The sequence below is a fragment of the Nipponia nippon genome, unplaced genomic scaffold (assembly GCF_047370975.1).
Source record: "Nipponia nippon isolate SJK-2023a ecotype South Korea unplaced genomic scaffold, ASM4737097v1 scaffold_3, whole genome shotgun sequence".
Taxonomy (NCBI): Eukaryota; Metazoa; Chordata; class Aves; order Pelecaniformes; family Threskiornithidae; genus Nipponia; species Nipponia nippon.
In genome coordinates this window covers 22,648,500-22,792,678 of record NW_028262347.1, presented here as the reverse complement: position 1 = coordinate 22,792,678, position 144,179 = coordinate 22,648,500, and the positions used below count along the sequence as shown (strand labels likewise).

At 40.8% G+C, this 144,179-nt stretch overlaps 3 protein-coding genes and 1 long non-coding RNA gene across 9 annotated transcripts; 2 read left to right on the top strand and 2 right to left on the bottom strand.

Annotated features, from left to right (window-relative positions):
• Positions 1-26,949: 26,949 nt before the first annotated feature.
• On the bottom strand, positions 26,950-51,819 carry PANX2 (pannexin 2). 2 transcript variants are annotated; one of them, XM_087766304.1, is made up of 4 exons: positions 51,361-51,819; positions 50,594-50,912; positions 30,623-32,074; positions 26,950-28,738 (listed from the first exon to the last, which is right to left on the bottom strand). In XM_087766304.1, the coding sequence occupies exons 2-4, from the start codon at positions 50,817-50,819 to the stop codon at positions 28,377-28,379; spliced, it is 2,040 nt and encodes a 679-aa protein (XP_087622430.1). In that variant the 5' UTR covers positions 50,820-50,912; positions 51,361-51,819; the 3' UTR covers positions 26,950-28,376. The 2 variants fall into 2 exon arrangements, with proteins under 2 accessions (XP_087622430.1, XP_087622431.1); XM_087766305.1 differs by lacking the exon at positions 51,361-51,819 and having other exon boundaries at positions 30,623-32,127; positions 50,594-50,681.
• A 304-nt stretch (positions 51,820-52,123) lies between these two features.
• Positions 52,124-73,794, top strand: LOC148054522 (uncharacterized). Of its 5 annotated transcripts, none has more exons than XR_015706559.1 (7): positions 52,124-61,225; positions 61,456-61,597; positions 63,167-63,309; positions 63,821-63,993; positions 64,762-65,029; positions 66,420-66,619; positions 73,665-73,794. It is a non-coding gene; the product is annotated as an uncharacterized LOC148054522 (long non-coding RNA). The 5 variants fall into 5 exon arrangements; XR_015706558.1 differs by lacking the exon at positions 73,665-73,794 and adding an exon at positions 68,610-69,268; XR_015706560.1 differs by lacking the exon at positions 73,665-73,794 and having other exon boundaries at positions 63,821-63,982; positions 66,420-69,268.
• A 3,560-nt stretch (positions 73,795-77,354) lies between these two features.
• Positions 77,355-116,878, bottom strand: MOV10L1 (Mov10 like RNA helicase 1). Its single transcript, XM_087765864.1, has 26 exons — positions 116,791-116,878; positions 112,725-112,909; positions 107,057-107,213; positions 106,537-106,649; positions 105,446-105,636; positions 103,187-103,327; positions 102,115-102,356; positions 101,785-101,980; positions 99,755-99,949; positions 98,947-99,061; positions 97,249-97,426; positions 96,545-96,615; positions 96,080-96,171; positions 95,268-95,326; positions 94,587-94,702; positions 91,040-91,136; positions 89,787-89,965; positions 89,132-89,278; positions 88,277-88,398; positions 87,346-87,445; positions 86,723-86,887; positions 85,050-85,223; positions 84,123-84,272; positions 82,374-82,481; positions 78,299-78,436; positions 77,355-77,518 (listed from the first exon to the last, which is right to left on the bottom strand). Exons 1-26 carry the CDS (start codon positions 116,876-116,878, stop codon positions 77,423-77,425), a joined length of 3,615 nt encoding a protein of 1,204 aa, XP_087621990.1. The 3' UTR covers positions 77,355-77,422.
• Positions 116,879-120,921: 4,043 nt separating this feature from the next.
• On the top strand, positions 120,922-140,706 carry MLC1 (modulator of VRAC current 1). The gene is made up of 13 exons (XM_009462859.2): positions 120,922-120,995; positions 121,508-121,645; positions 122,340-122,523; positions 124,657-124,746; positions 126,850-126,903; positions 126,989-127,090; positions 132,650-132,751; positions 133,676-133,747; positions 134,208-134,324; positions 135,260-135,316; positions 136,404-136,526; positions 137,987-138,154; positions 140,142-140,706. Exons 3-13 carry the CDS (start codon positions 122,344-122,346, stop codon positions 140,214-140,216), a joined length of 1,140 nt encoding a protein of 379 aa, XP_009461134.1. The 5' UTR covers positions 120,922-120,995; positions 121,508-121,645; positions 122,340-122,343; the 3' UTR covers positions 140,217-140,706.
• The last annotated feature ends 3,473 nt before the right edge of the window (positions 140,707-144,179 follow it).

The window sequence follows — 144,179 nt, the reverse complement described above, 5'->3', positions numbered from 1 at the left end:
TTTCTCATCCTGACCCTGATTACGTTATATGACACATAGCAGTCAGCCAGAATGAAGGATGCTGTTAAAACACATTCAACCAAAACCCTTGTGTAGATATTCAATAAATTTGTTGTGTTTTTAAGTGGCTAGGAATGATATGACCAAGTTTTAAGCATACCAGTGCATGTTTGTATGGTGGACAGGCCTGAATCTCAGCACATCAACTTACTGTAATGAATAATTCAAAGTGTAAATTGTCACTCTGCACTCTTGGCCTACACTCACTGAAATAGGATAAACCTTGGCAATGACCACGTAAATGTTAAGTATACTTATATCACCGAAGATTTCATGGACTGGCTGTGAGTTTTAGTTGAACGTTTATTGCTAGTTCCTAGGATAATAATTAACAACATTAACTTTTGTAGATGTATGGAAGAAATGTCATTCTTCTCTAATTAATTCCCAGACTAGCAGATTCCCAGTAGCTGTTTCAGTTGTCTTGAATTCTTTGTGCTCAGTGACCAAATTTTAATTTAATTTTTAAAATTAACTAGGTTCAATGTTAATTTTGTTCTGGATGGTCAGAATGGCTGTAACCAGAAAGTGTTACACTGGACAGCACCATCTATCCCTTGCTGGAATATGTATTTGTTTTCTGTCATCCTCTTCAGCACAAAGGCACTCATCTAAATGGTATACTTTCATAAAAGCTGATCCCATCTTTTACAAAAAGCTAATCTCAATTTTAACACCACTGGTTATTTAATAAATTAAAAAACATACCAAATTAAGTATAGGAGCAAGCTGTGTTGCAGTTGTAGAAAGAATAGCTCTTTTGTTTGGACAAACTGAGATTTAGGATTAACAGGGTGGTGAGATTAGACCCTTGTTATGAAACAAGGACTATTTTATAACATTGATCTTGAATACCAAGAATATGACTGTTTCAGACTTCAAGAGTGTTTTGATATTTTGTCCAACACCAGTTATTCACTGGACTTGTGTGTAGCTGAACTTGACATTACAGATAACCAGAACTAAAAATGGCCTTTATAACAGATCATGAATTTTTAGAGAGAAGATGGCTTTTCTGGGGTCAGAAAACTTAAACAGTAAGGAAGCAGTAAGACTGGGTAAATCAGAGAAGAAAAAAGTTTCTTTTGTTAAAAAGTATTTTTCGTGTTTATGTATTTATCTTATTATAACATTATCTTCTTTCTTCTGGAGAAAATACAATCACTTATTGCCTCTGTGACTTCCACTCACAGCAGCTGATATTGTATAAAGCCCTTGGCAAGAAGAGTACTCATCCTTCTATTTCCACAGATAAATTACAGTAAAGATGCCCTTTTCATAGGTCCAGCAACCTAAGGGAGATTTTGATAAATCAGATATACCATGGGAAGAGAGCTGGAAATTCAGTGTTTTCCCAATCAATTATTTTCGGTTCCAATAAAAAAGGCACGTCTGTGGAAAGTTTGGGAGGTCAAGTTAAGAAGTCTTACCACAGTCTTGTTCCAAAGCACCACAAAATATTGGTCAGAAACTTAAGCATAAGTCACATAACCAACGGAGTCTGAGGCTTTCTTTTCCTCTGAAATCTCTTCAGCCCAGAGGATAGCAGATACCATTAGGAAGGTAGCACTGGTTTTGATATTATACTCCTTTGAGCTGTGCTGGCATCAGCATTGAACAGAGCAAGTCAAAAGATACTCTTAACGTAAAAAGATTTCTATAGTTTCTAAAGGTATCTGTAAGGATCAGGGGAACATCTGTAAAGATGTATTTTTTTTACAGAACATCTGTAAAAACATCTTCCCTTTCATCCAGCCACACATCCCTACCTCCGGGAGCTTATCAAAGCCACAGTCACTTCCCCATAACATCTCAAATACTGTCTCAAGCACTTAAAGAAAGCATTTATTTGTGGGAAGAGTTTTTTTTTTTTCACTAGGAAAGCAGACAGTTCACATTGGTTTATTTTGCACCCGTATTGTTTCTTGGGCTTTTTGGTCTAGTGCCAGGGCATGAAGGAATAGCTTAAGACAGAAGTACAGCTAAAAGAATTTAGATCTGACTAGAGACCTGAAGAAGTAAAAAAAAAAAAAGAAAATGCCCAAAGGTGAAGGCAGATGTGGTGACAGTGAGACTGCAAAGGAGGAGAAAACAGTGGTAAGTCCTGCACTGCCATAAAGAAACTATTTTCTGAGCAGAATTTAAGCATGAACTGCGAAAGGGATTTAACTGTGTGTGAATCCCTTTTGCCATTAGCCTTCTGATACGTGTAGTGTTTACTTTTTAATGCCACTGTTTACTTTGTGCAACTTGAAAAGTTAATGGGAGTCACATCATATCCCTGAATTTTAAGCTTTTCAGGATGATATTATGGAAAGACATGCAAAGCAGACTAGAGTGCAAAACAACCTAGTGGTAGGATCTCCTGTGGTTCTTCTCTGTTTCCTTCTGTCTCAGAGGCTGACCATCTTCGTAAGGTAAGATTTTTGACACCGATATGTTAATTAGCTAAACATATCTATCTGTGTAATTTTACTTCAGTTTATACTTCATTGGTCATGCACCCATTATGCTTCAAAGCAGTAAAGATACATGCTTCTGCCCAAATCAATTGGATTGAAAACCATAGATTTCAATCTCTTCAACATGCCACTGTAGTCTGCTGAGAAAGCAATTCAAGTATCACAATTTAACCTTGTTTTCTTGTGCCCTCTACTGTCTGGATCTACTTTCTGGGCCAGTAAAATTCAAATATCGAAGGATATAGTGTTCCTACGTTATCAAAGAGAACACAAACACACACACACATTTTTCAGAAACTCTGTATTTATTGGTCAGATATGTGGACTTGCTTGTGGATGAGACAGTGAAAGAAAAAAAAAGGAGCTATCTAAGCAACGTATCGTTCTGTCCTTGACATTAGCTTTCATTTGCAATGAATGCTCAGTGCTGTTTATTGTAGAGAGGAAATCTTTTGTTAATGATTTTAATCCATGTAATAGAATTTAGTCGGGAATCTTATCTGGCCTACAGGATTAAAATTATCAAATTAAACATTATTTCAAATGCTCTAATTCTGTGAAGATTTTTCTAATCTGCTTGAAGCGATTTCTGTGAAGCCTTGCTTCTCCTGTTCTCACATTCTGCTAATGTCTAGAGTCACTCAGGCTGGCTTCACAGCAGCAAAGTTTTGAGTTAAGTAGTGTTTGAAGCTTGAATCTTAGACTATTCTCATTTTGCAAATATTACTCCTGTTTTACCATATTAGGGTACTCAGACTGATACATTGTGAATATAACATTTGTGTTTATTGGTTTTGAACAATATCTTGAGTCTTAGGCAAGACCACAGCAAAACAAAGGGAGGTGCAATGCTGATATTGACCAAGACAGGCAACTCCTTGGAACTGGAGGTTCTTGGAAGAATATCATATTACATCCTAACATTGCAACAAATAGGTGAAATACTGCTTGGTGATTCACGTTATTAGATTGCCCAAAATAACAGTTCTACAGCTCTACTCCGTCTACATGAGATGCATGCATCTTAAGGTATCAACACTTTAAAGCGGTGATATGGTCTCATAATAAAACCTAAGAAGAGGGATCTTTCATGCTTAGTGTTCATAATTTCTGATAGCTCCACTTTTTCCAGGTCACAAGATGGGGTGCTGGGAGTATCCCTGGTCGGTTCTAGGACTGACTGGAGAGATGGGATTGATAATATCTTGGTTAAAATGTCAGCATCAATTAGAGTAGTCCTACTGCTTTAGGACTGTTCTGAATGCATCTTCCAGGGCTGTTTCTCTGCTGTTTGCTTTCCTGACCTTGCAGGCAGCACTATGTAGGGTGCCTGCTACCTTTAGGTCATTTACAGGCAAAGTAACTAAAGTGGTAGAGTTGGGAAAATGACCTATGCAATACAGGGCTCTACTTTCTGAGCTTTCAACATCCCTGCCACGATATAAAGGAAACCTCTCTAGGTAGTGGATGTCTTTTACATTGTTTTTGAAATTTGTTGTTGTTTATTGAAAGGGTAATAAATACATCTTTTTCCATGAAAGATTTTCCACGTGATAAAGCTTCCCTTGGAGGACCAGAGTGATAGTGTCTCTTCTGCTCATGTCAGCCTCTGCTGTGCTGAGGTTTGCAGCAGGAATCTCTTCTCGCACAGCAGCTCACTGCTGAGAGGGGACTGCCTTGAGGAGACTTTGGAGTTCATCAGCACTTCAGTTTCCTGAAACCACCTTTTTGACAAGATGCTTTTCTCAGTAGTTGTGCTGGAGTATTGTGCCATGTTCCTTGACATAGTGTACTTGTCTCCCAGTAAGCCCAGGTACTGTCATTCTTGCCTAGGAACTCTCAGAAGAGACAGAGGTGGAGGCTTCCCATCTGCAGTAGCACCTTTAGTTTCGGTGCAGAGTTCAGCCAAAATAATCATGAAAGAAGAGCACAAATCCAACAACTAAATGTACCTATCATCTCATGAATTGAAATAGATCTGTTCACCAAAACTGGTAAAGAAAACACCAGAGTGGCTAGGTAATAAGCAGAATTGGAAACTTATTAATTTTGCAAAATTTCCCACCAGTGTAGCATGTTCACAGTTTCTTGTCCATTTTGCCCTTCCAAGACCTGTCTCTGTAACTCCACTTCTTATTCACAGAGTGTTATTATCTGTAATGCTCATCTCAGTTGTCAGTTTTCTGCTGCCTTCCGCGTCCCTTGAACCAACTCCTCTTTCTTTTCTAGCTTCCCACCGCAGGAGTCAGGCACTCCTTCCAGGTCTGAACTCCTGCTTGGACAGGTTTTTGAAAAGAAGCCTCTTGATCTGCCTGGCTTTAGTAACAGCAGCTTTCTAGCACCAGTAGTCACCATTATGTTTTTTAATAATGTGAAAAAATTTTCAGAAAGTAATAATTAAACAATAATTTCAGATAGCTATTTTCCTATTAGATAATATTTGTTTCTTACCAAAGCAAATATCACCACCACCCACCTCCCAGATATCTTCTTTGTTGGCTTGATGGTATTGTTGGTGCTGTTATTTTGTTAGAATGATAATACTCCGGGAAATCTAAGTAGAAGCTAAACTAATTATTTTACAAGGAAAATAAGCGGGTTTGGACCAGCTCTAGTGATTATGTTAATAATTTAATTAATGAAGTTTAGAAGGTACCGTTGAGCAAATTAATCAGAAAATAAACGTGTCATCAGATACTTTCTGGAGAAAATAGAGGTCTCTCTTCCAGGTAGACTCCCAGAAAATGAGCCTCATGGTTTGAAAGCAGAATAGAGATTAATTTTAAGTCCTCTGATAGAGGGCATTGAGATATATACCTGGCTAATACAGCTCTCCCTAACAAGTAGAAATTGAGATGTGAGTACTGTTTTGAAGCCAGCTTTCTAGAATATATTATATATGTCATGCTTCCAGTGTGTCAGGGATGTCATCCTTTATTTCCATTCTGTATGATGTTCCTTGTGTGCTTATGACATTCACGTTTATTTATTACTCAATTTTTGGCTCAAGACAGTTTTCATCATGTTCTTTTCCTTGTGCAAGAGGCTTAGCAGCAGTGTTGAAACACCATTCTGTCCCTGCAAGTGGATCCAGTAAGATTTCTCCATATGCTTCCTACATATGTCACCCTTTGAAAAACAAAGGCAGTACTATTTTTCACTGAGTTTACACTGTGCACTATCTTGTTTGCTTCTAATTTATAATATGAAACACAGATTAATGTTCTTGCCCACAGAGCCTCCTAACATATAAAAAGCATTGCTTGCCTTTAAGCCATTTATTTTTCTGAGTTTGCTCAATGGTACCATCAAAGCTTTATTAATGTAATTCCCCTGATGCTGCTTCCTCTCCAGCTTTTAATTCTGACATTGTAGTACAATCAGCAGACTGCTGGTCGGCTCCTTAGTTGTAGTTGTTACATTTTTGGGGACTGCATTTTCTTTGTTCTTCACCCTGGCTGTTATCATATTGATTATTTCTATCTGGTATTGACATGTTTCCAGGACATACTGTTCTGCTTCAAATGAGATTTAAAAGGCATTTGACACCCTAAATGTCAGATCAGTTATTTTATATTTAACTTGATCCAAATTATTGCAATACTGAGTCCTGGGACTCTTTTCCAGAGCTGGTTGACACAAAGCTGGAAGCCATTGGGAACTTAAAATAAAACTTGATTCCACAAAAGTAGGGTCCTTAGGTTCTTTTGTTTTATAGCACTGTTGATAGACACCTATATACACGAGCATAGACAGCATGATTGTGCAACCTATACAGTGGTGAGTGCACATATCCATATATCATCTGGCAGAAACAGAGATATCGCCTTCCAGGCTTTCAACCAGGTCTGCCCTTTTTCCACAGTAGGGCCAGGACAACCACTAGAAATGGAACAATTTCACCAAGGACAGTGTTAATTCAGATTAAATCACAAGGAATCAGCCACTGTTGCTCTGTGTTTTCTTTGAGGGCATTCATCCTCCCAGAGCTTGGCAGGGCCATGCAGACGAGCCCAACGCAGTGAAGGGTGCCTGGTCCAGGCAGCTGGCAGTAACCCATCAGATATCAGCCCACAAAAGTTTGTGGTGTGCCCTGTTATCAGTGGCTTACGCGTTGGTGATGGCAGAAAAGTCAGACACTGCTTGATGAAACCAGGAAGCCCAAAGCCCATGTGAATCTGTAAACATGGGTATGGGAACGGAGGAGATGTCATTGCTGCTGATATGTTTGCCTACATAGCATGCTGTGGACATCTCTCTTCGAGCTCTGTGCTCTCCTTGCTCAGACAGAAGCTTTATTATGGAAAGCAGCATCTTTCTGTGGCATTTGCTGCCTGGATCTGTTCAGGTGCCTGCTTCTGATCGGGGCGTAGACTGTGACTGAAAGGAGGTTGTAGTGAGGTGGGGGTCAGTCTCTTTTCCCAAGTTACAAGTGATAGGATGAGAAGAAATGGCCTCAAGCTGCGCCAGGGGAAGTTTAGATTGGATATTAGGAAAAATTTCTTCACTGAAAGGGCAGTCAGGCACTGGAACAGGCTGCCCAGGGAAGCGGTTGAGTCCCCATCCCTGGAGGTATTTATAAGATGGGTAGATGTGGTGCTTAGGGACATGGTTTAGTGGTGGACTTGGCAGTGCTAGGTTGACGGTTGGACTCGATGATTTTAAGGGTCTTTTCCAACCTAAATGATTCTATGATTCCAGCCAAGGCGTTTGTCAGAGGGTGATTTTATTCAGTGCTGAGTTCCCATTAGCACAAACCCAAGTGCAACATAAGCAGCTGAAACAAATTCTTGTTGTGTTCTGACCCAAAAGAAAAAAAAGCTTAATGTTTAATACAGAATTTCAAATATTTATATCCAATCAGTTAATAGCACTAGTTCCTGCAGTTTATGAGATGCCTTGCAAGTCTCATGCTTAGCTATAGTCCACCTCCCATCTGGGATAAGACAAGTTTGGATTTTTTTCAGTTTTGTTTAAAAGATTGAACAATCTATATGAAATATAGGTCTGGGGTTTACTCTACCTTTGCTTTGTCAGTCATTACACCAAACATAACTACAACCATCAAATCTTCTCTTTTATGCAACTGGTTTGTAAATCATCCCTTTGTAGATCTAAAGGATACTTTGTTCCTCAAAGTAGTTGCCTTATGGAAATGACACTATGAACTTTCTGCTAAGGCTGTACTCTTATTTAAAATGCTTTGTTCTTTAAACGTACATTAACTGAGGCCAAAGCCTTCATTTCTTTTGGACCTCAATACTGTGGTATTAGTGCCTATGATCCAGAAGTCATTAGTTGATGATATTAAGAGTACTGCCCCAGTCTTTTTCAAAAAGCTGTTTGATGGCACTTCAGTTTTTCACTTTCTGTGGAAGACCTAGACAGGACGTTATTGCTTTTTCTTCCATAAGTTAGTATAGATTTGCAAGCCATTGAGTAAAGGAAGAGGTAAAAAGGCAATTTTGAGGGATCCTGAGGACTGAGTATATTTTTAGTTAGTAAAGAGTATCTTGATGTCCCATTTCCCATCTGGCATTTTTCATCAGTGTTTCACAGCACTGCGGTTCTTCCATGACATACTACTATCCCACTCAGAGACATGAAGATGCTTTTAAATCCACTGTTGGGGAGAGTCGGAGGTCTCTGTGCAGGGTAGAAGCTGAACAGGGACAGAGGCAAGTCAGAAGGGCTAAGCATATGGCAGCAGTGGTCGGTAAGAACTGCAACAGCGTTTAAGGGACGTGGCTGAGTTCAGGACGTAGAAAGGTGAACTGTAGGACTCTCTGGTTGTGACACATGGCATTTCTTGGGATGCTGACTCCAAGCAAGGCACTTATGAGAGCAGATGTCAATATGATTGACTGGCCTAACCCGGGGATTTTTCTTCTCAGGGCAAATTTTCTACAGTTCAAAGTGGGGAGAGTTTTCCTACATGCTTCCTGACACCTTCTCATTCAATAAAGCTGGTCTGACAAAACAGCTGGCATCTCTAAAAGCAGCCAGCTGTGATACAGTGTAGTAGCAGGAAGAGAAGAAAAATAAGGAAAGGGAGAAACACCCTCTCCTTATTCTATCACTGCCAGCGCTGGTCAAAGCTAAGTGCTCTTCTTCAGTCATTCTTCCTAATTTAATCAGCGCAGTGCAGTGCTACTGAGCTGTACATAGGTGGCAACAGGGAAAATGAAGTGTTTGCATTTGTCTTGCTGTGGAGCAATTGCCTTGGACAGACACCTTCTGTGAAGAACGCATCCCCATCTGCTGGACAGCAAGGAGAAAGCAGACCTCACTGTCCGTCCCACCACAGCTGCCCAAAGCCATGCTGATTTATGCAGGGCTTGTGGGAGCAGGATCCTCCCGGTGATTTTACAGTTTTTGGTGCTGTATTTTTATAGTCCATATAAACAGATAATTCCATATGGAATGGGTCAATGCAATGTTAGCTGTGCCATGCTGGCACCGTGAGTGACCATAGTTGATGTAGGGGCTGTTTGCTGACATGGGTGAGCATATGTTCAGCTGTAAGGAGCTAATGTGAAATGGGAATGTTAACTGAGGATATCAATTCATCACAGCGTAGACACTAGGGACAAGAAGAAAATATTAAATCATTCTCCTTCAGATTACTTTTGAAGTCCACTGGCCTAGAAGTTTGTTCCATTTTCAGCTTTGCAGAAAAGGACCTGGCAGCTGTGGAGGATGAGCCAAACACGAGTCAGCAGGGTGCTCTTGCAGCAAAGGTGGTCAACCACAGTCTGGGCTGTAATAACAAAACTGCAGCCCGCAGAGAAAAGATTAATTTTCTGTCTCTGGCACTCATGAGGTTGTATCTGGAGTACTGTCCAGTTTTGGACAAGAAGGAGTTGACCAGCTTCAACTCACCTGGCTGAGTGCCACCGAGCCTGTTGGGGAGCTGGAGAGCACAATATATGAGGAGAGGCTGAGGGAGCTGGGTTTGTTCAGCCTGGAGAAGAAAAGGCTTGGTGGGGCACCAAATTCTTGTCTTCACCTGTCTCGTGGCATGATCTTAGGCTGCCCAACATGCAGTTCTCTGGATATCAGAGCTGTCTACATTTGCAGATCCTGCACTCCTCTGTTTAATCACACAGTGGTCACTTGTAGGAATTGAGACGCATGATAGTCACACTTTAGGGCTGAGGCAACACTGAGGGGAAAAGAGCAACTGTTATATGAGCAAACATAGTGTGTAGGGTGTTGCCACTGGGCAGTCACTGCATCGCACCTCCAGATAGATCCTGGCAATCTCTCTTTACTTGCAAGGAAGATGAACGCTTAGTATCAGTCCCACTATGTCAGAGACAAGAAGCAGTGATTTTTTTTCACTACCTTACCCAGCCATTTCAGGACAACTCAGTTAATATTTATGTCTGGAGATTTTATACATCATTCATCATCTCCTGTTCCTATTCTCAAGCTGGGCTGACTGATTTGAAACTGTGCTGAATGGAGGCACTTGGGATGAAGTGGTATGAGTTCCTATTGTGCAGTTGTCCTTCCCTCACCCGTTCTTGAGAAGGTTTTCCACTTAGAAGGGATGGAAGAACCATGGCATAGCCAGGAGCAGAAACCCAGAGGAACCCAGGACAGACATCCCAGCTGGTGAGTCCCTGCAGCTCAGCGCAGCACCATGTAAATCTGCCAGCCTGGGTTGCGAAATGTCCTGGCAGGTCCGCCCAGCTGGGGCAGAGCACACGCTGGCGTAGCTAACCCTGCTTCTGGTTGCAGTGATGGCTCCCGCAGAGCTAACTGAAGCATCTCTGCATGCCGCTTCTGGGGTTTACTCACTGTGGTTACCAGCTTGGATGAGTCTGTACTCATTGTGTACACCAGTCAAACCGCCGGTTCATAGAAGGATTGAATGAAACCTCTTGAAAAATGTAACCAAATGTTGAACAATAGTCACTGAGTAATAACAGATGTGACTACACCAGTCAAGTGTTCTTGAGGCCTTGCCTGGGTATGCAGCAGCTTTTGGACTAGAATATGGCCATGCACAGTCCTGCATTTTTATTTTCTGTATCATGGGAATGTGTTACACGCTCTGAAGAGGATAGGATAAATGCCGATTACAAATGTGTTATAAATTCTAACCTGATCAGAGAAACTTGATCTTGAAAATATGCTACAAACTAAACAGTATGCCTTGAGGTTATAGTTGAGTACTTTTATTTGTGTGGGCACATTTTAGAAAGCAGGAGACCAAAGGTACCATCTCAGGCGATACCCTTAGGAGCTCTGCTGAAGTACACTGCCTGCTGGGACAATGCTGGTTTGGAAACAGGGATTTTACAGACACAGCGGGAAGGTTTCCTCTCAGTTAAGTCCTTTGTGCAGTGGTAGGCTGTGAGCAAGTTCAGGGAGTAACATTATTGTTGAACACTGACATTAAGCTTGGCCCTGTGAGGGCAAGCGGTGCTCTGGAGTGATTCATACCTTTCATGTATACATTTGTGTACACATGCAAAATAGGAGGCAATGGTACAGTCACCTTTTCTCACTTGTTCAGTGCTCGGCACTTTAGATGGCTGTCAAATGCTCAGTGAAGGTTACTGACTTTACGGGGGAAATAAATGAAAAAAAATTCACTGATACCCAGAATTGAGTAGTTATTTCTAAACCAGTTTTCATCTGGCAAAAGAAAGTGCAATGTGAGAATGGCAGCCTGCATACTCCTAATCTGGCTGTTTGTCTAGTGAGGCAAGTGGTAGAGCTGTATCTCTAACACAAATAAAATTATCTCATTTTAGATATAGATTAATATCTAGAGGGTTTTGTGAATTGAAATACTTGGAAAGACACTAAGTATTAAGTTATCAGGACATTGTTGGCTAGCAATGTCTCAAATCCCTATTAGGAAAAGGGATTGGTAATAACGACATTTTTTTACCCCACTCACAGGTCTGAGGCATAAAGGAGACTTAGAGAACACGGGGAGAGCAGTAAGAGACATTTTCTATGTCAGAAATAGCAGAAGACCAGACACATACCCGTGTTTCATGTAGACTTCAGCTATTGTGGACTACAAAGAAGATTCTGAGAATGCAAGAGGGATTGGTTTGGCTGTTCTGGGCCACAGATCTTCTCCCTGGAAATGATGAAGAGGTTACTGAAAATCAGAGTTGTTCTGATAGACCTATTCTCATTGATTACATGTCATCTGACACAGTGCTTGAAAACCTGGGATGCTCAAAAATGAAACCAGCTCAAAGTACAAGGCACCATATACCTGATTTCTTTACTGTCTGACAGTGCCTTGTTGCATTCACTGGGTGTGAGTAAAGCTAAATCATGAAATCCAGTTAGTGCCTTTTTTTGGTAGGAAATAAGAAGTAGGAAAAGATAAATACTTTAGCTCACTATTTAAAGTTTGAAACAAATAGAGTAATTCAATGGGTTAGTGGAACATCTCTCTGCAAACACGATTATAGAACACTAGAGAAAACATCAATATCGTGTAACTTAAGTTTATCTTATTAATGCCAGAAACCTTTTCATAATACCCTTATGTAATGATTTCCTGGTTTATTGCTTGTATTTTAAACAAACTTCTGCATTTAAAACATGCAATTACCAGCTTCAAAATCCATATTTTTTTTTTTTTTTTTAATAAGTAGGGCATATAAAGCCCCTTACGTAAAGAACAGACAAGAAGTCAGTTGTTCACCTTACTCCCAAGCATCTAATTTCTGGGCAGATTATCTTACGTGTTTTATAAAGTTGACTGTAAGAAAATCTTTGCACTTTGATAGGGCAGGTATGTCACTACAATTAATGCCAGTTCTGGCAACAAGAACTGTACTATACAGTTTCATGCTAAGCTGTTTTTTCCTTCTCCTGCAATTCTCCACCTTGTACCCTGTGGTGATACCATGGATATAACTGGAGGCTCCAAATACCAAGCAGGTGTGGTAGGCTGGAGAAATCACTGCAATGCCTGGCAATGCTGCTTGTTATTCACATTAAAATGGTGCATAGGCACATTTCGAGAGAGGGCCCTTTTCACACAATAAAAAAAAAAGTCAGTGCTTGACATAATGGTATTAGATATTAGAAAGCTGACATGAATATTTTGCTTGGTGCAAACATTGGTCATCTCCTGCAGATTTGGTGTTTGAAAAGTAATTCTTGTCTCCCTTTTTAGAGACCATCATCAGGCTGAGCAATTTTTAGTCACCCAGTAACTGCACAACTTTTGGTATTTATCTAATGGGCAAGATTGGACTGTTACAGCTTGATGCTGTTATATTGATTTTCTGAAAATGTGTTTATTAATGTTATTAAAAAGACAGAAATGCCTATATGGCTGTAGGCACTCCAGCAAGTTTTTAACAATGCAATGGACATAATGAAATCCAAAAGGTAGTGGATATCAAGCTAGCAAGGTGGTTTTCAAGGGGCAGATCAGGCAGCTGGATACCATGTCGTATCCTTTGGGAGTTCTGGGAAGCCCCTCCAAAGCCCCGTAGTACAGACAGACCCTAGCTCTCTCGTGTAGACCCTTGCTCAGAGCATCACCAAATCTAGATGGTTTCAGATTCAGAGGGCAGCAGACTTGTGTGTCTCCAAGACCTCACCGTAAATGGTCTTTGACCCTATAATGAGGGGAAGTATCAGAAGAGCTCCTCTGTGGCCACAGCTGTGGAAAGAAGTGATTCCTCACAGGCTGGTCCCTCCCCATGGAGACTCGGATGACTGAAATTCTTGCCAAAGCCTAGGCAGCAGCCAGATCCTTGCAGACCCCACAGTGCTGTTGTCCGATGCTCCCTATGAGCTGCCCTAGTCACTGATGTTATATGGTGTCAGTTCCTTAAAGATTTTAAGATATAACACTTCTATAGAATTGTTTTTCTTTCCCTGTTTTATACTTCGTTCTCTGATGTGAAGAAAACTCACTTTTCTGTTTCATTGGACTCAAGTTAGGCTCTTCCTGTTTGTGTATTTTTTACTTCGGGTGTTTCTTCCACCTAGAGATGAATATCTTTTCTTTGTTGCTAGGACTTTCTGGGCTGATCTACCTTCAGGAAATTCGAGCTGTCCTAAATGAATGCCAGAAAATGTCCTTTAATTTCATGGATCACTTACGCTTGTGTTCAGGAGTGACATGATCGAATACCCATCATTTCAGGGACTGACCTTGCCCATCAGAAAATATACAAGTACAAAATGTTTAAACCTTCTTGCAGCCAGAGACGCAGAGACCTGAGGGAAAGCCTGGCTCCGGCAGTAAGGTGTTTGCCGCGCACGGCGGATGCATCCTGCGCAGGGGCTGAGCTGCCAGCTGCGCTCGGTTACGTTACCTGCAGCCACGCGTGCCAGTTGTGAAACTGCTCTCCTAGCACATCGGTATAAATTTGGTTTATACAAAGTCAGTATTTTCCAAAAAGGGGTTTAACTTTAGACTGATTCAACAAAGCCTGCCTAGGAAAAGCTGTTTAATTTCCCTGGGAACCGTTGGGGTCCCTAGATATCCATAGAGGTACTTATTCAGATACTGTAGAGCACAAGACTGTGACAGACTGCACGGAGATGCTGAAACTCCTGAGTAAGCGCTGGCTGGGGCTGATGTGGGCAAGCAGGGACCCGTGGGGCCACACAGAGATGGGCTTGGACCCCAAAGCAGCCCAACCCACAGCTGCGGTATCGTGCCTCAGCGAACAGATACCCTGCTCGGCATTTTGGAGGTAGCTCACACACAGCCAGCCTCAGTGCCTGCGTTGTGACCGCCCAAATCCTTTACATCGTCTGTGGCCCTTCAGCAGATCTGCTCTTGTCTGTCTGTTCCACCTCATCCACTCCTGGCCCATGATGGGAATTCTCTGCTGCCTTCAGTCCCTTAAGCATTCCTGTGGGACTTAAAAAGAGACGCTCTATTAGCCTTCACTCCCGGGTAATTTCCAGCAGGTGTAATTACAGCCTGACTTCTCTCCATTCCCCCTGAAATTTCTGTCTTCGCTGCTTCCTATTAGAAAAGCCATTTCACTTCACTCAGTGTGATTGCACTTCAGGAGTGAGTAAAGTGATTTCTAAATGCAGCTTGAAAATGCTTTCAGCTGAGGGTTATTCTGGCTTTTTTTTTTTTTTCAGGCAGAATGCAGTAAAATTGTTATCAACAAAGGCGATGGAAATTGAAGCTTTATGTGTACACATTGGAGAGGAGTCTGGCAGATGAAGGGAAAGGCAAAATAATTCCTTCTTCTTTGAAAGCTGACCTTTCCTCTGGCAAGGTAAATCTAATTACAATAACTGCACTGATTTCATTGCAGTACCACTGGGAGCACTCTAAATCCATAAAATAAATTAGCATAAACACAAAGCACCCAATAGGTGTATGGAAAACTGTTCCAAGTTCTTTCTGTGCAATATTAATATGTTATTTATCAAAGCTGTGAGTGAAGGCTCACAAGTAAGGACGAATGTTTTTAGCTACATATGACTTGTGACAGTAAAAGAATAAACATTTCTGCTTACTGCTAGGAGGGTGTCTCTTGGCAGAAGGCTTAGTAAAAGAAGAATTTCTACTCCCTGTCCATCACTGAGATTAATTCAGATCCTATTATGCAAGGTTTGTGGAAACATATTTTCTCTATTTCTGTCATCTGCAGTTGCGATAGTTTTGGATTTAATGTTGCAATTTAAAAATTTTAAATTCTTTCTGACAAACTGATTATAAATCTCGATAGACAAGATTGCACAACGTGTGCAAAGATGTGTAAGTACATTGGATGATAACAAATGGTTAATAACAAAAAAATGGGTATGTATGAAAAAAAATTCAGATAAATGACCACGTCTGCAAGTTACTTGCAAGTCCAATGTTATGATTATCTCTTAATAAGAAATTACATAAAAGGTGATTTTAGCTTTAAGCTGTTAAAAATGTATTTGTTGATTCTTAAGTCTACCTTCAGGCAAGGCTTGGATTTTAATTGCTGTCACTGGGTGAATGTATAATTAATGCAATATGCAGCTAAGGTATTGTCTGATTAATTCTTCTTATAGTGCATTTAGGAAGCCTGTTATTGATACTAGTTACCGGGATAACGGCCGAGATTGTTACAAATACTTGTACTAAACGTTAAAATCACTCATAATCAATTTAAGGAATTATAATATTTTATCTTCTGTGACGGATTTTGTAGGAATATTAACCAGCAAAACCGGACATTTAGTGAGTCTATTCAGGACTGCTAAAATCACATATGAAATGTCAGCTTTTGGATTAATTTATCAGAGGGAATAGGAAGTGGCTCCTTCCTGAACCTCTCAGTTCCACCTCAGCCCATGGTTGTGATCAACAGCAATTTTGAAGTTAATGGAGACATTTCCATGCGTGTACTGAAGGTAGCTCCTGTCGACACCACTGAAGTCCCCTGGGGAGAGGGGGAGAGCGGGAGGAGCTGGCGTCAGCTAATTAGAAATGCTTGTTATGTACTGTATGTAGAAATGCTACGTTACCTATCCTTACCATGTGCAAACGGCAGTGGTCAGCCAGCCTCTGGCTGAGCAGACCTGTCAGGCTCCCGTCAGGCAGCAAGGGAATATTGAACAGCACCTTTTAGTTCAATACAATTCATGCTGCAGATCCTCAAATTGCTCTCCGGATTAGTAAGGTATCAGACTTACTGGCTAAAAAATCTTTGTGATTGCAAGATTCTTAATGATCAGGACAGTTTTAACAGTAAAGCAGAGCTGGTGCTGAGAGAAGGAACCCCACCCTACTTCAAAACACTGTACTCTAAGAAAAGGGGAGAAAATCCCTCTACTTCAGTGGTTTTATCCACTGATCCAGAATTGCCAAGTACATTTTAATTGTACATTTTTCTAGGAAATGTAAGAACTGAGCTGAATTCCTCGCTTCCTATCAGCTATGGGAAGGGAGTGGAATTGTTGCACCCACTGAATAAATCAGTGTACCTGCCTATAGTCCTATAGACCACCCTAAAAGTCTCAGAGGTGGAGAACTGTCCTTTTTATGCAGGCTCAGATAGCAGCCAGAACATTGCTGGAGTGGCTTCTGCAGCTGAGACAGGTATCTAACCCTCATTTGAGAGTCCCAAAGCAGCCTGGCAGGAGGCTGATCCCAACATCTTTGCAGGAGACAAAGAGCACTACTTGGGAAAATATTTCACAACTGTGTGTTTATTTATTTTCTTTTTCTCCTGACATGTACTAAAGTAATGAGCTCTCAGATCTCTCTGGCTAACCTTAATAAATAAATTATGAAAATAATCTAGATTATGAAAAATGTCCTGTGCCAGTTGTGTCTGAATAAAGCAGTTTATATTAAATTCCATCTGAATATCTATGGCCTGGGATTAGTGGTTCAGTTATGCCACTGAAGTACAGGCTTCAGCTGACCCAGTTTGTTGTGGTCAAGGGCACTCAACAAGTAGGTGGTCTTTCAGTCACAGCCCTTCTGGGGACAAGGGCCAAGACATTTGCTGCCTCTGTCTTGCTGAAGACGAGCGAGCCCATCCTGACAGCCCAGCAGGACTCACGCTTGCCAAGACGGCAGGGACAGCTCCTGGTCCAACCCAAGTGATTCCAAAAGAAACGGTCCAGGCTAATGTAGAGGAGAGTTGACTCCATTTCGTTTGTAAAGCTTTTGTCTTTGAACTCTCTAATTAAAAGAAAAGGATTAAATACATCAGCAGAAGGGCAGATGCATGTTAACATTTCAGAAGGCAATTAAGGGAGCTATCAAGAGGAAGATATTTTAACAGAAACATTTGGAGGTAATGTATCATTGGAATAATGGTTCTGCTAAGTATTAGGAATTATTTCTGCAGGACTAAGAGATAATTGGACTGGTACATACACATTACCTACTGCACAGACAAAGACGATTAGCTGATTGCCAGCCTGCTAACAGAATCAACGTTATCTCATTCATATGTTTGCTGCTTGATTAACTTTCAGGGGAAGAAAATGGAAGTGATACCATAAAATCCTCAGTTTGCATTCAGGTGTAGCAACTTCTATGCCACAAAATCTGTATGTATCAGCCATCCATGCTAAACAAGTCTTGTCAGTCCTCCTCAGGAGCCAAATGCTTTGGGGTTTTATTTCTGCTATAAATCTGCAGAGGAAACATCATTAAAACTAGCTATTTGTGTAGTCATTTATTACTCTGAACCTGATAGATTGCTCAGCACAATCATAGCTTATTTAGACACATTTGGTATCACTTATCACATGGTCTTTTGCTTCCTAAGCAAACCCAACAAATTAACATTTAAAATTTGAACGTTGCAATGGAGACATTAGTCTTCCTGTCGCTAAGGAGTTTCCTAATGGAGTCAACTCCGCAGAATACAAGCAGCTGGTGTGGAAGGCTGGGACATGGATTTAGGAGGTGTGAGGTACTCTGGGATAACAAGTCTTGTATATGTGTCCATCCTACGGTAAAGCAAAGCTTGCTCTTCAGTGAGAATGGGGGATTTATTTAACATTTAGCATGGGCCAAGAGTACGCACACGTATAGTTGCTACACAGAGCTACTTCCACTGAGTTTGGCTCTCCAGATCTGGTGAACAGTATTAGCACCTGCTGGTCCTCCTCATTTTCTTCATTGCTGGTAGAGGAGACAGTTCTGCTCCCTCTTCTGTGCCAGCTGTGGTGGTGTGCTGCAGGCGGGTGGGTGCTCAGGTGAGGCAGAGGCAGAGCAAGGTGCTGCACAGCCAGTACGTGATCTGTAGCTCTAGGAGTAAGGTGTTGTGAGGATGGCTGGAGGAGGGACAATACGGGAGAACAGAGTATAACAACGGCATCAGCTTTGGCATTTGGGCTTGGAGGAGTAGTGTGGTTTTGGAGAAAATTCCCTGATGGACCTGCCCACTGTGTACTGGTTCATTTTGCAGAGTGGATCTGTTGTGAATGCAGCTTCTCCAGGAGAAAACAGCCCTGGAGGCTCTACTTGAGGTACAAACCAGCCCCTGATAGAGAAATAAGGGTCCAGACAGATGACAGGTCTCACATACATGCCTGGCAGGAATGTTTGGTCCAAGGTAGCACACTAAATGTCGTCTGAATTTAAACTCCCAGACCACATATACTGGAGCAGTGAGGAAATCAGCACTGACTGCTTCAATTTACTGATCTGCTCCTATGGCACTGCATTACTGGCTAATGAAGAAGTAGCCAGTGAAAGCTAGGCACAGTGTCTGTAAGAACTGGCTTTAGAAAAATAGTTTTTATGTGCAAAGAAGTATATGGTAGAGAAAGAGGGCATAATTTCAGAGGAGGGCCTAGCAGGCAGGAACGTTGCAGATTGTGGACTTTGGGTGAAGGGGATGGGAGCAGAAATAAGTCAGTGACCTGCCCAGTAAAGGACAAACGCTGGGTGCCTGGCCTTGGGCTGAGGATGATCTTCCCGGAGGATGACCGCTGCCTTTGGTAGCTCTGGGCCCTGGCTCATCCACCTTCTGCTCATCGCCTGCTCTCTTGCAAAAGCCAAGAGGTCAAGAGATCTCCCCCATGGCCCCGTGCACTGCCTAGCCAAGGCAGCAGATCCGTGGGCTTTCATTTCTCTGTGGGTAATGTTTTCGCCTGCAGAAACAAAGAAGTGGGCAGCCCTCCAGAACAGAGGGTGCGTTTTAATGACTAAAAAGTTGAGGCTGCTCAGTGCTTGCCCAGGAGCCCTCCAAGTAGGGGCAGCTCTGAGCCCAGGTAAGCAGGCAAAACCACCTGCGCAGGAGCAGTACGATGGCTGTAGGCTTGCTGGCTTCTTGGCCAGAGCTGCCATTGTATTACTGGTCTCTGACAGCAGCTCCCAAGTGTTACTGCTGCCCAAGCACTAGGTAGTAACATATAATAAATTAGCAAGTTATCTCATGAGAAGTCTCCTGCCTTGATTTTGCACATGAAACCTGTCATCGAGTATCTTGCAATTTATTGTTAGCCCAAACAAGAAACATTTAAAAAACCGTAGTGATTTACACATGTTAATTCACTACACAACTTACAAAACTTAATTATACAACTTAAAACTTGCAGAAATTAGGTAATCTTTTATGGATTTTGGTTTCAATGCTTAGGGTAAAAATAAAAAAACAAATTCCCATTTGCAATGAAAATGACATTTCTATTTTAATATGTATTTGCTGAGGAAGTCAGTACAATATAAAACCATAAAGTTTTAATTATAACTGCATAAAGCCCAGGGCCAGAACCTCCGGAGGAGATACTTGGTCTGCTGGGAAAAGGAGGAGAGTGCCTGCAGAGGACATTTCATTTGCCAGCCCACATTTCCTCTAGTGTTTCCCAGAGATTCAGTGTAACATAAACCTGCATTTAGATGGTAAAAGGGAAAATAAGGAAATGAAATAGCTCTTGCTTTATGTTCAAGTGTCTCCTTCCAAGACTCTGCTCTTGGATCTGCCCTCGGTTCCTATCCTGTGGTTACTTTAATATGAGACTTTGTTTAAACAAAAGGACTTATGGCAGGAGACCAGGCCTCCCCAGCACTTGAGTAGAAACTGATGATTTAGAGCAAATTAGGTAGTGGTAGGCCAAGCCAGCAACTCTCATAAGTACAGACAGACTTGCAGAGAAATACTTCGACTGCTGCTGTGGGACATTCTGACAAATCTGTGGGAAAAAGAGTTAAACAAACTTATTGCAAAGCTCCTGGAATATAGAGGGAAAATACATATCTGCATATGTATTTTATTGTTGGCTTTTCCCAGGTTGATGCTCTCTTTCTACAACAGAGAGTCCCTTGATTTCACACGGTCTGAGAGGAGTTTCCAGGAGGGCAGGCAGGCTGCTAGGGAGCCTGGAGTCAGGGGTCTGCAGGATGGCGGAGACCTTAAGTGTGTTCAATGCTGTCCCTTTTACAGCCTCCACCTGCCTAGCTGAAAGGTTCTATACATTGTCCCAGCTCTCTCAGCTTCTCCTCATAGGAGAGATGCTCCAGTACCTCCATCATCTTTGTGGCCCCTCACTCAATGTCGTCTTCCCAGGCACTACAGTATTCTCTGCCACTGTCTTGGAGTCATTCTCATGATATTTAAAGCTTCTCGCAGAAGCTCCTTTGACTCTTCTCCTGCTCTTGTCATCTGAAGCATCCCTTTGCTCTGCTGGGATACCTGGTTCCTCAAGCTCTCAGCTTTGTTGTTTTGGACTATTTCTTCCTTATATCTAGTCCGAATCTACCCTCTTTTAGTTTAAAACCATTACCCCTTGTCCTATCGCTGCAGGCCCTATTAAAAAGTCTGTCTCCATCTTTCTTATAAGCTCCCTTTAAGTATTGAAAGGCCACAATAAGGTCTCCCCGGAGCCTTCTGTTCTCCAGGCTGTTCATTTCTTCTATACTTCTAGTCAGTCCTTTACATTCTTTCGGCCTTTCCAATAATAGGATAAATCTGTCAATGTGAAGTCCGCAGGACTGTACATAGAGGACAAATAGTACAGAGATTTCTTAGCCCCCATTCTGGCACATCTTTCTTCCAAGTTTGCGTGGATGAACACATCCATCACTTTGCAAAAGAAGTTCCCGAGCTGCTCGCAGAAGCTCTTTCCCTCAGCAACAAAATGTCCCCATCTGTCTCCTCTGCTGTGCGCCCCAGGGTCTGGGCACAGGCTTGTTATCCCAGAGCAATAACCGTGGTAAACTGCCATGGCTTTATTGACATAGTATAAAAGCTCTAAGAGCAAAAACCGGTATAATCTTTTAAGCATGTAATTTTTCTTTACAGGCAGGCATCTGCAGTGGAGGATATGGGGTGGTTTTCTGTCTCATTTCATGCAAGACATCAGATTTTGCATGTGAATCGTGCATTCCTCTTCCAGGGATTTATTGTATTCTGTGCACTCCCTGGATGTGTTTTTGGAAAGCTAGACTGGTGAATGCTATGAGCCCTGAGATTATAAAGCAAAATTATTTCTAGTTAACCAAAAGGGTCAGTAAATTTCTTTGCTCTTGAGCCCAGCAGGAGGCCCAACAACAACTTCTTTCAGCTTAAGCTGGCTCTGACTCCAGGCAAATCCATTCTGTGAACAAATAGCAAGTCAGTAAAGCATTAAGTCAGAAGCATCAATAACCACTGAGGACAACAGGATTGGCGGGCCAGCATTTCCTTGAATCTGACCTGCAGAGCCTTGAGATCCTCACTGGTGTAGCGGGGTCATTCATGAATTTTTCTGTTTGTACAATGTGGCAAAACAGCTAAGAAACGCTTTAAAACTGTTCAGAGAATAGCAAAAGCTGAAAATTTGTTGCTTGTAAATAACGTACATAGAATGTTTTCCCATTAGTTACAGTCTGTTTTCAGATGGAGTGGAATATTCCTCATTAAAAGCCAGAAGATGTTGGAAGGTGTCTGAAAAATAATTGTCCTGTTTAAAAATCCCAGTGTGCCCTGTGGCTTGTAGCAGAACAATTTTAATGAGAAAACCCACTGTTTCTTTAAAGCAAAACATTCCTTGATCAATATTCCACAATGTTTCTGGTAGAATAAATAAAAGCGGTTTCTGCTAGGAGAAGAATTCAGAGAGGTTTCCTGCAGCACCCAAAACCATCCTCACTTGCTTATGCTGGCAGGTAGGGCACTGCCCTTCCTATGGCATGTTCTCAGCTTTAGCTTAGATAGTTTAGACACAGCCTAAGTAGCTTTGGGACGAATTGTTTCACTTTCCTGGGCTTCAGTGTCTGCGTCCATAAGCTGGGGACAATGATGATGATCTCTTCTTGAGCTTCTTGAACCCTCTGACTGAAAGGTTAAAGCTGGGTTTTCACTATTCCTATTAATACTCTTCTATGACTGTGATATGAAGGGAAGAATTTTCCCTTATGCAGTGCTAGGTCAAGTGTGTTTAAGGCTGTCTTCAGTTTTCACTGAGTCAGTGGCTTTAGGAGCCTGGGCTCATGTTCTCACTTTGCTTTTCATTAGTGCTCCTTTTGATTCAAGCCTGAAAGGTTTCTTAACGCTAGAGATGAAATACCCTCAGTGCAGCACCTCTCTCTTGCAGACGTAGAGCCTGTGAGCAGCATCCCTGCTGTACTTTTAACTGGCAGATAAGCTGGTGGCTGGTAACCCGGGACGAGCAAGAGGAACTTCAACTCTGCTTTGGTTGCCTTGGGGTCCAACGCTGGCTTTGGGAGCCAGCCCTGGGGATACAAAGGATGTGCAAAGTAGCTGTCAGCTATACTAACAGCATCCCCAGCACAGAGATAAATCCTGTCCTGTGTTTCGGTGCCAAGGAGTCATAGGAAGCGCTGTGCAGAAAAGGGCTCCCGAGATCAGGGCCTGACTCACTGTCAATATCAAAATATAAACTACCCAGCACACCTGACTCTGCAGGAGCAGAGCATCCTCCCCAGCATGCCCAGCACCAGAAAATCCCAGCAGAGTCAGAAAGACGTGTAACGTTGCTAGGTTGGGCTTAATGCATGATAATGGGAAATTAAGAGAAAAGAAATGGCTAAGTATAGCTTACTTACAAAGCAAAGTACAGAAGATGAACATTTCTATGCAACAGATACGTATTTGCATGTATATATAGAATTTGTAGGTATACAGTTGATATATATAAATCTCTGTGTATGTCTGTATGTGTACATTTACTCAGTACAGACAAATGTTAGTAACATCAATACTAAAAAGCATTATTGCACTAAAAAATCCCAACAGAAGCACTTCTCTAGCTGGCTGCGAGACAGAAATGGCTGACCTCCTGCTGGGTTTGGACAGCCTAAATATAGCTCAAAAGATGCTTCTGACACAATTCTCTCTCCTGTTTAGTTGTCAAACGTACTTTGAGTAAGAGTACCCTGAAGAAAGGGGTTTCTGTGCTCTCAACATGCGGTCCTTTTCCTGGTGAAGTAAATGGGAAAGCAGCCTTGCAGAATGTGAGTCATCTGATCTGTCAAGCTGAAACCATTAGGCAGAGACGAGGCAGATGGGGATGCTAGTGCGATTCAGGCTAAAGAGACATTTAAAAATGAGGCTGTGTCTCGTCTTTCTCATCTTTGGTCATTCAGTTTAGGTTAAGTTCTTCTCATAGAATCAGAGAATCATAGAATCGTTAAGGTTGGAAAAGACCCTTAAGATCATTGAGGCCAACCATTAACCTAGCACTGCCAAGTCCACCACTAATCCATGTCCTCAAGCACCACATCTACCCTTCTTTTAAATACCTCCAGGGATGGGGACTCAACCGCTTCCCTGGGCAGCCTGGTCCAGTGCCTGACTGCCCTTTCGGTGAAGAAGTTTTTCCTAATATCCAACCTAAACTTCCCCTGGTGCAGCTTGAGGCCGTTTCCTCTCGTCTTATCGCTTGTTACCAGGGAGAAGAGACCGACCCCCACCTCGCTACAACCTCCTTTCAGGTAGTTGTAGAGAGCAAGAAGGTCTCCCCTCAGCCTCCTCTTCTCCAGGCTAAACAACCCCAGCTCCCTCAGCCGCTCCTCATAAGACTTGTGCTCTAGACCCTTCACCAGCTTCGTTGCCCTTCTCTGGACACGCTCCAGCACCTCAATGTCCTTCTTGTAGTGAGGGGCCCAAAACTGAACCCAGTACTCCAGGTGCAGCCTCACCAGTGCCAAGTACAGGGGCACTATCACCTCCCTGGTCCTGCTGGCCACACTATTCCTGATACAAGCCAGGATGCCATTGGCCCTCTTGGCCACCTGGGCACACTGCTGGCTCATGTTCAGACGGCTGTCAACCAACACCCCCAGGTCCTTTTCCGCTGGCCAGCTCTCCAGCCACTCCTCCCCAAGCCTGTAGTGTTGCATGGGGTTGTTGTGACCCAAGTGCAGGACCCGGCACTCAGCCTTGTTGAACCTCACACAGTTGGCCCTGGCCCAAGGATCCAGCCTGTCCAGGTCCCTCTGTAGGGCCTTCCTACCCTCCAGCAGATCGACACTTCCACCCAACTTGGTGTCATCTGCAAACTTACTGAGGGTGCATTTGATCCCCTCATCCAGATCATTGATAAACATATTGAACAGAACTGGCCCCAGTACTGAGCCCTGGGGAACACCACTTGTGACTGGCCGCCAACTGGATTTAACTCCATTCCCCACACCTCTTTGGGCCCGGCCATCCAGCCATGTTTTTACCCAGCGAAGTGTACACCCATCCAAGCCGTGAGCAGCCAGCTTCTCCAGGAGATTGCTGTGGGAGACAGTGTCAAAGGCCTTACTAAAGTCCAAGTAGACAACATCCATAGCCTTCCCCTCACGCACTAGGCGGGTCACCTTGTCATAGAAGGAGACCAGGTTAGTGAAGCAGGACCTGCCTTTCATAAACCCATGCTGGCTGGCCCCGATCCCCTGATTGTCCCGCACGTGCCGCGTAATGGCACTCAATATGATCTGCTCCATGACCTTCCCTGGCACCGAGGTCTGGCTGACAGGCCTGTAGTTCCCTGGATCCTCCTTCTGACCCTTCTTGTAGAGGGGTGTCACCTTTGCCAGCTTCCAGTCAGCTGGGACCTCCCCGGTTGACCAGGACTGCTGATAAATGATGGAAAGTGGCTTGGCAAGCTCCTCTGCCAGCTCCCTCAGTATCCTCAGGTGGGTAGGACACTGACATTTTCCCTTCAGTTCAGCAAGGCAGTGTTTGCTATGATGTGCCTGCATCAGTTATCTACCCCACATCAGCCAAGACTAAGCTGCACTTGCTCTCTGCTTGCTGTCTGGGCCACCATCTTACCCTTAGCAAGTAATTAGCGTGTTAACACTCAGAGCTGGACGCCCGACATCCACAGCCTCCAGCTTGTGAAAGAGGATAGTGCAACGCTCCTGTAACACAACAGGTAAAGATGAGTAAAGTGGGTGTTCTCTGAGTTCACCTTGTCCCAGGGATGAGGAGAGCTATATGCTTTCCATTCCTTCTTGAAGTTGGTCCATTCAAGTCTGATATTGATTTCTACAAGGGCATCAGCAAATCAATAGAAACCAGCAGTATCGCGGAGAATGTCAGTGTGTCCACACAGACTTGAGTCCTGCTCTTGAATGAATAGGCAACATGTGCACCTTAGTGGGCAACCCTTCCTAGGAAACACCACCCTCATTAGATCGGTACATGTACCTGCCCGAGAACCCAGCCCCGCACTTTCTGCATAATGAAAATCCCTCTAGTTATTGAATGTTGCTATTTTCAATGTACTACACAAAGTTCAGATCCTTAGTTTTTAAGACATAGTCTGCTTTGCCTGACACTGGTATATATGTATATTGGTACATCACTTTAGCTACAGACCCGTACACTTGACATATTGCTCAATGTGCGATACCAAGTGGAGAGCGAACAGGCAACCCCAAGCATTTCCCCTTGCCTTTGTAACGTTGTGAGCTGAGCTGCTGCAAGAGGGAAGAAATTCACCACGCTGCCTTCCGGCAAGTGAAAATACAGTGGCATAAGGGAGTTACGTCTCTTTAAATCTGGCCTCAGGGTCCTATTCTTTCACTCTGCTTTTATTAACCGGTTCCCAATTTTCTTAAGGCAATTTGCCATATTTTTTCTAATTATTTATTGGTGTTTAACAAGTACTGAACTATAATGGTTTTAATTTGCCCCAAAACCTAATTCTAACTACAGTATTAATCTAAGTGAATAGGATGCAGTGGGGCATTTGGCTCACCTCCGAAGTCTCTCTGTGCCATTGCTTTCAGGTGACTCTGAATGGGCGGCAGTTACCCATCAGGCCGGGCAGAGACCTTGCTTGCAGTCCCGTCACGGGTGATGCTCCACTCCTAGGCTGCCTCACTGCAGAAAGCTTCCTCCTGTACCTGGGGCAGAATGAGGGCCTGGCTACGCAGGTGCAGATCTGTTATTTAAAAAGTCACACCAGTTTATCGGTCATGCAGGCAGTGATGCTGAACACCCTGCAGCTTGTGTTCGAGCGGGTTAGAAGAGGGGTGATGAACCTACAGCCCCGGAGCCACAGGCAGTGTATAAACTGCTCGAATCCCTGCTCATCCCACGGCTGCCTCACGCAGGCAGCTCTGCTGTGGGCTGTGGGGGAACATCGACATTGCCAGGGCTGGAAGGAGACAAGCCAGCAGGAGCCATTGCAGCCATCATCTCCCAGCTGCCCTGGACCGAGCTCCACATTCCCCATCACCTCCACGCTGCCCCGTGCCATGCTGAGACCTCGGGGTGCTACATTCAGGTCCTTCAGCTGTCTTCAACGCCCCCTCCCCTGTCTGCGGTACATCTCCTGTGGCTTGCTGCCTTTTTGGTGTTTGGCTGTTCAGGCCACAAAGGCTCGGCATAACTGACCTACTGTAAGGGGGAATAGTGGCTTTACATGTGCCACCTACTGCTTATAATAAAATCCCACTTGTACGTAACTAAGCTAGGAAGTAGTACACATTAAACTATTCAGAATAATAGGTATTTATTTTCAGTGCTATTTTCATTAAATATTGGTATCATATATCCATGTCTGAGGTAATAAATTAAAAATAAATTCAAGATTTCAGTCCCATATTTGTGCTGCGTATTTTTTTCTACCATTATACATAATTTTGAAACAAACACACATAGTCCGTAATTCTGAATGCAGCTAGGAATATTATTTTAACACAGTCACTTTTTGTTTCACTATAATTTTGCTGAGAATGCTTATTGCATGATACACTTTTAATAGATGTTTTAGTTATACTAGAGTTTTCTATTAAATCACACATACTGTAGTTATAGGAAGATGGGCATGAAGATGTGCTTTGCGCCAAGGAAGGCAAATATTGAATCAATGTGATAGCACATACTGCAGGATTATTGTCTGCCTGCACTAGAGCCCAGATCCAGCAAAGCCATTTCAGTGTGTGCTTAGCTTTAGACAAATGAGTCGTTTCAGTGCCACCCATGGCCTGAAGTGTTTGCTGAATCAAGGACTAGCCAAGTCTGCAGACCGAAATTCACAGACTTCTTTAACTGTGTGTAATTTGAAAACAGTTTTGCTGGTTTCATATTTTGTAAGATATTTTGTAATGACCTTCGCAAGATTTTTCATATCAGTGAAGCACCCATGAAAGTTTCTAACCTGGTTCATAAATACACTATGAAAAAATAAGCAGCTACAATGACTCTCTTCTACACATTTTGTTAAAAGCAACACCTGGTTTGAAAAGTTACTAAAGTAATTTTTCCCATGGTAAAATATATTTAAAAAAATAAACTCTTCATTTCATCATCTTCCATCAAACATGTAAGCGTGTTAAAGGGCGGGGCATACCTCAGGTATTTTCATTTATAAATGCAAGAGATTGAGTGTATCAATCTTCTTGCACTTAAATGCTGGTGGTAGTAAGGCCCTTTCAGCTAAGTCTCCATCAAGCCCAACATTAGTGAGCTAAAGAAATAAAGAAACAAACAAAAATTTTGCTTGCATATAACTATTTCATAATCCTGAATTGAAAAAAAATCCTCTCTGCTTAGAAAAAAACTCTTATTTAACTGCTGCCATTAAAAAAAGTACACCTCACCTCCATGTTGTCTTATCTTTAATCAGTGATTCTGAATGCAAAGGATTTAAACACTCACTAAAATTACTGTGGCATGTCATCAGACTCTTAATGTTCATAAATTGTGCTAGTCCCCATTTAAATCAGGAAGCTATAGATTAGAGCTAGATCTAATGGTTCTCTTGGTGTTAAAGGTCTATGTCCACCCGATTTTCTTTATTCTGTTTTGCAAATGACTGACAGTGCTCATGATGTGATCCTGAAAAACCATTTGGTGTTATTACCAAAAGCTATAGTCTGTGTGAAAACTCTCCATGCTCATGCAGTGAATTGCATCGTTGGGGGGGACCATGGTCTGCACTGCAGTGGTCTTGGGCCTGGCCACGAGGATGCAGCTGTGCAGCCCGCGGTCTTCAGTACTCCACCGAGCTCACAATTGCCATTGGTTCATCAAATGTTGCCAACCTTATCTGCCTTGGGGTAGGGATGGAGAGAATTTCCCCGGTGTCGGCTGGTGAGTGAATACCATTGTCTATTATGTTTGAAACTTCCTCCTCGTGATCCTCGTACAGTGTGTTGATGTGCAGTAAAGGGTGGGCTGGGTTGCAGTTCAGTGCAGGTGTGGGCTCTGGCTTGACTTGGTTCAAAGTCATACTCGTTGCAGCAGCAGTTGTGGCTATATGGTTGTGGTTACATGTGACAAAAGCCCCGGCAGCAGGCACAGTTCTGCATGTCTCAGATGAGTATAGGATCTCTTTTGCAGGATGAGGGGTGTCTAGAAGAAAACAAAACAGCCAGTTAAAAGACAGGTAGTCTTTCACCCTTCCAGTCCATCACGGAGCAGTGTCCTGAACCAATAAAAGTCACTGGCAGTTTTGCCACTGATTTCAGTGGGAGCAGGAGCGGACCCAAAAATGAATTTTCTTGGGACCCTTTGAGAAATCCAACAGGACTGTTTCAAAACAACAGGGTTGTAAGCTCAGGGAAACGGGACAAACAACAAATGGGTTTTGTAAATCTTGCTTTTTTACGCATGCTCATGCTTCCTTACGTGAATGGTATTTTCATAAAATGAACAAAAAACAACTGAAAAGTACCTTTTATCCTCCTCTACAGTCTGGCAGGTGTTTTATAAATGTTATGATTTAATGTTTTGACAAACGTTATGAATGTTGAAACCCACAGGATGGAATACAAAAAGCACTGATATTTCCAATGGGAAGAAATAGTGGTTACACATTGTAAGCCACTTGTCTTTAGAAAGAACTCAGCAATTTGACATTCACTGATGTCTCTTTCCAGAAATTATAAGTCTGCCTTACCTGATGAACTGCAATGTAGGTCTAACTCAAAAGCAAAGCTGAAAATTTTAATGGGAATGGGGAGTAACAGAGCCCCAAAACTACAGTAATTATTTTTTGCCCTTAAAATATTCAAGCACTAATTTAGATTAAAGTAATTGAGACCAGAAAACCCCAGTAGTTTTGAGGAGTTGAAATCGGAGCAGGTGACTGGATAAGGAATGCTGTAGAATAGCTCACATGCACATTGGGGAGTTGGAGGGCTCTAAGGAGCATAAGGATTTGGAAGTGACAGAAACTTTTATACCTCAAATCACTTCTGTGCTGGGCAGTGGGGTGACGGTAGCTGTCAGTCTGTCGAAGCCCAGAGGGAGGTCTTAGCTTGTAATGAGATGAGAGCCATTGCTTTAAGCATGTACAAATCTTTCTGTAACTTCAACTGCATAGTGCTTCTTTCTTATGTCAGTAGCTTACAATAATAAACAAGAAGATACCTATCTGTCTATCAGTTTATCTACTGATCTATCACTTTTCTTAGTGCTCACATGGCTTTCCCCATCACTCTAGCACCTAACAATTATCGATATACTTGAAACACTCCTTTGAGGTAAGAAAGGGACAGGATTTCCAAGACACACGCTGGGAACTGAGGCACAGAAAGAGCATCTCCTGTGAGGCCACATGGGAAGGGAATGGCAGAATTCCTGAATCCCTGACCAGCACCTACACTTCAGACCACCCATTCTCCGGTCCACATGAGACAAAGGGCAATTTAAAACGTCTCTTGCATGAAGAACAATATCAGTGATCTGAGCTGTGATCTAGGTGACAAACACATACCAACCCCTAAGAACTGGCAGTTAAAGAGAATTTTTTCCACAGGGAGCTTTAACTGCCATTAGCACAGTTTCTCACACACTCCTAAGAAGTGGCTATTACTGGTCAGAGTACTGGCCATCTACCATGGCAGTTCCCATATGACTTGAAAATAAGGCAGGTTTGAAACGTGCCAGGTGCTGGTAGAGCGCGAAGGGTATCATGGAGGCCAAACCCTCCTTATTTTCTTGGCATGGCATGACCACATTCGTAATTGTGAAAATCTGCTTACATTTGAAAAATTACCTGCACCAACAACCTGCAGGCTGTTTTGTACCGCCCTGCCTGTAATAATGCTTATCCTCCATATAACTGATAAAGAGAGAGAACCCCTATTTCTGAGGCCTGAAAACCCTAAGATTATTAGCTATCCCAAAATCTAGCAAGGTAGGTCAAACAGTTCAGATAAGCTTTGAGTTTCTGAAGATCGCTAGGCAAATTATGGTCTGTGGAGGTGGTATGGGCATGATGGCATACTGTACCTTTGAGAGAGGAGGTAACGTGTACAACGACATTCTCTTCCTGGTTTAAAAATCCACCCTCTTGGCTTTTTGACGTAGGCATCGAGGGGATGGCTTGAATCTCCGGCTTGGGTTTTTTGCTGCTAAGTATGTATGGATGAACATCCAAGGAAAAGTGTCGTGTGTGTTTTTTCTCACTGCTTGTGCTTGGGATGGCGTTTGGCTCGGTTTTATGAGTGGACGATTGCTGTGAGGTTTTTGCAGCGGACTCTAACAAAGGAGCTATAAGGCTGTCTGTTGCTGTTTTTCTCCGCACAGGCTTCGGTTTTTCGGGTTTATGGTTTTCAACCTTCATAATGGCTAACTGTTCCTTGAATGGCTGAGGAAGAGGATTGGTAGTCGGGATCCATTTCATCTTCTTCCTTGGTCTCTTAATGATGAGCTGCTCATTAGCATCAATGTCTGCTGGATCAACGCTTGGGTCTATCGTTTGGATCCCTGAATCACGCATGGTTGGAGTGGCATCATGATTGGACTGGGCCAGTGCTGCAAGCAGCTGGCGTACCACATTGTCATACATCAGATCGCTTTCATTTGTAATAAAATCCAGACGGTTCAGTGATTTTATGTGGTCCCGATTTTCATTACAAAACATGGCCAAAATATTGATATCACAAAACTGGGACTTCTGCCACTGTTTCTTGGTCTTTATTCCAACTTTGTTCAGTTTATCAAATATGAAGTTGGACTTGCGAAATATGAAGAGGTGAATTAAGTTGATGAGGATTATCAAGTTCATGAAGCAGAGGAGAACGATATCTACACCAGCAATAATCCGCTGGAGCTGGACAGATGGCAGTTTACAGTTCACTCTGATGTGCAGTTTGGAGCTGCTCGTTTTGTCGGGAGGCTCTCCTAGTGCACATGTAAATTCATTTTGCTTCTGTGTAGCATAGTAGGTGGACAAGTATGTAATTGGTATGATGCTTAAAAAGATGATGAACAAATGTCTCGCAAGGTAAAGCTTAGCTAAAAAGTTACTTCGTCCTCTTCTTTCCAGGTATTTCTCAAACAAGTTCTGTTCGGGGCTTTTTTCCTTCTCTGCATTCTCAATGATTTCTCTCTTCTCTCTCTCGGTGATCCCCGGGCCTTTGGACTGAATCTGTTTCTCTATTTTTGGTGCCCGCCCTTCAGCTGCACGGTGGTAGCAGTTATCGATCTCCTGAAGCAAAAAATTAAGCTCTGAAGTCAGTCGGGTGGAGGCCAGAAATTCCCAGCCCAGAGCTGGAATGTACATTATCCCAGCAAAAGCCAGCAGTGCATAAGGTAGGAACTTATGCTCAAACAAGGAGGGCCAGTGGCTGGCATCAACTCCTGGCAAGGCATCTTTTAATTCTGTCCAACAATATCCTCTGGCATACAAGGCTTGATCGCGGGTGAAGTTGTGTGGTGTATAACAGTATATTGGCTCCTCTGTATAACAGAGAGAAAAGTCACTGCTGTGCATTTAACCTACAAAAGGAGCTCTGGAAAATAAACATTTCAAATTTTATCAATTTTATTTTACTGTATCTTTACATGACCGTTAAGCCTTCCATGTCCATTAGACAGCTCAGCCTGCACACGTCTTCACAAGCCCCCAGGCAAAACTATTTACCTGGAAGTTTTAGAATGAACCTGAGCTAGAAATGTCAGCACGAAATACGTATTTTGGTTTGATTACCTCTCCGAGAACAATATCCTAAGCAACTGTGACCTAAACTCTGTAAAGCTAAAAGACCTGATATCCTCTACACAGTAGCTGAGGATGTTATGTGCAAATGCTGAAAGGCTCATTTATTTAGGTGAAATTTAAGGTTCATCCCAGCTAAATATTCTTCTAAATAGAAAAAAGTTTGATGTAGCAGAAGGCAATGTTTTTAATCCTTATTAACAAAGTCTACTCATTGGATATGGTAGAAAAAATTGAAACTTCAAGACATACAAGCATTTAGCCACCTGTATCTCTCCCAGCTAACACTCTTGAATTAAAGTGTGACTGACCAGGACAGAATCTGGGGTGTTAACTGTATTTATCACTATGAAAATTTAATTCTACATTTGAAACTGTAACATTGTTTTTTACACAATGTGCAATTAAACGGCGGAACTCGCCGTCATACAGTATTATGGAAGATACAAATACTGTGGATCAAGAAAGCAGTCAGACAAAGTAATGGAAGAAAAAGCACAGCAAGGATTATTAAATACACCGATAGTGATGCAATTTTTCTCTCAGGACATGTTTAAGCCACTGGCTGCTGGAGGGTGGAAGGGTTTCTCAAAGGAAGTAACACCATGCGCTTGTCTGTTTTAACACTCCTTCCTAAGCATTTGCTTTTTGCCATCATCAGGCAGGATGTTGGGCTAGAAGGACTTTTGTCTTGACCCAGTAGATAAGTTATGTTCTTATACAATTACATTTTTCTAGCAATACATGAAAGTAAGATAGAAAAACTTGGGAAAGTTAGAATAGTATTAATTGCTCAAAGAACAATGACCATTATCTTTTTCAAAGAGGAAGACCATATTTTCATGTTTTGGCAGATAGAACAAAGGGAATATATTTTACATTGTTCTGGTATATCTTTAAAAAACTTCCTAAAATGAGACCCATGGGAAGAAGGCATGTTCTCTTGAGTTGAGAATCGCTCAAGAGCACCAACCGTGCTCCAGTTTTGAACGCAGTCTACAATTCAGATCGAGAACAGCTCACTGTAAGAAAGTGGTGGTACCGTTCTCTTACTAATACAAATCATGAAGAGAAATAATAAAATATTGTGTCATTTGACAACAATAAATAAAATATTAAAAATTAATAGGCAGGCAAAAAACCCTAATCCTTTTGGCTTAACAGAGGACTCCTTACTTGACCAACTACTTCTCATATGTAAGCAAATCAAAACCATCTACTAGTTCTTTGGTAAAATGTTGAGGTGAAACCTCTCCTGTGACCTACAGAGATCTACGTGCTGAAGACTGCACAAAAATTGTTTTAAAAAGTGATTCAGTGAGGATTCTTTTCTAAAAATACAACCAATTTAAACAGAGTTGATGATAGAATAAACGATGCTACCCAAGACAGCATGTAAAGTGCATAAGTCCTGCAAATTCTTTAAAATTACTTTTGAAGACTATTTTAAAATGATCTAACTTCAACCTCAGAGGAGAGCTTAAAGCACTTTAATGTTATACAGAATCCCATTTAGACTATTTTTCTGTATTTACAGACATGTGTTACACAAAAAATGCTCACTGACTCTCTTGTTTTCGGTAATTACATGCCCTCCCAACCCTACCCATGAAGGGATGCATATAAAAAATGACAACTCCTGCTACCAAAGATTTACTCCATGATTTCCCAGGAGACAAAGTAGATTCCTATGTGAAAATGTTCCCATGGGGAAAAAAAAGGCAAAGAAGCATGGTGAGTTTCTTATAAGCAGAAATATTTTGAATTGGGTGTCCCTAAGCTCAGTAGAACCTGTCAATATGAAACCTAGTTTCCTGTGACATATGTGGGTTCATTCCTCCTAGGTATCAGCACCATGAATACTTGGGAACACAGCAACAAGTATTCCTACAAATCATCCATAAGGATTATTTTTGGATTCCTGTATCAGTTGCTATTACCAAATAAACTGTGAACAGTTCTTTTCACCAAGACCTGAAAGCTATGGTGACTTCTGCCAAAATTGTATATATATAGAACAACAATCAAATATATATTTATTCTATAAATAAAAAAGGAAACAAATCAAAATGCCTTAACATTTACATTTATGTTGGACAGATCACTTACAGACTAACTCTGCACTCTGTCCGTTGCCACTGCTTCAGTGAAAAAAAAAGTCTGAAGAGCTTCCCAACTCCGGCTTGGACTGAACAGCTTCATTAGAGGCTACTTCAAAAATGGGGCTGCCCAGCCCAGTAAAGAAAGCAACTGCCATTTTACAGGAATTTGTTTGCTGTTCCTCTGTTAAACATTTTTTAAGCTGCTCCCATTGCCTGGCAAGTTGTGAGAGATCCCTAATTTTGTGGGATAACTAAGCATAGTGTCCCATTCTTATTCAATGTTTTGTTATTTATTGATGCTAGTCTAATATTTTCTTGGCATATTTGTTGAACTGACATGACTTTCATTATATGCCATGGAAATCCCAAGACCCTTCAGATGAAACCCTGTCCTCAGTGAAGTCAGTGGGATTTCTTATAACTGATAGAAGTGGGGGCAGTGGGGTTACGATGCAATTTTATCCAAATGGTATCTTCTAATATGTTTGAGCCATACTCAACTGTCAGTGAACACCACTAAGTTTGGTAAAGTTACTCCACAGGGGAATTTAGCTTAACCTTCTCAGCATAGGACTTGACTCACAAAGCATAGCATCAGCTCATTCATCTTGAAAACGGTCCAGACAACGGAGAAGAGAGGAAGACCCTTCCAGACAATGATTCAAAGCAAAAGACTAATTTAGCTCTTGCCTGGAGGAACCAGTCTGTCTTCATTCACAAGAGGCTGCCAAGCAAGATCACTGCTAGGCTTCAGTTAGCTTTTGTGAATGCTCCTTCTTAGGTGATGCCAGCATTTTACCTTGCATTTAACCTGGCATTTAACACCATGAAGGTGTTTGATCCCATCATAGTAGAGTATGTTTGTCGTCTACTGCAATCTGTGTCAATCAGGAATAAATGAAAAAGAAAAGCACCATGTCAATAACTAATCTTGTTTGTTATGAAAGATGGCAGTAACATATATAGCTGGATCTCAACATGCAGATCTGATGAGAATGAGGGAGTAATAAGCTGTTCTCACACATACAGCTCACTCTAGCTGCGAAGGCCCTACTTAATGCAGTTTCAAGAAGACACAGCAGATGTATTTTTTTACTTTACAATGTTCTCCTGATAGGTAAGTAGCATTAAAAAAAGGCTGTAACAATGTTAAAATCATAGCTCTGACATTGGATCATGCAATATGAAAAAAATGTATTTGCTTTTAACTTTATATTCATAAATACAGAAAGTTTCTACTGGTATTCTTATTTCACTCTGAAAATCCTCAGGCAATTTAGGCAGTTTCTTTTTCACATAACCACTCCAGCCACCATGAAATGCAGCTTCTTCCCAAGACTCCGCATATGGCATAACTGTTCAATTGTGTAGGAAAAGGCAATAGAGTAAGATGCTGTAAGGAACATTTTTTGAAAAACTTAGGGGACATAATTATGGCTGAGGAGATTGGTTGTCTTCTCAATGTTGTCTAGGCTTAAGCCCATAAATATAATCTATCCCTCCACTCTCCTTGATAGCTACATTCTTGTGAGCCCAGGAGACAGAAACTCCTACCAAAAGAACCAGAGAGCAAGGTCATCATCTCCAAAATAATTTTTTGCTAGTTCCAAACAATAATGAAAAGGTGGCTCAGGATGGACATGTATCAGTGATTTACACACGTGTGCATCCGTATCAAAGGCAAAAAAAATAGTAAGATAACTAACCTGCCATTGTTGTTGGTGGCTGGAATACTAAACTCAACTTTTCTGCGTTAAATGTGATGGGCTTACTGTGAGATTTTTAGTTTTGATGCTCAGAGTAAAATCTCAGTAAGTCTGAAGTCTGAAGGTCTGCCCTTAGGTCCACCTACACAAATGTGTTAACTGCATGACAGAATGAAGTTCAACACAGTTTCAGAAAAAAATAACTAGGAATACCTAAGAACAAATCCTGTCTTCAGTAATACTTACCTACATTCCCAGAAAATGCTCCTTCTGAATAATTTGTAAGAGATTAAGTAACCCTGTGAAAATGCTGTGCAGAAATAATTCTTACATTGGAAAAAAAGTCCTTGATGTTAATATAATATAAAGTATATTATACTTCATCTTATGCTGACTTGAATATAAAGATGCATACTAGGAAGCTTAGCTTCCCTTTTTCGATACTATTAGACGATCACAGGAGCATTACATCAGATGTTTTCAACAGCTGTACATAAATACATTTTGTCCTGCTCACTGTGCACGTAAGTAGCTTCTAAAAGTCCACAAAACTAGTCCCATGGAAAAGGTATGACAGACATCTCACTCTTTTTTTTGGACATGCAAAAAAGATGAAATAATCAATGCAGAATTACTTATTCAGCTGTGTAATATAATTGATTGGGTTATGCCACTTGAAAAATTAAAATCCCTTGACAGCTAACTTTTTTCCCATTCTGTACCATCTCATCCCGTCAGCTTAAGTACTACTTAAATGGAGAAAAAAGACTTGCAGGAAGTATTGTGGTACCAAGGACATACTTAAGGGGAATGAAAGAGAGTACATGGTTGCAAGAAGACAGCCAAGGCAGGGAGAGGGATGAAGGAAGGGGCTGTGCTCAAAAAACTCTTTACGAAGAATCTAAACAGTATGGAAAGAAGGAGTGAAGGCAAAGTATAGAAGCTAGGAGCTGCCAAGTCTGTTGCCTGTTAGTAAAGGCTCCAAGAAATGGTTGCGGGCTTCCTGCAGGCACAGGCTCCCACTTCTACTGTTCCCAATCCAAGGTCAGCCACCTCCTTTCAGTGGTTCCCCAACCTCCATATCCATCAGCATACGTTCACCTGCCCTCTTCAAGGGGCTCTGATTTAAAGTTTGTTGAGCTGCAAGCGCCAGGCATGAAAAAATGTTAAATAAATCCTGCTTAATTTCACACAGGAGACACAATCCTGTAAGTTCTGCAATTCCTCAAGCAAGGGGCTGGGGTGCTGAGGTTTACGGTTGGAACCTCTGTGAAACTTCCCCCTGCAAAAATGAATCTCAGATCTGGAAATGGTGTTACCAATTGAAAAATCAGATAACTGCTGTTCTAGACTACTCCCTGAAGTTATACCCCAATGCAGAATCATGGAAACGCTGGAAGGAACCTCAGAAGTTACCGAGTCCTGCATCCCACTCAAACCAGGGTCGACTCAGTTCAGACCAGCTTGATTAGGCCTTTGTCAGTCTGAAAACCTCCAAAGATGGAGACTACATAAGCTGCCTGTGCAACCTGCTTTTGGACAATGTTTGATTGTCCTCAAGGTGAACTTGTTTTTTTTTTAGGTCATGTCCAGCAATAATGGTTGATTCATGCAGGAGTAATTTTTTTCACTTTTGAGAAATGGCCATTTCCAAGATTGAATGCAATGGCCAGTTGCACTAGGAACACTTTAGGTAAAATATGGCTAGAAGGCTATCATTGCAATACAGGTGGCTAGAGCTCAGGCCCCAGTACTCCATCTCAATCAAAGGAAGAGATATCAACAGCACAGTTCACCAAGGAGGCTCTGTGTGTGTGTGTGCACATGCGTGTGTGTGTATTTGCCTAGCTATAAAAAAAAAACCTTGCAAAAAAATGTGAGCTGGTGTATTGTATGCAGAAACGACACTGTCAGGAAGACATGGTGAAGCTGGTAGCTACATACCGCTCTCCACTACCTTTGGAAAGTTAAGTTTTTACAAGTTCTTCCTGGGAAAGTCAGTGAATTGCATCTAATACAAATGTTCACGTGTCCCTTCAAAATAAAGATAACAATGACAATCTCTTAGTATTCAACACTGTAAAAAATTAGACCTGCTCCTAAAAAGACTTAAGTGACTTCATGCATTGGGCAGTTCCTTTGAAGCCAATGGGATTACTCACAGTGCATAAAATTTGGGATGTGCATCTCTCTTTGAAGAACTGATGCTCTAGGGGGGTCAATTTCAAGCTTCTAAAATATTATTATGAGCAAAAGTTATTTAAATAAATATGGACAACACATTTACAATGCTTTTGGTAGACATTAAAAAGTAAGAAAGGAAAATATTAGTAATAAACAGTATATGCCCCTGTATAAAAGGGCAAATGACTTTTCACACCTACCATATTCCCAGTGTAATAAAGTATATTCACCCAAAGCAAAATATAAACCATAATAATAAATTGTGTCCTATGACCACCAGCTTTTAGAATTTACTCTGGAAAAAATAATCACACCTCATTAATCTTCCAACTGAATTGCATGATTTCAGCATTCTAGTGCAATAATTCAGTAATACAAAAGGAATAGCATGATTTTCTAACAGCAGACAGAAAAAAAAGACAAAAAGGAACCCAGTTTTCAGAAAATATAATTAAAAAATGAAAAAAAGATGAAAGTTCTCATGTTTGCTACAGCAAGGCAAAGGTAAGTATGCCTCTCGTGCAAAAAAATCTTTGAGGATCAGGCACATTCAGCCTGACCACCACGGCCCTACGCTGGGGGGTACAGGCAGCAGAAATGGTGCTTAGGTGCTGCCGAACAGGCTGGATCTCCCAGCTCCTGGACAAGTGCCTAAATCCTCATGCTGGAGACCCAAGTTAAGTATCAGGTAAGTATACTGATAATCATAGAATCATAGCATGTCCTGAGTTGGAAGGGACCCACAAGGATCATCGAGTCCAACTCCTGTCCCTGCATAGGACAACCCCAAAATTCATACCATATGTCTGAGGGCATTGTCCAAATGCTTCCTGAATGTTGTCAGGCTTGGTGCTGTGACTGCCTCCCAGGGGAGCCTGTTCCAGTGCTCCACCACCCTCTGGGTGAAGAACCTTTTCCTAATATCCAACCTAAACCTCCCCTGGCATATCTTCCTGCCGTGTCCTCAGGTTCTATCACTGGTCACCAGGGAGAAGAGATCAGCGCCTGCCCCTCCTCTTCCCCTTGTGAGGAAGCTGTAGACCGTGATGAGGTCTCCCCTCACTCTCCTCTTCTCCAGGCTGAACAGACCAAGTGACTTCAGCTGCTCCTCGTATGGCTTCCCCTCTAAACCAGTAAGTATACTTACTGAGTTAAACATACTACAGACTCACCCTGGGCCTAGTGCTTCCTAGCAATTGGCTTTCTGCCCTCTTGAAGAGGGCTGCTAAATCATCCTCACGCTGGTGCCCAAACTGCCTATGAAGAAAAGCTGGCATTCCAGTCAAGTTCTCTGAAGCACTCCTTGTACGGTCCTCTCTACTTGACTCTAAGGAGAAATTCAGTGTATAGGTAGAATCTCTGAATCTCCCTGCCCATCAGATGCCAGAACACAAGTTTCTAACAGCCAAGATAAATGAGAAACTCCCTGAATTCAGCAATAAATGCCAGTATTTGACAAGGGTAGTCCTTATCATATTGCTCTCCTTATATTGTGTCACATATGTGTAAGCAGTCAGACATACGTGCCTCATTCATCTTGGGTACTAAAAAGATTGCACAACAAAGCAGGTAACAAACTGTTTATTTTGAGAAACAGAAATAATTTATTTTGTAGTTTTTCAGCAATTTTTAAATGGAAGAGAAGAAATGTCCTGGATCCTCTTCTCTCTGGAAAAAAAGAAGAAAAAAAATTCATGTTACCGAGGTTGAAAATGTAGTTTAAGGAAGTATAACATTATCTAAACAGTATACAGGTTTTCCATCTCAGTCACACAGTCCACATGGAATATGTAACTCTCTACTCTGAATGTGATTTTAACAAATCCTGGCTAATACCCAAATTAACTCATAGCCAACGGAAAAACTCCCTTAATTTAACTGGTTTATTTCAACTACGTTATTTAAAGGGTATTTAAAGATTAGAAATTAGTACAGCATGACGATGGATTCCTGAAATTACTTTTGTGTATCAACTGTAGTCATACAGTCCTATTTAACTCATTGAGTTTACTCATATGAATAAGAAAACATTCATCAGACTAAGCCTTAACTTAGCAAGCTAATTATTAAGAATTATTGCTTTTATCAAAACAAAAAGACAATACCTTTACCTTTCTTAGGGAATATTCTTTCCAAATCTGAATATAGGTTCCATGCCCATGAAGTCTTCCTAAGGTACAAATTTCTCCATGATCAACAAGGTAAGGTATAGCCTTTTTTGCCCACTCTCTGAAATCACTTGTCCTGTTTAAGAAAAAAATCTTGAAAAGAAAGTCCCTAAAGAAATGAGACAGGAAACCACTGCTGCTAGTAAGTTTTACTGGCCCATATTCTACAAGGATAATGGGTGAGATGTAGAGAAGCAGTGTCAAAGACTGAAAGGTAATGGGTTCCCCCCAGGGGTAACTGCAATGTAAGGGCAGCAGCAGGTGTCCCCGTATTTACAATTTGGGTCTTTTTCCCTTGCAGGACTGCTGCTTGAACGGCATATATTTTGGATCTGCAGAATCAATAAATTAGTACACGCACTTTCCTAGTGTATATATAAATTTACAGAACTATTATTTCTTGTATGTAATAAACTTTGGCTCTTCTAAAATTAGCTGGTATGCTGAAGTTCACTTACCAGCAAGCTGAGGCTTAAAGACTTGTAACGCCTGCCCAGGTTATTCAGGAGAGAAAGATACCTACTCCTACTTTGTTGATATGTTGAAGTCTGTTGGAGAAGGTTATTCCAGAAATGGCAACTGTTATGGAGAAGGTGCAGAAACACCTAAATGAAACCACTTAGGCTGCTCCTATAGAGGAATGTTTCCTCAATAATGAGATACCATCCACCGTGTGATGGCCATGCAGTATGGTGGTAACATTATTGGAAAGAGAGCTTATTTATAGTGACTGTACTGTTAAACATCACTAGGAACATTTCTTCCTGTGCTCAAGAGAGCTCTGTGGGAAAACAAGAAAACACCTGGATGGAAATTACAATGCTTGTATTTGTACCTAGAGGTATGTTTCTGTATTATAATGTTGCTTTGTATTATGTTAAGATTTGGGGGAAGGTTAGATTTGAATTTAAAAGAATGTATTTGTCAAAATATAATAAATGAAATTTAGCCATGCATATAGTCCTACAAAAGAGACCTGAATAATATTTTCTTCCAAATTCAGCCCTTACATGAGGAGGTGAGTGGAATTTTGGTGAGATACAGATCACCTGCACAGGAGAAGAAGTAATGTGCAAAAATAAGTGTTTTAATGTTTTCCAAAGATCAAAAAAATATTTTTGGTCAAAAATTCCCCTTTAAAGATGGAACCCCAAAGCAACTATACAAGCACCCGGACACTATGATAATGCCGACAAGAGTAATAGCTAAAGCAAACTGCAAGAACACGTAAATGCCAAAGTGAAATGAATTATGAAAATCCAGTGAAACTGATGATACACAGACAAGGGTGGCTTCTTAATTCCAGGGTCAAGTGCAAAATACAAACACAGGAAGCAACAGGAAACAGTAGGTTTGTTCTACTGCATTATTGTTATTTAACAATTAGAAATGAAAAAGATGGTTTGCATTAAGTACCTCTTGGCATCAACACAGCACCTGGAAAACTTCGTATTGAAAAAGAAGAAAAACACTGATAGTTAGCTCATTAGGTAATTATGTTATTTTAATAATGTAGTATTTTGGAGGCAGAGATGGCTGGTCTACTGCTTTTTGGAAAACCGGTTGCTCCATGTGTAGAGAAATTGGGTTTTGTAAAGTATCAGAACTGTTCTGATCTATCACAACAGAGCCAGGAGAATCAGCCTCCCAAGGCTCCCAGGGGCTCTGCCAGTTCCAGTGTGGAGGTCTCCTGCTCTCCTGAACAGGTCACGGATCCCACAGAAGATAAGGCACCTCAGTCTCAAAATGCTGAAATAATTGCTTCAGCATATAACTAAAATGTTCCAGAAATAGCCACTGAGCTCTTAAGCTGCAAAAAAACGCACCACAAATCTCAGCACCTGGCTGCATTGCTGCTCTGGTAACTTAGAATCTGCACGACAGGCATGGTGCCAGTGAAGAAAAGCAAACAAATCCCCAAACCTTGCTATTATAATGAACTGCTCTATTTCCCAGTTCAAATGCAAGAGTATAATACAGGCCTGGGACAAAATCCCCAATGATAGAAATATCTGCACTGATTTCAGTATTTTTCTTAGAATAAATCCTGTATCATGGGAAACAAAGGGAAGCTCTACAAGAAGTATGCCAGTCTACTGCAAAATTATTCAGTTTTTCTAATTACACATGTATACCTACTGAAGGTACCCGCTGCAGTCATTTTTAATGCTGACAGAACCCAAGGAACTCAGTGACGATGCGGATTCTTCTTGAAGAGTTTTACAGTTCTAAGAAACAGTACGAGTTTAGATTTCTTCTAGATCATGGATACATAATTTCTATCCAGTCTAGGGAGAAAAAAGCTTCAAAATACTTCAGTGTAGCTTTAAAAAACAGTCTTGACCTTAGTCTTATTTATTCACAAGGTTTCCTCTTGACTAAGATGAATGAATTAAGTAGCTCTTCAACACAAATATTTTTAACCATCTGTTCAAATTGTTGAAGTTACCTGAAAGCATGTACTAAGCTAAATCTCACCCACATTTTGGACCCCTTCACATATGTGATGCTTGGGACGATGACGAATTTAATAGTGTAAACAGGGTCATTAAATTTCGTATGAAAAAAAGATTATGTATATGTGTCAATGAAGTTTGAGAAATGGAAGTCATGACAGAAAAATATCTGTACCCGCTAGGAACTGCAGTGGAATGATTATACGTAAGGCTCATGCATTTCCTCAAGATTACCTTCCTATTTAACATTCAACTGCATAACTGCAAATCTTTAAATGACCAAAACTCACAGAAAGTGAGTTTGTATATCTTGTGCACACCCGGTGTTTGTGTGTGTTTGTGAATTGCTCTTACCCTTCCGGAAAAATTCCATCAGCAGTGCAAACAGGCAGCAGCTGAACTGCAGCCAGCCTGTGGTTGCTTGTACTATTTCAGTTCTTTTTAAAAATACATGACTAGAAAGCACTTAAACACAAGAGGTACCGAGACACTCCTTAAATTCTTATCACAACTAATACCCCCTGAGAACCAATTTCTGCACTGGTGTCATCATGTACATAAAACAATCTGGCCCTGTACTCTTAGCACTAACAATAATAACTTGGAAAAATGTCATTTTCACTTTCTTACTGTATGTGGTTTTAAGTGCAGTTAGAGAAAAAATGGAAAAGCAGCTCAAAAGCCATCTAATAGATGTCACGTAAGTGAGCATGTGTAAATATGCTGCCCACAACTTGAAAAAGAAATACAAATTAGAAAGGCTGATCAGAAATACAAAATAAAACTCATCTTATAATAGAGAAATCTTCAACATATACTATTTCAAACATACTGTAGGGTGAAATGCATAAAAAGACATTGAACTCACGCATATACTCTACTACACAGTGAAGTAAGCATTGCTTATGCAAAATGATTACAAATCAGAAAAGAAAACATAAAAACTTGAACTGACCCTTCAGTCATTTAACTTACTGTCTCCTTCCATTACTTCCTCATGAGAATTTTCTAGCAGAAGGGTGGTAGAGGGCTGAGCTACGTAACTGCTAAGAGACATAGAAATACAGTATTTATGAGCAACTTTTTGGTATTTTGTAGGCACTGTTTTATAAACCTAGCAAGAAAATCAATGCCAAAGCTTGGCTTTTGACTGAAATATAAAAATCAGCTGGATGACGGTTTTTCTTTATTTTAATAAAGCATTGGTATTTAACAGCTTCTGAGGGAAAAGCAAACATGACTGCAATACAGAAAGAATAATTCACTGTGAATAGAAAGCATGAGGCGCTATACAAGAGGGATATGACTAAGCAATCCCTATAATTGACCACATCAGTCCTAAAGCTTTTGAAAATTTGGAAACCAAAATATTTCAATATTGTGAAGATAACATGCACCAGAAACAGCAACATATTCTCCTTTGGGGCCCACCACTCTCTGGTCCCTTACACAGAGAACCTCCCAAAGACACTACTGATAGCGTTGCTTCCGAACACAGCACAACACTGAACCGGAATATTTAAACCACTTAGTAACAACGTTAAACAATACAAACAAACCAAGCAGCCCATCATGAAAGCCAAGTATCTCTTCATCTACTGGACTGTAGAACAGTGTCTTGGAAGTTCAGCAAATGACATGAGATGTTTCACTACAAAAGGCTGCCACTTGCTGCCAGTAGCATCGTTGCCGTTCATGGAGAACAGAATACAGCACTTGCTGGTGAAGACCACTATTAAGTGCCCAACAGCATCCTACTCATGGCTGTGGTCTGCGTGTACTAGCTCAGTGGTAAAAACAGGAAAGGATGAAAACCAGATGGAATGCCAAACAGACTGACTTCAAACTGATAATGAATGTTGCAATCTAATAATACTCTGCATTCTGTGCATTTTAGAAAGGAAGTGAAAATGGAAAGGCAGTGTATTAAAGGACGAATCTCTTTTTATCTAGATCCATGCCTCCCCAGACTGACCATGCCTTGACAGGAGATACTGAAGCATCATCGCTAAAAACAACTGCTGAACATTGACACAGGCTGTAGCTGTACTAGAACTATGTATCTTAAAGCCTTACCTACTAACATTTAATTAATAAGTTTGGTGGTTTCACTAAATATTAACCTAAGGCTAGCCTGCTTCAACATGAAAACAGTTTAAATGCTTTCTTTAAAAATAAATAGATAACTAACTAAATAAATAAAAAGAACACCAAACCCTTTATTGTGGGAAAGGGAACAATCCAGCAGGCTCCAACGCAGATAAAATGGAAGGACAAAAGTGACATCCTATACTTACAGGCTTACAATTTCCTTCTCCACCAGCCAGTACCTGGTATAGTCACCTGTTCCTGCACTGGGACAGCGCAGTCCTGCCAAATCTAAACTCTCTGTTCATATTGGTTGTATTTTACTTCCAATTTGCACAGGAATAATTAACTGTTCAAGCTGCTAGGGAATGAAGTCAGGCTTCTGGACCTTCAGGTATGAGAAATCAAACCTCTAACAAGTGAAATGCAAGCATGAACCTTTGCAAAGCACTGCATATACATTTGCATGAGTGCTCCAGCAGATGCCTAAGAATATATAGGGTATAATGGGGGTCACATCATTGTTCTGACAGAAATTGAAACACATTGGTATTCATATTTAAACTAAAAATTTAATTTCTATCTTTAAAGCAGTAATTTCCAAATGAAAACAGCAACCGAAGTTCCCTTGGGACCACCAACTGAGCACACTGTTATTCTCAATAAGAATATTGCTATGGGAGAGGTTTCCTTTAGCCTACGCTCCCTTCTGTAGGCACCTGGTGAACCAGGTGAACCTTCTGTAGGCACCCTGGTGAACCAGGGCTGAGAGCCCTGTGGCTCCAGAAAACCAATTCCACTTGAGTACAGATCCATCCACTGGGTAAGAGAAACATACTGCCAAAACTTTCCTTATTATCTTCAAGGTCAACATACGCTGGCCCCTAAATACAGGATGTCCTGGTTTTATATGAAGTCTGTCCATGGGTAAGTTTTAGAAAGGGAAACAATATTCATTCTTCTCTTGTGGGTACCTGTGTGGGTTTTCTTTGGGTGGGGTAGCTGACTGTTGCTCCCAAAGGACTTTATGATGATCTTATGCCCAGTATAAATATGGCACATGGATTTACTTTAATTAACTTTCTAGGGGTGTCCTTTCTGGAATCACACTGGTTTGCTTGAAAAACATTAAAGGAGAATTGGGAGACTCAGAAATGCTAATGTAAGAGGTTAGCTAAGGGACTTTCTTTTCTCCTATGGAAGAAAGTTTAGGAAGTGCAAAGAAAGGCTGTATGCACTTCTTTGCAGAGACGCCAGTGCAAGAATTGTATCCTACCTCAGCCATCAGAGTGAAGTCCTGTCCCCATTGAAATCAACAGTCAAACTCTTACTGGCTCCTTTGCAGCCCAGATTTAATTCTCGGGAGCACATCTCACTGATGTGTAAGCCCTATGCCTTCCCTCTGCAGAGAGCTCAATTTCACCCCAAATGCACTGCCATCTAGTAGTGAAGTTTGGAAACAAAATTTTATCTCCCAATAAATTTTGGTTATGTTACAGATTCATTTATAGGGCAAAAGTGAACCAAGGATGACAGCCCATTTTTTTTTTTTACATTGAGTCAGACTGTAAGGATACTGTAAGCATCCGGGGCTGGATAACAAGGAGCGTGGCCAGCAGGCCATGGGAAGTGATCCTCCCCCTTTACTCCGCTCTGGTGAGACCCCGCCTGGAGTCCTGCATCCAGCTCTGGGGTCCCCAGGACAAGACAGACCTGCTAGAGCGCGTCCAGAGGAGAGCCACAAAAATGATCAGAGGGGTGGAACACTTCTCCCATGAAGAAAGGCTGAGAGAGTTGGGGTTGTTCAGCCTGGAGAAGAGAAGGCTGCAGGGAGACCTTATTGCGGCCTTTCAGTACTTAAACAGGGCTTATAAGAAAGATGGAGACAGACTTTTTACCAGGGCCTGTAGGAACAGGACAAGGGGCAATGGTTTTAAACTGAAAGAGAGTAGATTTAGATGGCCATAAGGAAGAAATTCTTTATGATGAGGGTGGTGAGACACTGGAACAGGTTGCCCAGAGAAGTTGTGGATGCCCCACCACTGGAAGTGTTCAAGGGCAGGTTGGACGGGGCTTTGAGCAACGTGATCTAGTGAAAGGTGTCCCTGCCCATGGCAGGGGGGTTGGACTAGGTGATTTTCAAAGGTCCTTTCCAACCCAAACCATTCTGATTCTATGATACATGTAACAGAGGAAAAGCCCAATACCTAATTTAAAGCCTTTTGTAACACATCAAGTTCAGCTGGATTGTGATTTATTCAGAAAATCAGCATAGTATCTGCTAAACAACTAGGTCTTGCCTTTTACGCTACTAAAACAGAAATTTGTGATCTAATTTCTCAAAAGTGATGTAAAGATCAGGTCACCCCAATACGTGGACATACAAATCACTTACATGAATAGCAAATGCATTAACCTAATCAACGACTTTGCCCATGGCACTAAACCAACATAATTAATTAAATAACTTTATCTTCACCCACAGGCAAGCTACGATATACAATATATTATACTACAGACATAATGATTTTTATGGCTCTTAATTATAATCTTTTAAGCAAATAATACACTCCTTCTTTGTCCTGTGTTGTGGGGCTGAATTCTGCTTTCGTACATGCCTCACGGCAGCCTCTGGCCGCAGAAGGCTTAGCGTCACCCTGGGACGCCCAGGCTTCCTGGGACAGGGTGCCTTCTGCACGCCCCCAGGGCAGGACACCCACGCTGCTCCGCCAGGCAGCTTTCACCACGCTCGTTGCGCAGACTGTACCGTTGCTCTTGACTACACTTTAAGCTACACTTGATCCACACACATAAACTCCAAGGTAGATCAGAGAGATAAGAGGCTCTTATCTCCTCTATGCACTCGTCATGCAGATTCTTCCAATCCTCAGCAAAAAGTCTGGTGAGAAACCACTGCTTTTTGATAACCACACTTTTATGTCTCACGTGCACGCAGCACTGTTCCAAGAGCTTTACCAACACTGATTGAATAAGATGGGATAGACTCCAGAAATGGGGGTTGTTCTCACTTTAGTGGCATGATGGTAGTTTTCTATGGCTTGCACGGGATATCATTGACAGAATTAGGAATAACGATAAGCATCAGTTTTTATTTCCGATTCTGAAGCAGTAACTGACGCATACAAGGGGCCCAAAGCAAAGTTTGGGAAGCTACTATGATATTCACAACCAAAGGGGCAGCAGGAACGTTATTCCATTTTGTCAGCAAAGTCTGCACTTTCATATGTATTATTTAAATTGCATACAGGGAGCAGTATCCGAAGCAAGCAAACGAAGACAGATTTTTTAAAGATCAATGGCAGTGCATTGGTGACACATAACAAACGGCAGAATCGGTAATAAGTGTGTATCCAGCTGGACTATTGTTATTACCACCATCAGTGTCTCTGGACAAGCTTGGCTTAGTAAAGAAGTCTGAGTACATACTGTTTTGCTAAGGGAGTAACACCTGATTCAGGCCACATTAAAATTAATAGGACTTTTGCTCTTGAACTCTGTGGAAGCAGAACTGAATCCACTAATGCTGAGCTCTTCACTCCAAAAAGGAATCTATTTAGTTTCATCAGACCCTTACAGTGTTTCTATTACGTTCTCTTCTATCTTTAATTTTTTCCTTTTTCTCATATTATTTTTCTAGCTGCAGACCACCTGAACAAACACATGACATCATGTGACAGAAGGGTGTTGCCCCACATTTTTCCAAAGACATAAGGGTGTTTTCTGTGTTGCCTTGGAAGCTTTGTCCTGGCAGGACACAGTAGGTTACTGCACTATATCTTACTGGGTCAAATGAGTGTACATGGTCTGTGAGTAGACACAAATGATAACTGCTTTTGGTACTTCTGAAAAACAAACCTGGAACACAACCATCAGCCTAGAGAACAGTCTTCCACAGCATAAAATAAACTCAAATGCAGAAATTCAGTAGACCCCCTCTCTTCCACGTACTCGTGTGGATCACGGTTCAGACTTGCAGAGGGACATCCACTGTATTAATCTGAGTCTCTTAGACTCGAGGCCTCCTCTGCAATCTGCAGTCTCGGAGGATTTGTTCATATAGAACAAGTTACTGCTGTCTGCACAAGCAGTGAGTCACCAAAGGACTTCTGCTAGGAAACTTGCACAATGTAAAGGAACACACATGAAGGGACACGACCTCTCCTGCACCCAAGGTTATCTTTAGACCTACTGAGGTTCAAACCTGTACACCTCAAACAGTATGAAGACACATATATAAGTATGCACTCTTGTGAGCTTCTGTAGCGTTTTTATTAGTTTACTTCTCTACAAACCAAATAGAGGAAGGGATCCCCAAACTTATGCATTCTACAGAGGATCACCAAAGGTGACCTTGAATCCTGCCTTTCAGTCGCTAAGAAGAGATGGTGTTCAGATGTTCAGCAAGCTCAGCACACCCTGAAAATATGGTCTCTCTGAGATACCTCCAGATGACCATCCAAAAAATTAGGTTCTTATCATTAACTGTGGCTGCAGATCTTGAGCTATATAACTGTATGTTTAAAAACTGCGGTAGATAGATTGAAAAAGTTTTAAGCATAATTACGAAAAATCTCGAGACTCCATTTGCAAGCTGTTATACTTCTAGGTAATTTAACTTTATCTCATCATGAAAACAAGTATTAAGGATACGTAAGTGCTGGAAGTCAATCCCAAAGCAGCGTGCAAAGCAAGAGCCTGATTCCGGTATGTTTAGCCTGACTGAGTACAGCAGATTCCCACTAACTTCACAAGCTACAGACTGCCAGGGCAGTCCTGTGTATTAAAGCACTAATAATTTCACGTGGCTCATCAGCATGGAGCTTCAGGGGACCTTAACAGCAGTCATGCACTGGCAGCTACGCTCATCAAGCCTATACCTGAGAAAGTAAAACAGTGTTTACATACGTGCTAACGGCCTGAAAGGCATCATAACAGTCTACTGGGTCAGTAATTTTCAAGTCTCATCAAAACTCGACCTTCCCAGCCTGGAAGGACTCCGCACTGGTGGTGATGGGCGATCAAACCAGGCTTTTTAAATTGTTACTGGCTGTACGGAAGATGTAGGCCCTTAACAGAAACACACACCGGTGACTTCCACTACCACAGTATGGCCAAGCACAGTGTGCGCGTGTCTCCATATACTGTAGCTGTTTCCATGAAAACATCTGCCCCTCCCTAGCAGGCCAGTTCAACACTCATGTTGTAGATGCCCGAATTACCGTCAGGACAAACGCCTGAAGCCAGCCAGGGTCCAGGATCCACCCCAAGGAGCACAGAACCACACCCCGCGCCACCCACGCCAGCTCTCGGCACCTGCCCGCAGGCCGCCCGCCCGGGGCCGCCCGCCTCCCCGCCCCGCCGGCGGGGAAAGGCGCCTGCCCGCCCGCCCGCCCGCCCAGGCGCGGGGCGGCAGCTGCCCCCTCAGGCCGGCGGCCTCCAGCGAGCGAGGCCGCGGCCGCCGCCCGCCAAGGCGCGAAGGCGAGGGGCCCCGCCCGCCCGCCCGCCCGCCCGCGGAGGGCGCCCCGCCGCCCTTACCGGCGAAGTTCTTGGTGAAGACGAGGGTGACGAGGAGGATGGGGATGAGGACGGTGCCGATGGTGACCACGCGGTCGAAGGGCAGCTCCAGCTTCAGCTGGAGGAGCAGAGCCGCCAGCGCGCCCGCCTTGTCATCCTGCTGCCCCGGCAGGATGAGCTCCTTCAGCTTCTCGCCCGCCAGCAGCGCGGTGGCCATGTCGGGGTGGTTATCGATGATGTGTTGCATAAGCGGCGGCGGCGGGCGGCCTCACGCCGCCGGGCCTCCCCGGGGACGGGCGGCGCGCTGCGGCGGGGGGGCTGCGGGCGGCGCCCGCCCGGCCTGCGGGGACAACACCGACAGCGGTAACGGCGGGGCCGCGGCCGGGCGCCTCTGCCGCAGCGGCACCACGTTGGGGCCGGCGGCTGCCCGCGGCCTCCCGCCGGGCCCTGCGCGCAGCTCCCCCGCCGGCAGCCCGGCAGCCCGGCCCCCCGCCCGCCGCCCCCGGCCCCAGCCCCGGGGAGAGCGGTGCGGCCGGGCAGCCGCAGCCCCGGCGGCAGCGCAGCGGCGGCTGTGCGGGCCGAGGCAGCCCGCCGCTCCCCACAGCCGCGCGGGGAAGTGCCACGAGAGGCGGGCGACGGCAAGACCTGCCCGGCGACAGCTATGCAGTGAAACGCTGCCGCCGCCGCTGTGCAGTTCGTGCTGTACAATAGCGGGGGAGCAGCCATGCAACAAGACCGGCTGGAGCTGCCTCCCTGGAAGTGCGGCAGGCAAGGGAGAGGGCATTTACCTGGCACCTTCGGTCCCTCCGTTCCCAGGGGATGGTGAGCAAAACCGATGACTTGTAAATAACAGCGCAAGCCGCAAATAAACTTACACTGGACCTTCCTGCCGGAAAAAGGTCCCCGCACCTCCGCGAGTAATGAAATCGCTCCGGATTCGGAGCGGGAGGCGAATGATGTGTTGATGCTTGCTATTGCGGCGGGTGGCTGGCGCTTGCATGGAAATGCCCGCCTGCACCAAGCAGCAGTAACGTGCAGAGCAATTCAAGAGGGGGCTTGCAGCAGCAGCCGTGGGGAGGAGGAGGAGGCGAGAGCAGCACCGGAATGAACTGCGGGAACGCAGAGGTCCTGTAAGGTTTTGAAGCGAACAGCTGGAGCCTGCTGAGCCGGGAGCGGCGCGGCCGCGGGCAGCCGCTATGGGCACGGCACATGCGGGGCTGCAGCGTGCAACACGTTGCGGCGGCAGCCCCGGCCCCGTCCCCGCAGGAGCCGGCGCGCGGCGGCAGCGCGCATGCGCCGGGTCGGCCCCGGGGGCGCGCGGGGCCGGGGCACGGCGGCCGCTGCCGCTCGCCGAGGGGCGCGGAGGAGCGGGGAGGCCCTGGAGGGGACCCGGAGGCCGCGGCAGGAGGGGGCCCGGGCTCCCCTCTCCTCCCCGCAGGCCGCCCGGCAGCGCACACAGGGAGCTCAGGCCCGCAGCCCAGTGGCTTGTGAGAAGGGGGGGGGTGGGGGTGGCGGTGGCGGTGAGGGAAAGGGAGACCCTCACCCAAGCGGGCTGTGCCCCGAAGGTCTTCAGCCTGCGACGCGTCAGGGTTTAGGCGCTCCCGTTAGAAACCCTTCCAGCTGCTTGCTTTTTAAAGCTCACGTGGGGTTAGTCACGCCTGATAAAACAGCCCGCGGGGTAGAGAGCTTGCCAGAAATGCAGAGGACAGCTTTCAGCTTGCCTCAGCCTAATGGGGTTCAGGCCTGTGTCTTCACAGAGGCGACCAGGCCTTGCTGTCCATCTCTGGAATGGCCTGGGAACGGAGACCATAGTACCACTCGCTGGGCGAAAGCTGGACCACACAGCATCAAAGGAGGACATACGTCCTGCATCATAGCCAGGCATTCAGACAAAAGCTACAGGTCACAGCTCCTCAAGTTGTTTTTGGATTTTATACTTAGCAGTACTTAGATGAAAACCAGAGGCACGCTTAAGCAAATATCACTGACGTTTCTCTCAAAGATTTGTGGTTGTCATCTGCAGCGCAGCATGAGCGAGGCAGAGATTTTCATCTTTGCCTTGAAATTTCCCTTTCCCCAGTCACTGTGAACAATGTGATGGTCCTGCTTGTTATTCAAGTTTAAATATTGGGTGCAAGCTTTAAATAATATTTCTTGGCAGGGATCCTTCCATCCAGGCAGGGATGTAATGAGCGAGGTAAGAGGGATGTCCTGATGGCGACAGCCCTGAGGAAGGATCCCAGGCAGCAGGCACAAAGCTGTCAGTGCCATGTGCTCCTGAAGAGTACTGAGGATGAGAAGGCAGGAGAGCCTAAACCTGAAGCTGTCACCATCACTTGTTTCATTTTCCCTGCTCCTCACCCTCTGTAGGGTCTGTGGCTTGTTGGTCCTCTGTAAGGACCAACATGAAGTATCTGCCTCATGGGCAGAAGACAGGGAGGAGAGGTACCATCTTCTCACCCCCTGGTCCAGATACAGTGGGCACTTGCGATGGAGCGCAGCAGAGAGCTGTGGGTCACCAGCTGTATCCCAGGCAGGAGAGCAAGCAGGGCGAGGCAGGAGGCAGAGCGGTGAGGAGCCTGGTGCGGTGGCCTTGGGAATGGAGTACAGCCTGTGTCATTCCCACACGTGAGGAGAGGGCGGACAGTTGCTGGGTCAGGCCTCAAGCCTCAGCAATCCTTCCTACCTTTGGTGAGGGATGGATGCACCAAATTCTCTTGCCACAGCTGTATTTGGGCTATGTGTGTATTTTATCAGCCTTAAATATACAGGCTTTCCTTTCTCACAACAGACAACCGAAACTCCTTATGTACTTGTTATTGCTGCTGCTGGAGGGATGATACTGAGCAAGGTGGACTGACAGCCTGAGGCAGTACAGCCAATTTTCTGCAAAACTTTTGCTCATACTTTCAACATCATAATTGTTTCACCACGCTTTTCTCTGCTGTTGACAATCTTGTCCTGCTCGTTGAGAATGTTACTGAAAGACCATTTTCCTAATCCTCACTTTGTCATCTCCTTTGTGAATCCTCTCTTTTGCCCGTCCAGTTACTAAATTCAAAACAAGCTGCTTGCTTTTTGTTTTCAGAGGCTTCCTGTGGTGTTTCTCCTCCTATCTTCTCCTGCCTAAGCCCTTACGACTTGTCTGCTATCTAGACGCTGACTCTAAGTGCTTCCTCATTTTTTCCAATGAGGAAATGCCAGCCTCTAGTAACCATTTCTGAGGAAGCTGGGTGTAAACATCTACAAACTTTAAGAACATAGGCGCAGCCACCCCGGGTCCATCTAGTCCTTTATTATATCTCCAAGTGTGGCTGCAACTGGACAATTAAGGAAGCGTAAAAATGAGGCAGCCTGTGTTGATGCCTTTTCCCTAACGCTGTCCCAGCTTCCAGCTATGTTCAGGGAATTTCCTGAGCTTGTGATGGTGTAATAACCCCCAGAAGGTCTCTTCTCAGAGTATTTTTTCTGGCCTTGTGTTGGGACTTTGCAAATTTTTGGCATCCACAGCCTCTTTTGTTAAGGAATTCCATGGCTTACAACCTGTTGTATCAAAACCACCTTGTTCTGTTTGTTTCAAACATAATTTAATTTGATGGGCCCTAGTTATGGGAAGGTATTTAGATCAATCCCTATCCATCTTTTCCATGACGCATACACTTTTGTATACATCTATTATATCTTCTCCCTAAATTATCTCTAGTTCCACATTTAATATGCAAGGAGTCCTGCTGGCATAGAAAAATAACCATAAATCAGACACTCTGTTTTAAAAATAAATATGACATCCACAAGTAATTTAAATTTCTCTTTTGAAGCTTGCTTCATTATAATACCATTATTCGATTTAATCATATCGATTTTGTAATCTTGCTTGGCAAGATTATGTCTGTATAGCAAGCCAAAGAGACAGTCAAGATGGAACAGTACTGTCAGACCAAAACATGTGGGTAAAGAGAAGCCTGTAGCAGGGCAGAGACTGGGACACGGAAAATTACTGTCATAATTTACAAACACCATAGCCAAGTTTCTCAGCAATAACATGCTGGCATGTGTGCTGCTGGATAATCTAGACAATAATCAGGCTGTGATAATAATCTTGTGCTAATAAATATTTCACAAGCTGCTGGTAGGGTCAGAAATTGATTTACAGATCAAAGTGGAAAGTCGTGTGAATGAATTCTGATTAATTCTAACAAAAGATCAAAAAAGGAGTATTATTTTTAGACAGTTTGAATAAATCATTTGGTGTTATCATATAGAGTATATCGATTCTTGAAGCTAAAGTGTGGCTTTTTAAAATCTTGTTTTCTGAAGTCCTGAAAGTTCAGAAATTTAAAAGCAAACAAGTAAAAGTGAGAGATTGATTGCAAATTCTGACAGGGAGACCTCTAGCATCTAGAATTTGCCTTCTAAGCAGAGGGTACGCTACCTCTAGATGCAGGGTGAGATTTATCTATTCAAACGTGAAGGCATCTGAGCTAGATATTGCAGCGCACTATTCCTGATTCATGTAGGAGGAGAAATAACTAAATGTAACGGTGCAGTTCATGTGACCAAATGCAGATGTCCTCTTCAAAATGAGATGAATCATTTCCACATTGTAGGTGTCCAGCGTCTAAACATGAATCCCACTCGCTGCCTCTTATATTACAGCTTGTCCCAGCTTAGCCGTTTCCCCAAGGGCGACTGTGTGCTGTCCTTGTCCTTGTCAGTTCCTAGTCGCTTGGGAATCGCTGCCTTTTAATCTGGTGGTTTTAACATTGGTCACGCTACCATGAATCCTTCATGCAGTCCCCCAGGATGTCTTTATGGAAAGGATGTAGCTTCCCTGATAACATCGTCGAGGAGCAGAAGGACTGGGAGGCAGCTGTGGGGCGTTTCTTGCCTTCAGCCAAGGCTGTGACTCTAATCCATGTAGCCTTTACCCCATCAGCCCACCTCGGGAATCGCATCACTCACTGAGCAGTGGCGTGGGAGCACAGATGCTTCCGCTAGGCTAGGTTTGCAGTTAGTGCTGCCACAGCTCTGCAGGTACTGCTGTCTGTCTGTGTGAGCAGCAGTCGTGCCTTCGGTGAGAGCAGTCATGCCTTTGCAGATGCACCCAGCGAGACGAGACTGTGTAGGGTTGGCAATGGGCACTGGCAGATGGCAGCGAGCTGTGACAGTGGGTCTTAGCACTGAGGTGAGGGGTTTGGCAGCAGAGTGAAGCGAGATGCCAGACGATAGTGAAAAGTGGCAACTGGCAATGCAGCCTGGCTGTGGCTGCTGGCACCGAGATCAGGCTTTGGCAGTAAGAGGAGGCTCTGTGCTCCCTGTCAAGAAAAAGTGACTCTTAACAGTCAGATGTGACACTGTTGCTGACATTGGTGAAGTATTTTTTGCAGCAATGCATGTGTCCTTGCCAATGGATCTCTTCTGGGATTGTTTAGAATAGAACAGCCTACTTCAGTTGGAAGGGACGTACAGCAATCATCTAGTCCAACTGCTTGACAAATTCAGGGCTGACCAAAAGTTAAAGCATGGGCATTGTCCAAATGCCTCTTAAACACTGACGGGCTTGGGGCATTGACCACCTCTCTAGGAAGCCTGTTCCAGTGTTTGACCACCCTCTTGGTAAAGAAATGCTTCCTAATGTCCAGTCTGAACCTCCCCTGGTGCAGCTTTGAACCGTTCCCACGTGTCCTATCACTGGATACCAGGGAGCAGAGATCAGCATCTCCCTGTCCCCTTCCCCTCCTCAGAAAGCTGTGGAGAGCAATCAGGTCGCCCCTCAGCCTCCTTTTCTCCAAACTAGACAAGCCCCAAGTCCTTAGCTGCTCCTCACAGGACATTCCTTCCAGTGCTTTCACCAGCTTTGTTGCCCTCTCCTGGATGCATTCAAGGACCTTCACATCATTCTTAAATTGTGGGACCCAGAACTGCACACAGTACTCAAGGTGAGGCCCCACCAACGCTGAATACAGCGGGATAATCACCTCTTTTGACCGGCTGGTTATGCTGTGTTTGATGCACCCCAGGATGGGGTTTGCCCTCTTGGCTGCCAGGGCACACCGCTGGCTCATACTGAGCCTGCTGTCACCAGCATGCCCACATCCCTGTCTGCAGGGCTGCTCTCCAGCCACTCCTCTCCCAATTTATACTTGTGCCCAGTGTGACTCCATCCTAGGTGCAGAATCCAGTATTTGGACTTGTTAAATTTCATCCCATTAATCATTGTCCAGTGCTCCAATCTATCCAGATCCCTCTGCAAGGCCTCCTGTCCCTCAAGAGAGTCAACAGCACCTCGCAGTTTGGTATCATCAGCAAACTTGCTAATGGTTAATTCAAATCCTGCATCCCAATCGTTGATAAATAGAACTGGCCCTAGAACTGAACCCTGAGGAACGCTGCTGGTGACCGGTTGGTCTCCAGCCAGATGTATGCCCATTCACCACAACCCTTTGAGCTCTGCCGTTCAGCCAGTTCTTCACCCAGTGCACCGTGAACCCACTCATCCCACAGTTGACGACTTGTCCAGAAGGATGCTGTGAGGGGCAGTATCAAAAGCCTTACTAAAATCCAGAAAAACTACATCCACCACCTTCCCTTCATCCATGAGGCAGGTGACTTTATCATAGAAGGATATCAAATTAGATAAACGGGACTTTCTTTTTGTGAACCCATGTTGACTCTGCCTGGTGATTGCGTTATTCTTTACATGCCTTTCAAGAGCACCCAGTATAATCTTCTCCAGGAACTGCGGTTGGACTAACAGGTCTGTAGTTCCCTGGGTCTTCCCTCATGCCCTTCTTGTAGATTGGAATAACATTGGCCAGCTTCCAGTCAGCAGGGACCTCCCCTGATTCCCAAAACCTTTGGTAGATGATTGAGAGGCATCCTGCCATAACATTCGGTAGCTCCTTCAGACCTCTGGGATGAATCCCATCAGGCCCCATGGACTTGTGAACATGCAGCTGATGATACAGCTGGTCCCTTACAATTTCAGTGTCCAGAACTGGAAAGTCTCTGTTCCCACACTTGTGGTCCTCTGACTCAGGGGACCGGCAGCCCAGGGTCTATCAGTATTATTAAAGATTGAGGCAAAAAACCGCATTGAATGCCCCTGCTTTTTCTTCATCCCTGTTAGTCAGATAATGGTCTTCAACAAGTATCTGTCCAATGTTTTCTTCAGACCTCCTCTTTTTTATGTCTCTTGTCCTCCCAGTCCCGCAGTTCCCTGAGGAATCCTATTCAACTGGACCTTAAAAGTTTCAGTTCACTGTGCTGTATATTATTTCTCAAGCAGAGGTGACTGATCAAAAGCAAATTTTGCTCCTTTCCATTCAGATGAAGTGAGGACATATGAGGAGGTTATACAACCAGCCTCATTAAAATGCTTGGAGAAGGAGTACTGATTCCAGGTCCCTTTCCCTTTCCTGTCTACTGAGTGTTGGCGACACGTTCAAGCAGGAGGCTCGGGCAGGCGGCAGGAGATGGTGCTGACCCCGCAGGCCTGGCCAGTGACAGCGGGGTGCTGGGCTGCCTGGCTGCTCGCTCTCCCTTCTGCTTCTACTCCAGTTTCTCTTTGCTGTGCAGAGGAAGGAAGAGATTGCTGCAGGAAGACATGATGTGGCCTGGGCTCTTTCCCACTGCTGCTGTCTGCCACCATGTCAGCAGTGCAGGCTGTAGGACTGATTTCTGCCTTCTTCATGTCCTTTCTGCCTTGTGTCCTCTTGTGCTAAGAAAGGCCCGTGGTGAGGCTTTGAAGTAGCAAGACATTCTCTTCACGACTTCTGGACCATCTGCTTGCTGTGTGCAGGGATGCACTTGGGTGGAAGCACTGGCATGTGCAGGGCCATACTGCGAGTAAGAGGCTCTGCTCAAACACCGGGCTTCAAAACCAGCTAACGCCGCCACGGGAACCAGGGGGGCGACTGAAGCTGTTCAAGGGCAAAGAGACTGTGTGAGCACAAAATGGGTTATTCGGTTGCTCTGGTATGCAAGCTGTCTCTCCATAAAACAAGAAACTGCTTGGCTTAAACAGAGTTAGTACGGAAGTCAAGGCTAAAGTAAGATAACATAATTCTGTCCAAAAAGCATATGGTATAGATGAAATGTAACCGGCTTGAACGAAAGGTTGTGAAGGGAGTCTTGGGACTATGTAGATAACAGTATGAGTAATACCCTATTGTATCAAAACTGCCTAGATAACAGTGTTAGAAACACTAAATTTGGGTGTGGATGTAGCAGAATTGGGACCAACGAGGAAAAAATAATTAGGGGCAGGTCATTAAATAGGTCCCATTTGTCTGGGAGGAGTCTAGGCAGAGAAAGGGAGGTGCAGGGTTGGTGAAAAGGTGGGCTCAGGAAAATAAACACTAGGAATTAAAATAATTAAATAGGAAAAAAACAGGGAATAATTAAAATAATAGGCATTAGGCATAATCCGGTGGAGAACAAAGAAAGGTGGGATAGTCTGGTCGCAGAAGTGCGGACACCTCCAGTGGTAAGCGGCCCTGTGGCCCCAAGCCCCCCAGGATGCTGGACAACACCACAGAGTGGGGTGGGAAGGGATGGGCTTGTGCCCTAATACTGAGTGGAGGAGGGAAGGCAATAGAATTGTAACGTGACAGTGCTTGCATGCGATTTATACAATTTCTTCATAGTAATAAAATTGTGAATTACTACTACTAGTAACAGGCAACATAATTGTAACTCAGAATTGTTGTGTTTGTAGTGATAGAGTTGTGAATGAGTACTGCTAATATTAGACATTTGCTCATTAGCCAGTTACGGTGTTATCAGTCTTTTAGAGGCCTGTTGATTAATCAATAAACATCATAACTGTTAATCAGTGACATCTTAGGTCTTCAATCTAAAGGAGAAGAGTCAGACACATGTTTTGATCATTCTTTCAAAAGCTATTTTGTATGCAAAAAGCTAAAACCATTTCATTTCCCAAAGACTTCCCAACTAGTTATCCATAACAACCAAGAAAATGAAACAGGGAGTACTTTTGTGGCCTGCGATGTGGGACTTGGTGCAGCATTGACCTAGTGCTTTTATTCTAATGCCATTATGGCATTGGTCATTGTGGAGTCAAGCAGGCTTACAGCGGTGCAAGCCAAAAGGCTACATGGAGTCCAAATGTGGATGTTTTGTGGGGGCTCAGTACTGCGGCTGAAGACAGCGAGACGCGGTGCTGAAACGCTTCAGGAGCAGGGACTGCAGCTGCGTACAGATGGCGCGCGGCAGGAAATGCATACAGCATTAGAAGGGCTGGGCATGACAGTGCGTGGGACCTGGAGATGAAATTACCAGTGTGAGATTGAAGGAACATTCAGACAGAGCCCGCCAAAGTACAGAAACTAACACCAAGGGAGAAAACAAAAACCCCAGCATCTTAAAAATGTATTTGAATTTAATTTTGGCAGTTTGTATTACTTCAGAGGAGACTAAAGACATAAACGTATTGTGTATTGAGCTGATGGTGTCTTTATACTTGTATCTTTCTGTTGCCGGAAGACAGCTTGTTTCTTGTTTTAGTCTCTTTCAAAATTTCAAATTCTGACAAAAGCAAGCAAAGCACATGCTTAACTGCTTTGCTCAGTACAGATTGCAATCAGCAACATTCTTTCAAATTCCACTCCGGAGCTTGCAAAGTAAAGGCTTCATCCTGCCAGGCAGTGGTATTAAGTATCACATGGAAGGCCGTCATAATTCCAGTTCAGTGCAGCAAGGAGCATTTAAAGTTGAAGTAAACTCGTAATGCAAATGAACAAGGAACTACAGATGAGATGATGATGGCCTTTTTTCCATTAAACCTGAAGTGAAGGGGTAAGAGCCCTGATTTCTGCTGCTCGTCCTGCTTGTTTGAGCATCACAAGCTAAAATACATAAATATCCTTTGGAGCAAGGAACAGAACTCTCCAGGACTCGCAAACTGCTGGGAGCCCTCATCTCGCTGTGCTACACAGAGGTGCCCTATTGCTTGTCCCCTCTCCCTGGTGCCATTAATCTTGCACTCTCTGCTGCACATTGGCTCTGCTTCAGCAGAGTGGATGGAGAACAGCACTGCTGTACCTATTTTGTAGCATGATTAGGCAATTTACTGAGAAGTACAGATTCAAATTCTTCAGGCTGAAGAGGGCCTAAAGTTCAGATTTTTCACTTCCCAGGGAAGTGCTCTAACCCCTAGGATATCACGTCGTCTCCTCTGCTATAGGATGTCAGAATTTTCTTTAATGAAAGGTAAAGGAAAATGCTAATGTTGTAATTTTACAGTTGCTCAGAGCATTCAGTTATGCTCAGTTGTTGTCTTGCTATTTCTGTGCATCAGCTTTCAAATAAATGGTATATGAAGAGGAAGGAAGGTTTTAACCCTACATCTTGACATACAGAAGTAGCACCGGAGGGATTCCTTCTCTTCCATGTTTGTTAAGGAATTCTAGCTGGGTGGGTTCTGCACCGAGCTCCGAGATCTGCAAGATAAGCTGTGCTGCCAGAAGGCTGAGCATACTGCTGCTACCCTGGAGGGAGCTTAGGAAGAGAGCTGTGGAGGATACTGCCGCAGAGGCAAAAGAGAGAGGCCATGTTCCAGGAGGCAGAGAAATGCAGGAGGGACAGAGCAGAGAACTTCGCACAGGTTTGCGGAACAAGAAGAGAGTCAAGGTAAGGGACAGCAACGCCTGTTCACAACCACCCTAAGCAACCTCCAGCATGTTTTCTTGTGGGCCTGTGGTTCTGTACAGGGTTATGAGTACACAGCTCCCCTCTCCCTGCAGCGTGGGTCAGACCTCTGCGTCTTGTTCTGGAGAGGTGCACGTGCCTTTCACTGCAAAGATTCTGTTGCAGATGCTTAACAGGGAGGTAATCTGGCCTTTCCATTTTTGCTACCGCAGAGCGGAGACGATTCCAGGGCGACGGACAGCTCAAGCAAATGAAGGGGAGAAACAGTTCTCATCCAGGTAGTCTCTAGCCAGCCCCGCATCACATGTCCAAGTAAAGACGTGAAAGGGAAAGGAAATGAGAAGAGGCAAGGAAGTAAGTGAAACTCCTGCATTTTTCATCAGTTTTTGTTCATGCAGGTTGCAGTCTTTTTGATAGGGACCGTTAACTGTTATTACCGATCAGCTGTTGTAACTACACAACTATTTTAACCCCCTTGCATACACTCGCAGAATTAATACAGGTCATCATTTGTTTTTAACACTTGGTATTGTCCATTTAATTGTAAGGGAATGAGAAGGAGCAGCTGTGCCAACATATTATTATTAATGTATTTGAAAACAGTGAGTAATCTACATAGTTCAATTATAGGGATCCCCACGTCCCCACGCCAGCAATCACAGAGATTTACATTTTAATTGATATTTTATTCTGTAAAGGAGAATAAAAGCCCTCAGCTACCTAAGTCCTTACAATTAATTAGGCACAAAATACTCTATAAAGAGTAGCAGTGTGTTCATCCCAGGAGTGCTCAAAAAAAACCCCCCAAGAGGCAAAAGAAGCACTTTAAAATCTGTAAGCTATCTGTCTAACAACAGTTCACAATCCACAAAACAGCACATGCATTCACAGTGAGTAATTACTCATTAGAATTGTCAGGCGTGGCATGAATTCGAGCACATATGGCATCCCTGATTTCCATTGCCTGCTTTAACCTTAAGTCTATAGTTCTTATGAGGGCACATTGTTTGGCTAAGGGATCCATCAGTATGTAGGGTCTGCTCCATAAAAAAATATTCGCCTCTGTCATGGCTGTATGTACACACTTTTGCAATCTGGACACCCAGGTGATTTTCAAGCCAGTGCCCTTTTGCTTTTGTGTGCCACACGCACAGGCCAATCCTACTCTGAATCTTCTAAATGTACTGCACTGCACAGTAAAATTGCTGAGAGCCCGCTTCAGTACTTGAATGGATTTCTTCAGTCATGCACCATGGCCCTGAAAGACTGGAGTACCTCCCTTACAGCCATGACATCCTCCAGACACTGTGGAGCCGTTACTGGTCATCCCATGTCAGCAAGGCAGTATAATCCCACCTACCATGCTGGGTCTTGTTCTGCTGCTCGTTAAGTGTTGATGGATGAGAATGCAGCATTCATTTTGTTCACCAGATTTATCATATGCTCTGTGTTCAGTCTCCATACTCAATGCCTTCACATAATGATGAACAGTCTCTCTGTTCTAGTGTCCCAAACCACAACTGCCAGCAAACACAGGCCCAGCGTGCAGGCCCTGCAAAGCCATATGCCTTGGCAGACTCACACAGCTTCTGCCCTTGAGCCTGCTAAGAAAAAGCAAGTCTCACAATGCACCACAGGGAAGTGTCCTCCTGGGAACAGCTCTGCACTCCCATGGAGAGGGTGGGTTTGCCCCTGCCAGCTGCCATAAGACCGTTAGGCACCGCAGGAGCACCGATAACCGTTGATTGGAGCCTGTTAGGCAAGACAGTGTGTGGGAGCGAAGGGAGTTTACTTGTCTCAAGCTTGGCATCTACATGTGCAGACGTGCAGATACTTCCTAATATGTACCTGCCTCGTAAGGTCAATTATTTTTTGTATATTGAGTTACGGGGGTCAGGCAGCCTTTGTCACATCTTTTGGCAGATGCTGCTGGGTATGAATGTGGGCATCGGCCTATCCTCAAGAGATGTTTCAGTGTAAACTGCACCAGATACTGGGAGGACTTAGTGTCCAGAAGAGTTCAGCTGGTGACATTCTTCATTGTTAGCAGAAAATACCACAGAAAGGTAATGCAGAACCAGTGGCTTTTGCTGTCTAATGTTTGCAAATGGGCATGTACAAATGGAGGTTTCCTGACATTTATTTCCAGACATGGGCATATTTTCTCATGGATGCCAAAACATAATTTCTGGAACAAGACTGGACAAAAACTCCAGATAAAAACAGTGCTTTGCCTAGTTAATAATAAAGCTATTTTTAATAATAATATAGCAATAAAGAGAATGAATTAAAATAGAAAAATCATCTGCTTTTACTATTCAAGAAATCATCTTTTCCCCTTTGAATAAGCTTTGACTATCACCTATACATGAATATTTTGGCTTAGCTTCAGCTCGGAGATTTAGAACTGACTGAAGTAAAGAGTGAGAAGGGAAAGATTCTTGCAGCATTTCTCAAAAAAATTAGAATCCAAATATATGTGAGAAATAGAGTCAGTTCTCAACAGCAATGATCAATATCAGTGCCACAGACATTACCTTTTGTAGGACACTGAAAACATGTTTTTGCCCCTGTCAGAACCAGGCTGAGTCCAGCAGCAGCAGGCAGCACCCACATCGCACCCTGCGGTAGGACTGCTGCGTTCCTGTGATTTCCCTGACCGAAGCGCACGGAATCTGGCACAGATGAGACTCCTCACAATTTCTACATGTGCACCGCACCTACTACCTGCCCAGTCTTGTATGTCCTGAGTAAGTCAGGTTTGCTGTGTGCTAGCAGACTGGCTGTGCACCGCTGCAGTGTTTGCATCGGCAAACTCCTGCTGCCCCCAGTCGCAGACCTGATCTGCACGTGTCCAATGGTCTTTTCTTCAGGGCATCCCGCAGCTGGGTCTGAACCACCCCTCCAGCCAAACTGCCCACTGCTTGGAAGTAAGCGACAAACAGTGAAGTCCTTCTAGGACGCCCAGTAGCCTTGTCCCAGCTCTCCACAGGGCGTAATAGCTCAGGGGTAGTGCGGGACAAAGGCAAGAAACCTGCCTGGGCTGAGGAGGAGCAGGAACTGGCTCCCCAGGCACCTGGAGTGCTGGGCAGTGCCATGCAGGGGCACTAGTGTGACTGTCATTTTTGCTGTCTGCACCTGTGTTACCTAGATTTCTGGGCTATCTATCTGGAGTATCCTAGCCTCTTATACCCTTGAACTAAGTAAAACTACAGTTCAAAACCTGAATAATAAATATACTTTCTGTGATTTACATCCTCTGAGTAGCTTCTATTGACTTAATGTTCAAATGGAGTGCAAGCCAATTTGATGCCTAAAATTATCATAACACAAATTAAACTGATAAAGATTTGAAGCAGTATGTCTTGTTCCAGAGGTATTAATTATCAGTCCTCCAGTAAAGGACAAAATTGCAAACAGATCCTCCCAGGTATGTTGTAAGGAATTTCTGCTTGCTTCAGACAGTTTAGACAAATTTAATTTTTTTATTTGGCTTTATTTTATTTCTCTTATTTCAGAAGATTATTGAAGAAACATTTTTCTTTTCACCTTCCCATGAGAAGGAAAGGACACAAATTTGAACAATGGCAACTCTAATTAAGTGTAAGAAAGAAAATAACCGTAATGGTGGTCAAACACTGGAAGAGGTTGCCCACAGAAGCTGTGGACTCGCCATCCTTGGAGCTATTAAAAACCCAACTGTACATGGCCCTGAGCAACCTGACCCTGTTGGAGGGGCTCAGAGCAGGGGGGCTGGACTAGATGATCTCCAGAGGCCCTTCCAAGGTAAACCTATTCTATAGCCTTATGTTACATAGGCAGCATTCCACATCTCTGTTACATCTGGAAAGATGCCCAAACCCAGAAAGAAAATATGCCTTTGAGAGCTACTGTGGTGTAAGTCCTGTATAGCTGCTGCAAATCACGTCCCTCCGTTCCTGGCTACAGACATTTTGCTTTTTAAGTGATGTCACCCCTAAGAGCTATTAGGGTAAGATTACGTGCAACACATCTACTGAAGAGCTGGATTCTCATCTATCAACATAACAGGTTTTTCTTGTAATCCTACGGATGTAACTGATGTACCCTTGGGCAAAACATTTTTAATTCATGTGCTGTTCTGTTAGTTTTGGCAAACCCGCACGTGCTGCTGGTTGTGTCCCTCGTTCTGTACACCCTGACACGCTTTCTTAATTTTATTGTCCTACACAGTCAGCCATACTAAAAAAAGTGGAAATACTCACATTAGTAAGGCTAAGCCCCTGCACGCGTGTTTGCAAATGGTCTGCATTTGTACATCGTTTAGCACAAGCCGGCTCCAGTCTGGCCGAGCTCTTGCTGGGCGCTGCTGTAATCCAGGTGTAATCATGTGGAGGTCTCCAATATTAACGTGACTGTACTGAGGTACTTACCTCTGAATAGAGAATATCAACGGTTGAATAATTTCCCATTATACTGAATTTATATTATAAAACACTGATTTTGGCATAAGCCCCTACTGCTAAAGTTAGATGATGCCTAAAGCTATAAGCTAAAGTTATTGATCAAACCCCTTTTGTTTGTGGGGATAAAGACAAGCGGCAAAGTTCCTCATATAAACTTGGAACAGATGAAACCCTAACAGCCAAACAGATCAGACAGCGGGCAGGGAGGGTAAAGCTGTCAGTCATGATGCAGAAACTGGAGTTACACTAAATTAGCATTTTCTGTGGAAAGTAGCAGGAAGATAAAATTAATATATTGCTGTAGCGGGGAGATACTTTATATTCCATCATGATCTACCTGAGCTTGTTAAAAAAATAACTAGTCATGTGAAAAAATCCCACCAAATTAAGGGAACCACTTAATCTGCAGAGAGTTTATTAAGGAGTTAATTAAAAAATAATCTGAATAATTTTGAACTTAAACAACTACTTGAACCCTGAAGAAGTTCTATTTAGTCTGGGAAAAAACCTACCCTTTTTACCAATAATTAAAATGGGTGAGTGCCATGACACGGGGAACTACAGGCCATGTAGTCTGCCCTGAGAAGAAATTGTAGAGAACATGCTGTACACAGGCTGGTAACTCATGCCAGTCCACAGGATAAGGGCAGGCGCTGCCCCAGTGTGAAGGCTGTGGAATGGATGTGGCTTCTTCCTAACCCTGCTAACGTCAGATCATGTAACATTTTCAGCTGGCGGGAACCAAAGGCTTTCCAGCTCTGCACAGTGCCGTAATGTAGCTTCTTATAACTGATGTATTTTGCTGAGAAGCCGAAGAGAAGACCAGGTGTTACACCAGGAACCCAGAAATCCACATCTGAAGAAAACTGTATCAAATACATTTGGACAAAATTACAAATGTGGTTGATAAACTCTGAAATAATTACTTGAGGTAATAGACTTTTTGAAGGCGTTTATGATATTAAATATGTACTTGTTAACTTTTTGACACAAAAAATTACAGCATATGAATAATTTTCACACTGATTCACAAGCTGCTAGATATATGACAATAACAACAGTATAGATACTTGATGGAAAAAGCTTATAGGCTTAGATTATTCAATAAAGCTTCTGCTGGAGCAGAATTTAATTAGTATATAATGACATTTTCACATTAGAAGAAAAAGTCAAGTAAAAAACAGTCAAGTCAAGCGAGACAGGTAATATCTGCAGAAAATCTGATGCTGCCCTTTGGGCATTCAGCTGAGCATCTGTGGGCTGTAGCTGTTCATCATGATCCTAAAGTCACAAAAGGAAAATTAGTCTTTGCAATATTAGATAATAGTGTATTTTCTTATCTGAATGTAAGATAAATACACATTTTTGATTAGTAAAAGAAATGAAACTGGAAAAAAACATTACAGGAATGTCATAGTGGCAACAATCTTTAACAGTTAGCCTGATTAAAACTGCAAAAACCTGACTAATATCTGAAGAAAGAAACAAGGCGCCTGTGTAAACCTGGCTCTGCATCACCCAATGGAAAGCAGGCGTAACTCTACTGAAGTCTAAAATACACGGTATGAAACTCCTGGCAGCGGGAGTTAAATCAGGCTACGCAGTTTCTCTCAACGCAGTAGATTTGATCAGTCTGAGGCACTGCAGAGGGCGTGCGGTAATTTCTTACGGTGCTAGGGAGCGGGAGGTATCTCCCTCCCGAGGCACTGCTGACGCAGGTGATGTCGGTGAGGTGGAAGAATTGCTGAGGTACCTGTCTCATTCTGTCTGTGCTAATGGAACCGCTCGGGTGTTAATGGATTATTACACTGCATACATCTACCAGAAAATACACAGGCAGCTCTTCAAAAATTCACATTAAATCTGTAATATTCTGTTAAAAGGGGAGAGATACAATGAGAACCTGACCGAAGGTCATAATTTAAAGGTTTTCAGCCCCAATGCGTGCAAATACACACTGATGTAAAGACAATGCGCTTCCTGATTATTTTTTTTTTTAAATTGTATTACCCCCTGAGCTTTCAATGGGATTCCTTCCTTTGCAGTCAGTGGAGCGTGGATGATGTCCTTATACAGAGCCTGTATCTGCACTACATAAATCAGTTGTTTTTCAAAACATCAAAAATGCTCAGGAAGAACTTGACCTTCCAGATGCAAACAGTACACGTATTTTTCAAAAGTTAATGCTCTTAACCAGTTCTGCAGTTCCCAGTCTTTAAAATGAGTTAAGTAAACCAACAGCCCCACAGGTCTGACTGCATGGGCGTCGTGGGTTTGTTCACACTTTTAACATACCATTAGTTGTCTACATTTACATTCAGACACTCAGGACACGGAGTCAACGTCTTCCTCAAACATCGTGAGGCTTTCCGCAGACATCCCTAACCTACTGCACAAAAAGGAGATGTGGGGGGAAGAAAAGGTGAAACTCTTGAAATCAGTAGATCTACAGTTTCCCCTTGCTTCTCAAAGCATGTTCAAAAAGTCTGTGAAGTCCATGAGGATACTCACAAGCTCAATCACGTTATTCTTCGGGCATGGAGTGCTCAGCACTGTCTAGGAAAATGCCTGAATGTCAATGGCATTGCTCACATGAGTGAATTTATGTCTTTGTGTCTAGGCCCTATCTTCAGATTACATCAGATAATCCCCTGAGTTGTTGTTTTGCCATTCAGCTGAAGGTTTGCTGATGCAAATTTTATTCGGAATTTTGTCTGAATACAGATACCTGCTACCTCAGGTTTGTGGATTACAAGGTATGGCTTGCTAGGGTTTCCAGCCAAAAGTCCAATGCAAAAACTCCCATTATAAAAACGTGGAAATAGCAAATTCCTTTTACAGTAGGAGCACAAGGAATTACTAAAACAGATGTTTTTAGAACACAGTTGCTCCAGGATCTCAAACATAATTTTACTTTGTAGGAAATAATGATGAGCTCGATGCGGTGGGGACTAACAGAAGAAAAGAGAGGAGAACGTACTTTTAAAGCACTTCATTGTCTTCAAGAGATTTTTTAAATGTACCTACTGTGTGAAGTAAGAGTTGATTTCCAGTTGGTTCTTTGAATAATTTACTCTTAAAATGCCTGAAACGTCATTTATAAAAGGAACGTGTTTGAGACCACATCAACGCGCAGTTCAAACCACTGTCACCAGACCGTTCACTACTGTACCTTCAGCTACGGTGTGTGCAAGGCCAATGCTTGTGTGTTAAGTGTTAGTCCTTCCTTAGCGTGCTATGACTACAGGTAGCACTCTGCTCTGGCCTGGCTGTACACAGAGTGATGCCAACACTAGGATGCAAGAAAGAAAACCAGAAGGGAAAGCTATCTTGAACTGTTAACACTTCTTCTCATGTTGAGGAAACAAGGTTATTTTATTTCAGGATATCTTTACGAGCAGGCAGCAGGACAATAAAGATTGCCTTGTCAGTCCAGACCAAATATTGTTAACTTCAGTCCCAGGCAGATCTGTAGTTTAATCTGGATAAAGATTACAGGGCAATTTACAAATGACAACATTAATTTGCCTGTAATGAATTTATTTTTATTTCTACTATTAATAAATGACGTAAAAATTAACTCTGCTTTTTTTGTAACCTGTTTCTTTCCATGTGTACTTCTGCAATGAGTCACTTTAAAAAAAAAAAAAATCTGTTCTTTAAATTTTCTCTTGCTGGATTTTTCTGTGGTGGTAGCAATGACTCCACACGCAACTGAGGTTCGTGTAGGGCACTACCGTAAAGGCCCCATATGCTTACAGCACACAATCATTTTCAAGACTTAATTTCAGGACATGCTGAAGGACAAAGGGGTAATATTACAGTTACCGTTTTCTGTGCAAATGAGACTGTAACATTCACCTGGAACGTACTTGGGATGACTTATTACCTAGTTAGCGGCACCTAGTATAACACACCCAAAATAAAAGCTTGATAGCATTATACGGGATGAAGAAATCTGACTGAAGACTGGCAAACAAGTTGCTTTTAAAAATGGGTGGTGGGTTAAGTAAAATTAATGAGCCTCCTGAGAAAGTTAATTGCATGCTATTTACTAGCCTATTATTAGCAGTTCTTTGGGTCTGAAGTTAAAAATCGCCCCATCTGACAAACGTCAAGTCTTAAGCCAGGCAACTCCAGCACAACCTCAAGACTATGGAAATTTGGACAGGTCAAATGGATTGCATTACCCGCCGGCACGACGGCAGTACAGCCCGCACTCAACCTGACTGGCTCTGCCAGCGCCAGCCCCTTCCAGCACGGGCTGCCGGGGCGGTGGCGGAGGTCGGGCGCCTAGGAAAACCAGCATGTTATTTCAAGGATGGAAATACACATCTGGAGGGTTGCAGGGCCGATAATTACTGTCACTGTCCTTTTCTATAGCGAGACCTGAACAGTCTTCAGAGAGCTCTCCCCAAACCAGACACAATAGAGGTGAAAATGCCTTTTGGTCGCTGTCCTGCTCCACACAAATGTTTTCATTTTGGGCACTCTACAGGGAATGTTTATGCTGCATTTCTTCTTCTGCCTCACTTATCCCATCTGTGCTGTTTGCTCATTAATTTAAGGGAAGCCAAAAGGGAAATTTTCACTACCCTTCTGTCCTCGCTATCTTGTCCTCTTCATTGCCCCAGGGCACAGCTGTTAGCAACAGAATGGAAACCACGAGGCCCTTGACTTCCCCAAAAATATTCCCAGCAAATTGCAAAGCGCTGACAATATACATATTTTTGTGCTTCTCCCCTCCACCCACCCTGCTGCCGGGGATTTGTACGGGTGCCGTGCTGCTCTGCTCTGCCCTAGATGGCCTGGTGCACCCGCTCCGTGCCGAGGGCAGATCCTTACGTGCAGCAGCAACTGCCTCGCTCAGGCCACTGCTGCTCTGCCGGGCTGTGCCGCGGGCTGCCGCCCGGCCGCCCTCCCTCGCCCCGGGGACACCCACCTCACCCCAGGGCCGCCCTGCTGAAGACGACGAACTGAAAGAACAAAGGCTGCAGCATTGGGGCTTCTCCTTCGAAGCACATTTTTGTCTTGTGATCAACACGGTACATGTGGTGGCTTAAAAAGTCTCGCTGTCGGGGACAACCCTGCTTCCCGTTTGCCCCTTACACTGGCAGGGCTGCTCTCCTGGTGGCTATGACCCCTCTAAACACACGCAGATATTGAGAGAGCCATCACCCGCCAGGTTGACAGTGACTGGGATCATCTTCCTGGTATTCAGAGACACATTTTGTTGCTTTTCAGACATATTATTAGGCATACACAGATCTCTTCTGAAAACACACACTTCTGCTAAGCGTCACTGTACTAAAAGGCACATTACGGGAAGAGCTTTCCGTTCACAAAAAAGCAGCCAAATACCCCAGCTTTTATTGAAGCAAAGTGTTTTTTTTTGGGACCCTAGCTTTACTGTATGCCACTACAGACGTGCCAAAGCACGTTAAAACCTGACACGCAGGATACGTTTCATGGACCTCCCCCCTGCATTATCATCTGCACGGTTTTATGAAAGAACTGAGAAGCCACACGGCACCACCCGCCCAGCTGCCTCGGCCACCAGCTCGCACAGCGCCAGCTGCACCTTCAGGCACCCACGTGCAGATGCAGTGCTACTGCCAGGTACCTCTCCTTAAGGAGAGTGCACAGGGAAATAGTTATTATTCATCTCCATTATTCATTTCTGCCGTCTTTCCTACTCTGAATTTCCACTACTTCTCACCTTCTCTTCAGTTTGATACTGTTTGGACACACTTTTTCCCAGCTGAAAGAACCACAAGGAGGGAACCATAAACCACAGTATTTACATACTTGTTACCTTTTACACTGTGCATACTCCAAAGTGTAAAAAGAAAAGCGGCGCTATTTTCCTTGATGATGGTAATTGAATTCTATTGCACTAAAGTGTACCAAAAACTAATGGAAAAGGACCCAAGTTCTACCCAGGACTTGTCTACATGGGAATGTTATTTCCCATTAGGAAGGGTATATATTTGAAGAGCTGCTGAACTCCCATGCTTGTTTAGCATCTCCAACACTTTTAACTGTTCATTCATTTTAAAGGGATCTAAGATAATTCATGCAAGTCTCTTGGACTTGCAGTGTGGGTGTTGTTATTTGAGGAGTGCTGTCATAATGAATAGCTCTCCCCATTTATCAATAAACCAAGATCTTTGGCACTATGTTTTTGTAAATTTAAATTTACTCACAAACCTAGTAAGACTGTACTTAAATAGGCCTTATTTTACGCTCCATGTGATTACTGTTGTTGTTGAGGCTAGTTTGATATCAACTGCACACACCACCTCATGTTAACATACTTCCTCACATCAAGATGTGCTGAGGTCTGCCATCCTGACTCAGAATTATTCTTCTACTAATGCAGTTTTCCAGTGGCTAGCAATCACTGAAGCATTTCATTTTGGTATGCCACAGGTGTAAACCAGTTTCCATCAGCAACCTTTACTTCCTCAGCAAGAGAAAATAGAATTCCAGTTGTGTCATTTTTCATTAACTTACAGGTGAAGAGCTGCTTCCTGGGCTTCTAGGAAAAGAGGACCCAGGCAACTAGGGCAGGCTTCCCCTCACCTAGCTTCAGTCATCCAGAACTCAGCTTGTCAGCCGCAGTTTCTAGGCTCTCCAGTCAGTGGAGAGGGACACGCACCTTCAGGGATTCATTCACATATTCTAGACACATTTTAGGATGAAGTAAACCACCTTCCAGAGTCATTCCTCTCCATCGGCTAGAGAGGTAGCCTAGACAAGCTAGACAAAACACAACTCTCAGGCATTTACAGTGCCAGCTGTGTACGCACCAGATAAGAGAGAGGGGAATCTTCTGTTCCGTTCTAGCACCTAGGAAGAGAAGTCATGTATGAAGGGCATTGAAGAGAAACATGTAAAGGTTAGAGAAGGGACTAATTCTTGTGGGGGTTTTTGTTTGTTTGTGTGTGTAGATTTTTTTTTTGTAAACTAAAAATTGTTTCCCCATTTTCCCTTGGTTGACTGTGTTCTTTCATTGCCCACAGCCTCTTCTGGCTCCTAATGTTTTCACCCTTGACATTAGTATTCCTTTAAAGAACTATTAGTTCTAGACTAGAACTATTCTTTTGTGCCTTTTGAACAAATTCCAAGCCCTTCCAAATTTAACATTTCAACAGCACTTTGTCCTCTATTTACACAGAGTTCTTAATTCCACGGTCTGCAGTTTGACTTCTGTCCTTCCACAGCATGTTGCCTCCTCACTTACTGTACTTCTGTGAGACACCGCAGTGGAAGTGTTTCTTTTTACTCTTGTAGAGCAATTCTAAAGATATTTCAGTACTGGCTTCTTGAAAGAGATACTGAGACATAACAACACTTGAAGCGGTAAGGAAATTTAAGCAGTTTAAAAGGATTACTTTACACTCCCACTCTTCACCATGTGCTGGAAGAACACCATTCCCCACAGCTTAGAGGCGTATTGCATTTTCCTTACCATTACTATTAAAAAAAAAAGTGCCGATTGTTCAAATAATCAGAGTATGTAAATTTTAACAAGCCTGGGAAAACTGAGACATTTGTATCTGTGAATCAATGCTGATGTTCTCTTTTGTTAATTGGAAAAAAAAAAAACAACCCAAATAACAACAAACCACCAAAAAACAATACTGCGTTTCAAAAAAGTCTGTTTCTTATTAAGATTTAGAATACTTGTTTCTGTATCTAAGCTCCAAAATGTGCAGCGCAATACTCCTTAACACCTTGAAGCTATTTTATTTAAAGAAGAAAAGTCTATTAAAAACTTTCATAACATTGTCAAACCAAGGTTGCAGAAGATAGTAAATAGCGGGTGCAGTTGCCCGCACACTCTGAATTCTATTTCTTGCCCCAGTCATTTAGTGTCCTTACTGGGACAATGGGCCCTATGGAAAACACATGATCACACAAGTTGTTGAATACAGGTTGTAATTAATAGCCTCAATTTTCTTTCCCCTCAGGTGTAGACTGACCATTTTTCAGGAGGATAAAACAAAAAGAATTAACAGGGCTCCCGCCCCCAATTATCTGGAAAAATACACACAGCATATCTGTGAAGCCTGATCAGCATGGCACCGGGCAGCATTCAGCCATGCACGTGTCTTGGACTACTGAGCTGGTATGACTTAAATTAGGCTCATGTCAGAGGCCCACAGTTTGATCTTCAAATGTCACTACGTAGTTGGTATGGATGTAACTTTTATTAGATAAAGCACAATTAAAACAGCTGTTACAAAAAAAATGTGGTACCAGCAGAAATAACAAATGAAACATACAAAAATACTTGCCCAGCAACTCCTGCATCAAGCAGTGATTTAGTATGACCTGACCTACACTGCACCAGCGTGGACAAATGAACAACAGGAATTTAAGGGGAACTTAAAAACATTAAAATTAGTTAGTGGAAGACTATAATAAGCAGTATGAGGGACTGCCCCTCTAATAAAGCCTTCATATTCTAAAATACTATTAGAAGTGCATTTTTTTTTTTTTTTTGCTTGTGATCTAAATGCAGCCACCTACAAGTTAAGGTACTTCTTTCAAAAAGCAAAGACCACCCATTGAGGGAACTCTTGCTGCCATAGCACAGAATTCAGCTGTTGGGACCACTGTAAGGTTGAGACCGCTACAATGCGGAAGGTACTCTACAGACCTTTGCTACTGTCTGAAACGTACTGAGAAAACAACGAGAACCTGTTTGGTGTGCAGTTGAGTACTACATGCTTTGATTCTGGCAAGGAAACCTCTGGGGTTTTCCAATGGTTTGACTGGTCTTTCAAAGGTATTTTTTAAATGTCAACTCTTAACTGCTTATGTTAGATGGCTCAGGAATTGTCTGCTTTACAGACTACCTCTTTCTCAGTCTCTTGCTTTTCTTAAGCCCGCAACGTCTAATACAATATTTGGCGGGAAGTGGGGAAAGAGAAATTTGTAGTAGTGTTTTTGGGTTCTCTGACTTGATGTACCTCTGACATGCTCCCAAGAGATGGTGGAAGCCCTCAAACTAATCAGAAACAGCCATGACAAAGAGGAGGTTTTTTGGTTTTTTTTTTTTTTTTTTCTTTTTTGGGAAAAGAATGTTCCTGTAAACAGAACTGAATAACTGTAACATGGTTTTCATGCAAAGTAAGACTTAGTTTGACTGTCTCTAAAAGAAAGAGACTGACTCTAAATTGACTCTGTCATTGTTACTTTTGCATGCAGTGGCTGATCCTCTTTTTTCACATATTCCTAAAGAAATTTATGTAAATTTTTGTCACAGTAAAAATGAAAGATGATTTTAACCAATAGCAAGAAGTCAAACTGTTTTCTCCCCTTTTCCTCATTCCAGCTCATCAGGCCATATGTCTTCATGAAAGAGATGACTAGAGTATTGAAGCTAACACCTCTGGAACAATCAGCTCTGCCTGCATGTCAAGCTGCGAGAAGAAACTGTTCTAAACTTGCAAACACTGTAAACTATCCTGTACAATTCCGATGGGTAGGTCTCTCTTCAAACAAGGTTTTCAGAAGCAGCTGCGTAGGCAGAAAGATGAGAAACATTGCAAGAGAAGGAAGACGACAAAGTTGTTTTATAGGACACAGTATAGCTTCTCAGTCATTAACAAGCAGCAGTACACAGGGTGAGGTGAAAGAGTTAGAAAAAAAATGTAGTTTTAAATGCATAACAGTAGAAGCAGGAACTGAAATCCCTCTTCTCCCCATTCTTCAACATAAAGACAGTGCAAGCTTGCTTTGTGCAGCCATCTCAATGAGGCATAAGCACTTCTCTGGAAGCACTTTTTAAGACTGTTCGAGACTATTCTTAGTAACTCAGGGAAAAGGTTTCCACACTTTAGTTGTGGATGATATGAGTTACAGTAAGAATAGTTATCAGTGAAAAGAATATATGAGTTTCTCCACTGGCAAAATGTAGTTGTTGGATGAAAGATTTTTTTTTTTTTCTTCCCTCAAAAATGTGTACTTGCCCTTTAAACTAAGAACTCTTCTAGAAAAATAAACACCATGTATGATAATAAGCATTTATCATTTGACTTTTGCTGAGTAATAAAAGTACAATATTAAAAATAAATCAAGTAGTTTTTTATCTTTGTAGAAACTGATGTCAACATGCAAACTATTACAGTTATAAGATTATTCACTTGTAGCTATTAAGTAACACAATATAATCAATCCTCTGCTACTTTGCCATGCAGAGGTCATAGAAATACTAAATCAGAAGTTCTGGATTATATCTTGCAATAAAGTAAGCATCATCCATCTCCATTACAATCTCTTCACTGTTCTCTGAAGAGAGCATGAGCACACCGACAAAGAGCAAGGTTGGCAGTAAGTCAGTGGTAGGTCTAAACAGTGGTTTGTGAGATGTAGTAGGTCACAGCACAATCCTGAAGCAAGGGGTCCTTCAACAGGCAATCTTTTAATAGGGGACTGCTGATAGCAAGAATACAGCTAACCCATCAGTTATTTTTGTCAAAATAAAACAAGATACTTTATTTTACAGTGTATTTGTAGGAACACAAAATATGGTGGGTTTTTTTTTTTTTTTAACCCACCATTTGAGGCATTGTTCTGACATACACCACAGCAGATAGCTGGACTGCAGTGGAAAACCAAGAAAATCCTGTACGATATCAGCTGTAATACAAAGGCCTTAAAAACTGTGGGGTTTTTAAGCATGCTTGGCTTAAGATACTCAACATCAGTCAAGTGGAGATACCAATGTATTATTCCAGTTCACATCGTGGATGTATTACTGTAACACTCCCATAACAAAATTACAAGACACACATGTTCTTGGGACGGTCCAATTTTAGGAGGCACTACAAAGTCTGAGAAAACTGAGAAGCTGAAAAAACTACAGAATAAAGAAAAGCTAAACATAAGAGTTCATTAATATTTTTCTTCTGAAGCTTAGAGGATTCAGGCATACTGTTCTAGATTCAGGCATACTGTTCTATGCAGAGGCATAAAGTCACATACATTTTAAACAGAAAAGCAAGTAGGTTGCCACTACTATTTTATACTGTTAAATTTCAACTTTTTCACTTCTTAAAAAAAAGTATTAAAAATCTTGTTTGGAGAAACTTCCAACCATTTCAGAACATGTGCCCTTCCCTGGGGACAAAAGGTGCTGGATTTGCTCAGGACTGAATTTCTGTTAAGTATTCTTAGTTTCAAAACAGATGAGGATTGAATGCACCTTGAACACTGAAAAACTAGTCACACCTGTCAATTAAAGGTAATAAGATAAAAATTTTGCTTACCTTTCCATGAAGAACAATTTTGATTAAAAAAATTTTCATCTAGTAGATAATACCCATTTAACAACGTATTACGTGTTATTAGAAGGGACATGTTCAAATTATTCTTCAAGCAAATTTCTTTAAGTCAGTAAAGTCACCTTAAACAGTTCCCCAACCCCACCCCCCCCCAATCCTTATGGTCATAAAATATGTAACGCATCATTTGAGGATATGTAAAATACCAAAGTCAACAACAGCTCTTATTTAATATCCAATGTTCAGACTCTTCTTATAGGGTGGGAGAATATATGGTGATATTACATGTTATTATGCTTACAGTACTTTGGAATGCAAAATTAAATCCTACTATGATATCACAGGTTGTTGTATTTATCAATCTTTCAAATGATACTAGCTTTAAAAATATTGTAAACTGATCCATATCTAGTAAGGTTAAAGTGAAGCCCAGACACTCACTTCTGCAGGCTTTCCAGCTCCGAAGGCAGGTCACAACCTACGTAAACTCCATTCATTAAACTGTATTCTAACAGTGCACAAAAACAGGGATCCTACAAGAGAAGATTAATGTTTCATTTAAATCATGCTGCTCTGTGAAGTGAATTTGCAAACAAATTAACATGGTACATGAATGCAGGAGATTTAATAGGACCTTTTCCAGAAACAGAACTCTACAAACGGTGCAAACATGGTGTAACATGGGAGGAAGATACCTATAGCTGCTGTAAATTACATTTATTGCATGTAGGTGTGGGGAGACTAAACTTTCTATTCAGACCATTTCTGGAATACTGCTTTCCTTCTTATCCAGAAAGTCAGATCTAACACCTTATCAGATATTAAGGAAATCCCACCGTATTCCTATAGAAGGACCATACATGGGTTCAAAAAGGAGGCCACCTCCCTGGCAGGCGGTTATATTAATTGGGAACAATCACTTCTACCACCCTCCATTTAAAAAGTGAAACAACTCTATTTTGTGAAGAATCTGACTGCATAAGGTTATTCAGAGCATGCTTACTGGACTTGCAGGCTGCTGGAAAACTTCAGCATTGAGGTTCTGACCTCTTCTAGGGAGAAAGGAGGTAGGAACCTGTATGCACAGATCAGCATTACAATTTCCTTTGTGCTTGGAAGTCTACTGTGTGGGTACCTGAACTGTCCATGCTTATAGGAACCTATGGAGTTCAGATACTCCCAAATGCAGACTGAGGACAGCATACCAATTCTTAACAGAATCTCATGTTCCCTCACATCAGATTACCCCCCAAATCATTAATTTACTGTGGCAAATGCTACATGCAATTCGAAGATATAAAACCAAAACTTACTTTCACAAGAACGTGAGGATTTCCCACGACGATCAGCAAAGCTTTTGCTCTAGTAATTGCTACATTAAATCTCTTTGGGTTAGCAAGAAAGCCCAAACAGTATTTATCATCACCAAATAAGCCTTCATGAGATCGCACCTAGAAATAATTATAGATAATTTTAGAAATAGAATAATGGCAACTTACCTAGCTATAATGTAACTTTAACATAATATTTGCTTACTGAAGCAATCCACAGCACAGTGTCAGCAATGCACAAGTTAACTTCATAATCCAAATTTCAGCTAGCTAACTATTTCCCACCATTGGCTTTCCCACAGAAGGCTTATTCTCCAACAGGCTGCTAATGCAACTTCAGCAATTTCAAGAGAATGGTGTACTGGTTTTATTTTAGCATCAGGACTATCCACTGTAATTTGAAACACAAGATACCAAAACTGCTTCCTAAAAACCAGTAATTTTATCTTTTCAATAGAAGAAATGCTAAGGCTGCTGGTATTCTAATTCCTACAGTTGAATGACAATTCACAGTGTGGCTTTCTGCAAGCCTTCTTCAGTAGTCTTATCAGCGTGCTTTGACTTCGCTTAGAAAAAACAGCCAGAGCAACTAGTGTGCTGTAACTATTGCTCATTAAAATTTCACATCTATTTCATCTACATTTGAACCCATCTTTGATAAAAGAAAATTGTCATGACCTAAAGAATGAGTTCTTATAAATAGGAGCATAGTACATACCTAGAACTACTTTAAGAGAGATAAAATGCTGGATTGAAAAGCTATGGTATGATGCAGAACAAAGAAAGTAAGCATAGTACCACTGCCCTCAGGAAAAAAACACAAACAAGAAAATCCCACAAACTCTTCCCCCGAGCCACAAAAGAACCCCCAAAAAACCAACTGTTCCTCCACCCCCACATTCACCCTGCCTTCCAGTGCTTTAATTGTTTACATAGCTGCTTTATCCTCCTCTCTCCTGGAAATCCTATGTACTCCTGTTAAAAGTAGTCCAGTACCGGTCATATCTTCAGCTACACATTCCTGGTCTATACTTCCTCCTTTGATGAATTTGCCTTATATGCTATTACTCAGACCTACACTGGCTCTGCCTGTACTGTACACATTCTTGAACAGCCCTGAGGGATCTTGGGTCGCAAACACCTCAGAAACCCCATGTTGCAAACACTTAAATCTTTACTTAGAGACTTACTGCACTGAAACCACATTACCATTTGGAAAAAAGCAAGCATATGCAGATTTTTTTGTATTCTGAACTGAATTCCACACTGTAGAAATACAGCTGTGTAGGGCCCCACAATGCCCACCAAAAGAAAGTCTAAACCCCCGAACACAATCACATACACTGAACTGGTATCACTTGCTGACGTTCAAAGTTTTAAGTTAGCCTTTCTCTAAAGTTTCCTGACTGTCTATTCCACTGATCTGGCACAGATTTTTACTTCTGTCCAGGAGTTCAGTGTGCCTACAACAGTGCACTTTTGATGGATGTTGTCTCAGAACATAAAAGGATTGGTATCACATATTCTGGTAGCAAGAAGCCATCTGCAAAAAGCCTCAGTAGCTATCAGCTGACTTACCAGCTGCTGCTTACACTTGACTCCACACCGATTTCTCCTTAGAAGCAAAAAGAAAAGTCTCCTGTCAAGAACCTCAGCCAACAATCTTACATGCCTGAGAATCATAGAATACCAGTTGGAAGGGACCTCAAGGATCATCTGGTCCAACCCTTCCAGGCAAGAATTTGCACAATCTAGACGAGATGGCCCAGCACCATGTCCAGCTGAGTCTTAAACATGTTCAGCGTAGCAGAGTCAACTGCTTCCCTGGGGAGATTACTCCAATGGTTGACGGTTCTCATTGTGAAAAGTTTTCCTCTCGTGTCCAATCGGAATCTGCCTGGGAGTAACTTGTGCCCGTCACCCCTTGTCCTCACCATGTGACTCCTTGTAAAAAGGGAGTCTCCATCTTCTTCGTAGCTCCCCTTTACGTACTGGTACATGGTGATGAGATCACCTCTAAGCCTCCTTTTCTCAAGGCTGAACAAGCCCAGCTCTCTCAGCCTATCATCATATGGCAGCCTTCCCAGAACCTTGATCATCTTGGTGGCCCTTCTCTGGACCCCCTCCAGCCTGTCCACATTTTTTTTGTATAACAGGGACCAGAACTGTACACACTATTCCAAGTGTGGCCTGACAAGCGCAGAGTAGAGTGGGATAATGACTTCTTTATCTCTGCTGGTGATGCCCTTTTGATGCAACCCAGCATCCTATTGGCCTTCTTGGCCGCAGCAGCACACTGTTCACTCATGTTGAGCTTCCTGTCCACCAGGACCCCCAGGTCCCGTTCCATGGAGCTGCTCTCTAGCCAGGTGGATCCCGGTCTGAGCTGCACTCCTGGATTATGTCTTCCCAGGTGCAAGACCTTACACTTGTCTTTGTTAAACTTCATAAGGTTCTTGTTAGCCCACTCTTCCAGCCTATCCAGATCTTCCTGCAGGGTGGCTCTCCCTTCCAGAGTGTCTACTTCCCCACTCAGTTTGGCGTCACCTGCAAACTTCATCAGGCTACACTTGATCCCATTATCCAGATCACTTAAGAAATTGAATAGCATTGGGCCCAATATCGATCCCTGGGGGATGCCACTTGTGATGGATTGCCAGTTTGAAAAAGAGCTAAGACAAAGGACAGAAAAGTAAGGGCATAAAGAAGCTCCTGTAGTTTTTCCCTTTATGGGGCTTTCATGTGAACTCAAATACCAGGGATATGTGCATGCACTGGCGTAATATCAAGCATTTAGAGAGAGGGAACTGGCATACGCCTGCATCTAACCTCAGCTCAACCTCAGAGTCTTCTGAAGCCTGATGTCTCAGCTGCTACAGCTAGGGTTTCCACACTCTAGTCAGAAAACTAGCCTGAAAACTATGACTACATCTCTGTCTGTCGTCTGCAGATAACGTGCACTGAGATCTTTCAGAAAAAATAGACCTCTGCTGAAGCATATTGGTCATCAAGTTTGCAAGGGCTGCCAGCTTCCACATAACAACAGCAACTCCCTCCCAGTACTCTGTGACACAACCTTCTTTCCCTCTTTGTCAAGTGCAAGGGATGGGCTCACCATAAATCCACAAACGTGCATCTTCCCACATTTACTGAATGCTCCCTTTTGTCAGCACTTTTCTGAAAGACCCATTTCCTGCAGAGAGTGAAACTAAGTACCACTGCAGTTTCATGGTTATCTAAAAACCTCTAGTCACGCAGTTTATGCCCCTATACCTTCATATTTACATAGAAGTAGTCAACCAAAACCAACTCTGAATCAAGGAGGTGATGTACTATTAAAATGATGGCCTGTGACTAGTATAGTGCTGAAGTAGAAACATAGCATGGATTATTTTTTTTCCCCCAGACCCTTTCTTCAAGGCATTTGATAGTTTCAGATTCAAAAAGCTAGCACCTAGAAAAGACCATTACCAATATCTGTATAATACAACCAGCACAGCACTTAATGGGCAAGATAATGATGAAAGGCTCTCGTACCAAAAAATTAAATAAAATTAAAATAGATAAAATTGTGATACAGGGTATTCAGCTTCTAGGCACAGTCAGTGTTGGCGTCTGGGAAGTCGTTAGCTGTATACCATTAAGTGATGATTCTCAAACTGAAGGTGAAAGAATGTAAGAACCTACATCAGCTTTTATAAGTCAAATAGCAATTACTTTTTAATACTGTGATTTACACAGTTGTCTCTAATATTTATAATGCATCCAGTCTCCATTCTCCCTATGCACACTTAAGTGAAAGGTACGTTATCCATGTGAAACTCTAAAATAAACTCAGCACAAATATCTACAAAGGCTTAAGGTTTACCTCCAAATCACAGATGCTGTACTGTTTCCATGAACTTAAAAATAAGCTCTGTTTTCAAATACTGTGACAGACTGACAAAAATATGGCTTTTAAATTTTTATTTTTCACTTTTAAAAGCCCTATATCAAAAAGGAAACGTAGAGTTAGACACATACAAAAACTCCATAGGACCACAACAAACATACATACTGTTGATAAGATGATAGCCATGTACTCCTGCCCTTGAAACTCTTCTACTGTGCCAACTTTAATGTCTGCCAGATCAATACTTCTCAGAAGAAATCTAATTTTTTCCACCTACCGAAAAAAAACCAAAACCAAACGTGTTTGAAGGAATTTATTTTTACATTTGAGAGTGGTTTACTTCAAAACTGAAAACATACATGTACAAGTATGCAATTTAACACAGAGATGTCACAGGGAATGCCTACACCAAGCTTAGCCATCAGCCACTAGTAAGGTTTTAAACTAAACCAGTAACTTTTCCTGAGAAGTATCATGCTTATTACACAACTTAGAAGGTGAAGTACTCACTACCATCATTTAAACAGAAATCAACAGATTTTTAATAATCTAGATTTTAACGAGAAGAACAACTTAGATCCATAAACCCTCTTCTAATGTGCACAACATCCAAAACCATGCTTATCACAGATGTGGTAGGGCAAGCAGCTTCCCCCAGCTCCTCAAGCAGACTGCAGAGATTCCACCTTTGCTTGCCAGCTGCATCATGCAGACTGAAAGACAGAGGTGAGATGTGACCTTAAGTATCTTCCCAAAAAGAGAAAGAGAACAAGGAGTCTCACGCACTGGAATGCTGGTATGTGTGGGATCAGTATATTACCATCTGTTAAAAGCTGCTTGGAGACTATACCTTAAGTGCTCCAAGAAATTTACCACGAAATCATGCTTGGCTAAGGTGAGGATTACAGTCAATGACTACTTTCTAACCAGCGTTCCTGCAATACAAGGTGACTTTCTTGAAGTGGACATTACTATTACATGTCTTGCATCATAGGCAGATGAAGGACATAATCATATTAAATGATGTGAAATGTTTTAGAGAGTATAAGAGGTTCAGTCACATCAATACTATATATACATATTTGAAAAATAAATAGCAACTGTAAACATGGGCAGATGCATACACCTGACCAGTAAGATCAGTACAGGCAGAACTCTAATTTGCAAAAGTGAGATTTCTTCAAAAAGGGGTTGGCCTTTTCCACACACCTCAGCGTCTCCCCCCAGCCCACGCATGCAAGGCCATGAATACTGAGATGCGAACACCAAGGAAAACACTGTCCAGAGCATCCTCTGGAAATGAAAGGACATTTAATCTTCATTTTAAAATGAAAGCAGGCACCATGTACTTAACAGACTTGAATATAAATAGTTTTAAAAGTAAAACACAGCATTTGAAGTTGACATTCAACATTCTCTACAAGTTTAAATAGCAGCACAACTTCAAGGCTGACTACAGGACAGCTAAGTAGTCCCAATTCCTCTAGCCTCCTCAAAGCCATAAGAAGGTGACATGCCACCTACTTCACTACATTTCCCTTTTGTTCCACTCTTCAGTGCAGACAGTAAGTGACAGAATCAGATTGCTCTTCCAGCTGTTGGATAATAAATTCTTGACTTGCACTCTTTATTCTCAACAACTGAAAAATCTGCTTCTGTCTCCAAAACTGCAAGCAGATCTCTCCTTAGCAATTTCCTAACTTTTAAAGCAAAAGTAGAATGCTATTACTGCTGTCTTTCTCTAGATTTAGATTTCAATAGAGACATCATTAATGACTGAATAATACACTCTGTAATATGATGCACAACAGCGAAGTTTTGAGATATGCCTCCCTGCTTTAACAAACCACAGCCGCAATGTAAAGCCACAAGATGAAATACAGCAACTTTGAAGTCCTTAGACATCAATTATACCTGTTTACGATATGGTGTAATCACTCCAATATCAGTCACTGATACTACAGCGCTTTCATTTTTAGCAAGGTGGCAACAGTACTGCATTACTTGAACTGCTTCAGTTGGATTAAACCAGGAAGGACTGTGACCCTCACGTGTTTCACTGCCCTGTATTGGGGGAAAGGAAATGAGATGATGAAGACCAGGTGCAGAAGTGACTATATTTATTAAACTGATTTTCTTATACATCCTAAATGCAAAAAAAGTGATGTTATATAATAATTTCTCTTTTTTTGCTACACACCCTTTCAAATGAACAAGCATCACCTAATATTTTATACTTTTTTTTTTTTTAAGCCGGAGAATTTATATGACAACAGTACTTTAAGCGTGCAACAAAGGAGTCAAATCTCAACTCAGAATAACGTGTTAGCAAGTTTGTATCTTGCTTTTGTGCAAGGTAGAGGAGTTCAAAACCAAGCCTCTGCAAGAAGTCGGTATTATAACTTTTTACAAACTTCTTGGAAGACTAAAGAAAAATTTTTTTCCCAAAGTACTATTTTTTCCCCTGCCTACTTGAGCCTTAATAATCCTCTAGTTTTAAAGGCTTGTATTCATTCTAATGTAATGAACTCTCATCAAAAGCAATCTAAAGGCAGCTGACTGTAGCTCCATCTTGGTCAATCTGCTACGAATTTAAATTTGTATCAAATTGTCTCCACAATACACTTCAATGGGCAGCTGCTCAAGTTTTTAGCAAACATTTGACTTCAGTAGTTGTTTCTAAAACCAGATGGTCAGGAAGTCCCATTAATTGCAAAAGAAAGTTTATTCTTTTTTCATATCCTTTCTAGAATTCATTCTAAAGAGAACTCATCTACAACATCACCAAACTTCTATCAGGCCTCCTTATTCATACTTTCACTACATGAACATTTTACATACCCTTATTCCATGAAAAATTAATGGAAATCCCTTCTTGGGCAATTTTCCCCAATGCAACAAAGAAGCTACTACTGAGGCGTCTGCACAAACTTCTAGCTCCTTGTGATAAAACAATTTAGATGGCAAGGCAAGCAATGCAGAATGTGACCTGTAGTTCTTTACGAGTTTTGTGATCTGCAAAGACAAAAACCAAAATCCATAACTGAAACTGACAACTATTCATCAAACTTCACAGCACACAGCTCCCAAGCAGATACTACCTTACCATCCTCTAGCGTTTAGCTGTTCTAAAGCTGCTGAAGAACTGTATTAAAGGCAAAAACTGTAGGTGTGATCTTCTATAAGTAAATACTAACTAAAAGCAGTTTTTTGAAGGACCATCTCTTTCCCCTCCAAAGGGAAAAAAAAAAAAAAAGAAAAGAAGAACTGAATGTAAGTGATAGATTAATTAGTCATTCTCCAGTTTCTTAAAACATTTGATCTATAGCCACATGCTCTTTTTTTAAGAAAGTCATATTCTTTTCATGGGGTTTCCATGGACGTAACCTGTTTTTTTGAGGAAATCTTGACAGGCAGAAGGGGAGCATCAGAGCAGCTGATAGAAGCTGGCCTTAGAAACCAGAAATATATTTGTCCTTAAATGAAAGAATGGCCTTAAGGACACATTCCAGAAAGTAATAACCAGCTTGAAAAAATTGTGTCTTGTAAAAAGACTAATGTATCATACTCAAGCCCAATGGTATCCTTAAAGCCCTCAGACTTCCTGCTCTCTCACTATGCCAGTTCTCCTTAAGCATTGTATATGGAGGACAACAATGAAAGTTTGTGATAACAGATTTTAGGAGGAAGCATGACAGGTTTTCAGTAGGCTGAACTCAACCTAAAGCCTAGGGCCAAACACCCCTGCTTTCCCCCTTAAGTCTGCCATCAGATTTCCTCCCTCTTCTGCTTACATGGTCATCTAGTCATCTTTTGCTCTCAGTTTAATTCTTCAAAGTATATTACCGTAAGAATGGGAAGGCATCTTAGTAAGTTTAACTTTAGCCCTATATTTCAGATTCAGACAATAATTTAAAGCAGCTGAAAGATCTGTGCTTGTTTCTGTACTATGCTACCTCTGCCACTTAACACGTAGACTTTAGGTACTTCACCGTACAAGAGTTTTGGGAAGCTATCCTTCAGAATAAGGGGTGATAAAAAAAAGAAGAACAGTTTCTTTTTTCCCCTTCCTGAAACATGATGTTTGCAAAATTGATCTTCATGTTTAAAGAAGAGGAGGCTTTCTTTGTCTTTTTATGTTAAAAGTAGAAGTTGTACTTGTTCATTTGTGGAAAATTAAGTTATGAAGTTATGGTAAATGCGGACAATAGAGATGGAAGAGAATTTTAAGCCATTATTTAGAATTCTGCTTTATGCACTGTATTTGACTTACTCTGCTGAATAATAGAGAACGCCTTCAAAGAAGGGTTTTAACATGCTGGAGGGCTCAACAGCCTTGCTATTGACAGTATATATTCAAAATAATCAAGCTTTCCTAGAGAACTAATGCTCAAGCCAGACTTATCACTAAGCATCAAGGAGCAAAAAGGTGGTAAGGAAACAGCAAGAACCACAGTTCCTCCTTTTTTTGATTTAGAAGCAAAAAAGTTAATTAAAATTGTAGTTTTACTCACCAACAAAGGATTATATGCTCCACAGGCACTAAAAGCATCCTCATCTCTCAGATATATCTCTCTTGATGTCAGTCTTTCCAGCAAGGATATATTTAATCCAAAAGTCAGTGCAATTTTAGATTTTATTACTGGCCCTAACTGGTTTGGATCTCCAACAAGAACTATCTGTATATGTAATAAAAAAAAAAAAAATATCCATCTTGTATTAAAACAGTTATTTAAAAAAATGTAGTTTTAGCAACAACATACACACTTCAGAATTCGGAATTCAAAGGTCAGTTTATATCAAGTATTCTGCTTTCCTCCAAACATCTACTCTGTTTGTGAAAAAGGGTTAGGCCCAAAACAGAAGTACATTGTTGTCTTAAGCTAAGAAAGCATATTTTTATTTTGACACCTTCCACACACTGAATCCTGTCTACTAATGTAGACTTGTTTTAGATACAAAACAACTCATTTAAGTGTGGGAAATGGATATTTTGCACGAATAAGATTTGTTACAAGTACTCAGAATTCCATACTCATTACCAGGAAACAGCTGCTTGTGTTCTACATCATTCACAAAAATAAAAACAGTAAACTAAAACTTTTTTCCTTTCAGTAAATGATGTTAAGAGAACTACCTGTCCATTAGTTTCTGAAATCAACCCAATAGGAATCAGGCTCTCTGGTTCACTTGCTTGCCCTGCCTCGTCCAGAATCACATGAGTGAAGTGTCCAAGCCTAGAATTAAGTAACATGAACCCAAATCAGGGCTGCTTTCAGATTAGTTCATTCTGCCACCCTGTGGTTGACCTCAGCAATTCTGTTAACTTCCTTGTCAAGTGTGCCAGGCAACTCCACACACACAGAGCAAAGATGGATATTTTCAACATGGAATATAGAAAAGAACAACCCAGTAGCTTTGTCATCTTTGATTTCGCTTACATACTCCAATACACACAACCACTGATTATCTTATTTAAAGCGTCGTTTATACCAAGGTTAAGACACTTAGAAAAGCTTTCCTTGTTCTCAGTTTCCTTCAGCTATTTAATTAGAACAATGCACTTGGTGTAGCAAAGACAATCCCCAGGCTTTGTTTCAACCAAACAACTCAAGCCAGTTAGGCTTCAGAGTATCCTTTTACAAAGTCAAAAATCAAAATCAGAGGAATCTTTAGTTAACAGCACTTGACATAGTGGTTGTTTACAGTTAGTAAAGGTGACTTGATAAAAAACAAATACAATATAATTTTTAGTGTGACAATCCTTTTGAGCCAAAATGATTGTCAACAGCAATATAATTTCCAAGGCTTCCACTGGTACTGGAGGAGAAGTTATTGTGTCGAGAATTTTTAACATTATTCAAGATAATTCTTAAATTACCATGGAGAAAGTCTCTGCTGAAACATTACTAAAACCAAGTGGTTTGCTAGGAAGACAATTTCAAAATAGAGGCACATGCAATAAACTGTATTAAAACAGCTCAAGTTACAGTACAGAGGGTATCTAAAAGCTCTGGGTTTTATAGCATCCAGCTATCTCAATGATATTCCAATCTATAGTACTCTACCGTATTTCTGTTTGATAAAACAATCCTGCACTGCTGCATGTGGTAATTATTATCCTGAACCACGATGCTTTCCAAATATCATCACCATCTTTGCAGTACGGTTTCACCATGTCATCAATTTGCTGCAGAAACAAAAAGGTATTTTGTAAAACAACATGCTGCTCTAAAACTAAACATTTTAATTTGAATGAAAAAGCCCACTGAAAACTATTTTAGAAGCTAAGCAAAACACTCAAGATTTAGCCCCATTCATACAGCAAAATGAATTCTTCATTAATTTGCCTAAACAAAGTAGTACATACGCAAGACATCTGTGTTTCCTTTATTGTAAGGATCAAAGTTGAACATATAGATGTTTCATACACATGTATATATTTTTATATACCTGTATATATTTATATATTATAAATTATATACAGGTATATAAAAATATATAAAGTGCACACACAATGTGCGTGTACAGTATAAAGATGACAATCCTACTTGCTTAATTCTCTGTGTAAGTAGTCTTAATCTGGAGACAAAGGCTTGACTTCAGTAACAGATTTTAGGATTGCTTTGTAAGTCAAAGCATCTTACCACATTAAAAACCCCACCGACAATGTATGTGCTGCTTGTGGAGTTAAGCACTGCAGGAGAGAGGTTAAGATTCTATGCTCATACAATCAAATTAATGACTATGATCAACTTTTTCCAGTTAATCTTCTGGAAAAGCTGAAGTAATATGTTCATACTTTGGATCCTAAACAAGCCTAACCAGCCTAATAACCACTGACAGTTACATTACTAAATCAGTATTTTAAGATCAAAATATTAAAATGAAAATATTAACTGGCAGCTATCTATAATATTTACCTCTTCTGATCTGAAGCTAGCATTAACTCGGACCATAGCTCCCGGTTTTAACAGATTGCTTTGATGCAGCCGCAAGCAAATCAGATCTGTTGCAGCATTTGATGGTGCACAAACCAAAATTCGACTATCTGGTAGAGTATAATGTATCTACATTAAAGAAGATGGACATTAAAAAACCACATTATTTAAAGAAGTAGCAATAGCTCAAACATGCCCGTTTTATTTTACTGAAAACAGAATCCAGAAGAGTTTTGTACATGTTATATTCATCCATCCTTTTGCAGTTCAAGAGCACTAGCCTTGACAGTCATGACTAAGTACTCTTAAACTGAGTGTACCAACAGCAGAATTAATGGTTATCATATTAATGTATACCTGTGCTTCATGAATATATTATGCACTACTGGAATCACAAGTTAGATACTGTTCACTAAAGCTTTAAAGACAAAAGACAAGACGACTTGAAAATAAGCCATTCAAGAATTCTGTTAAATCCACATCAAGATCTTTCCTCTTTCATGGAGCTACAGAAAATGATCTTAAAGAGAGTATTTTGAAAACTCCTTGGGAAAAAATATGATGGTACTTACAGAATTACTGTAATTGTTCCAACACTGAAAAGATTAGAGATGACTGATTTGTCACCCACCATTACCTGTAAAATAGCTTCAATTACTGTTAATGTTTTTCCAGTTCCTGGTGGTCCAAAGAGAACATAAGGTGTTGGACGACATTCGCCACTCAGTATCCTTTTCACCGCCAGTTTCTGTTGCTCATTCAGCATAGGATTGAAAAATTCACCAGCTCTCTGTTTAAGTGTCACAGTTTCACCAACTATAATCAAGATAAGCGTATATTAAAATGCCACATAAATATTTTTAACTTCCATAGATTAAAGCAATTAACCAATTCACATTATGCTTCAAAAATTTTTCATTTTCCTTATGTGGTAACAACTAATGAATTTCTTAAAAATTCTGATTTCATAGAGTAGCATGTAGAAAATAAGCCATTACTGTTTCAGAAGTGTATTGGATCTTTAATGAAACTGAAGGCCAGGAAAGGACTACGATTATGTAACCCAACAATCTATAAAAACTCTATTCAGTAATTTTAGCATCAAGCTCACTTTTTTGTCCTAGAATAGCAAAATTTCAGTAACTTAAAGTAACTGGTACTTCAGGGATAGTACCAGTACTAGATGACCAGCAGTAAGTCACAGCTACTGAAATTTTTTTCTTAATTCTGTCTGAATTAGTCTAGCTTTAACTTTCCACAGCAGAATCTTATTAACCCTTGGACAGAAGTGCATTCTAGGTAATCCATTTCATATTTCTTTATTGCTACAAAGTGATAAAATCGCCCTCTTTGGCAATTAAGTACACTGCTATCTAAAATCACGCTTCCAGAAAAGCATAGGAATGATCTGGGCTTTCTGAAAACTCTTCTGAAGTTTCAGCATCTTCACCAAAGTAGCTATCCCAAGGACAAGACGCAGCATCCCAATAACACATTGGAAACTTTGAACATGACCAAAAACTTTCCAGTAAATGACTGGGAAATGATAATTTATTGAGTACAAAATATATCACATGATGTTTGCTGCCCCCTCCCTGGAAGTGTTCAGGACAGGTTGGATAGGGCTTTGAGCAACCCCCCCTATGGCAGCAGGGCTGGAACTAGATAAGGTCTCTTCCAACCCAAACCATTCTAGGATTCTGTGAACTGGAGATGTTTAAGTAATCCACAGAAAGACTCCAATGAAACTTCCTGCTAGTACTGTTCTAGAATTTGTCTTTAAAAGACAGAGCACGAGGACATCTAAAAGGTATCTTACTCAGCCCTGGTTTACTGAGTGATTGCAATCCTGAACTGTCTAAACTCGAATATAAAGTATTAGAAGTATACCAAGTTGGCTTGTTTGCGCAGCTACTCTCATCATATCCGTTATGTTCATCTCCCTTGATGCCACACATTTTGCCTGTTTGTTCTGCAGTTTTTTGACCTGAAAACAGCAAGTGAAGATAAATGCATTTATAACCTTCAGATGACACGCAACTGTCTTCACTAACACTTTTGAGGTTGCTAGTTTTTAGTTTTTTCCCATTAAATAGCATTATCCTATTAAGTAGAGTATCTACTGTGAAGACAGAAAGATAGAGTAGTAGAAGAAGGTGCTAGGAATTCCCACCTTGAATTTAAGATCTCTAAAAGTCTGGCTTATGTTAACATTAAACATTTATTTCACAAATACTTTGCAGGCCGAGATAAGGATTTTGAAGCCATAGCTCAATAACTTGTTTCCTTCCACAAAAGCTAACATTCACATTCCATACCACTAAGCAAGATGATATCTCTTTCAGATTGCAGCACGGGAGAAAACTGCTTGTAGGGAATGTGGTGTTTGCAAGGTTCTGGACCAGATGCCTCACTCATCTTAATAATAATGATCCTAATCCAGTGAATTGAGGAGTGTTAGAGGTTGATTACTACTTCTTATACAGGACAGAGGTATCATCCAGAGATGTTTCCTGCTTCCCCAGAGCCATGATGTCATGGAAAGATTGCAAGGCTCATCTAGTCCTTCTGACTACTCCCTTTGCTGCTTACCCATGTGGGTACTAGTGACACCTTGAACAGATCAAAGGGAGGATCATATAGCTCTGGGGTGAGCACGAGGGGTCCAGGTGATGTTCTCCACCATCCTTCTAGTCAAACAGAAAGGCCTCAGTAGAAGCAGGCATTTTGCAGAACAATAACCAGCTGTGCTGCTGCTCTCACCAGCATGGCTCTGGGCCTATGTGCAGGAGCTCCTTGACTGCACACTATGAACTGCAAAACCAGAGACATGTCTGAGTTGTTACCACAGGAGGATGGAACAGCAGCAATATCGTCTGGTGGTCTGTAACAAACCCCCGCCAGAAGGAAGACAACATGGATGAGACTTCTGACAAACAACTGCCATCAGTGTCCTGACCACAGGTCGTGCAGCTTCCTGAAGATTTCAATCATTCACACACCTGTTGCAATTCACCCAAGAAATGTCCAGAATTTCTAGATGAGTTGGTGACGGCTTCCTAATGTAAATGCCCAGCATACTGACCAGCAATAACACTCTACTAGACTTGCTGCTCATATACAGGAAAGAGCATGCACCCATGAACCAGCTTTTGTTACAGAGATTGCAAGATTGGAGGAAGGCTAAGAAGGTAAAGCAGGGGAGTCAGAACTCTGGCCCTTCTCGAGCAAACCTCAGTTTCTGTAAGAAATCACCAGGCAAGCTGGGAAGCTACCATGTGGGGAAGAAGACGCGCAGGAGAGCTAAAAGTTGCTTATTGAGATATCATAAACAAACATGCTGTTGCACAAGATCATCAGGAATTTCAGTAGAAGGCTTGCTTAGCTCAGCTTGTAGCTTCTTTATGAATTTATAAAAAGCTTATTACAAGCAGAAACAAGGACAGGCAAAATACAAAAACACCGGACAGTTGGACAAAATCAGAAAGGTCAAAGAGATCAAAGTACAGCTGAAGCTAAAATGCAGCAAGAACAGAGTAACAAGAAGGGATTTAGCAAATGTGGTGGTGGAAGACAGTTGAAGGATCATGGAGGCTCACAGATGGACAAGAGAAGACAATTTATTGATGGATGATATGAGAAAGAACTCAAATGTCCTTTCTGCCTCACATGCAGGCCTCCAGACTCCTGTGCAAAGTAACAGTGTGGGAAGGAAAGGGACAAGTAACAGAACGGGAGGACCATGCTGCAAACTGCGTAGAGGCACTGGATAGAGTAGATGTGATTCACCATGCCAATATGACTGTGGATACTGCTGCCTATTATCTACAATACAAAATAAGGCAAGCCAGGGAATGTCTCTAACAGCAGGAAAAAGCTAATTGCTCCAATTTAAGATGAACAAGAAAGACCTGGGGAACTATAGCTCATCAGCCTTGCTCCAGTCCCTGAGAACATCCTGGAGCACATCCTTCTGGATTCCATGTCCCTCACATGACTGGAAAAAAGGGTGACCAGTCAACGTGGCTAAACCAAGGGGCAGACCTTTCATGACCAACCTGCTTTTCCTCTATGATGAAGAGACTATTATGCGGACAGACTATTACGTAGACAAAAGAAAAGCAGTCATTATAATGCTCCTTTACCTCAGCAAGGCTTCTGAAATGGTTTACTTGCCACATCATTCTTATTTGTAGCCTGAGGACATATTAGCTAGATCAACAGACAGTTAGACAAGTTGTAAATTGACTGAACTATAGTTTGATACTCAGCTGGAAGCTGGTCAAAAGCTAAGAACCCCAGGGTTGCTGTGGGGACCAATATCATTCAGTATCTTCATCAATGACTAGGATGAGACCAAATAACACCTTGAACAAGTTTGCAGACAACACAAACTCAGGAGTCATACCTCAAATGCCTGATGGTGCATCTTCAGTTCAGAGGGACCACGAGAAACTTGGCAACAGAACCAACAGAAAACTCATGAAATTCAGTAAGAAGTCAAAAGCTCCACACCTGGGACTGAATAACTGTGGGAACCAAGGCAGGCTGGGAACACACTGGCTGAGTAGTAATCCTCAGGCCCTTTTCAGGATTTCGGGTTACTGTGGATGCTAGAAATGTATATGAGCCAATAACATGTTCTTGTTATGAACTGGAGAGTCAGAGAGCTTGGTTTTAGTTTGGCCATGAGGAGGTAAAGAGGCAGTCTAATAGCCATGATGCCTTAAATCAGCGTTACAAAAAAAATGAGACAAACTCTTCTTTGTAGTCACATATAACAATGGACCACATTCACAAGCTGCAGGTGGAAGATTCATACTGGGAATTAGAAAAAAATCTTGAGTGGAAAGGTGGCGAAGCACAGGTTATGCAGAGGCTGCGGAATCTCTAGACAAAAATAAAGAAACATCCTCCCCAGCCCCCCAAGCTAACTTGATTTAGTGTTAGTGACAGTGCTGCTTCAAATAGAATGGAGGACTAGGTAACCTTCTGAAGTCCTTTTTAAGACAGATTTCTACATTTTCTCCATATAATTTAACTGGCAGTTAAGAAACCTGAGTAAATCTACTCAGAACAGGATGATTACCTTCTATCATAAAATTGTTTCCTGCCACAGTGACAGGACTGAAGTATCTATACTCAACAGTTAGCTACGAAAACTAGTCTAAGGCACGTCTGACAATTCCAATTATAATCATACAAGTTTTTTTTATAAGTACTTTAGATTTGAGATGGGAGTGTTAGCATCAGTTATCATAAAATCCCCTGTCCCCAGGCAGCAAACAAACTCCTGTCATGAGAAAGCATCAGAATACAACTTTGATTCTTTGATATTCCATTATGCAATTCCTTTCTAACAATAGATGTACAGTAGGTATGTGTTACCAATCTGAAAGGTATTCAGCATTTTAAGGAACATTTCCAGAATAGATACCTTACTTTCCTGCTGGGAACATTGTTCAAAGCCACCATCAACAACACAATACTCAGCAGTATTCTGGGTCTTGATAGCTTGTGGTGATTTTAAGACAAGCCTTTCCGGAAATAACACTTCGAATTTAGAAGAGAAAGAGAAAATAGAGATATTTGAAAGCCACACAAACACTTTGCATGTTTCACTGATTAACATTACTGCTGATACATCGCTTGCTCTGAGTTGCCAGAACCGGTTTATCGAAACTAATGTAAAAATGGTAAAGACCTGTGCGAAGTTCAGATGGATCGTTCTACTCAATCATAAAACAGGAAATCAGTGTTTTTTAATAAATTCCGAGGTAACACAACACACTGCCATTTCACTTGCTATTATTATAACAGTATGATTTCTACAGTTCTTATTGGCTCAAACAGTTCACAAGAGTTTCTTTCCACTCCTCTCCCCTGTGATGGCCAACAGATGAAATCATTCTGAGGGCACCTACTTTAGATTCAGAGAGTTTTTTTGGTGGTGTTTTTTTGTTTTTGTTTTGTCTTTTTTTTTTTTTTAAATTTGCAGAAAACTCCTCTAAGAACAAACTACAATGCATTCTTCTCAGTATGTCCTGATGCGAAAGCAATATACAACCCAAGACTCCCCACAAACTCCTCTAGACAGCTTAAGTCAACTTAAGTGTACCTTTGTCACCCAGGCTGATAGCTTGCTCAACTGCCAACTGGCACCGCCTGCTAGTAATCCTGTTATCAGAATACAGATTTGTAGATGAAAGTAAAAGCTTACATTTCCATAAACTACAACAGCATACACCTACAAGGCATCCAGTATTTTTTACTATGCACCAATGCATATGAAAATAGTTTTATACAAAATTTCTCTTTTTTTAAGAAGCATCTATTGATAAATATGCTGCAGAAGTGTCAATCAACAGCTTTGCTATGAATAACACTGATACATTCTCTAGCTCTTCAGTGAGACAAAGATGGCCTTGTGTTCCAGACTTAATCTTTCAAGGAAATTCTCTGCAAAGATGATTTTACAAAGAATATTAAGCAACTCTGTACAGATAACAACATCCCATGAATAAAACAAAAGTGTAAAAGGATGGGTGGTTAACATCAGCAATTTTTTTTTTGCATAGTCTTGCAGCCATATTTGTATATTTTTTTTCCTTAGAAAAGCAAGAAAAAAACCCCAAAACATCCCACCTCACCCCCCCCCCACCATTTCACTGCCTCGCATTAGTGCAATCATTTAGAGAGGCTTCAGACAAGAATGCTGTGTACATCGTGACTACAGTTGCAGTCTGTTACCAATGAATATAGTGGCAAAGTTGTGTTGAGGGAAAGAGGTGAAAGAATTGGCAAGATCTTAATTATTTCCTTCTCCTACCTGTATCTACCAAAACAATCAACTGACAGTCATGTATATTTTAAAAGTCACTTTACGAGAGGAATCATTAAATGCATCTTTTTGGAAACTTATAAAAATACCTGCAATGAACAAATTCCACATCCATGGGTTCCAAGTTGTAAGCCTGTTCAAAGTCTGCGTTAAATTTAAGAGTAACATCTTCATTACATATCTGTTGCAAAGATAAAAAAGTCAGTTTACTGATGAAGGTTAAGTATTTTAAACACAAAGAAGCACCTCTGAAAGCATTGAACCCCTCCATCACCTCCAAAAAGAACACCTAGATTTACCTGCTATCAAACATATTGCATATCTAGATTATGAGTGCTTTCAGAGCAGGTAAAGATTATAATCTAGAAAGAATAGGGAAGCCAAAGTCTTCAAGAAATACAATAAAAATACAAAATTACCACTTGGAATGTAGATAAAACAAATCTATCTTCCCAAAAGTCAGGTTAGACTAGTCTGTAACTCCATGAATTGCCAGCATCCCCTTAGAAACCTGTGGACCACAGTATTTTCAATAGAAGATACACCTTGCTTACCTCAGTAATATAGGCAATGTACTCTATTACATGCTCAGAGTAGACCCGACTTTTCAGTATCACCTTATCACCTAATTGTAAACAAAGTTAAAAGGCAACATACTGTTACAAGGAATAGTAAAATTCTCACTGCAGCACCTAATTTCTTCCTCTTTTGTATGGTTAAACTAGGAATTTGCAGGATGCTAGATGTTAACTAACTTCAGCAAACTTGCTGTATCCATAAGTACCTGTTCTGAAATGCCATATGCAGTTGTATATTACATTTTAAAAGGCACCTAATATTGACACCATCAGACAACACCTCCTGGAAACAGTATCTTGTATATTATATTGAGATTCTGAATTCAATTTTAACTACTTTCCCAGCTTTTGCTTTTGATACACCTATTGTCGTTTAAGTTATTACTATATTGCACAGTTTATTTTTGCTGAAAGCCCCACCAATTTTTGTACATGAAAAATCCTAAAGTATCGGAACATGCATAAGAACAGACATGCAATGTTGCTTCAGACAGCAGCTGCTCTAAGACTCGCACTGAGAGACTAACAGTGCAGCTCATCTGTCTAGTAGCCTAGATTAATAACTTCGTGTTCAAATGTGTGAAAGACTTCTTTAAACAAATGAATAAGAAATGGAGTTTGTATTGCACTGCAAATAGTGATTGATACGCTATTTGGCTTTATCTCACATCAATTACTACCTGTAATCAGGTGAGGTCTGCTCTCTTCCACTCCTGGCACTTCCAACACTAACAAGTTCCCATTCCTTTTCAAAGTAACTCCACTCATGTTAAAGTCTTTTATCTCCATTTCTGCATGGATCTCTTCAAGCCACAAGAGAGTAGAAAAGTTTGCTTTATAATTATCTAGATTAAGAGGCTGAAAAACAAAACAGTATACATTATTGTTGAAACTTCTACACTAAGATGTGGAACTCATTATTCTTAACATTATATAAAACACGCTCTTAAGACAGACTGCACAGCAACTGGTTTGCCAATTAAGGCACCTAAATACATGCATCTATACGCTAGCTAATAGTTTAAACTCCCTCAGTAGTCCAAGCAGAATTAGTACAGCCCTTGGAGCTCAGATACAATAGCCAGTCAGCTACAGAGTTAACCAAGTCTCTCCCTGCTACAATGGCAGTTTCAACCTCTGAATTCAGGGGCAGTCTACAAACTGAATTCTATGCTCAGCAATTGCAGAAACCATAAAATCTAAGTACACCGGGCAGAGATGAGTGAAGAGAGTCAGTCATGTCAGTGTTGACCCTGGCTGATGATTACACAACTTATGGCACGCTGAAAGAACCTGAACTTTCTCCCTCAGAGCTTAATGCATCTCACTGAAGAGGTATTTTCCAACAGTACAAAGCTCTACTGAAACAATGACTGATAGCACAGAATGCTCTCTGTTTGGTATCTTGTCACTCGAATACAAGCCAAATAAGCAGTGCTTTCTGGAGCAGACTTAAAACAGTCACCAGTACCAGACAGAACTTAAGACAGAGTTAAAAAAAGCTACCATTAATGGCAGGCTTTCAGTATAAAATTATTTCAAACATTAAGAGTTTTATCTTCTTTTTGAGAGGATCACTAACCTGCCCTCTTAATGCTGTGACCTCAGGTTTTGTGTGAGCTGTTTAGAAAGCAGACAATACACCCTTTTACATTTTTTAAAAATTAAGTATCAGTCCCAGTTTATAAGTCCTTAAAAAGTTAGGGGAAGAAAAAAAGAAAAAAAAAAAAAAAAAAAAAGAGTGAGTTGCAGCAATGTTCTACCAGAAATCAGGATAAGGTTTTGGAGAAGGAATCACTGTAATATTCTTGTTAGACTTCAATTTTTCTTTTTTTTTTTTTGTGTGTATGTATTCTGAAATTGCTATACTGGCAGGCAGAATTTGAACAAGCTGTAGTGAATTAAATTTGAGGATTTTAAAAAGTTTTGAACAACCAGAAAAAAATCCTCTGTTATTGCAATAACTTCAGAATTTCTGCTTTCATTTGCTATGAAGCAACTGCTGGACTACTGTTCTGACACTCAAAAACTCCTTTCCAATGATGCCTAAAAAGTGAGAGTGAAGAGGAATCTTTGTGCAGCTTCTGTAATATCCCCCCCACCCCCAGTGTACTTCTACTTCCTTTTCAGTTTTTTTGCATTTACCCTTTTTAGTTTTTTGCATTTACCCTTTTTGTGCTCTTGTAAGCTTGGATTCTGTACCATACTGCAACCCATGAAGTTACAGGATACAGACTAAAGTCTTAAGTCTACTTGGTAACAGTACTGCGTCATCTTCTATTACACTAAGGGCTACACATTTTTGTCAAATTAAGGCCAGCTTGAACACACACAGTTACATAAAATACATTTTCTTACATAAACCTACACTTGCATACCTCTGCTAGGAGAGGCTGAAAGGTCAGTATGTCTAACTTCTGCTCCACACATTTTCTTAACTCATCTGGTACGGTATAATGTGGGAGAAAGCTTGGCAAGTGCTTTCTGTGATTTCTAAAACAAAAATGTATGACATATCATTTAGCTTTCTCAAATTACACATGTGAAAAACAGCTAATTAACATGCCATATCATCAAGGCTATAAAACCAAAGCACACATACGACAGACCCAATTATTCCTTCAAAGTGACAATTGAGACGTTTGCTATACTGGGAAGAAAGGTAAGTGTTCCAATTACAGATTATTTGAAAACATTGTGTGTCTGCTTTTTCAGTTTAGGGATGTTTTTATACCTAAGCAAATACTGTACGCATAACGGAAACTTATTTGCAAAAGGAAAAGCTCTGAATGAAAGATGGGAAACATTTATCAGATATAGATGTCAAAGTTGCTTGAGGAGTTAAGCAGCTAACTCTTTCAGAAAACTATTTCTGATTTTCCATCTTTTTTTCTTAATAACATAATTGTTACTTACAGATTACTATGCAAGTGTTTATCTTGTTTATCACCACATTATGTAGTAGAAAGAGCTCCTGTTTGACAAATCTATAAAGAAGTCAAGCATTTCATTACTAAAACAACCTATCAGTAATGTCCACAATTATATATATATGTTGTAAAGAAGATGAACATGTACAGACTCTCCCAGTTTCACATTTCCTTGTCAGCATTACAAAACAGATACAGCAATACCAGATAGAGCAGCATTAGGTAAATGTTATTTTTTTGCTCTAATTCATAGTACCTTCTGTATTTAGGTGCAACCACTGTTATCTTCCTTGGCTGAGATTCTGGAACACTTTTAGGCCTTCGTGGAGAAAATGGTTCCACAGGTGCTATTAGTAGTTCTTCTTCGTTTGTTACAGTGACTTCAATATAGCATCCAATAGTAAAATCAGAAAAGCCAAGCAACAGGAGTTCTTTACTGTATCCAGGATTTCTTCAAGTAAGCAGAAGTTATGTTCTTAAAGCCATCATGTTCACACTTTATTTTCCCCAGCCGTAAGTATTTTTAAAAATAAAATTGTAGATTCTCATTTCAGTAACATATGAACTGCTAACTTAGGGTAGCTCCTCACGCTTACTCCCCACCCTGAGTTCAATCTAGGTACCATAAATAAAAAAAAAAAAAAAAAAAAAAAAGGTAAAAATCTCAAAACCCCAATTTCATTAAAAGCTCGAGTAAAGAACAAAATTCCTCCCCTCAACATAGTAGGTACAGAATTAATACTTCTGTCACAAGGAACATCTTGGAATTACTGTTACTGAAAAAGATTAACCAAACACTTCCATCAGAGGAACCTGAGGCACATCCCTTCACTGTTTGCAGCAACAGTTTTGCTCCACCTTGCTTAAGGCTACTCAGAACTGAACCCTAACTGTAAATGCATCAAGTGGAGAAAGCAGGAAAGACCCTTTACTTGTGAAAAATGCACTTTATATGTGTAAGTGGCGCTTGGGGACTGACAGAGGGGAAAAGATCAGAGGGAACAGTTTCTTCAGATTGGTTTCTAAGAAACTTAAGACAAAAGATCTAACATAACCATCTGCTCTGAAATCCCTTAATGAACTCATCCCAGCACTACCCAGAGCCCAATTCTCTCCTCAGCACTAACTACATGGTCCAACACCATTACTCTGTGCCTGAAACAAAAGCATCCCAGAAGGATTCCAGCTTACTTTCTCTTTAGCAGGAGTACCACTTTTTCATGCCAACTAACACTACCTGCCCAGGTTAAAGCTACAGCCTGGTTTTCTCTGATACACAAACTCAGTGCAGACACTGAACTGTCCAGATTTATGGTCTGAATTTGCAGTCTCTAAGTGGCCAGCAAGCACTTGTAACCTTCATGCTGCAGCCTCCCATGGAGTTCTGTGTGGATTGTTCTGTATTTCCTCCTAAGAAAATTTCTACCCCTTGCCTCACTATTTAAAATGGTAACAGAAGTAGTGTGAAAGTTAATGCAGTGTTACTTTGATGAATGAAACCACTTGACTTTGTTTTCCCCTCTCCAACTTTTAAATTATGATCATAAGAATCAATGGTTGTGGTACACAATGCTTGTAGAGCCTACAGCTGGAGGCAACTGAAAAGTACATGAAAGTAAGCTTTCCAGCATGAGGTTCCTACTTGAATCCTGAAAGGGCTCACACAAAGCCACTTTTTATTCTTAACTAAAACCATGAAATATTATGTACAGCAAAGTATTTTTGTTTTTCAAGGATTTTCTAAGATTTGCATACCACTTACTCTATAAATTACACCTTCAAGGAATAAACCTTTTTTCTTTTTTTATTTCAGCATACATAACCTGCATTTAATATCACAGGGCAGGGAAGCTTGAGATTGAGGCATGTAGCAACATGAACATGATGCCAGGGTACCAAGACTGGAAGAAACATCAAACAAAAAAAATCCCAGGAAAGCCACATTAGCTCTAGTGCTCATGGAGCAATGGGTTTACCAAAAAGAATATAACAAGCTGTAGGCATTATCTTCACCTTACTCTGTTTTTTTAGAGAAGTTATCTACTCCCACTATATTTCTTAATTTACTACTACCATTTTCTTTCAACAAAAACCAGAATCAAGCATTAAAATGCTAACTACGTTCAAGGTCTAATATAGGTTTCCACATCATTTGCTAATATGTACTGGCTTACTTTACCCTACACCAAAAAGAACTGTGCACAGAATAAGGGAACTATTAAGTCAATTTTTATGACTTTTTTCCATGGTATTGGTCAGAACCAATGGAAAGAAAGAAATACTTACACAGATGTGCATATGATCACTACAGATGTTTTTCCACCTGGTGGTATGACAATTTCTCCAGTAATATTGACATGCCGTATTGGTTGTTCCACATCTTCTCCTTGCTCATTTTCTCCATTATGTAGATTTCCATCTTTCCCCAAGGAAAAGTTTTCTTCTGTCCTTGATAAATTTGTATCCTGAGAATTAATTCCTTCTGCAGTAAACAGATGATAATAAAATTCTATTACCACAATTGCTATCGCTAGCATAGGTAAGTCTTCTCAAACAAATCTACAGGTCTTCTGAGGAGTTAACACTCGGCATTCAAATGTTAACATCTCACTGTACCTGGAATGACTCCATTCTTCATAATGGATGTATTATTCAATGACTCGTATGTTGTTCCTCCACTGTCATTATATGAATTAATTGCAGCTTTCGAGAGGTTTTCTTGATTTAATGGAAAAGATGACAGATACGCTTCTGGACTGTTCTCACATTTCTGAGGAATCTGAAAACTGAATTGCTTGTCTTTCACCCATCCAGCTAATCTGCAGCTGATTAAGGATTGTGGTACACTCCCTTTATTCCTAGAAGTAGTTATGTAATTAATGAATTAAATGCATAGTTTATGTTCTTGGGAAGCTTAATTCTACCTGAAGTCAAATACAACTGTCTGTGGCAGGTTAGTTCACCATTATTTCACAACTGCTATCCGAAAGAAATTGCACTGCTGCTTATAGCTCATGAGGACTAAAACCTCTGCTAAATGTTAATATTTCTAAGTCACATCAACTACCATACGAAGCATACAGAAATACTGTGTATAAAAAAGCTATGGTAACTTAAAATTTATCATGGGGTAACTAACTCTTAGGAAAGAGGACATAGCAACAAACAGAGGGTATTCAGGTGTGACTTCATTTGGGCCTCTATGCCCAGATGCAAAAACAAAAACGAAAGAAAACCACCAAAACAAAAAGCCCTTAAGGATACACCAAAGTTCTCCAGCACCCAAGTTAAAAAAAAAAAAAAAAATTGGGGCTGCTTTTAATACATGAGTATGCAACAGTCCTAAGATTTTGAAGATGACAGCTTATCTGCAGTTTAAATTAAGCACACTTGCAAGTAAAAGCATTTACTTTAATCCTCATTCCAGAAAGGATTTTATTAGGACTGAGAAGAGACATAGGACTGGGGAGTCTCAAAGCGCTATTGGCAACACAGATGCTCAGTAAAAAGACCATCCTAAAAACATTAAATTCAATACAAAATTCTCTTTAATTCCATAGTATTTCGGGGTTACTTGAAGACCATGAACCACAAGGTTCAACTACGAGAAGATTCTATATGAAAGACAGGTTTAAAGACTATGGAGTGATGGAAAGAAAGCAAGCTTAGAACAATCAGAAAGGCTTACTCTATCCAAATGACCATTCTTTTAGATTCCCCCTGCTTCAGAGTTCCAAAATTAGTCATTCTTGATACTTCCAACCCTCCTTTGTCTCTCATTAAGTTTTCAGAAGGCTCATCCAGATTGACTCCATTAGAGTGAGACTGTCTGTAATGATAATTTTAGTTAGCAATTTTGAAACACAAATAGACTCAGCAAATATCTTTGATTCAGCACAAGTTTAAGAATCACTGTATCAAAGCATAGTCACAGTATTTAGGAAGCAGCTTAGAGGGTTCACTTTTTCTCAGCTACTTATACTTCCAAGACAATTAGACTACCTTTACTAATTTAAGCAGCAAATTAAAAACAACAAGCCTTTTGTCAGCAGCACAATAAACCAGCATAAAACTTTGGATACAAGACTAAAATGATTAAGAAGCTAGCTAATCTTTGCTGAAGAGCTGAATCAAATGGTGACTGAAGCTATTATGGATCTCTTTGGGAGCTGAACCAAGACACAACAAAGATCAGCTCCTTAGCAAGAGTCATGATTAGCACTGGAGCTTAAGAGATAAAATGACGGGACTGGGAGTGTTTCAAGATGTACCCCAAGCACTTATGGCTTCTGCTTACTGCTACAACCTGCAAGCAGCAAACTGAAGAAGAAATTAAAAAAAACTGAAAAACAAAAAGCACCCTTAAAAACTACTATCAATCACACATACTACTGATGAAAAATACCTATGAAACCAAAGTCACATGCTCTTCCCTGTCTGAGACAGTGACCAGAGCTCTAACCTCTCAGTGTCAGCTACCTGTAGAAACCACTTAAATTTCTATTCTACAATTAAGAAACTATTCAGTTAGATAAAGTGGCATGAAAATAACTTGGAAATGTTTTAGTAACATCGCCAATACTTGTACTACTCTATTAGTTGTCTAATATCATAAAGTAGAAAATGACTGCAGCTGTTCTTTATTAGCTACATCAATTTACTAGCAAAGCCCGCTAGATGTCTCCCATTGCAGCTTAAGCTGCCTCAATTTTTTGATATGGTAGGAAATACACTAAAACTGAGAAATCAACCCTAAGGTCTACTTTTGTACCTTGGCTTTAGTAATAATTCTCTGAATAAAATCCATCATTAAAAATAGGTCCAACTGAAAAAAATAAGTGAACAAATTGTACTGTTATGCAAAGTGATGTACACACTTCAAGCTTCGTCTAGGTACAATTTAAGTCTATTATATCTGTTATTTGCAGTGAAAACAGCTTATTCTATTCTTCATAGTTCCTTTGAAGACATATGTACTGCCCTTAGCTATATTTCCTAGAGATAGAACAAGGCAAGTTCTCCCAAAGACTATGTTTGAGAGGTACCAGAATGTCCTTTTTGCTCTTCCTTGGACTTTCTGATTGGTTCACAGCTTATTTTTGGCCTGCAGAATCAGACTCGGTAATCCTACAAAGGCCTTGTTAGCATTGAGAGTGACAGATTTTACAGGTAATAGTCCTAATTATAAACATTTGGGCAGCATTTGTGTTTTTCACAGAACAGACACTTAAACTCACAAGTCAAACTCCGGATCTTTGCTGCAGAACTGCTACTGATTAGTTGTTGCCCATTCTACATTCGTGTAGTTGATTATTTCACAAGGTTTTGCTTCTTCTCCATATTGAACATCATCTACTTTTTTCCAGCCTTTTCTGCAATCTGTCCAGATTCTCCTCACATCACACATGCCATCTAAAGTGCCAGCAGACCCTCTCAGTTTGATATTTGCAAGCCCAACTAATCTCTATTATTCAGACCATTAAACTATTCTGTTTGTGACAGATGTTTGAAGAATCACTACAACTTAAGGAAAACGGATTAAAGAAACATCCATTTTACATCAGCCTCACTGAAAATGGTTTTCAAACAGTAAAGTCCTCACTAGAAGAACATTGATTAGAGGAAACACAAGGTAAGAGCATGAGCTTGGCATTTTTCTAACAAAATTATGCAAAATTCCTTCCTTGCCTAGCAATATCCCTGAGCTCAGCTTCTACTAGTTTTGCTTCTCTAGTAAGCACAGATGTCCCCACCTTCTGGAAAGGAAGAAAAACCAAGGGCCAAATCCTATCACACTCTGATCTTCCCAATGATCTACCACACCTCCTAGTCAACTAGTGAAGAATTCACAGTATTTCTCATTTAATAGATGCAACAAAATTTAAGCTGCATAATTACAATTAATCTCTAGTTGTTATTAAGTGGAAAGAGAATGAAAGAATATTACCCATCCTGGCTGACTGGCACCAAGCAGAGAGCTCTCCAAATATAACATGACTGATTGCTCTCCACCACAATCGTGTTCACTAGATCATGTCTACAAGGTGAATAGCCATCAGGAAGTCTCAATGAATCCAAAGTGAAAAATATACTCTCATCTACTGTACCACTTCTTCCACAGATGCTGGAAATGCGAACCTGTAACAGTTTGTTATTCAGTGTTACTTGATATTATCTGCTTAAGCTAAGAGGCATACTACCATTGCATGTTTTTTTTCCTGCAAGTCATTCTAGCATTGTGCTAACAGAGCGTGTGTAGAGAACTGTGCTAACAGTGTGTTAGCATTGTGCTAACAGAGTACGTCTAGAATGTGTAACAGAGCTGCGTTCTGAAGTTTCAGTTATTCATGGGAGGTAAACATACGGCTCTAACCTAGAATCACTGTGCCTGTCTTTAGATTTAAAAGTGTAAACAAACACAAGTACTTCAGATAATCAATAGGCTCCACTTAAGGGCATACTACAATACGTACATTTGACTTAATCATCATACCTGTCTTTGACTTACCAACTTATCTAATTTATACTTCAATACAAGCAGTCACAGGAGAAGAAATTTTTTCCCTATGGTTGACACGCAAATATTATTCAATATATACAGTTAAGGCAAATACAATAAACCATAAACCTAACATATGTATTCCTATAGGGAACAAATATTTTCATTAAAATAAAAAAAGGGAGAACGGTTGTTTTTAAGCCAAAACACTTGGATAAATTAAACATAATAAATTCCACAGTCATTACTTGAAAATCCACACATCCTCATTACAACCAATGTAACTAAAACAACAGTAAGCATCCAAATCAACAATTGATAACCAGTAAATAAGTTACTCTTCCTGTTTTAACCAAAGTGTGCATGCTTTTTCAAAAAGCTTTGTTACTTTAGAAATAATCCTATAAACAGATGAGATGATATGTTTTATCTTTTAAAAATGTGTTATAGATCTACCAACATTAGCAACTTAAAACCACCTTCAAAACCCCACTTCACACAAGATTCCTCTTGCCAAAAACAATGTGCAGAACATTTACCTTGTCTACTCGCTTATATCTCAAAGGCTTTACAGCAACTGCTTCACTGTTCCATGTTGACGGGTTAATAAAATATTTTGCTTCCACCCAGTCACCTTCACAAGGTTTGAAGCCTATGTAAACCAGAACATATCTCAAGTTTAATTGCTACTAATGATATTTGCATTACTGCCATACAGAACTAGTTGAAGTTAAATAAAATGACCAGCCAGAACAATGCATTATTCAGATCCACCAAGTTCAAACTTCTCTTCACAGTTCTTCCCCCATTAGGTTATGACAAACTAAGTAAGAGATGCTAGTGGAAAAATACACTTGCTTACATGTAACTTATGCTTACATGACTGCATGGAAGTCATGCTCAGTAGGTAGCTTTATTCATCCAAATCCCTATGTTTGTTTCACTACATACACTCTACTAGAACTTATTTGCGATGTGCACTGCAAGTTTATCAGAAGATATTTCTATTGTACATATAAAAAAAATTAAGGAAGAGCAAACAAGAAAGCCCCTACACACCTTCACAGACATCTTCCATTGCAAAAAAAGTATTCTGATTAATATAGCCACCATCCTTAGAGACAGAGGTAATATTGCCAATTAATATTTTCATATTTAGTTCAGAAGCATCGCAAGTAGGACTGGAGTCTCCCCATGTATTCTGGACAGCGTCTACCTATTAATACAAAAAAACCCCCGACATTCAAACAGCTGATACTTAGAATTCTATGTTAAACATATATTCCTACAATAAATATCAGAATTTCAACTTATGGAAGTCGAGCTCCTTATTAGACAATTCTATACTCACTGTAGCTGTTTATTTTTGTACACAAAAACATGAGTAGTAAACAGTAAGTAACTTCTAAGAAGTCTGCTGTATGCTGGAACACTGACAATGATTATAATTACACGTTTATTTGTCAATTCTTTCTCACGCTTCCCTTGCTCTAGGTCTGCTTCAGACTTTTCTTCATATTGATGAAAAGACCCCCCTGCCCAGCATACTGATTGTACACAAGTGGAACTAGAGCATCACTATTTCAGAAAGAAAAAAAAAAAAAGTTTTCAGGATGCTATTGATAAACACTATATGTATTTCAGACTGCCCCTCTGTCGTTCTTTAATAATTTGAATTTAAAAAAACACCTAAAGAGCTGCTTCTTACAGACTCTCCATATCACCACCTCAAATGTAAGTTTACTTACTTAAACAGCCCTTGGCAGAACACAAGCTACAAACCATTGATGTATACAAACCATTCTTTTCCCCCAAGCTATGTTGGGGCAAGAATATATCATCTCTGCTCTTAATTATTAGAATTCCTAGAACTGCAGGTTCTCTTCCTTGCTCCCAAAGGGCCACCACCACCCTGGGTTCAGGAGTCTCCACTCCACAGTTCAAACACTTGTTCTTCAGAGCTTCCTTGCTCTCTACAACAACTGTCGGGGCCAGTAACAATGCCAATGCCACTGGACAGAAGCACTTATTACTGTCAAGCAAGAACTGCTGAATCCAGATAGTACGTAAAGAAACTACACTGTGCAATAAAGCAGGAGGAAAAAAAAAAGATCTCAAGTTCTTCTTTTGTGAGGCTTATGAGGATAAGGACATAGGAAAACATGAAGTATGCAAGGTATCTCTGTAATGATTAAGCAAATACAATAAATAAAATGCCCATGGACAACTTTTTCCATGAACTGTAGCGTAAGCATACAAGTCAGATCATTAAATTAATAGCTTATTTCAGAAAGCCAAGTGTTTACAAATTCACAACCAGAATAAATAAACTGAGTGGAAAACTAGAGTAACACAGATAAGGGAGTAACTAAAAAACCACAGCTGGACAGAAAAGAAAAAAAATAGTTAGCTGTAGTGTTTTCACTTCTACATGAAGATTAGAAACTCTGAATAAAAAAGTATTTTCTTAATGTGAAAAAAGCAATACACTGACAAAAGACTATACAGTGTCATCTTTCTCTTACAGACCAGCATTCATGCACAGATGGAAAACAGACTTACTTCCTTCCCTCTGCCCCAAAAAAAGACTATGATTGAAATGCTGTTGGCTGTTCTGAGCAAACTCTCAGGGCATCTCAAGTTTGTGCCACTACATGGAAACTACTTCAAGACTTATCACATAGTATAGAATGAGTTCAGTTTTTTTATCCAAGTACTTCGAACAGACCCTTTGGAGAAGGGAAACTAGTGCTGTTCTTCTCAAATTAGATATTTTACATCAGTAACACAGATGAAATATCGGGACCAAAAGTGGGAACCCTGGACTCCTTATGCAGAAAACCCATTACAGTCAGTTATTCTTGCTCAACAGTAACTTTGATGCTTTTTTCCCCCCCTCTCACGTCTTTGAAAAGAGCAGTTATACCATTTTCCTTTTTATTTGCAAGAGCTCACACACTACTGCATACTTTGAAGAAATGAGCTTTGTCTCCTTGCTTATCGAATCAAGACTGCCCTTGGACTTTGACTTTATTCTATAGAGTCTAGTCAGCTTTAGGCATAAGCTTGGCTTTAAGCTTCTTACCCAGTCAAAAACTACATTGCCAGAAGAGATCTTCTGAGATGCCTGCAGGACTTAGGGCTCATCACAAACAGGAACAAGATAAATCACTGTGTTTATCCCTAGTACTTTTGAAAAGGCCATTATCTAGCGCATACAGCAAAACATCCCACAACTACTAAAATATCCTAGTTGTTTTGGAGATCTTTACATAGTTTCTCCGTTACCAGGTTCATGTATTTTGGAGTGATGACAATATTTCAACAGTATTGTGAAAGCTGTCAGTCAGAAGGAAAAAAGGAAGGAGAAAGAAGATTTAAACTAATTTATTTTTTGACTGTGTCCGAGAGTAGTATTTTACCAACCAGCACTAAAATTGCTTGCTGGACTTACCATATTTAGTGTTCATGTAAGAAAGTCATTCCACTTAAAAAAAAAAAAAAGAAGAGACATAAGGTTATCTTACAAGACGCTAAGTTTTTAACAGGACTAGAGCGGGTAATATTTTAGAAACAAGACTTCTTTCACTTTCCTTCTATGTTTCATTTTAGATATTACAATAAAACTCTCTCCCCACTAATATTCTTTCTTCAGTTTTATTTAATCAATGAAACTGCACTGGTTTCAAAATTAAATGGATTTGCTAAGAAAAACTCCGCTCAAAATTTTGTATGCAACTGGAGTTCATTTTACAACTTAGTGGTGCTCTCTTATGTAGTTTTAATCTTTAAAATGAAACATCTTATTTACTTTAGCCTTCAGGAATTGTACTTGTTGCTATTTTGAGTTAAAGGAAGGATAGAACAGAGAAAAATGGAAGCATGCAAAAAAACCCGACAATTGATTATTAACTGCCATCATCTCAGAAACAGTTTTCATGAGGTCATTAGCTATTACCAAGCAAGCAACAGACCTTGACAAAAGTCTGTACAAGTAACTCTACTGCATTTCCTCAGCAATCTACAGATTTCACGAATATATAAAAACGCATTGAAACCCCTAAAACATTACAGAGTAAAACACAAATCAAGTTAGGCCTCTAGTATTTTTATTTTTTTGTCTACTCCTATTTAAGAAGTCACATTTTCAGTCAACTTAATTTTATCAGACACAGTACAGTTACTGCCAATTCAACCATTAGAGGAATAAAAATTCTCAGAGGCCTGCATTTATTTTAAGCTTAAGTCCAGCCTCTAGAGAGGAGTTTATCATGTGCAATTCATTATTTGAGCCAGAAAACTTGTCTTCCCCATTAGCTTGGCATACATCTCATGGACTATTACCATGTTCAGATGAAAAGCATATTTATTATTGATGAATAATGATCACAAAAAAGGCTTTCAGCACACATCCAGCACCTTTGAATTGGTTTCCTATTTATAGGTTAATTAGATAAAGATCTTCCTCTAAGATTAACAGCTATAGTGGCTGATGAAGTTAGAGCTTTGAATCCTAGACAGATTTTTAAATTCAAGGCAAAAAAGGTGAGAAATATAATAAACGAAAGTAACTTTCTAGACTAACAGCTGTACTAACGTGTTTTACGGGAGGCAACTCTTTCTTATGGCAAAGACAAACCTTCACTTCTCCTTCATCCACGCAGTTGTACTCAAAGGAAGACCATTACGGTGAATGGAACCATATTGTACTAAACTGCTGGTGTGGTCACTCACAAAGCAGCCTATGATGGTATCTGGTCATTCTTTACAGAGACTCTACCGGCCTTAAGTGCAGCTCTTCAAAACCTAAGTATCATCATCATCAACAGGCAGTGACACTCCAGCAGTTACATGTCCTGCATATCACAGATACATTATAGAGGCCTCTGCATATGTACATGACCCCCTGGATTTCCAAGTGTTCAGTAGTTTATTGAGTTAGCCCGACCTTTGGACACCTGGAAAATTAAAACGGAAGGGTCAAATACTCAAATTTTGAGGGGGGATAGGGAGCAAGGAAGAAAGTACACACCATACAATCTTGCTTTGCATAGACATGTCAATGCCTCTGCTGATATTCAGGGCCTTACTTAAAAGCCATGAAGCTCTTTTCCAGAAAAGTGCACCAGAAAAGTGCACAGTAAATCCAGTGGAGCTTCAACTGCTGAAGTTTATCATCAAGAGAAGAGCCATGTCTAACAGAAGAGAAATATCAATAAGGAGTACTCCCATGGCAATAGATGAAAGTATTATTAAAGGTATGTCTCTACTTACCATTAGTATGAACAGTTTCAGGATTGATCAACGGACTAACTCTGAAAAGTGTACAGTACATCACCACAGAGATACTAGTACTTTCAGTTATCAACTGTAATTCACTCTAATATATGCCACTTGGTACCAGCAGAATTACTGAATGTGTCAAAATAGTACAAACTCACTTCCATATGGCAGCTGGTTATGTCTGGACACTGCTGGCAACTGACCAAAATGTCTCTGAAGTACCAAAATCAGGATGGTGCATAAAAGAAATGCATGAGGAATCAGGAACACTGTATGCTAATCAATGCAGGATTTTGACCTCCTTTCCCCAACTTATGTATCACTTGCTAATTTAACATAGTAATGACAAATTATTCAATCTGGTAACTTACACTCTGATTAAACCTGCATATCAGAACTTTACTAAGATTATTAGATACACGAGAATACTTTGGCTAGTCATTACCTTCCTAGTATCTGAAACATGACCCCTGAAGCCACTATGTTTGCTGATTACATTCTTTATAGATGGCATGAGCTGGTAAGATGCTTAATTATAAAACATTCATTTACTAGAAAACTCAAGTTAACTTTTAAACTAGTTACATTATGATTTGCTCTGTACAAGCAGCTTAAGCTTTGGCTCAGACTTTTGGTCAGGGTGAGTTTATCAGATGAAGTATGCTAGTCTAGTGCCATACTTAAAAGTGTAATACAGCTAAACCAAGCAGATACAAGACAAGATGGGTTCTGTACCACCCAGTTATCAACTGCTTCTGCACTGCTGCCAGTCTTTGAAGGACCATTCATATTTACTTAATATCTAAATGGAGAATGGCCACTTGACTCAGCTTCTCAGCTAGATTATCATAGGCACCTCAGAGTTGAGCCTATACGATGAAAAAAACCAGAGTAGTTTAAAGTTGTGACAACATATAATCAAGCTTGAAGTAGGTTTACAAATGAAGTGTTAAGCAAGAAAGGTACTGAAATCTCCATTTTTATAACTCTCCATGACATTAAGTTGTGATTTTTTACAACAGGAAGTTTTGAAATTTATTTTTTTATTCACTCCTGTGCACAAAGAGCAAACTTGCAGCCCTTATTTTTATTTTCTTATCCATTCATATAACAATAACATGAAATCGACTTTGAAGCTCAAAAAAGTTAACACAGAGATTTGAACTAGGTATGATTAAACAAATTCTGATGCAATTATCTCAAACAATAGTTTCATATTCACTACATTTAGACCTATATTCAGAGAATCAGTATTAAAGGAACATTTTAAAGGGGATGGAATAAAATAATAACAAAAACCAAAATAAGTTATCCCCACTAGATGAAAGGCTGGCAACTTCTCCTATTTTGTAGAATTCAGGAGGCTAAAACTACCATAACTTCAAAAGAAAGTCTCAAGGGATTTACTGCGAAAGCGAGACTACTATTTATCTTCACCTCTTACCCTGATGGCCTTCAAGCCACCCGATGTTTTATCCTCTTCAACAGTGGCGGTAACTTCTTGTCCAACAGTCAGCAGCATATTTTTTGTAACAGCATCCTTTGTGAAGATAATCATGTCATCTATCATCCCATAATCATGGCAAAATCTTGTCACTACTCCTTGTACAGTTTTTAATTCTTTATCACCTGCATCCAGATGAAAAGTGTCGACATAAAAACAAATCACTTGTTTACAGAACTATGCAACGAGTAATGAATGCTACTAAAAGTGCTATCCCTTCTATCAAAAAGTCATTCTCTTTTTCAACTAAAAATACCAACAGTTGCCAACTAATCACTTTCACATTTAAGTCTTGAAGTCTTATGGCAAGTTATGGTTTCAATCAGTTAAGAAAGCTAGTTAAATAAAAGCTACATTGTAAAAACATTATTTAAGCTGTATGAAAAAAAACCTTAAGAGTATCTTGAGTTGCAAGGGACCCATAAGGATCATCGAGTCAACTCCCTGCTCCTTGCAGGACTACCTAAAACTAAACCATATGACTAAGTGCATCATCCACATAGTCCTTGAACTATGACAGGCTTGGTGCCGTGACCACTTCCCTGGGGAGCCTGTTCCAGTGACCAACCACCCTCCTAGTGAAGAACCTTTTCCCAATGTCCAGTCTGAACTTCCCCAGATGCAGCTTCATTCCATTTCCTCATGTCGTTATCGCTGGTCACCAGAGAGAGGAGATCAGCACCTCCCCCTCCGCTGCCGCCCTTGAGGAAGTCCCAGACTGCCATGAGGTCACCCCTCAGCCTTCACTTCTCCAAGGTGAACAAGCCAAGTGACCTTAGCCGCTCCTTCCTAAGTCTCGCCCTCAAGGCCTTTCATCACCTTGGTCCCCCTCCTCTGGACACACTCTAGTAGTTTGATGTCCTTCTTATATTGAGGTGCCCAAAGCTGCACACAGTCCTCGAGGTGGGGCCGCCCCAGTGCAGCGGTGCAGAGTGGGACAATCACCTCCCTCAACCGGCTAGCGATGCTGTGCTTGATGCACCCCAGGACACTGATGTCCCTTTTTGCTGCCAGGGTGCACTGTTGACTCATATTCAACTTGCCATCAACCCAGACCCCCAGATCTCTTTCCACAGGGCTGCTCTCCAGCCTCTTGTCCCCCAATTTGTATGTATAACCATAGAATCATAGAATCATTTAGGTTGGAAAAGACCTTTAAGATCATCTAGTCCAACCACAAACCCAACACTGCCATGTCCCACTAAACCACGTCCCTAAGTGCCACATCTACATGTCTTCTAAATACCTCCAGGGATGGGGACTCAACCGCTTCCCTGGACAGCCTGTTCCAATGCCTGACAACATTTTGAGTGAAGAAATTTTTCCCAATATCCAATATAAACCTCCCCTGGCACAACTTGAGGGCATTTCCTCTCGTCCTATCACTTGTTACTCGGGAAAAGAGACCAACCCCCACCTTGCTACAACCTCCTTTCAGGTAGTTGTAGAGAGCAAGAAGGTCTCCCCTCAGCCTCCTCTTCTCCAGGCTAAACAACCCCACTTCCCTCAGCCGCTCCTCATAAGACTTGTGCTTTTGACCCTTCACCAGCTTCGTTGCCCTCCTCTGGACATGCTCCAGCACCTCAATGTCCTTCTTCTAGTGAGGGGCCCAAAACTGAACCCAGTACTCGAGGTGTGGCCTCACCAGTGCTGAGTACAGGGGCACTATCACCTGGTCCTGCGGGCCACACTATTCCTGATACAAGCCAGGATACCATTGGCTCTCTTGGCCACTGGAGCATGCTGCTGGCTCATGTTCACCCCCAGGTCCTTTTCCACCGGCCAGCTCTCCAGCCACTCTTCCCCAAGGCTGTAGCATTGCCTTGGGTTGTTGTCACCCAAGTGCAGGACCCAGCACTGAGCCTTGTTGAATCTCATACAGTTGGTCCCGGCCCAATGACCCAGCCTGTCCAGATCCCTCTGTAGGGCCTTCCTACCCTCCAGCAGATCGACACTTCCACCCAGCTTGGTGTCATCTGCAAACTTACTGAGGGTGCACTCGATCCCCTCATCCAGATCATTGACAAAGATTCTAAACAGGACTGGCCCCAATACTGAGCCCTGGGGAACACCACTTGTGACCGGCCTTACTAAAGTCCAGGTAGACAACATCCACAGCCTCCCCCTCATCCACTAAGTGGGTCACCTTGTCATAGAAGGAGATCAGGTTAGTGAAGCAGGACTTCCCTTTCATAAACCCATGCTAGCTAGGCCTGATCACCTGGTTGTCCCATATGTGCCACATGATGGCACTCAAGATGATCTGCTCCATAACCTGCCCTGGCACCGAGGTCAGACTGACTGACATGCCTGTAGTTCCCCAGAATCCTCCTTCCGACCCTTCTTGTAGATGGGTGTCACATTTGCTAACCTCCAGTCGACTGGAACCTCCTCAGTTAGCCAGGACTGCTGGTAGATGATGGAAAGTGGCTTGGTGAGCACTTCTGCCAGTTCCCTCCTAGATACTAGATAGTCCCAGATAGTAGTATATAGTACTAGTAGTATACTCCTAGATACCTAGATACTCCCAGAAGTAGTATCTACTTACATATCACAAAAACTTTTACTCAGCTGCTCTTGGGTGGGTCCCATCTGGCCCCATAGACTTGTGTGTGTCTACATGGTGTAGCAGGTCGCTAATCATTTCCCCTTGGATTATGGGGGCTTCATTCTGCTCCCCATCCCTGTCTTCCAGCTGAGGGGGCTGGGTACCCTGAGAACAACTGGTCTGACTGTTAAAGACTGAGGCAAAGAAAGCATTAGGTACCTCAGCCTTTCCCTCATCCTTTGTCACTGCGTTTCCCCCCGCATCCAATAAAGGATGGAGATTCTCCCTAGCCCTCCTTTTGTTGCTAATGTATTTGTAGAAACATTTTTTATCGTCTTTTACAGCCGTAGCAATACTAAGTTCTAGTTGGGCTTTGGCCCTTCTAATTTTCTCCCTGCATAACTTCCTGACATCCTTGTAATTCTCCTGAGTGGCCTGCCTCTTCTTCCAAAGGCTATAAACTTTCTTTTTTTTGCTGAGTTCCAGCAAAAGCTCCCTGTTCAGCTAGGCCAGGATTACCCCATTTCAGGTGCCATATTCAAATACCTTGAAAAACTTGAGATAAAAATACCTGCAAGCTAAATACCTTCTCCCAAAAGCTCTGGGCCAAAAACTATTTTCAAGATTTTCCATAGTAAAAGAAAGTTCTCAGGATTGTTTGCATGGGGAATCCAACACATTTAAGATTTCTATACTAAAAAGCAGGAAAAGTAAACAAGCTATATAAATTAATTCTTCAAATTTGTTTATATAATATAGTTAATACACTTCTGAACTGAGATGTGGTGCTGTTTCTCTGGAGACCTAGGAGTTTCAAGTCTTTTGGATTAGAAGTTGTAACTACTTACACATCACAGAAACTTTCACTCAACAGCACTGCACTACAACTTCAGGCTTAAAGCTAGACTGAAGTATGCTCATTTAGATTTCCAAAATATTAGCTACACTCACAATCAAGACTATTAATGCAGTAAGCCATCTTTTTTGCTTTCTGTATTCACAAACATGAAAAAGCACTTTTTGCTACATTGAATAATGCTACTAAAAGCATCTTACATGAACACCATTTCTGAGCCTCAAAACATCAAAGCTACACTATCCTCCCCGTTCCACAGCCTAAGACAGACGAAGGTCTATTTATTAAGACAGTAGTACAAATGAAAGCCCAAAGCGTCCATCACCCACCACCACAACACTCCCCTTACTCCGTACTCTAAGCAGCAAGAGTAACCTGTCCTACTCAGGAAACACAGAAAAAAAGCACTGCTAGGAACACTCCCACATGCTCTGTAGTCAAAAAGCTGTCTGCTTTTCCTGATTTTCTTTCCTAAGGAAACAGGTCTTCACTCAGCCCCACTCATGTGGGGGACGGGACCACCAACGCCCTCACGGCTCTGAAGCTGCGCACAGGCCCTGCACCAGGCACTGCAAACCCAGAACAGGCCCAGGAACTCCCACCTGAGGCCGCCCATCGCTCATCTGCTCCTTCCTCGTCGCCTGCCCGTCTCCAGAAGTAGGAGAGCGCCCTGGACAAGAGCGCGAGCATCCCCAGGCCCGGCGCCCGCAGCCAACGCCCTCTCCTACAGCCGCGCTCCCGGCCCCCAGCGACGCCGCCGCCCAATCGCGCTGCTCGCTCCCGGTCACGTGAAGGAGCGCCCGCCGCGTGCCACGGGGCGGGGAGGGGAGGTGTTGAGGAGCCGATGCGGCCTTTCCCCCTGCAGGCGCGCGGGCTACGGGGCGGGGCGCGAGCGAGCGGCCTCGCTCGGCACTGCGTCGTGGGAGCCGCGCCGCAACCCGCGCGTCTCAACCGCGACGTCACGTGACGTCGAGCGGTGGCCGCCGTCTTCCCGCGCCCCCGCTGGCTTCGCGCCTTCTCTGAGGGGCGGTGCGCGTGAGCTGAGGTGCCGCCTGCCCGCCCCGCCCCCGGCGTGAGGGGGCCGCTTTCCCGCCGCCCCGCCCCGCCGTGAGGAGGCGGCCCGCCGAGGGGGCGATGTCTGCCGGGCCGGGGAGGGTGGTGTCACCCCGGCTCCCCTGGTGGCGGGCGGGCTGGCTCCTCACCACGCGTGGCACAGGGCTTTCTCCTGGTGGGGCCGAGCGGTGGGACTGTAGGCAGAAAGGAGGGTGAGAGGACCTCCTTCAGGAGGGTTTCAGGGTGGCAGGGGTTGAGGAGACGTTAAAGATGATGTCATGTCTGGTTACCACAAAAAGCTTAAAGCAGAGCGGGGCGTGCAGCGTGTTGGTTGCTGGTGATGCTGTCTGGTGTTGCAGTCGTGCTGTGTGACAGGTTTTCTGGGTTTCTGTAAGTGAGGAGTCCTGAGCAGGCAAAACCCACCGGTGGGCTGCCATCTCACCTGGGCTGAGGGCTCTCCGTGCGCTTGTGTGGCACGGGGAATAAGTCAGACGTGGAGTCTGTCCAATGTGGTAACGTAGAGTACGTGGGAGAGTACGCGTGTGCAAATGGCATATTGTTGGATTGCTGTAATCTCAGTAGCAGCCAGTTTCAAAGTGATACAATAAGCTTTAGAGCATTGTAAACTTGGTTAACAGGAAAAATAATGTTTTTGTCTTAATATCATGTAGGAGCTGCTGTGGCTCTAGAGGAAATAAAATTTTACTGATGGTTGCTTATCATTTCCATAGTTGGTATTTTTACCAGTTCTCTTCATGCAGTGCACTTTAGGTATCTTGTATAAACCCCCTTTAAATTTTGCTTATCAAGCAGTGTTTCACAAAGCATAGTTTTTGAGTTGATGAGATCAGCATCCCAGTAATTTCAATGGGAACTGCAGCATAAGACTGTTAGAGGAGACAGATTCAGGAAGCTGGGCAGAGCAGCGTATACTTTTACGGGAAACTACTTTATGGCTGTTTGTTGCAGAAAGGCAGCGTAGTCTGTGATTAGATTCTGAGACTAGGCTACCAGTTGTCTTTAGCAACCTTTTATTTTCTACTCGTATGGTTAGCTCAGCATTATTTAGGCGAAGAAGGGCTTGGAGTGCATTGCAGATTGTTTTAACACTTTTATAGAGTTCTACACAGTTTCTACACCAGAAGAAATTTTGGCTGCCAGTAATTACACACAGGTTCCAGTGTCCTGCTCTGAAGTAACTGAGGTGATGCTATTAGGAGGGGAAATGTGTATGAGTGTCTGTAGTCAGTGATCTTTTTAAAAAAGTGCTGAGGGAGTGACAACCTCCACTCTTAGACACATTGATTTAAAGCATTGTAACTACCATTTTCTTTCACTAAGATTCCTGTGGAGTGCGGGCAGAGGAATGTTGGTTGGCAAAACCGTGACAGGTGAAGAAATTGTTTTTCTGGAGGAGAGGAGTAGTTACACATGCATAAATTCCTGTGTGAAGATCCTGTAGTTTATAACAGCCTTCCCAGGCTGTGCTTCTCAGGAATCTTGCTGCAATAAAATGGCCTAGGCAGAAAAGACCAGTATTCAGTCTGGATGTCCTTTAAAATGGTAACATGATGTGTTTATGACATCCATAAAACCAGAAGTATTTTGTATTTTAATAGCATACAATGTATATTATATATACTGATTGAAGCTGTTTGTTTAAACTCTTCAGATGATGGTTCACATGAAGGACTAAATCCAAAGGAATTTATATTATACTAGGGGAGCAAGGCATCCCTTTGAAGCTATTTGGCCTATATTTTGCTCTTTGTTCAGTACATGCCTCAAGACATGAGCTGGGAAACAAGGACTGAGGAATCAGCTCCAGAGAAACAAAATACTTCAAAGAGCTGATTTTTAAAAGAGCTGAAAATATTGAACAAGGAATATAGGTAATGAGCTAAAATAGTGTAATTAAATATTGTATGAAAGAATGCATAGGTAGTGTAGCTAATAAAACCTTATTAGAGAAAGGAAGTGTTCGTCAGCATTGTAAACATAAATTTCACCAGAGCTTCAGGTGCTTTATATTTTTCCATTTAGATTTGGGAACATGGGTGTGAGCTGGGGTTCAGTGCTAGGGAAACTGGTCCAGAACAAAATGCTTTTTTATTAATTACTGATACAAAAGTAGGACTATGAGAAGTTTTATATACATTTTTATCATATTGTCCCTTGGCAGATCAGTTATAATTGTCAATCTCTTTATCTTTTGTGGTTACGATGCGGGATGCTTGCATGGCACAGCCCTGGCACGTGACCTAGTATCTGCTATAGCTGCTTCCGGCAGTCTGAACTTGTTCAGTGATCATTTCAGTGGTGGAAGTAAGTAGTTCTTCCTAGCCTCTCACGATTTGATTTGATTGTTATCCCTTGACACCTTTTGGCCTAACTTAAAATAAAACCACTTAATTTGTAAATCCTTTTCAGAAGCCTGTAATGTTCTGTTGGCATTGTTAGATTTTCTGCAGTCTTGGTGTTAAGTTTCCCATGCACTCTTTAGCATTAGGAGGAATCTCTTTGTACAGCACCTTCGTACCTTACCTAACATTATAAGGTCTTGGCCTGTGACTTGGGCTCTGGCTACTGATTCTTGCCTTGTGGTCGTGTATACACAAAAGTGACCCAAGGCTTTTTATACAATCAGGAACACGACATGGAGGGAACCTAAAATAAGGCCCCCAGGAAATTTTTAGAGTAGAAACTGAACTGTGAAGTTTCAAGTGTTTTTTGTTGACACTGATGCCAAATGCAGAGAATACAATAATTGAGTGGTGAATCTCTGTGCAAAAAGGAAAATGGCAAATACTGAGAAGTGCACAGGAAAGGGGGCAGAAGGAATTTCACCATAACCGGAGAAAACACTGTAGTGCCATGCTTGAGAGAGGGAGCTTTCAGGTACAATACTGGCTGAAACACTTGGAATTGTGAACAAAAATTTCTACAGTTTGAGCCCTGCTCTGTTCAGTGGTGCAGGACTTATAAATTCTTTTTATTCAAAGAGATTAGATCAAGTAAATACCTGAATATCTCACCAATTTTGTGTAAAAAAATAAGTTGATCTCCCCAAATTGGTCAAAAGGGGTAAAATATGATCCTGTTTTATATCTATGGTCATTTGCGTTAGAACAAACCAGTACCTAGCATTCATTGAAAAAGATGTAAATATTACCCATTTTGCATTAAACCATAGTCTTTGAAAAGTTACAGATAATGGAAATATTTGCATAGTGTTTCTTCCGTGAACAGAGGGACAGAAGGGTTTAATTACTTAAGACAGTTTTGCTTGGCTACACAGTCTTTTTTTCCCTCCCCTTTTCTAACACAGTTTACAGCGGTGTCTAGTGCTGTGTATGGTGTATTAATTTCCATGTTTCAGTCTATTAAAACAACTGTAACATTTTAATATTCTTTCAGTATTGGCTGACATTATGAGAAGAGCAAAATCTACAGTCCGTACAAATTGAGAAGCAGTGCTGTTCTAAAGTTTTTCTAGCATACTTTAAAGGTGATGCCCTTCAGAGTACTGAAAATTTAATTGTGTCTTGGTTACAAGAGTGTTTAAAGTTTAGACAAAAGACCCTGTCATTGCTGTAGCTGTCAAGGTGCCAACAATTTCAAGATAAAAGCATTCTTTTTTTTTTTTTTTCCATTGCCTAATAAGCAGGAGGACTGGATCCAATGTATGCTGGCCATTGCATGTCACTGCTGCCTGCTAGATTTAGAATATATTGTTTAGTCATCATGGTGTTCTGTAAGTATGAATGTCAGCACAACTGAAGTGTGCAGAATTTATCTGAATACTCTAGAAAACTAGGGTTAGTAGAAAAAGATAAGAGTTCTACAGTGAAGATAATATTCTTGATAGTTTTCTAACCTCTAACTTTCTAACCTCCCAACTTGTTGGGATACTTGAATACTTGAATTTTTATCTGTAGTTTATTCTAGGAGAATACTGCATTGTAAGTAGCTTTTGCTCTTGAAACAGGAACTAGATGGTTGAATATCGATATCACGGCTATTATAATAACTAAAACTGCTAAACTGTGAGGAAGGTTTTATTTAAGATGCTGAGTAAGGGGTAGTACTCAAATAAAAAAGAGTCTTGAAACTTTTTTAGTTTGTTGGTCTGATCTGGAAACAGCCCTATGAGAATGTAGTACAGTCATTTTCTAGTGTGTTCTGTTAATTAAAATTCAGGAGGCATTTTCCTGTTCCCTGGCTTAACTGAAGTTTTTGCTGTGCTTTTGTTCCATATCTGAATAGATGTTGTTGAAAGCCAAAGTGTAAGGGAGAACTTTTCAAAGACGGCATGACTCACTGAACGGTGAGAATATCACAAAGTGTACAGGCAGCTGTGTTCACAAGACTGTTTTAAACTGACAGTTAACTTTTCAGTTGAAGGTAAGCATGAAGGTTTTTAACTGTTGAAAAATCTGCAGTAACTTAATTCTAATATAAGATACTCCTCAAGGTATTTGAGCAGATTGGCAAGCAGTGAGATGAACAAAAAAGGGCTAAGTGAACAAGAGAAATGGTTAATACTAGGTAAATTAGAAGCAGTTTGCTGTAGCTGAGTTATTGTGAGTACATGAGTTCATCGGACTTACAGTGAAGTCTGTCATTTTAGATACCTGACAAGAAGTGTTAGAATCAAATGGAAGTTAATATCTAAATATATTTAAATATCTTTTCTGTCCTAGAGTTAAAAAAAAGAAAAGAAAAGAAAAAAGCTTTGGTTATAGAGTTACCCTCAAACCAAACACCTCCAAAAATGGTTCTTAGATCTTGAAATAAAAGTCTATTGAGGTACCATAGATAAACAAACTTTCATTTTGTTGGTATTTATACTGTATTTTTATGAACTGTGGCTATAGGATGTGATTTACTTATTGTATGCAAGTAAATTGTTAGAATGCTTACATATTTTGAAATGTAAATACAGCTTGTTACTAAATATTGCTTTTATTTATTTTATCTCAAAGAGACAAAAACCTAGTTGAGCACTGATCTGAATATATGAAGGAACTAAATTATTTTTTTGGTCTTTCTTCCTCATTTGCATTTCCATTATTATTATTTAATTGCCTTTGTGAAGTGTTATGACCAGGGAAGAAGGTTACAGAGAAGAATTTAGCTATGACAGGATGCCAACTTTGGAGCGGGGAAAACAAGAGAATGGAAATTATATACCAGATATCAAATCCAGTGACCTTCAGCTATCAAAGAGGCTGCATCCTTGCTTTAGTTACAGAACATGGATCTTTTCTTTGCTGATGGGAGTAAGTACTTTAAATGATACAAAATTTAAAAATGTAGGTGAGGTCTCAGTGCCCAGTAATCTGTTCTGTTTCACATCATTTGGGGACTCAGAATTTCATCACTGATAGTACTGAATATAAATATTTGTACAGAAAAGAACATATTTAGCAAATTTAGAATGTAACACTTAATTGACTAATGGTATTCTTTGGATAATTCTGCACTAATCAAAGATGCTATATGAAGGCTGATTTTTATCTTTAGTATTAATCATATAGCATAAACAGAGAGTAAGTGTGGTAGTGGTAACTAAGCCCATATGTATGTATAAGCAGTGCTTTTTGGTGAAGGATGTAAAGTATCCTGATCATATGCAGTCTTTTAACGTATTTTAACAGTTAAAAGTACTTTACTTGCCATAATAGCATTTTGGCATTAAAAATAGATATGGTACTTAATTACCACATTCATCTTTCAGGGTTCAATAGTCATAGTTATTTGGTAGAATCTTCATGTTGTGAGGTATATACTTGTGTTTCTTACATGACCATCACAGTGATTTGAATTTTTGTGTCACTGATAGAATCATACGACAGTGATCTTGCATGTACCTCATATGCTTCTTCATGTTCTGAGCCAAGTTAATTAAAGTTCATTATAGCAATTAGAATTTGATCTTTTCTTTTTCTGTCAGATGGTGTGTTTTGAAGAGCTCTTAATTTTTATTAAGAGCTAAAAACGTTTCACTGTTAATACAGTAGTTACTTGTTTTTGCAGTGAATAAAAGTATTGCCTTATTTTCATGGAAACAGCTGAACATTTTTTCCTTTCTGACAGTCTGCAAAACTTGGATTCCCTTTCAGATGTACTGTTACATAAAAAGAGAACAAAAGAAGAGCTGGCTTTCTTTGCGTTAAGTTTTCTCAAACTTAATTGTCAAAAAGGACAACTGTCTTTAATTAGATTTTTCCTTTTTACTGAGTTGTGAATGGTTGGAGATACTAATTTTTCATGATCATATGCTGAAGTCCTATTATCAAGAAGATTAATTACATGGATAAATGAAAATGCAATTTTATTAATAAACTAATCCAGTCAATTCCAATTAGTTTTTTCTGCGAAGTATTATAGCAGTTAATCTCTCTGAACTCTTCTGAAAGACAGTGTCCCAGAAAGAAAGTCTGTATGCTGAGCAACAGAAGTCATAGTGAACAGAACCGTCTACTTCATGGAGGAGTTGCAAACTGTGGAGTGACATCAAAGTGGCTGCTAGTACGGTCTGTTCTTGTGCAGGAGCAACTCAATATGCTTCAAGCGCAATTTCAAGTTGTGTTCTATAAATACTGTTCTTCCAGTCTCCCAGAATTCTCTGTGTGTGCGCTTATACGTGCACACACTATCCTTATTTTTTGACAAGGACTTTTTAAAGACCCCCCATAATTTTGTAACGTGCAAAAGATGCTCAAATAAAACAAAAGAGCCATTCTGTCTCTCATCTTCCCCAGCCCCTTCAAAGAAATGCCTACTCAGGGTAACGACAAGCAAAAAGAAAAAATGTTAGTAGAATACACTAATAATTTATTGATGAGAGCGTAACTCTGCTAATTATGAAATAAATGGAATAGTTGTGAGGGAACAGGAGGAGCTGAACATTTATGGGTGTGACAGTGGACCGAAGCAGGAAGAGAGTTTGGAGGGAGGCAAGAATATAGGTGGAAGGATCTTCATCAGTGTAACCTAATATTATTTTTATTACTGTGTTCTAGTTGGTAATTGCCCAGCTGCCTGTATGCATAATGAATGTTGGTGGAGCCAAGCAGAGAATGTAAAGTAGAGGCTTAGTTGAGGTTTCTGAAACATTTTTACCACTGAACACTGCAATTACCTTTTGAGCATTTTATTAGGTATTTGCCAAGTCAGGGCACAAGGCTTGATTCAAACATGATTACATTGTTCAGCCTTGGTAACCAGCAAAACATTTTCAGAACTCAGCATGTTTTGGTATTTTTCTTCAAAATTATTCACACAAAGACTGCATTATTTAATGTTCATCAGTAGCTTAATTTGGAAGGAATTACTGATTTCTATCTGACTAGTTGCTTTTATTGAAATAGTTTTATTCGTATTAATTCATCTTATTTGTTGCTTTACAGACTTGCCTCCTTATTACTTCTGGATTTTCACTATATCTGGGAAATATTTTTCCATCTGAAATGGATTATTTACGTTGTGCAGCAGGTTCAGTAAGCATTCTTAATTATTTGCTGTGGCTGTTTGACAGCAAAATCAATAGTAAACAATTTTTGTGGATTTATTGTCTTTTTATTCTGTCTGTCTTTTTACTACTAACTTTCTTCATGGAAGATTTAATTCTATTTAACAGTTCATTAAATGGGTTTTCATCCCATGGTTTAGGGAATAATGGTTGTCATAAAGACAACTGGTTTGTGCTACCATTTTCGTTAACCAGATCACCACTGGCATGCAGTAGTTATCTGCATGAACAGTTTTTCTGTGTTTGATTTTAAGAAAATTTGCATTGTTATGTATTTGGGGAATTTCCTCACTAAATGCTATCAGAATGTATTTCAGTTTGTATTTCAAAGTATTATTTTTTCAGTTTATTTTGCTATAATAGCCAAGTACTGAAGCAGACTAAAGTTCTCTTGAATATTATTATTTTATTAGTAAATATACATTAAAGATGTCTGACATTTTCCAAAGTCCAGTATTTTTTACTATATTTTTAGGGACTAATTTTTTTTTTACTGTATTACATGTGCTTAATCTACACTTTAGATCTATGTGCATAAGATGAGTCTGATGTACTTGCTTTGTTCATGGCAAGGTTCTGTTCTGGCCTTGTTATTTTCGCAGCTCGACTTGCAGATTTGTTTTAAGTTAGGTGCAAGACTAATACTTTACTTAAAACAAACAAGTCCTAGGAGTTGCTCTGTGAATGAGTTGTCACTTACGTTTCTGCTGGAGGTGTTAGAATAAAGTTGAAGCAGTTTTTGAAGTTAATATCTTCACTGATGTGTTATTCTCTGCAACATTAGTGTTAGTTACTGAGATGTCTCTTTTTCTGCCCCAAATCTTGTCTCTGAACTCTGTATTTATTGAGAATTTCCAAAGATCTGATAGATGCAGAAGGCTATCACGTTGGGTTTGAATGGCTTGCTGTGGGTAAAGATGTGTACATTTGGGTGTCTGTATGTGAGCGAGGTGTTACAGCTCCTACTACAGATAATGGAGCCAATAGAGTTGGAAGAGCCTAGAGAGCCAACTGACCACTAAGGGTCTAGTTTAGCATGAGCTGAATTGCTCTCTAGGCTTTTTTAACCATCTTGACTAGTAGTAGGATTCAGTTGTCTAAACATAGTCATATAGTGTTCTAGAGACTCTAGGGTATCCAGGACATACAAGGATGTTTTAATTATGTTAAATATAGGTCATTTAGGTGCTAAGGCAGTGCTGCCAAGAATTTTAAATGTTGGTATTAATTTAGTAATAGTCGTTCCATTGTTAAGGCATCAGTGTTCAGATATGTGAAAAGATAACTAGTAAAGAAACGCAGCATTTGTTACATGATTCGTTATTTAACATGGAAACATTTTTAATACTTTTAGTTGAATATATTTTTATTTTGCTTATTAGTGTGTTGTAACATTATGTATTTGTGTAAAACAGAGTTGGATCTGTAATGGTACCATATCTATTGTGGTGGGGAACAGCTAAGGGATAGAGAAGTTACTTTGTGAAACTTTTCACTGCTGCATGATTTTTCCATTTAGCTCTGACCGTAAGTATAGAAACAAAGTTCCTCGTGAACACAGTGGAGATCTCAGGCACAATTCTTAAAGTGTAATTTGACTCAACAGATCAGTTTTTACAAAGTTCTTCAGAACTGTGTTGAGACTGGCCAAATTTTAGCTTACACAACCATGACTTTGTTTAAAAGAATGTGGAGGCCCAGTTGGGGAGTAGCAGTGTTTTTCTTTTCCTGCTCAAGGATCTCAGGCCTTCTAGAGTTAATTTAAACTAACAAAGGCATGAAATGCTTCATGAAAGACTTACTTTCTTTCCTTTACTCATCACATTGTGCTGGGTGGCTAGTCAAAACTGAGGGATATGGAAGGCATTTTTAAACCTCTTGTAATCCTCAGATACCGACTGTAATTAATGAGTTCAGACAAGAGTGACAGACTTTCCTCAGAGTTTCTGATCTTCTGTTTGTCGAAGTTAATTGAAATATGAATTCAGACCAAATAAAATATAGGTATAGAAATATATACAAAATTCTTTGTGCAGAATATCCCACTAGTCTTCTCTTTTAATTTTCCCAGTGTATTCCTTCAGCAGTTGTGAGCTTTGCTATAGCAAGGAATAAAATTAATGTGGTAAGTATAAGATTTTATTGCCAATTATATCTTTATTTTTTGTGGTTAAAATGAGAGGGAAACCCATTCTGAAACTGTTTTTCAGATACCCAATTTTCAGATTCTGTTTGTCTCTACATTTGCTGTAACAACAACGTGTTTAATTTGGTTTGGATGCAAACTTGTCCTCAATCCATCAGCTATAAATGTAAGTTACTAAAACAATTACTAATTAATGCTACATTTATCTTTGTTAAAAAAAAGGGTGTGTGTGAGGTGGGTGGAGATTACAAGTAATTACATTGTTGTCGATACCCCAGTATTCCTACTTAGTCTGTGAGGAGAGATCATCTAGCAGTAACTTTACTTTTCTGAGTAAGACAAGACTGGAAAATTGACATCAGAGATGAAAACTTATGTGGCTGAAAGATGCACGGTACAGCTAACTTAGAGGAGATTAATATGGAAACGACTTTCCTGTCTTGTATTCAAAGTTCAAAAACGTGAATTAGATCTTCAAATGTGATCCAGTTTAATCAACTGACTTTATTTTTCTGTTGACTGTAGCAAGTTTTGTTGGGTTTTTATTTGTTTTTTTTTGAAAGAGCAGGGACAGAAGAGAAAATTGAAAATGAATTAGTAGCTCATCTGTAGATTAGCCAGTGTTTAGGGTTGAATTGTACTGAAATGAGAAGGTGTCCCAAACAGTGCTACTTCTAGGACATTTCATCATCAGATTAAGTATAATCTGTTCCTGGATCTTCTTTAATGGATAGTTTTGCTTGTGAGGCCACTAGGAAAGAAACTTCTGATGAACATTTTTTGTATACATCATTAACAAAGAGAATGCAGCAGTTACGTCGTTTGAAGCATACATATTTCATGCTGGGAAAAGTTCACTGGTTTTGAGTCACAACTTTTTAACATCTGTCTTTGGTAGTCTGAGCCAAACAGTAGAACTATAGGGTGGTTTTTGGTTTTTTTTGCTATGGTAAAATGTACTGAGACCTCTATACTACATAAGAATATTACATGTATGAGTAAATAACATAGCAATAGACATTATCATTACCATTGATGAATATTCATAATAGACTACCACAGAATAGCAGTACTCAGTACAACTACATCATACATTTCCTGTGAAGGTTAATGACTGCTTTCATGTGCTATTGTTCAGTTCTTCTCCTGCTATCATATCAGCTGTTGTGATACTAAGAGCTCAGCAGTAATAATGACTCCCTGTAATAATATAGCAGATCTGAATTAGTGTTGGTAACAAAAGTCTTCTCTAATAGAAAAATAGCACAGAGACTAGAATTTGCTTTGGAGTTATCTATGCTATTTTAATAACATCTGGTTAGCTCCAGATTTCACAGATGTTGAACTTTTAAATTACCTGTGTTTACTTTCCCTTAGAAGGTGCAGTATATTAGGCCAATACTTACAAACTTGCTTTTTAAATTAGGTAACTAAGTCTAGCTTCCTGTTTCTGTGCATCTGGCCTGATTCTCAGAGAGATGGAGTACTGCAGTCAGTCGGAGCTGTGGAGATTTAGCACTCTGGACAGTCAGATCACTTGAATTCAAGCAGTACTGGCGTTAGATGTGGGCAGTTTTGCCCCGTGTTTGATGGGACAATGTCATGGCCCCCTGGGTTTTGTGTGCATCTCAGGACGGTTTATACCAGTCAATTCTTTGTGCAGCCCTTGCTAGCTTATTGCTAGTGTAGCAGTTCCCTCATGCATTTGCCCCCTCAAGTGCCTTAGCCTGTCGAGGCTGAATGAATTATATACCAGACATGGGTACTGCCTTTTCCCTTTTCCCTTCCTTTCTTGGTAGAGAGTTCAAATATTAGAAACCAGTCCAAGCATTCTGAGAGAAAGCAACAGAGAAGTTTGGAGACTACCAGTCCCTTTGCATTCCCTTTCCCTGGTAGACAGGATCACAGCGCTGGGGGGACAGTGGAGGGATATGTCTGCCCAGGAAAGGTGGGCCCAAGGGACTCATTCTGCTACCACAATAAATTGTTATTTTGTCATGAGGCCCAGTGTGACAAAATTAATTTTGCTTATGCTCTTGAGAAGCTTTGAGCTGGTCCTGTGTGTAAGAGCTTAACTTCAGTTGCATACTTTTGAAGTGAGTAGTTTTTAGATTGCATAAAAATTTGTGTTCTCTATTATTAAATACTAACAGCTTTTGTATTTTCAAGGCAGATCAAACCATTTGAAAAAAGAGGTTATATTAGACTGGAAAAGTACAAGTGACAAACATTAAATTTATAACAAGGCAAATTCTGTCTTTGTCAAATGTTAGTTATTTACAATAATATCCACAAGACATCCTTGGTTATGTGGTTTTAATTCTTTCCACTTGCCTATTGCATGTTCATACTATGTCATTGATCGCTGAATAAAGATAAGTGAGAATAACTGTGTGTGTGCACACAGTGGTTCTGAGGCTTTTTTGAACCTTTCTGTCTTAAGAGTTATTCATGGTGCTGACTTGCTCTCCTCTTTGAAGGATACTGTTTCAGTGAGAGAGTCTCACTGATTGGCAGCTCACTGCCAGCTGTTTTCCATTACCCATGAGGTACCAAGAAAATGTAGAATACCATCTCTTTAACTGTTTTTTCATCACCATATTTATTTTCCCTCCCTGTGGGAAACTGCACAAGAAAATAACACTAGGTCTGATGTGAAATCACTGCCAGTAATTTAAAAGCAGTGAGACTCATAAAAAGGATAAGTTTATCCAATTAAGACAATTTATATTTAACTCCCCCCCCCCCTTTATAAAGGATCTGGGTAATTCTTCGTTAGTGTTACTTGTGTTGATGGGTAACTCTACAAAATTACTTTAGATAGATAAATGGAAGGCAAGATACAAGCCATGTCCTAGATGGTGACTGTGTGACACCACTCCAGTAGTGTGCAGTTCTGTAGTTAGTATGCTAGTTAGTATCCACATGAAGGATGTGATGTGTAAAAGATGCAAACTGCCACTGCTGCCACTCTGTTCCTTCCCAGCTCTCAGAGCGAGAAGCCTGAGGAACAAAAATGAGTGGAACCTCGCGCATGATGGCCACTGCAACTGAAAGCATTCAGGTCTTGAACAGGATTCAAATTAACTCCAAACTGAGTTCACAATTTATTGTCTTCTTGTGAGTTGAGCATCTGTACCTCCATTATAGTTCAGATGATCCAGTCACTGAGACCCTGCAATACAATCTTGTTTGCCTCAGTGTAGATGGTTAAGGCAGGATTCCGAGGGCCTGAACTCTAAGTTCTTAGTTTAGAGGTGCTGTGAGATATTCTGCCTGACTGCTGCTTCTACTCTGTGTGGGTGAGAGTCTCCCATCAGTCCTGTGTCATACATCCCATTCATGCAGGCACGTTCAAAATGCTTGAGTATGTCAAATGGCCCCAGCAGCCAGTACAATTGAACCCCACCTCTAGCGACTGGTTGGCCCAGTAGCTTTTGGGGTTCCCTCTCTTGCCTGTATAGACTAAGGTCTCCACTGACAGCAGTGGAACCTTAGGCAACGTGGGTGGGAGGGTAGGTGCTTGGTTTGGTTGCCTAACAATAAGCATGTGTCTCCATTAGGTATGTGCTGGCTTGTCCTGCCTCGCTCCAGCTGCTGGTCCGAGAGGGCTTCAGTCTCCTTTAGGTCCTCTGTCATTATTTGTCAGACCTGTGCAGATGTCTTGAAACATACGTAGGATATCTTAAATTGTGTTAAAACTATGCATTTAAGCAACTATATTGAACTTCAAATTATTTAATCTGGAAATTAATTCAACCCTTTCATACAGTTTCAGTGAACCACATTTTTAATACCTGGTGCAGGTTCAGAGCAAATTGGATTAAGGTTGTGCTAATCTACTACTTTCTACCCAGTTGCACTTGCATGTTCCTTAGTCATGGAAGAGGATTAGGGACACAGCTAACTTGGTTCTCTGCATCTGGTGGTAGATTTTATGCATAGTGGTAGTTGTAGAGATAATTTTCTTTAGTGCTTAGAAATCTAACATTGAATTCCTATTGTTACAGATGGTATAAAACAGTACTTACTTCTAGCTTTAGCTGTATTTCTGTTTAAAAAATAAAACCAACAAAGCCACTCAAACTCCAAAACTGGAGAGGAGATATTTTTACTTTGGTCTAGGAGTGTTAAACTAATTTGATGAGTGGAAGGCTCTATCTGATAAGACATTTCATATCAGAAAAAAAATACTGGAAAGATAAAATTCAAAAATCTAATTTATTTACTGTTACTTTTTCAATTTCTGTTATTTACTTCTTATAGCTAACACTAAATGAGCTAGTCCATCAATGTAGTTATAGTGCTTCTGGACTCAAACTTGTACGTCTGCTTGGCACTGCACTGTATAGTGTGGCCTTGCCAGCACACGTCAGTACCAGCACTACATGTCAAAACACATCCAAATCATGGGAATTTACAGGCTGGATTAAATTGTTCTGCAGGCCACATGTTTGACACCTCTTCTTTTGCCAAATAATGTCTTTATTCTTCGTGCTAGCACTTTCCCTAGAAGCTTACCACTATGACATTTATTGCTGTTTGCGGCTCTAGTACAACTGTACAGTCTGTTGTGTACTGCAAGGCACATAGTTCCAATTACGATTTCCTGAGAAGGATGAATTTCAGTGCCCAGAAAAGCCTCTCAAATTTGCCATTTATGATCTTTTTCCAAAAAACCTGTGCTGCAAGATATGTGTCGGAGAAAAACTGAGATTTGATCATCTACAAAGCAGGTCTGACATGAAAGGACAATATAATTCTGTTCTAAGTCATTGAACAATGGTTTGCTATAATTGTATAGGTTCAGAATGGAGTCAGTTCTCCCTAAACTTTTGGTACTTTGCCCAATGGACTTAACCACCAAATGTTTTCTTGGGCTGCCAGTGGAAAAACATGGTGCTTTTGAACACAAGAGAGGGAAATTCACTCTGCCTAATTCGCGCGCCTCTAGAAAACGATTCAGCCCATGTAGAGTAGGTATCTACCTCTTTTCATGAGATAATACGAAACAAAGAGAAATGTTAAGTGTTACACTTATTTGTCTCATGAAGATGAGGAATGGCAGCATCCATGTTTTTGTAAAATAATGTAGTCTGTTAGACCTGCAGGAGTTATGAAACCATGAAGAGTGTTCATCAGTGCTCCACTAGCATTAGGTAGAGCACAGAGCTGGGATTCTTGACCCAGTTCTTTGGATTGTGTTTTCATTCAGCATTAGACATTGTATCTCACCATTTGGATTGCAGCATAGCGGTTGGGAGCCTGTGGCCCTCCTTCCCCCCTGCAGTGGATGCCATAGCCTCTGGGCTAGTCAGGCTTGCTTTTGTTTGTCCTCTTTCTGTTCCTGTGAATCTTCGATGATTTGCTGCAGTGTTCTGGTTTCACATGGGAGGTCCTGCAAAATGCAAATGTACCCAGCAATCACCCCCTTGTCATTACGTGCTCTTCTGGAAGACAGTGATAAAATCTTCAGGCAGAATATTCCCATAAATGAAATAAATGTTTCTTTCTTAGGTTAGGCATTCTGAGTATTATATAGACAGCTAAGTGTTGTCCTACAAATTCATCAAGAACCAAGAAAATGGTTAACGAAGTATCTAATTAATAGATACGTATAAATGTCACAAAATAGACAAACTGCTGGATCCTGCTAGATCCTGCCCTCTCCTTTATTTCTAATATGGAAGATGTAACTCATTTATATCTGGGATTTTATTGACAGATAAATTTCAACTTGATTCTACTTATTCTGCTGGAAATCTTCATGGCAACTACTGTGATCATTTCAGCTAGGTCTACTGAAGACTGCTGTATGAGAAAGAAAGTAGGTACCCTTAAGGATTAAAAATGTCTTTCTTTTGGTGTTAAAAATATTAGATTTTTCCTGTATTACATATGTTGACAAGTTACTGGTGACTCCAGTACATAACTTCATATTACATGCTAAAGCTAGATTTGAACAATACATAAAAGTACCATACTAATTAACAGCCTTTTCTATCTTTAAGAGTGTAATGGGCCCTCTGCAAAGTGACCTGTTGCAATTACACAGCACAGGGTTGTTTCAATATCTTATGAACAGGCATGGCAAATGTTTTATTTTTGTTTTGTAGAACAAAACTTAATGACATATGAAACGTTAGAATACTGTGTATGTATGCAAGCAATGCCTTTCTGAAGCCTGAGGTGGAGAAAGTATTCATCATGTATGCTGATTTGGTGGTATCTGGACAATGAATATTGGCTTCAGAATTTGGGGCTATAGATAAAATTTTCTTTAGTCACAAGTGCTCTCCCAAATCCCACCCTTATTTTTCTACAACAGTACTTCTTTTAGGTAATAATGAAGCATATGTGCTGTGCCATTGTGTTCCAGTGGAAATATTGCTTGCTAGATGAAGTTGTGTAGTGTACTGTCCTCCTTCAGTTACTGTTTATCCACATCAGTAAAATCTGAAGGCTCAGGAAGAAAGTGTATATTTTGAAGGTGGAAAGGGGAGACAAGATGACCGTATTTCATTGTTGAACAGTGGTTGTGTAACAGCTAATCTGGGACTACCTCATTTGTTTTTATTGTGACTGATGTGGTCTGACACTGGCGAACACCGTGTTGTGTCTCTGTCAGCTCTAATGGGCCAGCCAAACGTTGCATGCCACCGTTAGGGTCTGTAAGAGGTTGTACAGGATATTAGAAAGAAATGTATTGTTTTGTGTATTTTTTTGATCATGATTTTTTATTCTCCTCTAGAATACTGCATATGACAGTACCATCGTTTTAAGCAATGTCAGCTTTCCTACTCGAATTCTGAAGTCATACTCGGTAAGAAAAGTGTTGTTTTCTTTCATGAAATCAATTTATTCTTTCATCTTTCTAAGTGCTAAGCTTCTTTAAAGCGAGGAAGAGATCAGTGTAGGTAAGAGCTGAAAGAATAAAGACAGAAATGAGAGATAAATCTTAAAATGTTTCCTTTTAGAATATTGCAAGATAAATGATAACTGCCGTGTATAATAGGAAGGAGACTACTTAATGACTTAGGGATAAATTGTGTAAATTGAACTATTGTTCAGTGGAGCTAATAAATGAGAGCATAAATATGTATAATGAAGCTGATCTTCTTTTCACTTAAGCCAGCTGGACTTTTGCCATATTTTAGATCTGAAAAACATTGACTTCATGCATAGCTAATAGCATAAATGCATTTTGTTCCTTTCTATATGCAAACAGGAAATTTGGTGTTCAAATGCACTGTTAATAATTTATGTGCTCTTCTTTGTTTTAGGTAATTGAGGTGATTATTGGAATTTCATCAGTATTTGGTGGAATAATTGCTTTGAATATGGATGTTCTAGTCTCAGGTCCATATCTTTCAGTAACGTTCTTTTGGATCTTAGTTGCTGTAAGTAGAGCAAAATGAAGGCACTCTTTTAAAACAATGTCTTTTTTTTTTTAATTTTTTTTTTCATTTTTCCCCTCTCTAGTGGAATATTTATTTGGCCCTAATACTAATTGGCAGTTGCTGCTTAGCAAAGGAATTAGCGCTTTGAAATACATAATATATTTATGCAATATACTTGTTGTATTTTGATTTACAATACTTTGGTTCTTATAAAATGCTCTGATACATTTTTAGTCCTCAGTTCAGAAAAATGGAAATGAGTAATAAAACAAAGGTATTAGAAGTGAAGTGTTTTGTCAAACAGGTCCTAGGTTTTAGAATATTTCAGGCTGCGAAATAAAAAAAAATGAGTTTAGTTTCAGTGTGGTAGAATCCTTAGAACATCATCTTTAGCCTGTGAGCCTTAACTGTCTTAAAAGCCTGAGACAGTGATTGGTAACCCTTGCCATTAATAACAGCCTGTACCTAGGAGCAGTGGATTCATAAAGGATCCTGTGCTACCCTGCTTGCCAGAGATTCAACCAGTTGAGAAAGAAGACAATGAACATTAGATTTATATATGGCTACTATGTCTGGAAAATCCCTCAGCATGAAGTGGAAAAAGATCATAAACAAGTTTTTCAGCATTCAGAATTCACAGAGTTCAGTAGGGTTCATTAGGTTTTTATGTAGAAGTGTGAAGTTTTGAGGATAATCAGATTTCAGAATGTGTAGGTTTAATACATGATACTCATTAAATGCAAGTTAAATGAAAATTAGTTTTATCTCCATTTGACTAATTGGTTCCTAATACTGTCATAGTAAGTCTATACAGTTTTACCTTTTCAGGAAATTTAGGATGTGACCTGTGACTAGTGGGAATCACTGTAACTCAATTGTAACTTGTGTAGTTTTGAAGTAGGTAAATATTTATTTTGTCATGCTTTTTTGTTTAGTGCTTTCCAAGTGCTATTGCAAGTCATGTAGCTGCTGAATATCCAAGTAAATGTCTGGTAAGTGTGTAAAATTCTTGGATTTTGTCATTAGGGTGGAGTAATTCTAAGAAAGCCTTCCTGTGTGTGATACTGGGCACTACTCATAGTTGCTCACTTGTTTTTAATTATTTCAACAAAATGTGACAGAAATATGTAGCACGAGTGTAAGCTGATATTCCTGAAAAGAAATCCAGTAGGTCCTTTGGAGACTTAATTCCATCAATTCTAGAAAAGAATTCAAAGGACTTTGTTGGGTTTTTTTGTACTGGTTCCTTGGGAATTACTATAGGAAAACGACACATCTCATATGGTATGCCCAGAACTGCTTTTATGTTCCTGAGCTGAGGTCCCTTCTGTTCTGTTCTCCTTTCATTATTACCTGTGGTTTCTAAAAGAAGAAAATTAGGTGTGCAGGCTGCACTGGACCTAGAACATATTTTAAACAAATTCCTCATCTGCATGACTAGCAACAAGAACTAAGAATATTCAGTAGAGTGCATTTATTCCTTGACTGTCCCGGATACGTAGTTAAGCCTCCTTAAAACATCTGTTCTAAGTTATAGTCATGCAACCACATTTAAGTCAGTAATGATGCATGACCACAACTGAAGTCACAGTTTGATCCTGTAGGATGATATTTGAATGAAAACTTGGCTGCTATTGTATTGAAATAAATTTGCCTCAAAGCACTCAAATTTATTTGCATAGTTATTTAGGTTGTAAGTCTGCAATATCTGCTGTTAATTCTCATTATTTCATACAAACTGAAGAATAAATGATATTTCTACACTGGCTCTCTAAATTGGGTATTGTTTCCTCTATCTGCATATGAAAGGCACTTTTAAAATCAAACAAGAACCCCATCATCCATATTAAATGGAAAATGAATTACAAACCAACAGCGTTTTGGCTAGAAGCTTAGTTTATTCAAATCTTGCTTCTGTATCTCTGTGCAATGTGCATGGCTTTTAATATTTGTCTCATATGTGTAATTTTATGGACTTTTGCATACTTTTGTTATGCTTACTTCAAGGAGATAGACCTCACAAACCAAAGTGTTAACTTGTTTTTATTCTTATTTAGCATTTATTATCTTATTTTTTAGGTTGAGGTCCTGATTGCCATTAGCAGTGTTACCTCTCCATTGTTGTTCACAGCTTCTGCATACTTATCCTTCAGTATCATGCAAGTTGTTGACATCTTTAAAAATTATCCGCCTGCTGTTAAAGTACGTATTTTTCTGCAACTGAAAAATTAACATCTACCTATTATGTAGCAACACAAGAATTGATTAGGAAGTATAAGAAGACAAGGTACTGCATTATAAAGATTGAATAAAATGTTATAGAAATTACTCAAAATTTCTTATTTGACTAATGATATAATTTGAAGTGTGTTAAATCTGTTGCCACCCTGGAATTATAGTTTAAGAACAATGGGATATTATTCTAAAGAATCAGTAAAAATAATATGTAGCATGCTGGATGCCTTGAGGTTTTTATAAATTTGTAGTATATAAATTAAAGATTCTAGGTTTACTTGAAGAATACATTTTTCTGTTTCTTAGGATGTCTACCAACAGGTGGCATGTTGGGATTGTAAGGTTACACCTGGATTCATTCAAAGCCTGGATTGGGGCAGAGAAGAAAAAAAAGTTTTCAGATCTTCAGTGTGAAGTGTGACCAGCGCATTGCTGAAGAGCTTTCTAGGGCTTTACTGTCAAAGTGTTTAGCCATCTGTGCTGATGTTCAAAGAACCATTTATGAGGATTAAAATAGTGACAGTAAGAGTCTTGACTCTTAGTACCCACTAGTCCTTAAGTAGTCTTGTAATTTTAGAAGAAGAGGGGGGAAATATTTATTAAACTGAGATCTTAGGGACTGGAAAACCAGCTTTTGAGTGTGTGATCCTGTTCTGACGCTGGAGGAGCATAGTGTGTTGTTGGACCTCAGGAAGTGGCCAAGGCTTACGTGCTCTCTTTAAGTAGCTTCTCCAGTCGCACATGTTGGAGACAGAAGACTGGACTGTCTAGACAGTTGGTGTGACCCTGTAGAGCATTTCTTACATTCTTACGCTACGTTGTGTCTGGAGGCAGGAAGAGTGGGCTACTCTGAAAAGGAGGATGAATGATGGAACGGAAGGTGACAGCAAGGCAGGCAAGGACAGCAACCTCATTGTCAAGGGGTGCAGTCCTACAGTACCGAAAAAAAGAAAAACAAGGCAGGTCCAGCCATGATAACCAGGTTCAGCCAATAGTTCAGTGATTGCCAGACAAGTCCATAGTAGTGAGGCAGATCCAAGGTCAGCCAGGAATTCAAGTCAGCAGGGCAAGGTCAGAGCCAGCAAGGCACAGGGCCAGGCCCAGGTATAGCTGCGACATTGCTCAGATCAGAACCAGCAGTGAGGCTCTATATTTTAGAGGATGGTTTCCTCAATTCTGTTCTATCTCTAGAGGAAAAGATCATTTGGCAAATTAACATTTTGTTTAAAATTATTGATCTGTTCTACTTTGAGCAAACTCAGGCACTCAAATTTTAATTGAAGCTTCATGCTGAAATAAACTGTAAATTACGAATTATATAATTATAAGTTAAAAAATGAAATCTAGATACAAATCTCAAGGAGTGGGAACGGCAGAAAATATTTTATTCAAGTAGTTAACAACATAGTTAATGTCTCTATTTTCAGCAATCTTATGATGTACTCCTGTTGCTTCTGATGTTGATGCTGCTAATTCAGGCATGCCTTACTATTGGAACTGTAATACAGTGTGTCAATTACAAGACAAAAATGAAACTACATGATTCATCATGGACAGCATCACAGGTTAAAAAACAGGAATACAGAACAACAGAGGTATGTATTTATACCCATTAGAAAATTTAAATTCTGTATTTAAAAAGATTTTTTTTGTAATGTTTCCTGTTACTTAATTCAGATCACAATTAAAAGCTGCTCTGTAAAACTGTAAAGGTGGTAATGCACCGGTGAATTTTGTAATAAAGAGATAGTATTTTGCTGGTTAAATGATAACTGGGGCATGACAGACTCGGCATCTGTAAATCTGTCACAAGTTCTGTTAAGAAAAAAACAGTTGTAAGGTTAAAGCTCCCTTTTGTTCTTATTTGTAGTATGGGCTCCCAATTATAGATGAGATTCATCATTGTGTTAAGATAAAATGATAGTCCTCTTGTGCTACTCCGCAGGATGCACGTCCATAATTGCTATTTATATGTCAGAATGAAGTTAGAGAAAAGATGTTGGGCCTTGCATGACCATGTTCTGATGAGATAAGCCATCTCTTAAGAAAGGAATGGAGTTAACCCTTTCAATGCAAGCAGAAGTTTTAGGCTATGAAATGAGAGTACTCGATATAGTTGTACTTTTCCAAGGCCTGCTGTGAGGGAGTGAATTTACTAAGCCGAGTTAGTTCTCTTCAGTTCCCTAAACTGTGAGTGGGAAGAGTTAAGAACCTGGAGTGTAGGAACAACAATGGGCAAGCTGAGTGAGTGGCTACCTGTGCCGGACAGTATGAAGTAGTGTGCAGAGGAGCCAGGTCTCTGCATGTCCTAACTACACTACCAAAGTTGGTGATAAAGGTCAGAATTGGTATTTCCTTCCATTTCCCTGCTGCACTTACACGTTCAAGCTATCCTTTCAGATACAGATTTGGCACATACTTTTTTTAGAGCATGGTGGTGCCAGTATTACTGTTACCACTTTTCATATAGTCATTCAGGCTTTGAGTGCTATTTCAGGGACTGGGGGAACCCGGCTTTCTTCAGCCCGTGTAGGTTAACTATATCCATCTCCTAACACAGCAGTGTAGCCCTTAGGCTTTCCTCACCTCTGCTGTACAGAGCAAAGTGCTGTATTCTTAAAGAATAGGAGAGAGTAACTCACGTTAGCTGGATGCTTACTGCATGGCCCAGCGCTAGAGAGTGCTGGATTCAGGTGCTGCTCTGGAGCGAGCATCTGCATTGAAACAGCACTGGATAGAAAGCATTGGGAGCAGGGACTGAAATTCGGTCAAGTCATTATACAGCTGGAACAGGAAGTGGAAGCTGTGGATTTATGTCCCCTCAGGCTGCTGAGGGCATTCGGTGTAGGTTGTGTATTTTCTGGATCTGTGTCCTGAGAGTTATGTTCTGTACAAAAGATGAAGCACAGCAGCACTTCCACTGCTGCAAGTCGCATTTTGGAGCATAGGTCGTGGAATGGCTAAACAGATCTCTTGCAGGGATTATTTACAGAAGTATGCCTAGTTTGTGAGTCACTGAGAAATTAGATGTGAGTTACATGCTAAAAGGAGCACTTTGTCCAGAAAAGCAACACCTTTTTGCTTACGTTTTTAGTATTTAAACACATGACTAATGTTACACGTGAAGTTATAGGTCCCTTTGGCTTCTCAGAAGTCTGTTCTTAGGCAAGACCTTAGTTTGCTTGCACGTATGTAGAGAAATCTTGCTTCAGTTGCCCTGGAGGGGGCTACTTTTGGCTTTGGGTTTAGAGATTTAGATGCTAGGGCTTTCAGTCACATTGAAAAAATTGTGAAAAAATGTGCTAAGTAACATGTTTAAAATAGGAATTTGTCTAAGTTTCTTTGACCTAATGTCTCAAGTGTTACACAATTTACACTATTACATTTTATATCATAAATGCGTACTATACAATATACAAAATTATACAATTTACAATGTATAGAATATTTTAATAGCTCAGACTGTAACTATTCATGTTTACATTCTTCTAGATTCTCTCAGATATTTATTTGCTTGAACTTCAGTTTTTAACCAAAGCATTGTTTCATGTTTCCATTTGTCTGAAATTTGTTTACTTTTAGGTTTCCAATAATACCTTAAAGGATTTTGACAAAGACAAAGCCTGGAAAGCAGTTGTGGTGCAGATGGCTCAGTAGTTTGGATTCTGCAAATGCAACCAGTACAGTACAATCCCATACAGTAAATCGACTGTTTGAATTAAGGTTTAAAAACTTTTCAGTTTATAAACAGCAATATAGTTACAGCAGTAGGAGCCAAGGAATAACACAGTAAATAACAGGTCTTTCTAATAAATTGAAATATATTGATAATATTGTTAACACATCTGTCTTTTTTGTTGGTATTTGTATTCTAGTGTTGCTTTAGAAGATACCTTTAGAAAAAAGGTAATGAGTCACATGGATTTATGCTGATGGCAAAGTAAAATATGACAATATGTAGTAGGCTTCATGTATTTGCAAGAGATTGTTATAACTGCAGTTATGCAGTCAGTGTAACTGGTAAATGCTTTTGTAAAGTTATGAATACAAGTCATAATTGATATTTTTGCTTATACTTCACTTTTGTAGGAGTTGTAAAGTTATTTTGCATCTCATTGCTTTTATATAAATAAAAGTCTTTATTATGTGGAAACTCCAGAATGTGGATTGACATTCTAATTGGAGAGGTGAAAACAGAATATTCTTTCCCATTAAGCTTCCATTTCTGGACTCTTAAAGGGGGAAGGGGCTTTTTCTGAGTGGCCAGGCACAAAATCTACTAGCCAAAGCAAAAAAAACCAACCCAACAAACAGAAGCAATCAATCAAATAACAGGAGATACTACTGATATTAAAGGAGTTTTTTCACATATGAAAATGTATTTTTAGGTATATTACTTTTAATTTATTTATTTTCCTAACTATCTTTAAAACTTACAGAACCTAGCGGCCTTTAAACAAGGGATATCCCCCATACAGATTGCCTTTGCCTCCTAGCTGAATTATGTATATGATTGTGTAGATTCCGAACACTGTAAGCATTTCCATGTTAATAGGCTTTTTGGTGTAACTAGAGAGAGAGCTGCTGACAAGGTGGTGGGTTTTTTATTGTTTTTCTGTTTTTATTGTTTTATTGTTGGTTTTTGAAAGGTTCTAGACTTTGAAGTTCATTCTTTTTTAATCTGAAATAACCCAAATCATTTGTTCAGAGCATGCTGCAAAGCTTACCTCTTTGCTTTTGGGGAGGGGAAATAAAGAGAGAGAAAGGTACGTACAGTGTGGAGCCCTTCAGGTATACTAGCATGTTTTCTTTTGGTTTTGGGAAAGCTGACAATTATTACGGTATTTTAATACATAGAGAATACTCTTTCAAGTTTAGAGCAGTGCTTCTTAAGAGCATGAATACAGCAGCCTGTCTGTTCACCTAAAACAGTATGTGTTTTTGGTCCAGACTAATACATCAACAACCAGAGGATGCAGCTGCTGTTTCCTTAAACACTGCCGAATCTCATGCCTCTACTGGTGGTACTTGTGTAAACATTCTCTCAACAAGGCAGATAAATAATGATGTATCTGCTACAATCTTACCATATTTAGAAATAGAAAAAGTTAGTTTTCAGTTGTACACTATTTTTTGAAAGTCGCAAAGAAATAGTGACAGTTCTACCTAAAAATAACCATACAAACAACTTTCTAAATATCACGCATGGATTGAAACTGGACAAAGACTGTAGATAGTGTAGAAGTTCTTCATGAATCACTGTAAAGATAGTCATATGTAAAATAGTGTGAGTGTATCTTAACGGTTTGCTTTCTTTTCTGTGGTAACACACTTGCCTTCGTTTAACTGAATCTGTATCTTCAAGAGATCATCTGTATCTTTTCTGTCAAATGGTGATTGGCTTTGGTTATCCAGAAGGTTAGATATAAGTAGATATTACTTCTATTACTGACCTCAGTTGGAAAAGAAATTAATGGGAAATTGCACATGCTGAAGGAATTTCCTTTCCACAAAATGCTTATACTAACAAGACGCTGAGGGTCTTTAACCTCCTTTTGAGTCAAATGGTTTGAGGTGCTCTCCTCCAAACAGTAAGAACCTTTTAAACAGCTACTGATTTCTGTTTTTCTGTGGCTAGGAGCGGCTAGGAAGAACCCAATGATGGGATATAGTAGGGGTTATTTACCTTTCTTTTGGGGAACTAAAGTATTTTAATAAGAGGTGAAGAAAACAGCATTCATCAAAAAGAAAGAGGAAAACTAAACAGGCTAAATAAATTGATTAAGTTAGAATTTGGATTGACGCTGAAGTAATGATTGAGATATATGACTGTATCTGAGGTTTTTTAGTCTTCTTAGATTAACAAGGGGAAGGAATAGATGGGAATAAAAGAAGAGGTCGTCATAGAGCTACCAGGCGTAAATTCTGCTTTCCGGTGAAGATGAACACCCCTGGGCTCCCTGCCTGGCCACGGCTCCCTTCCTGCCCTGTTCAGCACAGCGGGGACTGCACAATCTGCCAGGTGCCAGGACTTTTCCCTGCACACCCAGTAAACTAGGAGCCCCACCATGGATACTGCTCTGGAGGTTGAATTTTCTTAGCCCATGCAAGAGGGAAAATCATGGAGGTAAGAGGCAGGCTTTTAAAACCATAATTAATGTAGGGCTGGCTGCTGACATGAAAATCCTTCCTCAGGCAGTGAAAGCTTCACTGTAAATCTCACTCTGTGGGTAAATGCTTTCGTAATTCAAAGCAACACCCCCTGTGGCCCCCTGCTACAACCTTCTTTGCCAAGTGCTTTTGTGTGTTTGTGTTTGACACAATAAATCTCGCTTGCTTGTAGCTTTAATTAGGGTGTGCTGGTAGATGATCTTTTTCCACAGCACAGCTGGGAAGCCTGTTCAAGGGACAAAACAATCATAGTCCTCTCTGAGGTCAGCTTGGTGAGATAACAGTGTGTGTGCCATGCTAAGGGTTTCTGCTTGGAACCTGGCAGAGAGTGCCCTTTCCTACCTTGCTGGGTTTCAGCAGAATTAATGCCATGGGTTACTGCTTAGCTTATACCAGGAATTAGGGTCCTAGCTTAAAAGAAAAAAAAATAGCCCTAGGTAAAATAAACAAACAAATCTGGCTGAAGCATCTTCTGAAAAAAAAATAAAATTGTGTGCACCTGGTGCATGAATCCTTCCTCAGCTACCGATTTAGCTAGGAAAAGTGAGGAAAGCAGGAAGGGAAAATTACAGTTTTAAGAGCATTTTTTAATCCTCTCTGCTCCTGCAGGCACATTTCTTGTAGCATCTCACCAGGAACAAGAAAACACTGTTGACTATTGATATATTTTTTTTTGGTTGTTGTTTTTACTAGTAACCTGCCTTATAAGAACTGACAGGTGAGGAGGAAAACTGCAGTTAGGATCCAATTTATCAAGTCTCACCTTTGGTGCTTCTATCTACTGTTTTTCTGTTAAGACCCATGCCTAGTTATGGTTAGAAAAGCAGTATGTCTGTATTTTCATTGGCCCTAAGCTCCTGTTGTGAACCTGGGCTTTAAAATACCTTTGGTGCTCAACTAGAATGAGGGATCTGGAAGAAGTGGTACAATGCCTACCCCACAACAGGAATACAGACCTCTCTTTCTATCCAGAAATGTCTCTGTGTCAAATGGATTGTGCATGTGTGTTTTTATATGTACAATGATGTTCTGCATGGACAGTTTTGAGTTGATAGGAGTTTTTTCGATCTTTCCTACCATTTATCTCCAGCAGCTGAAAGGGGAGATTTTTACAAGGTGAATGCGCTGATCAAACTCGGTGCTGAAAGGGGTTGTCTCCTCTGGCCTCTTCCCTTATGCTACCTGTGGCTGGTATCTGATTAAACTGGCAGAAAATTTATCGATTAAAAAAAATTAATAGCTTCCTGCTGATTTAGTTAGCCAGCTTAGCACACTGCCGACTCATAATGGCCCTCTAAGATCTTGGATATGTCTTCATACCAACTGGAGGCAGAACTGGACTTCTGCCTCATTGGAGGTAGATCACCAGAGTATTTGTCTTTCATTAGTACTTCCTTTGTCCCTTCCCATCGCATTCCTTGCCTATGTTTTGCCTTGGCCGTAAGCTCC

What these genes read in the sequence shown, in the direction of transcription:
- PANX2 (XM_087766304.1), bottom strand. Translation starts at nt 50,819, where the DNA reads ATGCAACACATCATCGATAACCACCCCGACATGGCCACCGCGCTGCTG. An exon ending in CTTCACCAAGAACTTCGCCG is followed by an intron (nt 32,075 to 50,593) that starts GTAAGGGCGGCG and finishes TCTGTTATACAG; the next exon opens with AGGAGCCAATATACTGTTAT. An exon ending in CGTTACCTCCTCTCTCAAAG is followed by an intron (nt 28,739 to 30,622) that starts GTACAGTATGCC and finishes GTTTTCTTCTAG; the next exon opens with ACACCCCTCATCCTGCAAAA.
- MOV10L1 (XM_087765864.1), bottom strand. Translation starts at nt 116,878, where the DNA reads ATGCTCGCGCTCTTGTCCAGGGCGCTCTCCTACTTCTGGAGACGGGCA. An exon ending in GTGATCATATGCACATCTGT is followed by an intron (nt 99,950 to 101,784) that starts GTAAGTATTTCT and finishes GCTTACTTGAAG; the next exon opens with AAATCCTGGATACAGTAAAG. An exon ending in TGCGCAAACAAGCCAACTTG is followed by an intron (nt 89,966 to 91,039) that starts GTATACTTCTAA and finishes TCTTGATTATAG; the next exon opens with TTGGTGAAACTGTGACACTT.
- MLC1 (XM_009462859.2), top strand. Translation starts at nt 122,344, where the DNA reads ATGACCAGGGAAGAAGGTTACAGAGAAGAATTTAGCTATGACAGGATG. An exon ending in CAAGGAATAAAATTAATGTG is followed by an intron (nt 126,904 to 126,988) that starts GTAAGTATAAGA and finishes ACTGTTTTTCAG; the next exon opens with ATACCCAATTTTCAGATTCT. An exon ending in ATTATCCGCCTGCTGTTAAA is followed by an intron (nt 136,527 to 137,986) that starts GTACGTATTTTT and finishes CTCTATTTTCAG; the next exon opens with CAATCTTATGATGTACTCCT.